The sequence below is a fragment of the Miscanthus floridulus genome, chromosome 3 (assembly GCF_019320115.1).
Source record: "Miscanthus floridulus cultivar M001 chromosome 3, ASM1932011v1, whole genome shotgun sequence".
NCBI classification, from domain to species: Eukaryota; Viridiplantae; Streptophyta; class Magnoliopsida; order Poales; family Poaceae; genus Miscanthus; species Miscanthus floridulus.
The window spans coordinates 107,875,937-108,020,115 of NC_089582.1; the positions used below are offsets into that span (position 1 = coordinate 107,875,937).

At 46.4% G+C, this 144,179-nt stretch overlaps 4 protein-coding genes, 1 long non-coding RNA gene and 1 pseudogene across 7 annotated transcripts; 5 read left to right on the top strand and 1 right to left on the bottom strand.

The window, feature by feature from the left end:
- The first annotated feature begins 6,467 nt into the window (after positions 1–6,467).
- On the top strand, positions 6,468–8,767 carry LOC136546400 (transcription factor bHLH94-like). The gene is made up of 3 exons (XM_066538382.1): positions 6,468–7,166; positions 7,283–7,711; positions 8,546–8,767. The coding sequence occupies exons 1-3, from the start codon at positions 6,705–6,707 to the stop codon at positions 8,645–8,647; spliced, it is 993 nt and encodes a 330-aa protein (XP_066394479.1). The 5' UTR covers positions 6,468–6,704; the 3' UTR covers positions 8,648–8,767.
- Positions 8,768–11,351: 2,584 nt separating this feature from the next.
- Positions 11,352–97,199, top strand: LOC136544192 (uncharacterized). The gene is made up of 6 exons (XM_066536433.1): positions 11,352–11,568; positions 12,139–12,531; positions 12,619–12,823; positions 12,907–13,070; positions 13,156–13,329; positions 96,880–97,199. Exons 1-6 carry the CDS (start codon positions 11,352–11,354, stop codon positions 97,197–97,199), a joined length of 1,473 nt encoding a protein of 490 aa, XP_066392530.1.
- A 3,940-nt stretch (positions 97,200–101,139) lies between these two features.
- On the bottom strand, positions 101,140–101,780 carry LOC136546401 (uncharacterized; annotated as a pseudogene).
- Positions 101,781–104,020: 2,240 nt separating this feature from the next.
- On the top strand, positions 104,021–107,700 carry LOC136546402 (uncharacterized). The gene is made up of 5 exons (XR_010781350.1): positions 104,021–104,303; positions 104,394–104,466; positions 104,555–104,641; positions 106,834–106,865; positions 107,178–107,700. It is a non-coding gene; the product is annotated as an uncharacterized lncRNA (long non-coding RNA).
- Positions 107,701–108,704: 1,004 nt separating this feature from the next.
- Positions 108,705–110,804, top strand: LOC136546403 (uncharacterized). 2 transcript variants are annotated; one of them, XM_066538383.1, is made up of 6 exons: positions 108,706–108,873; positions 109,025–109,069; positions 109,166–109,270; positions 109,374–109,444; positions 109,624–109,817; positions 110,460–110,804. In XM_066538383.1, exons 1-6 carry the CDS (start codon positions 108,803–108,805, stop codon positions 110,571–110,573), a joined length of 600 nt encoding a protein of 199 aa, XP_066394480.1. In that variant the 5' UTR covers positions 108,706–108,802; the 3' UTR covers positions 110,574–110,804. The 2 variants fall into 2 exon arrangements, with proteins under 2 accessions (XP_066394481.1, XP_066394480.1); XM_066538384.1 differs by lacking the exon at positions 109,025–109,069 and having other exon boundaries at positions 108,705–108,873.
- A 118-nt stretch (positions 110,805–110,922) lies between these two features.
- On the top strand, positions 110,923–113,230 carry LOC136546404 (blue copper protein-like). 2 transcript variants are annotated; one of them, XM_066538385.1, is made up of 2 exons: positions 110,923–111,700; positions 111,776–113,230. In XM_066538385.1, exons 1-2 carry the CDS (start codon positions 111,532–111,534, stop codon positions 112,126–112,128), a joined length of 522 nt encoding a protein of 173 aa, XP_066394482.1. In that variant the 5' UTR covers positions 110,923–111,531; the 3' UTR covers positions 112,129–113,230. The 2 variants fall into 2 exon arrangements, with proteins under 2 accessions (XP_066394482.1, XP_066394483.1); XM_066538386.1 differs by having other exon boundaries at positions 111,818–113,230.
- Positions 113,231–144,179: the final 30,949 nt, after the last annotated feature.

Genomic DNA, 144,179 nt, shown 5'->3' on the forward strand with positions numbered 1-144,179 from the left:
AACCTAACGCTAGGACTCGAGGGTCAGGCTCGCCTGCGTTAGCCCCTACCCTTGAAGGCGAACTGTTGGGGAGCAAATAAAGACTTAGACCCGACAGTTCTCCAACCAGCTTTAACGTAGCTCCTTAAGTTTTAATTTTGTGAGCACAAGATCGGCGGAGGGCCCAACAAAGGAAGAAGGCACACGTAGGGGTGGACCCTCGGTGAAGGCTGAGGAGGCCATCAACAGCGAAGGCCTGTTGGCGCATTCGAGGATCATTGGCGAGCGGGGGCCTTCGCTAACAACAACGAAGGTCATCAGTCCGCCGCCTCCGGCAAGTGCATGAAGCCTTCGGTGGACCGTGACAGCTGGATCAAAGTATCGCCTTCGTGACTGGAGACTCCCAACCAATCTCGAAGGGTCCAACGGACCTCCAACACAACTCGACAAAGGGCCCATGCAATAAGGCGGTGTAGTATGAGAAAGTTTCAGATGCCCTTAGGGTTGGTCACTGTAAACGGGGAATATTCTAAAATATGCTATGGCTGGCAAAGGGCAAAAATGTATAAGTGAATCTGCACAATTGTACCCTATAAAAGAGGACTTGAACCCCGATAAAAAGAGAGGTCACTTTCGAGGTCAAAACCCTAGGGACACTAGCCTCAGTAATCGTGTCATCGTTAGGCGAAGGTAATCTTTGGACTAAAGGCCTTCGTCGTCGAAGGCCAAACCGCTCGTGTTCGGCCTTCCCGTTGTCGGGATCGACTTTCACAACATTATTAACGTTAGAGATTTATCGCATGTTGCCGCACGCACCAATTATATTTCGAGTTCCTGTTTAAAAGCCGAAGTCTACTGCTCGCACTTTCCGCTCTTTTTCGAGACGAGACGACACCAACTCCACGTTCTTTTGATTTGGATTGTTCTGAGGCCGAGCGACACGACGGTGATTATGGACCCACACCCCATGTCAGAAACCAGTGTTTCAGCATGATCATTGCGCTATGAATATCATGGTACGGTCTCCTTAACACATTCCTTTAGCAGTACTAGGGCCAGTTTGGATGTCAAATTTTTTGGCAAAACGCTACGGTAGCGTTTTCGTTGTTATTTGATAATTAATGTACAATCATAGTCTAATTAGGCTTAAAAGATTCGTCTCGTGAATTTCGTCTAAACTGTGTAATTAATTTTATTTTTTATTTATATTTAATGCTTTATGCATGCGTCCAAAAATTCGATGTGACGAGGAATCTTGAAAAGTTTAGCATTTTGAGGTGCAACTAAATAGGCCCAGTATCGTGGCTGAATGGATGCGTCGTACGTTGTCTTTGTATTTGGTCATATATTCATATCCTTGTACGGAGTATATCATAATATCCCGTTGCTCTTGCCCATTTGAGGTTCCATTTGAAACACGAGAGAACCCTCTTTGTTTTCCGCGGAAATCAACTATTTCCCGTTGAAATTTCCGTGAGAATCGCCTGGATTTTATTTTTTATAAACAGCACACCTGAATCCCACGACCGGCTTGCGAGCGGATAGCTAGACGAGAGAGCAGGAGGAAAGCTAGTGCTGAACCGTGATTCTCTTCGGGATTCCACGCTCTTTTCGCTATGTCTAAACGTTCACCCCCAAGGCCCCAACAACGGCTCCGACACAACGCTCCGTCGCTGAGCAAATGAGAAGCCAAAATAATGTACTGTACAAAAAGAGCTGCAAATACAAGTACTACTCCGACACTACAGTACAAGCAAATGCTGGAGTACCCTACATATAAAACATTTGCGAGGCGGCTCCTCTCGCTCATCAGTGGTCTCTATCCTGCACGCCCTGCGAGCTCTGCTGCCTGCTGCAGCGCTGCTCATGACCAGTAGGTTTCCGGCCGGGTCACAGCGACGCAGCTGCGGCCTGCACAGCACGCATGCATGGACATCGAGACCTGGGTCTGGGTGTAGTAGGAGCGCAGCACCTTTTTTTGTAGAGAAGGCCCGAGTGAGATACGATGCGTCATGCGTATAGAGGAGTGGGCAGTGGGCAGTGGGCAGTGGGCAGAGCTAGCGCTATGTGTGATAGGGCAAACAGTGATACAGGCTCAGTCTCCATGGCAGGGCAGGGGAGCGGACGACAAAGGATGGTCTCCCGTCCCCGTCCCCGTCCCCGTCCCTGCGGCTAGACCGCTAGAGAAGAGAGACACTTCGCTTCACGACGCCCCGTGCGCTCAGAGTCCGCCACGAGTGCGCCCTCGTGGCAGTGATCTGTGCGAGATGCCAGGTCTGTAGCGCTCACTTTTTCGCCAAAATTTGCCTGCTTACTGACGGGTCAATACGTCGAGCATTCGTCCCATCAGCTGGAGCTGCTCACGCACTGCATCCCAAACCAGTCCCTGGTACGGTCCACCGCCCGTCACGGCGCCGGTGCTCTTGGACAGCGCTCGCTCGTTAGCTAGGAGCATGTCCAACAGCTGATTTCCGATGTTTCGATCTATTTTTTTAAAAAAAAATTAGGTGTTGCTTGGATCAGTACTGAAAATTGTAACACTAAAATATATTGTAGTGTAAGACAAAACGATATATGTTTGGTTCGTTTTTTTTTAACGCTTAAGAGTCGGCAGCGTAATCGTTTAATGCTCGGAGTTGAGAGTTCAGTGGTATCAGTCTTGTACAACTTGTATTGATCCCGTTGCTATAGGTTTATGTATTTAGTCCAACCAAACGCAAAGGTACGTGATCTATTAGCCATGTGAATTAATAACGGGGCAAATATGATGAACCAAACAACGTCTTAGTTCCATGGCTTTCCAATTTTGCACACTCACACAAAAAATGCACACAAACACACCTTTATCTCTATGAGCATCTTAGAGATTGAGCCAAGTCATCATGGACATCTTGCTGTCGATGGGCATGTCAACAACCACTAAAAAGAATAATGTCATTAAATTCTAGAGTAAGAGTGTGTTTGGCAACTAGGAGCATTTCAAATTCTTAATAGAGTCACCAGAATCGGTACCAAACACCATAAAAAGAGGGAAACATTTAAGAGAGAATCACTTTTTATCCGATTCGTTTTGTACTGGTACGAAGAAACACTCAAAACCTAGTTTATCCTGATTCTAGTTCTAGTGCCAAGAATCTAGAGAGCTAGCCAAACGGTCTCACGAAATGACTCAATTCATCAGAGAAACATTTAAATGAGAATCTGAAACCTGCCAATCGCGCCCTAAATCTGAATATAGGGAGCCCCTGTATCAAATCAATGACTGTAACCCATGTAGGTAGGTTCCATTACAAGTGTGGCACAACTGTCTAATCTAATGCCTTTCAGGAGTACTTGTCTTCCATTAGACACTAAGAACTCAAGAGAGGACACTAAACTACACAGTTTCGTTGAGCACACCCCAAGGGAGAACTCAAAAATCCATATTTTTTCATCAAGATCATAAATGAGAGAATAAAGCTTACACCATTCTTAAGTCATTTCTTACATCACTGTATTACAGTAACAGAATATTACCTCAATGGATTATAACAGCAGAATATAACAATGTTATCAGAGTTATAGAGGAAGCAAAAATTAATTTAATGATATGGTGGAGCATTAACATTGTGGACATTTTTATTTAAGAAATGCTAGCATATTTTTTATCTTTTGTTATGAAAACCTTGAGTGAGGGTTATAAATAAATACTACGGTCGTAGCAGGAAAGGAATTCTCTCTCAGTCCACCAGGAGGTTTACACACATAAGAGTCAGCTCTAAGTATCCTCCGATCACCTGCAACAGGGGAAATAAAACACTGAGTACTTGATTGTACTCAACAAGACTTACCCGACAGAAGGAAAATAAAAGATTCCAAGGGTATGCAAGGCTTATTTGGCTTGTGGTTTATTGCATCTATAGGATGCATTACTAAACGTGTGTCCTTGTATTTAATTTTATTAGCAGTCATCATCAGTTCATTAACTAACAATTCTATGTAAGCACATATGCTACTTTCAAGCAAGTGGAGAGCTATCAGAACCATTTTACCATCTTTCATATTCCAGTTCTTACTACGATGCTAGACCATAGCCAAGTCGGCACCATCTTCACAGAAACAGCGATTCGTGAACCAATATATCCCAGCTGGGTACCCTGAAATACATGCCCCGTTTATACCCTAGGCACAAACAAGACCAACCCACTCCACTCCTGTCAAGGGGTCCAGGTCCCCGTCCAAACTTGGACTCCAAGCCCCCACACTTGAGACTCGATCTCAGTATGGTGCTTAGACCACCAGCTTTCCACGCCTCCAATCAGTCGGTCCGAAAAGAGCCAGAACCCACGACAAGAGTGTAGCGAGCCTTCCTGCTCCCATAAGCAAGTATGTGCTCGGGATAATAAGTCTGTGACCTGACTACCATCCATAGCATCAGACGGTCCTCAATCGACATAGGCGGAACAAATACAATCGGAGCCTCGCATCGAATGCCTAACCAAGTCCAAATCCAAAGTACCATTCTGCCTGGTCTTCAATTATCATCCATATATATTCTAGGTGATAGTAATATAATAACAACAATAATATATTTTCTATCTCTCGTGAGTGACAGATAATTACTCGACTTCTACCGAATCATATAGCATAGTAATCTACACGATCCTGACATACTAGTAGGACTCATAGGATATATATATATATGCAAATGGTTTCATTCAAATTCTTAAAACTTAATGCACAAGCATAAAATAAAGTGTAGAATAATAGGGGTTATGCACCGGGGCTTGTCTGGGTAAGATATAACCAAAAGTTAGCATTCCATCGTGGTGACACAATCATCAGGCACCATCTTTTCCGCTACTTCAATCATCTCCATGATCCATCGTTGTTCCTATTATGATATACGTGGATGCAACACAGAGACACAATTAATCAACGGTAATTGCAACTATAAAATACGATTACGCTCCGCAAGCTAATGAGCTAGCTTTAATGACTAACGTACTAGTCTACGTATTCACAACGTCAAGTAAGGCTTCGCCTCCAAAAAAATATTTAGTTCTAAGATCCCAAGGTGTTTCGGTATTTTATTGATTAAATATATATTTTTGATCTATGGCTCATTTAGCTACCTTAGCAAACTAATTTTTATGGACCTACAAAAATTATAGTGAGCACTTAATAATGTTAGGAATTTACTGTGAAAGTTTCAGATCCAACACTATCACCAATTTATCACAAAAATTCATACCAATTTATATCTTACAATATTAAGCATCTTAAATTAATTAGATAACTCCTGAAAATATTATAAAACTATGTGAACAAAATATACTAGCATATAGACCATGATTTTAGGAACTTAATATAATTGGTTTCACAATTTTTGGTTAACTACAAAATTTTATATTAAATTTACAAATTTACCTTAGAATCTAAATTAGAAAATACGTTAGAAAAAGGAAAGGCCCGGCAGCGACCCTTTTAGGTCCGGCAGCCTAGCGTGGCGCGGCGGCCCAGTATGGCCCAAGGCCAGGGGCGCCCGCGTGCGTTGGCCGTTTTTTGCAGAAAGGCCCTCAAGCTTTTAGAGATTAATACGATTACTATGCGTACTATTCCTACCGTCAGTAATTTTGCAAGCAAACCCTCGGATGTTTTTGCCTTTACCACGGGGAGATCCTTGGAATCCCTTAAGGGAGAAAAAAAGGAGAGGAGAGGGGGTTCGCTCGACGAGGGAGGCGTGCGGCGGCTGTGTCCCCAAAAGAGGAAAACATGAGGGGCGGGGCTTTGGTACGGGGACGATGGCGAGGATCGAGAGCCGATCGGATGGTGGGAAAAGGAGAAGCGAATAGTGCACGAGTACGGTGGATGCGGCATAATGCCGTGGTTACACGAGGACAGGGTGCTAGTGGACCCTGACACTGACGGCGTCCGCAGGGCACGTGGCAATAGTGACTGACGTGCGTAGCGTGGGCGAGCTGGACACAGGGCTTGGAACATGACGTTCACTCAGGCTTTTCTAACCACTGCCGACTACCCGGGACTAACTTTTTCTTGTTGCTCTTCTTTTCTTTGACCACAATATAGGCCAACCTTTTATATGAACTGAGATCGCGACGTACATGCTTTCTCCAAAACCATGTTCTCTTGTTTACTTGGATGAAACACTATTTCAACAATCCGTTGTGGATTTTCTGTTCGAGCACCCGAATATTTTTGAGAAGAATATTTTATATCAAAATGGTATGACGGTGTACTCGGTAAAGATACTTGTCAACAAATCGCTGTTTTCCGAGCTGAAGCTGAATAGTCCCATGTCTCCATCAATCTGTTCCCCCTTTGCCCATGCCGGACGCCCCATTTTTGGCGCCGTTGCCAGGCGACCGAATTATAGCCTAATCACACCAAAAACCGCTCCCTTCCAAACCCTACCATCAGCCAATCTTATATACCCGACCGAGCCCGACCCCCTCTCTTTCGTACTCTCTCGTTGCCATTCCCGATTCCCGAACGCGCAGCGGCGCAGGCAGCTGTGTTCACGTGTCCCTCCAGTCCAGCCCCGTAGTGCCACAACCTGTTGCTACAAGAAGCCGCCACAACCACCGCTCCGAACGGCTCACCGGCCGAGCGGGCGGCGGCGATCCCATGGGAGGAGTGACGGCCTAACTTTTCTCGGATTCTAGCTCGAGTGAGTCTGCACACGCTGCTGCTGCTGATTTCTTGAGAGGCGAGACCCTGAAGGGATGGCACTGGAGGCCGTGGTGCTTTCCCAGCAGCAGTCCCAGCAAGGCAGTCGCTTTGGGTGCGGTGCCATGGCAGCAGGAGGGCCTTGGAGTGGCCTGTTGTTTAGTGGAATGGAGGGGGTGGTGGAGATGGGTGGCACTGGCGGCGGCTGGGACGTGGCCGCGTGCTCACCGCCGCAGCTCCTGCGTGAGCTGGGTGACAACCGGGCTGCCCGCGCGGTGCCTGTGGCGTCCGGGAGGTGTGCGAGTGGCGGCACCGGTCAGGATGCCCCGGCACTGGCTGTGACTGCTACAGCGGCGTCCGGGAGAAGGAAGCGGCGAAGGACGAGGCCGGTGAAGAACGAGGAGGAAGTGGAGAGCCAGCGGATGATCCACATTGCCGTGGAGCGCAACCGCCGCAAGCAGATGAACGAGTACCTCGCCTCGCTCCGCTGCCTCATGCCGCCCGCCTACACGCAACGGGTAACCGACGAGCTTCGATTTCGATCCCATGCACGCCTTCCTAGTCCTAGCAATAAATCAATCTAGCACGACGATGCGCCAAACTGAGCGCGCGTTTCGGTGTCCCGTGTGTGCAGGGCGATCAGGCGTCCATCGTCGGCGGCGCGATCAACTTCGTCAAGGAGCTGGAGCAGCTGCTCCAGTCGCTGGAGGCGCAGAGGCGTTCCCGGCGGCGCCCTGCCGACGGTCCCGACGACGCAGGGCCGTTCGCGGACTTCTTCACCTTTCCGCAGTACTCGATGTGCGCTGTCGTCGCGGCCCCAGAGAACACCGACCACCGTGAGGGCGCCGGCTTAGAGGAGGGGTCGTCCGGGTCGAAGCCGTCGGCCGTGGCCGACGTGGAGGCGACCATGGTGGAGAGCCACGCGAACCTTCGGGTGCTGTCCCGGCGCCGGCCGATGCAGCTGCTGCGCCTGGTGCTGGGACTCCAGGGCCACCGCCTCTCCGTGCTCCACCTCAACATGAGCAGCGCCGGCCACATGGTGCTCTACTCGTTTAGCCTCAAGGTACGCCATCCACAACCTTCTTGCTACATTTCCTCGTAAACAACTACAGGCGGGCAGGTACCCGATAGTAGATATACTACATGGCTCTCAGTCCAACGAGTATAGTGCTCGTACCTGGTTCGCAATACCACGCTTGGGCCGCGTTTAGATGCCCGCTGAATTGGCACCGCCCGATTCCATGCAGTACTACAGCGCACTGTAGCATTTCGTTTGTATTTGGTAATAATTGTCCAATTATTGACTAATTAGGCTCAAAATGTTCGTCTCGCAAATTATGGGGGTGTTTAGATCCCTTCCAATTTGGAAAATGGACACTGTAGCACTTTCGTTTGTATTTGACAAAAATTGTTCAATTATGGACTATTTAGGCTTAAAAGATTCGTCTCGTCAATTACGGGCAAACTGTGCAATTAGTTGTTCTTTTTACCTATATTTATTGCTCCATGCATGTGCCGCAAGATTCGATGTGACGGGGAATCTTGGAAAATTTTGGATTTTGGGTGGGATCTAAACACCCCCTATAACAAAATTGTGCAATTAATTTTTAATTTCGTCAACATTTAGTACTCCCCGCAAATTTAATGTGACGGAGAATCTTTTTTTTTGCATAGTGCTAAAGTTTGGATTTGAGTGTAACTAAACATGCCTTGGATGGAGTCGGGAGGCAAAGTTGGTGCCTAGGTTTCCGTGCCATTTTTTTTGGATCTTGCATTGTCTCCAACAGCTGCTCCAAATTCCCCCGTCTGTTTATCATTATGGTTTATATCATGGAGCAGATCAAGGTTGCAATTCTTTGACTTTCTGCTGATGGATATCATCATATGGTGAATACAGGTGGAGGGTGATTGCCAGCTTACCTCTGTGGATGAGATTGCAGCTGCGGCTCATCAGATCGTCGAGAAGATCAATGAAGAACAAGGCTGCAGCTTAGAATAGGATCAAGCCCGTGCTTTCTTGCATGCAACTTTTCTTTAGCTCTTGTAGCAAGTGAAGTGATTCCCTTTGTGCAAACGAATAATGTATTAATCAGCTTAGCTGGTCTTTGGAACAGTAGTATGCATAACCCCTGTCTTTGTCCATAGAGATTTTGCCGGTTCTGTAGCAATACTTCAGCAGTAATTTTCAGTAAACGAAAAGTGTTTTCCTCTCACAGCAAATCAGCATAAATCAAATTTCAGCAAAATGAACAGGGGCCATGGCCGCTAGGCATGCAAGGGCCCTCCGTCTCTGAACGAGAGCTCTGGCTACAGAACAGCTCCAATTCCATGGCGCTACGGAGACGTGGAATGGAATGGAGACAGCTCCAATTCCCTTGTGTCCTTGTGGGTGCTACCTGATAGACATAGTGGATCACCTAGCCATAGATCTAGCGGGTACAACCTTACATACGGGATAAAAACTTTCTAGAACATGATCTAGAGAGAGAGGAGGGGAGGTGAGATGTCACCGACCATCCGCTGGCTTGGAGGAAGAGCTCGACGTAGCCATGGCGAAGGTGATGCGGTCTGGGTCGGCGGTGTCGCGGTGACAGTTGAAAGCATCTAGGCCTCTTGTTGGGTTTCGGTGATTAATGACAATACACGATTACTATGACTAACGTGTGTTTTGCAGAGGCAATTAAGTTAGGTCATGGTAATGGAGATCAGTTGGGCAATCAAGGTGGTCATGCCCCTACGATGAAAATCGTTTCGGTTTTCAAAGGATGGACGACAAAGTTAAGGATGACTAGTTCTAAGTGTCGATTGGAGTTGGAGTGACACTTAGAGTAGTTTAGGACTTTGTTTTTCCTTTGGCCGTACTATTAAGGGGGGTATGGACGGGTAGCTTGACCCCAAGTTTTTCAAACCAGACCGGACCGGCAGTTGAACCGCTAAAAGACCGAACCAGGGCCTACACCGGTCTGGTTCACTTAAAAGATCGTCCATGCAATCGAACCGCTAAAAACCGGTTAAATCGGCCGGTTTTTTGTCGAACCGGTGAACCGGGCGGTTCTGTGTGAACCGGGGCGGTTTTTTATTTAGTCAAAAATACCCTCTGGTAGCTCAGGAGAAGGCTATCTGTTCAGGGGTAATAATGGAATAATGTGTCACTGTTTCTTTTAGGTTACTGGGCGCGTGTGAGGGAGGGAAAAATTCTCCATTTTCATTCCAGCCGGCCACCATTTTCGTCACCTAGACCTAGCTTCTGGCGGCGGCGGCGGCGCATCGAGCGGGTGTCCGGGCGAGCGTGAGGCCGGGCGTGCGTGAGCGCGAGGCCGGGGTGCCGGGCGTTGCGCGGGGCGAGCGGGCGCCGTCACGGTCGCGGGCCTGCGCGGGGCGAGCGGGCGCCATCGCGGCCGTGCGCGAGCGAGCTGCAGGCCTGCGCGGGGCGAGCGGGCGCCGTCGCGGCCGTGGGCGAGCGGGCGCCGTCGCGGCCGTGCGCAAGCGGTCGCCGTGCGAGCGTGCGCGAGGCCGCGTTGCTGCGAGCCGGGCATGCGTGAGCGAGCTGTGGGCTTGCGCGGGGCGAGCGGGTGCTGTGCGGGCGTGCGCGAGGCCGCGTCGCCATGAGCCGACGAGCGGGCGGCCGTGCTACGGCCGGCAGGGCAGCTGCTTCTAGCCTGCTACGACTACGATAGTACTTCTTGTCTCTGCTCTGCTCCACGCCTCCAAGTCCAACATGGCTACTGGTGAGTTCAAGTTTTAGATTTTAGGTTTGAATTTGATGCCGTATATAGTAGCATCGATGATGGAACATGGAACATGGAAGTAATCTTGGATGGTTCGATCTAGAACTTAATTTGTGCATGCTGAAGCTCTCTGTTAGTATGTTAGCCTGCTGTTATATATATATTAGCCTGCTGTTATTTGATTTGATCTAGTGAGTTCATTGGTGAAGCCCTCTGTTAGTATGTTTAGTGCTAGAGTAATAGAGTATACCAGATCTGGTTAATTTGTTACTGACTAAGTTCAACATTTTCATTCATGTGAAAATTGATAACTTTCTTACTGTTTTTTTTTGTTTTCACACATAGTTGATTCTTCTAACACTCCTACTCCAGTTGGGACTGAAAATTCTAACCAGAATTCAACCCCATCCTAAGAGGCTGCCACAGAAGGAAGGACAAGAAGGAAAACTGATCCAGCATGGGGATATTGCACACAAATTATGGAAGGAGGGAGAAAGAAGATCAAATGCATGTACTGTGACACGACTTTCTTAGGAGGAGGAATCCATCGTTTCAAGGAACATTTGGCCAAATGGCCTGGTAATGTAGCTGCATGTAAGAAGGTTGATCCTGAGGTTGAGCATACAATGTATAAAAATATTGAAGATTGGAATGAGAAGAAAAAGAAGATGCAACAGGAATATGTGGAAGGGCACCCATATGGACCAGAACCTGGAGAGGAAGATGTTGTTGAAGTCTCCAATACTAATCCTGTTGTAGCTGCATCAAACAAAGGGAAAAAAAAGACCGGCTGGTACTACTACTCCTAGTGTTGGAAAGTACTTCAAGCCTAGAACTGGACCAGGGGATCAACCAACACTTAAGAGTGTTCTTCAAGGAGAAGCGGTCAAAGAGAAGACAGATATGTGTGTGACAAGATGGTTTCTCAATGCATCTATTCCATTTAATGCAACCAATTCTGTTTTTTATCAGCCGATGTTTGATGCTATGTGTGCATTTGGTTCTAGATACAAGGCGCCACTTTGTAATAAAATGCGTGGTCCATATCTTGCAAAATGTGTTGAAGAGACTAGGAAGTTTGTTGATGGATTCCGCACACATTGGAGAGAAACTGGTTGCACTATTATGGCTGATGGATGGACTGATAGAAAGAGAAGGACCCTCATCAACTTCTTGGTCTACTGTCCCAAAGGTACTGTCTTTCTTAAGTCAGTTGATGCCACTGATAGCTCCAAAACTTCAGATTTTTTGTTCAGATTGTTCAAAGATGTAGTTAATCATGTTGGGCCTGAAAATGTGGTTCATTTTGTTACTGATAATGCATCAAACATGGTCGCTGCTGGTAGAAGGTTACAAGATGAGTTCCCATCCATTTATTGGTCCCCTTGTGCTGCCCATTGTGTGAATTTGATATTGTTAGACTTTGGTAAGGAGCATTTGGTGAAGAATACTGTAGCTCATGCATCAATCATTACAAAATATGTGTACAACCATTGCTTCCCATTATATCTAATAAGAAAGTTCACAAAAGGTCATGAGATTCTTCACCCAGCCCAAACTCATTTTGCTACTAATTTTATTGCATTGCAAAGCATATATAAGCACAAGACTAAACTGCAAGCAATGGTTGTCTCCAATGAGTGGACAAACTGTGCATATTATAAGGAATCACAAGCCAAAAAGTTCACTAAAGCTGTGCTAGATCAAAATTTTTGGAAAGATTGTGCTACTGTTTGTCAGTTATCAGAACCAATTGTTTGAGTGCTAAGAATTGTGGATAGCGATGAGCGACCTGCAATGGGCTACCTATTTGGAGCATTCCATGCTGCAAGAGAAAAAATTGTGAAGAGATTTCAGAGAAAGAAGGCCTTAGTAAAGCCTTTCTTAGAATACATGGATGCACGTTGGGATAAGCATTTTGATAAGAATCTTCATGCTGCTGGCTTTTGGTTTAATCCTAATAACCAATACAATGTTGAACTTAGAGACAAGTACAACTTCACCACTTCTAGAGTTCTTGATGTCATAGAGAAATATGCTGGCAAAGATGTTGCCCTTAGAAGTGCTTTGACAAAAGAAATGAAAATGTTTAGAAATGGAGAAGGTGATTTTGGGCGTCCAACTGCTAAAAATGATCGTCATGTCATGCTTGCTGGTAAGTCAGCTGTTGTAGTTCATTTCAGCACACTTAATTCTGTCATTTCACACATTTTAGCAGCACTAAATTCTATTTTTCACACAGATGAGTGGTGGCAAACTTATGGCTATAGTGCAACAAATTTACAGAAGCTTGCTCTGCGTGTGTTGAGCCAAACTTGTAGTGCATCTGGATGTGAGAGGAGCTGGAGCTACTTTGAGCATGTGCACTCCAAAAAAAGAAATAGATTAGAGCATCAAAGGCTAAATGATATTGTGTATGTGCATTGTAATCTGAGACTGCGACAAAGGTACCTCTTCTCTTGTTCCTTGCATTCATTGTCTTTTTTAGCTGTTTGCATAAGTAATACATATCTATGAATTCAAACATCAGGTCCAAGTTGTCTACTAGAAATTATGACCTAATAATGTTGGAAGAAATTGGAAATGGAAATGAAGCTTGGATTTTAGAAGACAATCCACCTTGCCTTAACTCTGAAGAGCTAGAAGCGTTTCGCACTAAACTGTCTGAGCTGAATATACAATGCAGCAGTGATGGTAATGTCCCTTGTGAAATCAGTTTAACATATATACAACTTTTTGCTTATATACCATCAAATCTAAATTGGTAAAAAAAAATCAGATTTGGAGCTAAACATGGACATGGTGGAGGCTGATGCCATGGATGACAGTGATGAGATTATAGAGGACCAGGAGTACCAGAACCTCAGGCAGGAAGACACATATGATTATGGTGGATTTGCAGTTGATGTTGGAGGAGCAGAACCTCAAGCTCAAGATGAATGGGATCCAATACGTTTTTATTGAGTACCATGCTTCATGTGTTTCTATCTTATCATCACGCACTTGATATTTGAATTTACGAACATATGATTGTGAGACTATGTTGCTATGAACCTTATGGTTGTGTCTTGTCAGTTGTCACTCTTGTGTGTGAAGATGAACCTATATATGTTATCACGCACTTTGTATTTTGAATTTAAGACCGTGTCAATCTGTCATCCTATATTTTCATGATGTGTGAACCTTGTCCTTATGGTTGTACAATATAATTATATTGTTCTGTCTGTCAATTATATAATTATATATCGGTTCGATTAATCGGTTCAATTAAATTGAACCGGCAGTTCAATCGGTTCTTAACGGTTGGACCAATGAACCATTGAACCGAGGACCTCGCCGGTTTGATCTCTGGTCTGGTTCGAAAAACTTGGGCTTGACCTAGATGAGTCTAGTGACTTAGGTGTGGTGCACACTTGTTAAAACTAGCACTAGGTAGCTCCACAACAGTCCTATGATCCTATGGAGCAAACTTTATTCACATATGTTCGAGAGTTAGAAGTGAATGGAGGGTCAAATACTGACCGGATGCTGGCTCCAGTGCGACCGGACGCTGGCCGCAGGGTCCGGTCAGTACATTTGATCAAGGAGATTGCGTTCGGTGTGACCGAACGCTGGAGTGGTCAAGTGATCGGATGCTGAGAGCCAGCGTCCGGTCGACTCTAGTAAGGTTCCAGAGAAGGAATTTTGCGACCGGACGTGACCGGTCAATACTGACCGGACCCTGAGGATCCAGCGTCTGGTCGAGTACAGTAATGTTCCAGTGAGGGTTTAATGCGACCGAACGTGTCCGGTCAGTGGTGATCGGACCCTGCCAGCGTCCGATCAACACTTAAACACTGGTGTGTGGGTTGAATTGACCAGAGCGTACGGTCAACATGATCGGAGCGTTCGGTCACCCCACAGATGCACATAACGGTTCATTTTTCAGGCTGCCTTATAAATAGAAGCTCCACTTGTGTGTGGAGTCACTTTTGCTCATTCCAATAGCTAAGAAACACGTTTGTGAGTGCCAAGAAGAGCAAGGTCCTAGTGAGGTGATTGAGATTTGAGAATCTAAGAGAGTAGCATCATTAGTGAATCAAGAGTAGCAAAGTGTACATCCACCGTTCTCATTAGGCTTTGAGTGGTCAAGTGAGAGTTCATGCTTATTACTCTTGGTGATCGCTATCACCTAGACGGCTTGGTGGTGATTGGGAGCTTGGTGATCACCCGGCGGAGCTTATGGGTGACCCAACTCAAGTTATGAGCGGTTTTGGGTGATTCACCACGATGGAGTGTCGAAGAATCAACCTGTAGAGAGCACTTGATCCTTGCACATATCAAGGGGGAGCTACACCCTTGCGCGGGTGCTCCAACGAGGACTAGTGGGGAGTGGCGACTCTCCGATACCTCGGCAAAACATCGCCGCGTTCCTCTATCTCTATTTACTTTGAGCATTTACTTTGAGCAATTCAATACTTTTCTTTACATTCATAGAATTACTATGCTAGAGTAAGTTTGGAATATAGGTTGCAAGTCCTTTGTGCGTTAGATCAATAGAAACACTTTTCTAGGCACAAGAGGTTAATTGGGCTAACCATAGGATTTAATTATTGCAAGAAAAATTTAGAATTAGCCCAATTCACCCCCCTCTTGGGCATCTTGATCCTTTCAATTGGTATCAGAGCCTCGTGCTCATGTTTTTAAGCTTAATCGCTTAGAGCAAGATGTCTCATGGGGATGGACCTCCTCCTATCTTTGAGGGAGATGACTTTCCATATTGGAAAATCCACATGGTGGCGTACTTAGAAGCTCTAGACATTGGTATACTTAGAGCCACCTCACAAGGCTTCCCAAAACCTCAGGATGCTACTAACTTACAAGGCGATGAGGTTAATTATGAAAAATGGAATGCAAAGGCTCGAAACACCATCTTTAGAGGCCTTTGTAAAGATGTGTTCAACCATGTAAGGAATCACAAAGACACCCATGCACTATAGTCAGACATTTGTGCGCTCCATGAGGGAACCAAGAGTGAGCATGAGGAACGCTATCATCTTGTGATTAAAAAGCTAAATTCATTTGAGATGCTTTCCAAAGAATGTGCTAATGAGATGTATTCACGTTTGAATGTTCTTGTAGAGAAAGTCAATGGGCTTAGACTTACTCAAATGCCACCATCCGATGTTGTGAGAAAGATCTTGAGTGTCCTCCCCATTGACAAATATGGGCATATTGTGACCGTGCTACACCAAGGTGATCTTTTCACCGCTAAACCGACATAAATCTTGGGAAAGATCAATGCTCATGAGATGTATATGCACATCATGCCACAAGATGGCTCATCCTCTACCAAGAAGAAAGAGAAGGACTTAGCATTCAAAGCTAGCCAAGACAAAGGCAAAGCAAGACTTGAGTATGAGAGCTCAAGTGATGAAGAAGATGAAGATGAAAATCTTGCTCTCATGGTGAAGAAAGCCGCCAAGATGCTAAAGAAGCTAAACAAGAGTGGCATCAAGTTCAACGGCAAGAAGAAGAAGTTCTTCACAAGCTCTAGAAGAAAGCCAATCTCCGAAATTGATTGCTTCAATTATGGTGAACTTGGTCATCTAGCACATCAATGCCCCAAGCCCAAGAAAGACAAGTTCAAGAACAAGAACAAGGGCAAGAAAGATGACTCAAGTAATGAATATGAAGATGAGAAGAAGAAGAACAAGCCATACAAGAAGAGAGATGGCAAAAAGAGAGACTTCCACAAGAAGAAGAAGAGTGGAAAGGCCTACATCATCGGTGATTGACTCACGGACATTGATTCATCTAATGGATTATCTAATGATGATAGTGACAATGAGAAGATGGCCGCCATTGCTATTGATCTTTCATCTTCACCGCCACCATCGCCATCATCCTCTACACACCTATGCCTTATGGCCAAGGGTGAACGCAAGGTAACTAATAATGATGATAGTAGTGATGATGATCAAGCTAGTGATGATGATAGCGATAGCGATGATGATGATTCACCTTCATATGATGATCTTGTCAAAATACTAAGACAATACACTAAGATCATTAGAAAGAGTAGAGCTAAAAATGAAAAGCTTGATGCTAAAAATGATTCACTCTTAGCAAAATGCGATACATTGGAAAAGGCTAATGTTGAGCTTAAAGAAACAAATGATGCTATATCATCCAAACTCAAGGAGCTCAAATCTTCTAACAAAGAGCTTAAAGATAAACATGATAAACTTGAGTGGGTGCACAATGAGCTCATCACTAGCCACAACAAGCTAAAAGATGAACATGCAACTTTAAAGATCAATTATGACACTCTTGTTATTGCTCAAGAATTTTTACCAAATGAGCCACATGATGCTACTAACCATGTTGTTAAGATTGATATAGCTACATCATGTGATGATTTGATTGATGAGAGTATTGAGCAAGGATCTAATGGCAAAGGCAAGAAAGTGGTTGAGTGCAATAAGTATGATGAATATGTCAAGCTCAAGAATACAAATGAAAAGCTCATGAAAGATCTTGAAGAGATGAAAAGCCACAACACCATTGTGCTAGAAACTCTTGATCATGACAAAGAGTTGATCATTGAGAATGAGAAGCTCAAAGAAGAAAACAAGAAGCTCAAGGAAGAGAAGAAAGATGATGCTCTAAAGGAAGAAAATAAAAAGCTCAAGTTGGAGAAAGAGCATCTCAAGATTGGGTTGAGCAAGTTTGCTAGAGGCAAGCACCTCCAAAGTGAGCTACTCATGAACACCGTCATGAAGATGGATAGAAGTGGCATTGGATATGTAGCAAGTGTAGAAGAGAAGAAGGCTCAAGTTCAACAACAACAATCGAAGCCAAAGCCAAAGCCAAAGAGATGTTTTGAGTGTGGACAAGAAGGCCACTTTGCTCATGAGTGCCAAACTCCACCGCCACAACCCTTGCCCAAGCATGCTAGACCCTTTGCCTTCAATGCTCACTACATGCTTAGAATGGATTCTAGTGGAAAGATGAAAGTCATGTTCTTAGGACCCCCTAACAAGAATAGGCCTAAGAAGATTTGAGTGGCTAAGTCACTTGTTAAGAAGGTGAAGGGCCCTCAACAAGTTTGAATTCCTAAAGCTTGAATATCTTATGTGTAGGTGAACTACAAGACCGGTGGAAGTCATTGGGTTATTCATAGTGATTGCACTCAACATATGACCGGTGATCCTCGTATGTTCACCTCACTAAATGAAGAGGTAGATGGACAAGAGAAAATAACATTTGGAGATAACTCAAAGGGCAAGGTTAAAGGATTGGGCAAAGTGGCAATATCAAATGATCATTCCATCTCCAATATACTTTATGTTGCTTCATTGAGCTTCAACTTGCTATCCATTGGACAATTGTGTGATCTTGGCTTCCAATGCTTGTTCACCAAGAAGGAGGTTGTTGTATCCAAGGTAGGTGATAATCAAGTGATATTCAATGGATTTAGATACAACAACTTATATCTAGTGGACTTCACCTCCGAAGATACAAATTTAAAGACTTGCCTATTCACCAAAACAACACTTGGGTGGCTATGGCATAGAAGACTTGCTCATGTTGGTATGAGTTCACTCAAGAAGCTAATGAAGAATGATTTGGTGAGAGGGTTGAAGGATGTGAAGTTTGAGAAGAACAAGCTTTGTAGTGCATGTCCAGCCGGCAAGCAAGTTGCAAATACCCATCCAACAAAAGCTTTCATGTCAACCACAAGAGTGCTAGAACTTCTACACATGGATTTATTTGGACCAACAACATACAAGAGTTTGGGAGGGAATCTCTATTGTCTTGTGATTATTGATGACTATTCAAGGTATACATGGGTATTCTTCCTTCATGACAAAGCCAAAGTTGCATCTTGCTTCAAGAAGTTTGCCAAGAGAGCTCAAAATGAATTTAAAGTGAAGCTCAAGAAGATAAGAAGTGACAATGGAAAAGAATTTGACAACACAAAGATTGAAGCTTATTGTGATGAAGTTGGGATCAAGCATGAAGTCTCCACAACCTATACTCCTCAACAAAATGGTGTAGTTGAGAGGAAGAACCGGACTTTGATCACTCTTGCAAGGGCAATGCTAGATGAGTATAACACCCCCGAAGCTCTATGGGTGGAAGCAATCAACACCACATGCTATGCATCAAACCGCCTATTCCTTCAAAAGTTCCTTGGCAAGACACCTTATGAGTTGCTCAATGGGAAGAAGCCAGACGTCTTCTTCTTTAGGGTGTTTAGTTGCAAATGCTACATCTACAAGAAGCGACAACACCTAGGGAAGTTCCAAAGATGTTGTGATATTGGTTTTCTTGTTGGTTATTCATCAAAGTCCAAAGCATATACAGTATTTAATCATGCCACCGGCTTGGTTGAAGAAACATATGATGTGGAATTTGATGAATCTAACGGCTCCCAAGGAGCACATGAGAATCTTAATGATGTAGGTGATGAACCATTGAGGGAGGCTATGAAGAATATTCCGATGGGAGACATCAAGCCAAAAGATGATGAAGATGATGTACAAGTCATTGATCAACCTTCTTCATCAAGTGTGCCATAAGATCGTGAAAAAGATGGAAGAGTAGAAAATAAAGATACTCATATCTCCCATGAGCAAATGGTGGTACAAGCACAAGATGTTGATGCTCCACGACCACCTCCTCAAGTGGTCAATAGAAGAAATACACCTCTCATACAAGATCATCCACAAGATCTCATCATAGGGAGTCCATCAAAGGGTGTAATGACTCGATCTCAAAAACTTGCTTCATTTATTGCTCATCACTCTTTTGTCTCTTGCTATGAGCCTACCAAGGTAGAAGAAGCTCTTAAAGATCTGGATTGGATCAATGCCATGCATGAAGAGTTGAACAACTTCACTCGCAATAAAGTTTGGACTCTTGAAGAGCGACCAAAAGGTGCAAGAGTCATTGGAACAAAGTGGGTGTTCCTCAACAAGCAAGATGATCAAGGAGTTGTTGTGAGGAACAAGGCAAGACTAGTTGCAAAGGGGTTCTCCCAAGTTGAAGGTTTGGATTTTGGAGAGACCTTTGCACCGGTTGCAAGATTAGAAGCCATCCATATCCTACTTGTATATGCATCACATCATGAAATGAAATTATATCAAATGGATGTGAAAAGTGCATTTTTAAATGGCTTTATTAATGAACTAGTCTATGTTGATCAACCTCCCGGGTTTGAAGACCCTAGATATCCTAATCATGTTTATAGGTTGTCCAAGGCGCTATATGGGCTTAAGCAAGCCCCAAGAGCTTGGTATGAGTGCCTTCGGGACTTCCTCATTGAGAAGGGCTTCACCATTGGGAAGGTCGACACCACACTATTCACCAAGAAGCTTGATGGGCATATCTTCATTTGTCAAGTATATGTTCATGATATCATCTTTGGATCATCAAATGAAGACTCATGCAAAGAATTTGGTGAATTGATGTCGAAGGAGTTCGAGATGTCAATGATTGGTGAGCTTATATTCTTTCTTAGTTTTCAAGTCAAGCAAATGAAAGAAGGCATCTTCATTTCTCAAGAGAAATACACAAAAGATCTTCTCAAGAGATTCAAGATGGATGAATGTAAGCCAATTAAGACACCAATGCCTACCAATGGACATCTCAACCTAGATGAGGGAGGTAACCCGGTTGATCAAACTCTCTACCGTTCCATGATTGGTAGCTTGTTGTATTTAACCGCATCTAGGCCCGACATCATGTTTAGTGTGTGTATGTGTGCTAGATTTCAAGCTAATCCTAAGGAAACACATTTAATTGCCATAAAAATAATCCTTAGGTATCTTAAGCACACACCAAGCATTGGCCTTTGGTATTCCAAAGGAGCTATATTTGAATTAGTTGGCTATTCTGATTCGGATTATGCCGGTTGTAAAGTTGATAGAAAGAGCACATCCGAAGGGTGCCATTTGCTTGGTAGATCACTTGTGTCTTGGTGCTCCAAGAAACAAAATAGTGTGGCTTTGTCCACCGCCGAAGCGGAATACATTGCCGTAGGTGCTTGTTGTGCACAAATTTTATACATGAAACAAACTTTGCTAGACTATGGTGTAGTTCTAGAAAAGGTACCTCTTTTGTGCGACAATGAAAGTGCGGTAAAACTTGCAAATAATCCGGTTCAACACTCTCGCACCAAGCACATAGATATCCGCCATCACTTTCTAAGAGATCATGTTGCTAAAAATGATATATCACTAGAAGGTGTAAGAACCGAAGATCAATCAGCGGATATCTTCACTAAACCGCTAGATGAGGATACATTTTGTAGATTGCGGAATGAGCTTAATGTACTTGATTTTAGTAACTTCACTAAAAATTGAGCTTGTGTTGTCCCTTGCATTCATTGTAATATACAACATGTTTAATTTTTGGTAATGCATATAGGGCTTGTCTAACATGGTTAAGATAACCGCCGAAAAGCATGTGAAGAAGCTTAACCTTGGATCAAACTTGACAAGCAACTAGATTTACTTACAAGTATTGCATATGCATGGATGTTGTTTTGTCGTTTTGTTCCATTTGCCCTCTTATTGCCTATTTTCTTAAAAAGAATTATAGCCTAAGGCAAAATATTTTGAAAAAATATGAGGGTTTGAGAGAGGTCACTCACATCAATCCCAATTGGTGTTTATTTGGATCTTATTCATGTTGGGACTTGATTGGGAATAGGCAGCGTGGAGAAACATTGAAGATTTGTTAGAAAAGAGTGACCGGACGCTGCACCGGACTCTGCTGTCCAGCATCTGGTCAGTTCATAGGAGGTGAACAGAAGCTAAAGGAGTGATCAGACTCTGCATTTGAGCGTCCGGTCAGAAAGGGTTCCAGCGTCCGGTCGATCTACATGGCGTTAAAGGCATCTAATTGGACTCTGGCTGCGTCCGGTCATGGACCACCGGACGCGTCCGGTCGTGATTCCAGAGGAATTGGACCTCTTTGGAATCGACCGGATGCTGGGTGGTAGCGTCCGGTCGCTACCACCGGAGCGTCCGGTCATTAGATCTTGTGCGGCTTTCAATCTCTTTTCTCCTTTCCTTCTCGGTTGTGTCGGGGGACCTATTTAATCGCGCGAGCCGTACCTATGCTGACCTATTCTACCACCATCAAGTCCTGAGCCCTAGCCGCCGTTTAGCACCACCGCTGTAGCTTCTCCACGCCAGCAGTCGCCACACCGCTGCAGCCGCCGCTCTCGCACATCACCGCACCCTGCCTCTCGTGGAACTCCACGCGCCGCCCGCTTCACCTACACAGTCACTGTGCCACCGTGCCTCCTCTATAGCGTCATCCATCCAGCGATGGTAAGGCCCTACTACCGGTTCCTCGCATTGCCTAGCTTTAGCACAACAACCCTAACCGCATCTCTACTATCGATCCAGTGCTTTGCTTAACCCTAAATTCGCCGTACTGATTCATGGGTTCCCCGCGAGACGTCTCTTCTCGGATCGCCGGTTCATTAGGTAGCAAGCCAGTCATTTCTATTTTGCATCTACATTGCTTGCTTTCATAGGGTTTCGCGTCTATTAGATATATCATATTTACTTGTATATCCTTCTATTCCATCGTGCAGCGAGTCAGTGCCATTGAGGTGTCTGTGATAGTTGACAGTCAACTCAGAGCCAAGCTCGTGAGTACGGATCGAGGCCAAGCCTCAAATGTGTCAGTGGACAGTTGGTCTTTTCAGTGGCAGTGGTTCTAGTCAGATTAGATAGCTCGCACCAAGAATGTTGATGGTGGTCTAGGGGATGACGATCGGAGGCCCCCGCCTTGCTTGCCCGTAGGAACCAAAGGCAAGGCAACAAAGCAGGTTGTATCAAAGAAGCGCAAGTACCCTGACGCAGAGACAGTGAGAGCAGCAGCAGTCGCTGAGGCCATAGAGCGTGCCGAGAGAGGAGGTGCCTGCAGTTGAGTTGTCATTACAGATCATCTAGCACTAGACGCGCAGGGTAGACTTGAGCGCATTGAGCGTCTTCATGGTAGTCCACCTGGGACTGTCATGATGGTAGGATGAGTCACAACATAGCCCCATTGTGGATCCTCAGCCTCAAGGGGGAGTCATAGTAGGAGTCCCAGCAGCAGCCCCCACCAGCAGAGCCTCAGCCAGCTCAGGAGACACAGGAGGGACAACAGTCACAGCAGCCTCAGGAGGGTGAGGAGGGCCAGTAGGCCGAGGAGACTGAGTAGGCACCCCAGCCATAGCTACACCACTCTGGTCATACCCGGGTTCCAGTGTCACCAAGGCCACTGACACAGCGGAGGGGGTCACGTCCACCACCTTGTCCATAGGGTTCACCTCTAGTGATTCACCTTGACTTGAGGGCCACCACGGCCAAGCAGGTTTAGTAGCTTTGCTTTATGGAGTTTGATGTGTGGTTTCCTCCGAGGAGGGATGAGAGAGCAGCAGAGGGTTTCTATACACCGCTCTAGGAAGACTTCTACAATGCATATCTAAATAGTGGGGCAGTCTTCTGATCTCAGAGAGTCTATAGTATTAAGGCTATTGTGGCAGCAGCCGGAGAGCATATCAACCCCTACTTATCATATTTGCCAGGGCTGATAGATCTGATTGGCCGGACATGATTGTATGTACCATCTTGGGTTCGGTAGTTTTATGCTTCGCTCTACATTGACCCATAGCATAACTTCATACACTTTGCATTCAGAGGCAGAGACTACAAGATGATGAGTTTTAGGGCCAGGGAGATACTGAGGCTATAGGAGCAGCCTATAAGGTTACATGAGGTATGTTATGGACAACAACAGCCTCCCAGGTGCCCTCATGGTGGTTTGGTGCCCCCTACAGATCTTGTGCGCCATTGCTTCAAGGAGCCCTTTGGTGTGGGGTCGAGGAGGAACCCTAGTGACCTTACTCCTATAGCTCGAGTGCTAGAGGCTATCATCAGGAGTACACTACTTCCCAAGTTGGGATACAGAGAGGGCCTGACTTGCCTCCAGCTTTGGCTCCTCAACGCCCTGATGCAGCAGACCATGTTTGATATTTGGGACCTCCTTCTATCAGAGATGGAGGATACTATAGCTAAGGGCTTCAAGGGTTGCAGGCAGCTTCCATATGCACATTGGATCACATTCCTTATGCTCAAGGCTGTGCATGTTAGGACTCTTGAGATGGTTGCAGAGTACAAAGGTGCCACCACAGAGTTTCTAGCTTATAACATGGCATAGAGGATTAGGCATAGCACACCATAGGCACCCACTCAGTCTTGCCATCATCTAGATGTACTAGAGTCAGCAGCTCAGTAGGATGAGATTATCAGAGGCATAGCTACTACTGAGGAGGAGCAGCTTGAGGCTCAGGAGGAGAGGAGCGAGTCTAGTGATAGTTCGGATGATGACTACCTACCTATCCCTCAGATGCCTCCACATAGACACAATGCAGAGGCCGGTAGTTCTAGCTTAGCTCCACCTACACCACAGACGGACCCCACTTTGATTGCCATTCTTGAGCGGATGCAGTAGGATCAGGCATGACAGGCTCAGGAGACCACTGCCAACTTTGCACGGTTTCAGGCTCGTCAGGACGAGTTCTAGCGACAGCAGCAGGTCCTCTAGCAGCAGCAGCAGCAGCAGATGCATCAGCAACAGTTACTCATGTAGTAGCAGCTTATGGGATTTATGCAGCATGTAGTAACAGCACTTGGGGCTCCACAGTCACTGCCTTCACCCCAACTTGCTCAGCCTACCACCACTATGATTACTCCAGCAGTACAACCCAAGTGGGCTTCAGAGTCAGGGACAGCCTCCAGCTCCATTTGCCTCTCCCATAGTATAGGTGTCCTAGTGGTTATCCTCGCTAGTGGTAGCCCCGCAGTTCACACCATATCATATGGGCTTCACACCAGACCAGTCACCCTCGCTATTTGTGCCTAACACGTCAGTCTCTAGGAGTCTTGGAGCATCTTTCAGCGAGTTGATAGGGATGCCTACACCGCCGCATATGTATGCCCTAGGTCCTTCTACAGCAGCTCCTATCGCCGTGACTACTCAGAGGCTCCCTTCTTCTGTCGCATCTTCTGATTCTACGATAGATATACCAGCAGCATCACAGGCAGCACCTGCCCTAGCTCAGACCCAAACCGCTTTAGAGACACTTCCAGCCACAGAGGGTTAGTCAGTACAGAGCTCAGGGTTAGATGATGATGGCGCCTAGTTCCAGCTTGCCCCTCGTACCTCAGCACCTGGCTCGTCCGCTGCAGCCCCGCTGACCGACCCTTAGGTTTTGGTGTTTGACGCCAAAGGGGGAGAGGGTTTGAGTATGTAGACTTAGGGGGAGTAAGTTTTAGGAGGAGTCTAGTTTGCTTTTAGTATATTTTATACATTTGGAGTTTTATTTGTGTGATACACTATTACTATTATGCATTCGTGTGTTTACTTTCATGCATACTTTTATATCTATGTGACAGTGATATCTACGTGATTGTGATATATGACATGTGTGCTCTCTACTTTGAATTCCTTTATATGTCATATCACTTGTGCTATGCTCATTTGCTTTTGCTTCCGTGTTTATACTTCGATGCAAATGAGCTTTATTACATGTACTCATCCTTATTTCATATCCTTTGAGTACATTATGTTGGCTTGGGTCATATAAGCTTGCTTAACTATTTTGGTTCCTATTGACAAAAGCTTATATGAACCAAGCATAACAAAAACCTCACTCTTTCACATACTCGAGGTGGTATTGTCATCAATCACCAAAAAGGGGGAGATTGAAAGCATCTAGGCCTCTTGTTGGGTTTCGGTGATTAATGACAATACAAGATTACTATGATGAACGTGTGTTTTGCAGAGGCAATTAAGTTAGGTCATGGTAATGGAGATCAATTGAGCAATCAAGGTGGTCATGCCCCTATGATGGAAATCGTTTCGGTTTTCAAAGGATGGACGACAAGGTTAAGGATGACTAGTTCTAAGTGTCGATTGGAGTTGGAGTGACACTTAGAGTAGTTTAGGACTTTGTTTTCCTTTGGCCGTACTATTAAGGGGGGTATGGATGGGTAGCTTGACCTAGATGAGTCTAGTGAGTTAGGTGTGGTGCACACTTGTTAAAACTAGCACTAGGTAGCTCCACAACAGCCCTATGATCCTATGGAGCAAACTTCATTCACATATGTTTGAGAGTTAGAAGTGAATGGAGGGTCAAATGCTGACCGGACGTTGGCTCCGGTGCGACCGAACGCTGGCCACAGGGTCTAGTCAGTACATTTGATCAAGGAGATTGCATTCGGTGTGATCGGACGCTGGAGTGGTCAAGTGACCGGACGCTGAGAGCCAGCGTCCGGTCAACTCTAGTAAGGTTCTAAAGAAGGAATTCTGCATCTGGACGCGACTGGTCAATACTGACTGGACCCTGAGGATCCAACGTTCGGTCGAGTACAGTAAGGTTCCAGTGAGGGTTTAATGCGACCGAACGCATCTGGTCAGTGGTGATCAGACCCTGCCAGCGTCCGGTCAACACTAATACGCTAGTGTGTGGGTTGAACTGATCGGAGCGTCCGGTCAACATGACCGGAGCGTCTAGTCACCCCGCAGAGGCACATAACGGTTTGTTTTCTAGGCTACCTTATAAATAGAAGCTCCACTCGTGTGTGGAGTCACTTTTGCTCATTCCAACAGCTGAGAAACACGTTTGTGAGTGCTAAGAAGAGCAAGGTCCTAGTGAGGTGATTGAGATTTGAGAATCCAAGAGAGTAGCCTCATTAGTGAATCAAGAGTAGCAAAGTGTGTATCCACCATTCTCATTAGGCTTCAAGTGGTCAAGTGAGAGTTCGTGCTTGTTACTCTTGGTGATCGCCATCACCTAGATGGTTTGGTGGTGATTGGGAGCTTGGTGATCACTCGGCGGAGCTTGTGGGTGACCCAACTCAAGTTGTGAGTGGTTTTGGGTGATTCACCACGATGGAGTGTTGAAGAATCAACCCATAGAGTGCACTTGATCCTTGTGCAGATCAAGGGGGAGCTACACCCTTGCACGGGTGCTCCAACGAGGACTAGTGGGGAGTGGTGACTCTCCGATACCTCGGCAAAACATCACCGCATTCCTCTCTCTCTATTTACTTTGAGCATTTACTTTGAGCAATTCAATACTTTTCTTTACATTCATAGAATTGCCATGCTAGAGTAAGTTTGGAACATAGGTTATAAGTCCTTTGTGCGTTAGATCAATAGAAACACTTTTCTAGGCACAAGGGGTTAATTGGGCTAACCGTATGATTTAATTATTGCAAGAAAATTTAGAATTAGCCCAATTCACGCCCCCTCTTGGGCATCTTGATCCTTTCAACAGTGTTGAGGTTAGTCATAGTGAAGTGGTGGCATAGAGGCAGCGGTGAATACGGCAGTGGAGCTTCCAGTCACTGGTTGCGCCCCTTACTAGATCAGATTGGGTTTGTTGGTGGGTATGGCGGCTCACGGTGAACCTCGTACTGAGAGCCGCCGGCCCCCCACCTCTCTTTATAGCATAGTGCGATGGGGCCCACCAACCATGTAGGTTTGGGCACCCCCGATCAGGGCGTGAGGTCAAGGCCCAACTCGACTGTTGAGACGAGCTAGAAAGATCAACACTAAAAATCTCTCCCTTGATCTCATCTTATTACTTAAACTTAACTTACTTTATCTTTTCCCCATTCTATCATAGATCAGTGCATAGAGCGTCCCTCATCATCACAGTCAGTGCCATTAGATTAACAGCTATAATGCCCCTCTCTATTTTGAAATAGATTCTCAACTAGGCTCTTATTGTCTAGGAATTATAGGCTTTCCCTTAAACCTAGGCCGGCTAAGTGTTCTCTGAACATGTTGGGTGGTAAGCCTTTTGTAAGCGGATACGCGAGCATTTTTTTTGTAATTATGTGCTCAAGACTAATTATATGATCCCAGACTTTGTCTTTCATAACATAATATTTTATGTCAATGTGTTTGGCAGCACCACTTGACTTATTATCGCGAGCATAACATATTATTGGATTATTATTGTGGTATAACTTGAGTGGCTTATGTATGTCATCTACCACTTTCAACACAGGCATAAATTTCTTCAGCTAATTTACCTACCCAGTGGCCTCATAACACGCTACAAACTCGGCATACATCATAGACAATGTAGTGATGGTCTACTTAGAACTTTTCCACGATATAGCTCCTCTTGTGAGAGTAAATATGTAGCCTGATGTGGACTTTCTATCATCTCCCGTATAATCTGAATCTGTATACCCCTATATGTGTAGGGAATCAGATCTTCTGTATGTTAGTGTTATTGTTTCGAGTTGCCACCGACTAGTAAATTTCTAATATTGTGCGTCTGGCTCAGATGGTGTGCTAAGCGGATACGAGGTTTATACTGGTTCGGGTAGAATGTCCCTACGTCCAGTTCATTGCTGCTGCTTATGTTACTAGCATTAAAAGTTTGTAGTATGGGTTATAAATGGTTGAGAGAGGGATAGGTCCTAAGACTCTGGTGAGAGGAGCGAACGGGTGCCGAGAGCTCGGTCGCTTCCTAGCTATGTGCTTGTGTGTTTTGGTCGATTCGGGGTTCAATGGATTTGAGTCCCAATTGATGCGATGTGTTGTGATGCCCTTTATGGGACGCTCTGCTTTCCCTTTTGTAGGCCAAGGGAAAGCATGGGTTACAGTGGAGGGAAAAGAGAAGGATGATAAGGAGAAGAAGTCCTCCAGGATCACTGGGTCCTTCTTTTCCTTCATGTGGGTCCCACCGACCCTGTAGACATCAATAGGGATAGCTCCACGTCACTACCCTGTCCATCATTGGTGCCATGCGCAGGCGTCGTCTCCCGGTCATGGCACTCCACTCTGTCCTGGCGGATGTCATGGTGAACTGACGCGCCTGTCAGTGCTTGTACGAGGGTTAGGCAGAACAGCACCGGTACACCCGATGCCATTCCTAATGTGAATCCCTAGGTATGGCTCGTCATGGCTAGGGGTTATATTGGGGCATGCAGATCACCTCCCTAGTGTCAGAGCTTTGACCTAGGCCCATTGCCTTGGATCTAGAGTGGTTGGCGGTGGCATGGGTCTTCGTCGAGCAAGATGGATCCCCCAGCCTCTGGGTCGGTCGAGGTGGAGTCCCCCCTCTAGAGGCTAGGTGTAACACCTTTGGTGTTTTGACCTAGCACTAAAACTTGACATGTCATCATATGCATTGCAAAGCATTCATAAAGTAGAAAATTTTGAATGCATTCACTAAATAAGCTTTGTTTCATAAGTTGTTATTTTATGTGATGTGATTCAAAACTCTAAGTAAAGATCATGACCACAAGGGTCAAATTTCATGTGATCATGTGAGAGCACGTGTCAATTGACTCAAATAACCCTAATGGGCCATGTAACTGGTCAAAAATCATATTTAAGTAAAAAGGTAAACAAATCAAATTTGAATTCAAATTCAAACCATGAAAGTCCTTTTTGCCCCTTTTGTTTAATTCAAAATCCATTTGATATTTGGGGGTGTAACAAAAAGCAAAGTTGAAGCTTATTTTATAAGGATCAACTTTGGTATTCAAAGTTTTTGAAGTTTACATATAAAATTTGGAGTAATTTTGAAATAATTCAAATGCTCAAATGCACCCCAAATTCAAATTTCAAAATGGGGGCAGAATTTGAAAATGTTCATTTAAGCAAAGTTGTAGAACTTTTGATTTTGAACAACTTTTATTTTTGGAGATTTTCAACTTCTTTAGAAAATTTGGGAGTAATTTGTAAAATGAACTCAGTGGCAATTCTGTAATTTTGGGTGAACAGTAGATGGTCACCGCCCCACCGCCGGCGTCCTTTCTCCGGCCTTCCAGGCGCGCCTGTGGCCGCCCTCGGCTTCGCGCTGGCATGAGCGGCTCACTGTGTGTCACCCCCTCACTCATCTGGCCACGCTATAAAGCCCCAATGACATTATCTATTTTTCTTCCTCTCCTCTGTTTCCCGATGCCACCGTCTCAACTCCGGCGAGCTCCCCTCGCCTCTTCAGCGCAAGCCAGTCCCGGAAAAATAGTGACCTAGTTCTGCTTGCTCCTTGCACATCCGACCGACCTGTTGCTACCGCTTGATTTCGCCAAGAACTTGCTGTCTACGTTCTTCTTCCTCGCGGCCGGCGACCTCGACTGAAACTCCGTTTCACCACGGCCAGCATCATCCGGTGAGCTATTGCCCTTGCTTGTTGTCTCTACAGCTTCATCTCGATGCTGTAGTGCTTAATCCACTCTTGCTTGGTCGTTTTGCCCACTGCCATCGCTGGAACGCCGTCGTCGACGAGGTTCGCTCCGCCGTGAGCACTGTCACCATCGAAACACGTCACCATAGCTTCTCCAGTCTCGCTCGTTGCTTCAACACATTCGGGGTGAGCCATTGATGCTTCCTGGACTCTTTGTTTCACTGTTACTGGCCTTGTTTCACTGGTCTAACACTGCCGTGCCACCGCATCCGCCATGGCCGGTGATAGCCTTGTTCCGTGTCGTAATCAACCTCACAAATGCCACTGATCGATGCGCCTAGTCCTTGTGAATGTTTTGGTGCCTTTGCCTTCGCCGTTGGGCTCACCGTCGACAAGTTAGCGTCGGTCAGCGCCGTCATCGTCACGGTCAAGGGCAGAGGTTAGGGATGACAAGTGGGTCCCGTATGTCAGCGACTGTGTAGTTCAAATGGAATTTTTCTATTTTTTCAGAAATAGATGAATAGTGTCTATTTTTGTTATTTTTGTGTAGATTTATTTAGAGCTCCGAAAATTATGAAAATTTTTGTGTGACCTCTCTGTGATGAATATTATTTAGAAAAAATATGAAACATTGATTTACAATACTTTTTTAATGTGATGAAAATTGCTCAATTAATTGATAAATGTAATTTCCATGATTTTTGTAGGCCACTGTATAACTCCAAAAATTATGAAATTTGTTTTCGTACACTAATTTGTCATGAGGAAGCTTACATAAAATTTGAGGTCATTTGGAACAAGTTCATTTTTGGGCTTATTTCCGAATTAATTCAAAAATGAATAAAAGCAAACCCTAAGTGTTAGATTAGTGTTTGATCTTGTTTTGGTCTTGTTTTATGACCAGTAGGGTTTCAAGGTCAGTTTGGTCAAGTCACTTGTGTGGTCCTTGATGGTAGAATTACAAGCTAGTTTTGTTGGATTGCAACTGTACCGTGAAGGACAGTTGTATTCGAGGTGTTGTTATATTTCATGTACCATGAAAGCATCATGTTTACATTATCATCATGTTGAAGCATATGTTATTATTTCATGTAGAATCTGAGAGTGAACCGATCCTAGTTGAGCAAGTTGTGGAAGGATCCCCGGTTGCCTCGGGATTCGATATTTGTGGTACTGAGCCAGAACCCAAGATCATCAACGAAGGCAAGCCCTGGTTTACGCATTAAACCATTACCTTGTTTACTTTGAAAGGCTTATCACCTATGTTACCTATTGCATTAAGTTGATTTATTCAAATGTTACCTACTTGATGCATTGCCTACCTTGTTAATTGTTTACCATCCTTGAAGATGATTTCATTTACAAAGGCATAGAATTACTTAGTATGCTTTATGATAGGCTTTCAAAGTAAAAGTTTCGATACAATCAAAGATGGCATGCTGGCCAAAGAAAGAAAGAAGCTAGAATGAACTAGAGACTAGTCGGGTGACTTATCTTGAATGTTGGGTAATGTTGCCGACTATGTCGCTTAAAGGCCACTCATTGTGGATCTTCTGAATGAGACACTTTGTAGTACTGGTCACATACCCCGGTAAGCCTATTTCGGCTAATCCGATACTAAGACGAATGCCCATGCACTGGGAGTGGAGAGATGGCGGGAGTAGCGTGTACCCTCATGGCTGGAATGTGGCCGGATTTGAGGTGTGTTGTGCTCTCGGGTGGCGTGGAGATGGCTTAGTATGGGAGGATCTGGTAGTGAGGTTGATATATGCAAGATTAAGTTCTACATATGTCGTGTGATAAGGAATCCCCAGCTGGGACTTGAATCAATTCAAATTACCAGTGCTCCATGGATATGGAGACTCGTTTCATTACAGAAGCAATGCAGGACTGGTGAATTACTAAAACATGAGAAAAAGAATGGAATGAGAAGGATTGGAATATGGGAAATGTACATTTAGTTTGAGATAATGAACTAAAAGGACTTAGGGGTAAAACCTGAAAATAGGATCAAGAATAGTAAGCTTTTGGCAAAGAACTTTTGAATCTTGCTACATCCTTACCTTGCCCCAACACCTGCATCTCTAAAGTATTTCACCCCTTTTACGTCGGGTCAGTCTTGTTGAGTACTTTTGTACTCAGGGTTTGTTAACCCTTGTTGCAGGTGAGTCATATGCATAGGCTTGTTTTGGTCCTTGCTGCATGTCTGTATTTGAAGTCAATGATGATGAGGAATGATGAATGGCCTTTGGACAAGGCACTAGTTTGTATGATAAATAAAGTTAATGTAATATTATCCCGCTACTATGGTTGTATGACACCTATGGTTTTGTAAGTTTGAAACAACTAGTTTGTAAACTATGTTATCTTAAGACTTCCACTATATTTCACTCTGATATATAAATTTGAATAAACTGTTGTAATCTGCAATGTCTATGATTGGGATCCTGTTCAAAATAGATTCGTGGATGATTCAGGTTTTCCGAGGACACCCAACAGATCTGTTAAGTTGTTGGGATCTCGTGTACGCTATCAGAGGTCTGTTAAGACAACGATAGGTGCACGTGGGCCCAATTTCTTAGGAGGTTCTACCACAGCTGGTATTAGAGCAGGTCCTATCTAAGATCATTGTAGGTTACTTTGGAAAACCTTCAAATTAATTTGGATCAAAGAAAGTAAACTTGATATTTTAAAGTTCAAATTTCTTTCTTCTTACCTCTGATCTAGCCTCAATCCTATCTTATTTGGAAGTTCATGGTGGATAATATGATTTGGTTTATCCTATGTATTAAAAATCTAGTACTTTTGATTATATGAATCTTTTGTACCTAGATTTGTAAGATCGATTCATGCATCATGCTTGAACACCTTGCATAATAATTCTCCTTAAAAGTGGTTGGGTAAGTAATGTCAATCCCATTCTTGCTAACCTCCATTATCCTCAAGCTATTCTTATAGTCCTACCCTAAATTCTACAGGCTATGGCAAAGACCAAGATAACCACACGTAAGTCCACCGGACCTCATGGAGTCCCTTGTCACCAGTTGGCACCGTGAAGCCATGAGCTTGGTGAAGGAAGTTCCAAGACCCTAGGAGATGAAAGATCTTCATGCAATCCCACCAACATCGAGAACCTTACCATGGAGCTCAACACTCTTCGTCGAGCTCATGCCAAAGATCAAGAGAAGCTGGCAGAAATGCAAAGGGGCATCACCATGACCATGGAGCTACATAATGAAGCCTGGACATGAGAGGATGCAGCCAATGAACGCGTCCATGAGTTGGAGTTCTATGTAGAAGACCTAGAGATAGACAATGCCATTCTTCATGAAAATGTTCACATGTTGCACGCTCAACTTCATCCTCCTCATGGGGATGGTGAAGTTACAGATAAAGAAATGATTGTAGATCCAGAAGAAATCCACGATGAAGAAGAGGAGGAGGATCCTAAGGAATTAGTGTACTTCTCAGATGAAGATGAGGTTTCGTTTGGTATGGACATAGACGCCGATGACTGAGGGCTGGGAGTAGTAATAGTTCCTTTACTACTTTTCTAGTAAACTAGGGTTGTCTTGTGGGATACAAGACATGTAATATAAATAAGTAACCCTTTGTAGCATGAAACCTTTTAACTGCTTTCAATAAATAATAATGTAAATAAACATGTCTCTCTAATAGATGCGTCATCCTATTACCTGAGCTGGTGCAAGTGGCTCGCATGACAATGATGATATCCCAAATTCTCCACCAATGCCTTCGACTATGGCAGATGCCATAGCCGCACTCGTCAATGCAACGGCAGAGAATGCTAGGTTGTTAAGGGAATTGGCTCAGAACCAACAGGCACCACACCCTAATTGTGGCCACCGTAATAATAGAAATGATGAGTCAACCTATGTTGATTTTACTGACACCCGTCCGCCTATGTTCTCTAAGGCAGAAGAGCCTTTAGAAGTTGACGATTGGCTTAGGACAATAGAGCAAAAGTTTGAGCTGATTCACTGTACCGAGGTTCAAAAACCAAGGTTTGTGGCATAGCAACTCCGAGGAGCTACTGGTGCCTGGTGGGCAAATTTGGTAGTAGTACAGCCCGTTGGCCACCAAATCACCTAGATGGAGTTTAAGGATGCCTTCAGGGCACACTATATTCTAGATGGTGTGATGACCATAAAGTTAGAAGAGTTCTTGGCTCTTAAGCAAGGGGAGCACCTGGTGATGCACTATGTTGGGCGCTTCAATCATCTGTCACAATATGCTATAGAGTATGTGAATACTGACAGGAAGAAGAAGAATCATTTCCTTAGAGGCCTGAACACCAAACTTCAGACCATGATGGCAACTTGTGGCAACGCAACTTATCATGAGACGGTCAACATTGCTATCGCTTCCGAGGAGAATTACCGCCGACACAAGGAGGCAAAGAAAAAGAGAATATCTGCTTTCGGATCGTTGAGTGGAAAGCATCAAAAGATAGTCTACCATCCTCAGAATCATGGTCGTACGCCATTCTGTTCCCAACAAAGCCAAAGTAGGCAGCAAATCTTTATTCGCCCTGCAACTAATACGCCCTATCCTCATCAAGCACCGCAGCAGCAAAATAATACAAATAATGCAAATCGCACTGCTACTCCCTAGAATCATAATTATCCATGTTATAATTGTGGTAAATCCAGACACTTTTCCCAAGAATGTCCGTATCCCAGGAAGAACAATCCTGATGCACCTAAAGCCCCTGTTAGTCAAGCTCAGAATCAGTACAAGGGCAATGCTCAGAATAGTCAGAAGGGTCAGGCTGAGAAGAAAACTGGAAGGGTCTTCTATACTCAGGTGGAATCTATCCTAGAAGGAGAACCAATAATGATGGGTATGTTTCCCATTGCTAAGCATCCTGCAATTACCTTATTTGATTCTGGTGCATCCCATACATTCATCAATCGTACATTTGTTGTGAAGCATGGGATAACTATTGGGGAGACAAAAGAACCATATCATATACAGTCGCCCAAGGGACGAATCTATACAAGGGAGGTAGTTCAGCATGTACCTATTGATTTGGGAGGATATGAGTTCCCTTCCAATATGCTGATATTAAAGGATCAAGATATAGATGTGATCCTTGGTATGAACTGGTTAACCCAACACGGGGCTACCATAGATGTCCTGTGTAGAACCATAAGGGTAAATGCACCTAACAGCAAAACCTAACTTCTCTTTCCTAAGAGTATAGTGGAAACAGTCTGTGCAACTACTGTTGAAGAAGCCAAGAAAATTCCAGTGGTATGTGAATTTACGGATGTCTTTCCCAATGATCTGCATGGTCTGCCACCAGACCGAGATGTAGAGTTTTGAATTGATCTGAAACCAGGAACGACACCTGTGTCCAGAAGAGCATATAGGATGCCACCCAAAGAACTAGCAGAATTAAAGATCCAACTACAAGAGTTGTTAGATAAGGGTTTCATTCAACCCAGTTCATCACCTTGGGGATGCCCTACTATCTTCGTGAAGAAAAAGGACCAAACCTTAAGGTTATGTATTGACTATCGGCCGTTAAATGAAGTCACCATAAAGAACAAATACCCCTTACCCCAAATTGATTTGCTTTTTGACCAACTTGTGGGAGCTAAGGTGTTCTCAAAGATAGATTGGAGATTAGGCTATCACCATATTAAGATCAGATGAGAAGATGTGCCGAAGACAGCGTTTACTACCCGATATGGTCTATATGAGTATCTAGTCATGTCTTTTGGGCTGACCAATGCCCCAGCTCATTTCATGTACCTCATGAACTCAGTTTTCATGCCTGAGTTGAATAAGTTTGTAGTGGTATTCATTGATGACATTCTTATCTATTCTAAGAGCAAAGAGGAACATGCGGAACATCTCCGCATTGTTCTACAAAGATTAAGAGACCACAAATTATATGCCAAATTTAGTAAATGTGCATTCTGGTTAGAGGAAGTACAATTTTTGGGTCATGTGTTATCTGCTGAAGGTATAGCTGTTGATCCGAGCAAGGTAGAAGAAGTCCTTAACTGGAAAGCACCTACCACTGTTCATCAAGTTCGTAGTTTTCTAGGGTTGGCAGGTTATTACCATCGGTTCATCCCTGACTTCTCCAGAATTGCAAAGCCAATTACTAGACTGCTGAAAAATCAAACTAAGTTTGTATGGTCGACAGAATATGAGGAGGCCTTTCAAGCATTAAAGAAGTTGCTGACAACTGCACCAGTATTAGCACAACCTGATATCAAGAGGCCTTTTGATATCTATTATGATGCATCTGGAATTGGTATTGGCTGTGTTCTTATGCAAGAAGGCAGAGTCATAGCATATGCTTCTAGACAACTCAAGAAGCATGAAGAACATTATCCCACCCATGATCTTGAATTAGCCGCTATTGTTCATGCACTCAAGGTTTAGCGATATTATTTATTGGGCAATATCTGTCATATCTATACGGATCACAAAAGTTTGAAATATATCTTCACTTAGTCAGAGTTGAATATGAGGCAAAGAAGATGGTTAGAACTTATCAAAGATTATGACTTAGAAGTGCATTGTCATTTGGGCAAGGCTAATGTGGTTGCCGATGCCCTAAGTCGCAAGAGTCATTGCCATTGTCTGACTGTGAAACCTATGCAACGAACATTGTGTCAAGAGATGGAGCATCTAAATTTACAAATCATAGAACAAGGTTCCCTGTCCAATATTGCAGTTGAGTCCACTATCAAAGATCAGATCATTGCTGCTCAATGGAAAAGTAAGGGTATAGCCCATATCAAAGATAAAGTCAGATCTAGAAAACCAACATGTTTCAATATTGATGAATCCGATGTCGTATGGTTCAAAGATAGATTGGTAGTACCCAAAAATCTAGAGCTACGAAAGCATATTCTTGATGAAGCTCATTCTACAAGATACTCCATTCATCCAGGTAGCAACAAAATGTATCATGATCTGAGAAAGAGATATTGGTGGACCAAAATGAAAATAGAAATAGCTCAATATGTGGCCAAATGTGATATTTGTTAGAGAGTCAGAGCGATTCACATGAAGACTGCAGGTCCATTACATTCATTACCAGTTCCATCTTGGAAGTGGGAAGATATCTATATGGATTTCATCGTGAGATTGCCTAGGACATCTGCAGGCTACAATTCAATATGGGTTATTGTTGATCGCCTAACCAAGATAGCTCATTTCTTGCCAGTTAGAGATAAATATCGAGTGGAACAGTATGCAAAGCTTTATCTTGATAGAATCTTCTGTCTGCATGGGACACCCAAGACCATTGTCTCTGATAGAGGGTCATTGTTCATATCCAAGTTTTGGAAAAGTCTATATGAGTCTTTGAGAACTAAACTTATCCATAGTTCTGCTTATCATCCGCAAACAGATGGACAGACTGAAAGGGTAAATCAAATTCTTGAAGATATGTTGAGAGCATGTGTCCTTTCCTATGGTGCTAAATGGGATGAATGCCTTCCCTTAGCTAAATTGTCATATAATAATAGCCATCAAGAGAGCATTAAAATGGCACTATTCGAAGCATTGTATGGCTGTAGATGCCTGACACCTTTAAATTGGTCAGAAGCTAGAGAATGTTGGTTCTTTGAACCAGATGTGGTCAAGGAAGCTGAAGAGAAAGTTAAACTCATACAAGCCAATATGAAGGTATCTCAATCCTGATAGAAAAGCTATGCTGATAAGAGGAGATGACCGCTAGAATTCAAAGTGGGAGATCATGTCTACCTCAAGGTGTCACCGATGAAAGGAGTTCATCGTTTTGGAATTTAGGGAAAGTTGGCACCCCATTATGTCGGTCCTTTTCAAATCCAACAATGCTGTGGACTGGTCGCCTATCGCGTCAAGCTACCAGATCACATGTCAGCTGTGCATGATATCTTCCATGTATCTCAGTTAAAGAAGTGTCTTCAAGTACCTAACCAAGTGATCGACTTAGGTGATGTAGAACTAGAACCTGATTTGACTTATGCCGAGTACCCCATTAGAGTCTTAGATTAGAAAGATCGAGTCACTCGAAGACGTACAATCAAGTTCTACAAAGTACAATGGAATCAACACACTGAAGATGAAGCTACTTGGGAGTCTGAGGATTGCTTAGAAGAAAGCTTTCCTGACTTCTTTGCTTCTATCTAGTTGCAATACCTTGTCTATGTTGCAACTTGTCTCCTTTGTTAAAATAATGGAAAACCCCTCACTAGCTTTTTGAATAAAGTTGTGATGTGTTAGTTTGACACATTTCCTTTTCCATTACTTAGCCTTAGGTTTTAAATCTCGGGACAAGATTTCCTTAAGGGGGAAGGGTTGTAACACCTTTGGTCTTTTGACCTAGCACTAAAACTTGACATGTCATCATATGCATTGCAAAGCATTCATAAAGTAGAAAATTTTGAATGCATTCACTAAATAAGCTTTGTTTCATAAGTTGTTATTTTATGTGATGTGATTCAAAACTCTAAGTAAAGATCATGACCACAAGGGTCAAATTTCATGTGATCATGTGAGAGCATGTGTCAATTGACTCAAATAACCCTAATGGGCCATGTAACTGGTCAAAAATCATATTTAAGTAAAAAGGTAAACAAATCAAATTTGAATTCAAATTCAAACCATGAAAGTCCTTTTTGCCCCTTTTGTTTAATTTAAAATCTATTTGGAATTTGGGGGTGTGGCAAAAAGCAAAGTTGAAGCTTATTTTATAAGGATCAACTTTGGTATTCAAAGTTTTTGAAGTTTACATATAAAATTTGGAGTAATTTTGAAATGATTCAAATGCTCAAATGCACCCCAAATTTAAAAATGTTCATTTAAGCAAAGTTGTAGAACTTTTGATTTTGAACAACTTTTATTTTTGGAGATTTTCAACTTCTTTAGAAAATTTGGGAGTAATTTGTAAAATGAACTCAGTGGCAATTCTATAATTTTGGGTGAACAGTAGACGGTCACCGCCCCACCGCCGGCGTCCTTTCTCCGGCCTTCTAGGTGCGCCCGTGGCCGCCCTTGGCTTCACGCTGGCATGAGCAGCTCACTGCGTGTCACCCCCTCACTCATCTGGCCACGCTATAAAGCCCCAACGACGTTATCTGTTTTTCTTCCTCTCCTCTGTTTCCCGACGCCGTCGTCTCAACTCTGGCGAGCTCCCCTCGCCTCTTCAGCGCAAGCCAGTCCTGGCAAAATAGTGACCCAGTTCCGCCTACTCCTTGCACATCCGACTGACCTGTTGCCACCACTTGATTTCGCCGAGAACTCGCTGTCTACGTTCTTCTTCCTCGCAGCCGGCGACCTCGACCGAAACTCCGTTTCACCGCAGCCAGCATTATCCGGTGAGTTGTTGCCCTTGCTTGTTGTCTCTAGAACTTCATCTCGATGCTGTAGTGCTTAATCCACTCTTGCTTGGTCGTTTTGCCCACTGCCATCACTAGAACGCCGTCGTCGACGAGGTTCGCTCCGCCGTGATCACTGTCACCGTCGAAACATGTCACCATAGCTTCTCCGGTCTCGCTCGTTGCTTCAACACATTCGGGGTGAGCCATTGATGCTTTCTAGACTCTTTGTTTCACCGTTACCGGACTTGTTTCGCCGGCATAATGCTACCATGCCACCACGTCCGCCATGGCCAGCGACAGCCTTGTTCCGTGTCGTAATCAACCTCAGTAATGCCACTGATCGATGCGCCTAGTCCTTGTGAATGTTTTGGTGCCTTTGCCTTCGCCGTTGGGCTCACCATGGACGAGTTAGCGTCGGTCAGCGCCGTCGTTGTCATGGTCAAGGGCAGAGGTTAGGGATGACAAGTGGGTCCCATATGTCAGCGACTGTGTAGTTCAAATGGAATTTTTCTATTTTCAGAAATGGATGAATAGTGTCTATTTTTGTTATTTTTGTGTAGATTTATTTAGAGCTCCAAAAATTATGAAAATGTTTGTGTGACCTCTCTGTGATGAATATTATTTAGGAAAAATATGAAACATTAATTTACAGTACTTTTTGAATGCGATGAAAATTGCTCAATTAATTGATAAATATAATTTCCATGATTTTTGTAGGCTACTGTATAACTCCAAAAATTATGAAATTTGTTTTTGTGAACTAATTTGTCATGAGGAAGCTTACATAAAATTTTGAGGTCATTTGGAACAAGTTCATTTTTGGGCTTATTTCCGAATTAATTCAAAAATGAATAAAAGCAAACCCTAAGTGTTAAATTAGTGTTTGATCTTGTTTTGGTCATATTTTGTGACCAGTAGGGTTTCAAGGTCAGTTTGGTCAAGTCACTTGTGTAGTCCTTGATGGTAGAATTACAAGTTGGTTTTGTTGGCTTGCAACTGTACCGTGAAGGATAGTTGTATTCGAGGTGTTGTTATATTTCATGTACCATGAAAGCATCATGTTTACATTATCATCATGTTGAAGCATATGTTATTATTTCATGTAGAATCCGAGAGTGAACCGATCCTAGTTGAGCAAGTTGTGGAAGGATCCCCGGTTGCCTCGGGATTCGATATTTGTGGTACTGAGCCAGAACCTGAGATCGTCAACGAAGGCAAGCCCCGGTTTACGCATTAAACCATTACCTTGTTTACTTTGAAAGGCTTATCACCTATGTTACCTATTGCATTAAGTTGATTTATTCAAATGTTACCTACTTGATGCATTGCCTACCTTGTTAATTGTTTACCATCCTTGAAGATGATTTCATTTACAAAGGCGTAGAATTGCTTAGTATGCTTTATGGTAGGCTTTCAAAGTAAAAGTTTCGATACAATCAAAGATGGCATGCTGGCCAAAGAAAGAAAGAAGCTAGAATGAACTAGAGACTAGTCGGGTGACTTATCTTGAATGTTGGGTAATGTTGCCGACTATGTCGCTTAAAGGCCACTCATTGTGGATCTTCTGAATGAGACACTTTGTAGTACTGGTCACATACCCCGGTAAGCCTACTTCGGCTAATCCGATACTAAGACGAATGCCCACGCACTGGGAGTGGAGAGATGGTGGGAGTAGCGTGTACCCTCATGGCTAGAATATGGTTGGATTTGAGGTGTGCTGTGCTCTCGGGTGGCATGGAGACGGCTTAGTATAGGTGGATCTGGTAGTGAGGTTGATATATGCAAGATTAAGTTCTACATATGTCATGTGATAAGGAATCCCTAGCTAGGACTTGAATCAATTCAAATTGCCGGTGCTCCACGGATATGGAGACTCATTTCATTACAGAAGCAATGCAGGACTGGTGAATTACTAAAACATGAGAAAAAGAATAGAATGAGAAGGATTGGAATATGGGAAATGTACATTTAGTTTGAGATAATGAACTAAAAGGACTTAGGGGTAAAACCTAAAAATAGGATCAAGAATAGTAAGCTTTTGGCAAAGAACTTTTGTATCTTGCTACATCCTTACCTTGCCCCAACACCTGCTTCTCTAAAGTATTTCACCCCTTTTATGTTGGGTCAGTCTTGTTGAGTACTTTTGTACTCAGGGTTTGTTAACCCTTGTTGCAGGCGAGTCGCATGCACAGGCTTGTTTTGGTCCCTGCTGCATGTCTATGTTTGAAGTCAATGACGATGAGGAATGATGAATGGCCTTTGGACAAGGCACTAGTTTGTATGATAAATAAAGTTAATGTAATATTATCCCGCTACTATGGTTATATGACACCTATGGTTTTGTAAGTTTGAAACAACTGGTTTGTAAACTATGTTATCTTAAGACTTCCGCTATATTTCACTCTGATGTATATATTTGAATAAACTGTTGTAATCTGTAATGTCTGTGATTGGGATCCTGTTCGAAATAGATTCGTGGATGATTCGGGTTTCCTGAGAACACATGATAGATCTGTTAAGTTGTTGGGATCTCATGTACGCTATCAGAGGTCTGTTAAGACAACGATAGGTGTATGTGGGCCTAATTTCTTAGGAGGTTCTGCCACACTGGGCGAGGTGGAGCTAGCCCTTAGAGGTCGGGCGAGGCGGAGCCTGCGGCCTCGGTGTTGGGTGAGGTGGAGCCTACCCTCAGAGGTTGGGTGAGGAGGAACCCATGGCCTTGGTGTCGAGCGAGACGGAACCCGCTCTTAGAGGTCGGGTGAGGTAGGGCCAGCCCTTAGAGGTCGGGTGAGGTGGAGCACGCGACCTCGGTGTCGGGCGAGGCAGAGTGCAAACCCAAGGGTCGGGTGAGGTAGAGTGTAAACCCAAGGGTCAGGCGAGGTAGATCCCACTCCCAGAGGCTAAGGAAGGTGGAGCCAACCCTCAGAGGTTGAGTGAGGTAGAGCCCACGACCTCGGTGTCGAGCAACATGGAGCCCACCGCCAGAGGTTGGGCGAGGCAGAGCCCATGAACTCGGTGTCGGGTGAGGCGGAGCCTGCCCTTAGAGGTCGAGCGACGTAGAGCACATGGCCTTGGTGTCGGGCGAATTGAAGCCTACCCTCAGAGGTTGAGTGAACTGGAGCATGTGGCCTTGGTGTTGGGCAAGGCAGAGCCCACCCTTAGATGTCGGGCAATGCGGAGCCCACGGTCTCAGTGTTGAGCGAGCTGGAGCGAGGCGGAGCTTGCGCACTTAGGGGTCGGTTGGAGCTATAGTCACGCTCTTGACTATTTGAATGAATCAATGTTGATGGTTATTAGCTCCTCCTCTTCAGGTATCCTAGTATTGGTCCCCGACAGTAGCCCCCGAGCATGCGGATGAGTATAATATTCCTTCAGAGGCTTTTTTGAATGGGAGGACTCTGAAGGTCTCGGCCATCTTTTGTTGCCCACAGCATGACCTAGGGGCGGTGATTCCCTTTCCTTGAGCCCCCTCCCATAGTAGGGGCCCGATCGAGGATCGGTTCGTCTTTGCGATTGTTGTCCCTCAAGCATTTTTCTGATAAAAACGGAGGGGGCGAGCCGTGCCACGATTTTCCTTTAAGGACAAATTATGGAAACCGATGAGCTATTAATGGGCTAGTCTGAGTGGGGCCCCTGGCATCCTATTCATGGGTATTCGGCTTGGGTCAGCTTGGTGACTGACCTCAGATTCTTAGTAGTCAATCTATATAGTTCTCGGATTTGTTCGACTGGTCCTGAGGGCTTAGTACCTTTCTTAAAAAAACCATGGATCGTAACTGGCCGAGACTCAAACATAGGCCAAGATGCCCACGGCGCTCATGCGCCTAGGTACTAGTCGCTAGCGAGCCCATTCCTTTCCACCTCTCACCCTAAAAGGTGCCTGGAGTGGTTGTCGAACCCGTCGATGGGCCAACCTACGAACTCCTGGGCCCTGTCAGGCCATAGAGGCGCTTTTAGATCTATATTCCTCTAACTCGTGATGAGTCGTGGCCCATCCAGAGAGGCAAAACATCTGGTGAATTTTCCAAGGGAACAGAGAGAGATTGCGTGCACACGTCCCATGGCAGGACGTTGTGGCAGATCATGGCAAGCGTGGAGAGCTAGTCAGGCAGTTGGTTTCATCGCATCTATCACCCCTATAAAACCAAAGGGTTTGCCCCCTGAATTCCATACCTTCCATCCTTGCCTCCGCATCTACGACTGCTGCCACCAATTGCTCAGGTTTCCTGTCTCCGCATCCCCATGGCCATCGAGCTCGCATCCACCCACCCCCATCTCTTATGGATCCATGGTGCCACTGTGACATCACCTTCAAACACATGGAGGGCCATGTTCATCATGGTCTTCTCTGTGCATGGACCGTGGCCGAGGAGTGGCTACTACCCGGCGAGGAGGATGTGCCATCACCGCCCATTGGCTATGTTGTGTCATTTGCCTACTTCCACGAGCATGGGTTTGTGACCCCTACCCATAGATTTCTTTGGGGGCTACTGCACTATTACAAGATCGAAGTGCAGCATCTCAATCCCAACAGGATCCAGCACATGGCGGCGTTCATCGCCCTATGCGAGGGGTTTCTAGGGATCAGCCCCCACTTTGATTTGTGAAGGTACTTCTTCACCATCACCCTCCAGAAGAAGATGGAGAAGAGCGGTAGGTAGGAGCTGAACATGCCGATGGGTCATGCTGACATTAGCTCTAGAACAATCGGGTCGGTGAGTACCCATCAATGCAGCTATCAATGTCCAATAGGGGGTGGCACTCGCAGTGGTTCTACCTCAAGAATGATGCCACCACCCCTCTGTCGGAGTTCACCGAGCACCTAATCGAAGAGGCCTTGGAGTCATGGAGGAAGTGGGGTATCCTAGAGAAGGACAAGAAGAAGATCTAAGACCATATCACCGCCTTCCGCATCCTCAAGGAGAATGGCTTGAAGGGGTCAGGCGTCATCAGGGCCTACCATGCAAGGAGGGTGGCACCATTGATGACGCGTGTGCTCCCGCTGTATGTGTTGGCGCCCGAGGCATCGTTCAATGGAACGGTGCTCGCCGAGGGGGCGCTCCCTAACTCTAGGATCGTGCAACGCATCAAGGAGGCAATGGAGCTCTCGCGGGATGAGGCAGGTGCCCCCCTTGATTTTGTCTACCCGGTGCTAGGACATCCTCCAATGCTGCCGGAACCAGGGCATGTCGTCTTCATAAGTTTACCTTTCTCATGCCTTCTCTTCATTAGATTTCTCGACCTCTTGATACTAACTTTGAGATGGGTGGGATCTACTAAGGGACCTCATCTTCATGGATCACCCAGCACCATTGCTGAGGGATTTGTCTATGAGGGTGACAAATTGCATCGAGGGTGAGCAGCTGAGGAAGGTGAAGGAGGACAAGAAGAGGAAGGGGTAGCGGAAGCTGTAGGCGTGGGAACATGGGGAGGACACCAATAGTGATAATGATGATGACGATGGTGATGACGATGAGGTAGCCGATGATGTCGAGTGGGACATCTTGGAGAATGAGGATGCACTGATAGTTATTGGTTCGTCCTTGCAGGAGTTAGGACCCTTCCTGTTCCATGGAGGGGAGGGTATGTCTAGGGAGTCGACAAAGGCGGGATGTACCATCGGCCTCCCTCAAGAGTCAACGAGGGCAGGCAGCTCTGTTACTATGCCTAAGATGTTAGTGGAGGTAGGTAGCTCTGCTGTCGTGCCCCAAGAGTCAAGGAAAGCGAGCCCCTTTGCCTAGGAGCAGGGGGTAGGCTTGAAATGGCCTCGCCCTGATGAGGCAGAGCAGAGGTCGGGGGTTCACCCCCCAAATGTATCTGCCACCCGATGGCATGGAGGTGAGTTATCTGCTCCTATGTTTTTCCCTGTTTTGGTTGAATTTCATTGTGACTTATGTTTTTGGTCTCTTGTTGCGTCGGTAGGTAGCGGAATCCTTTGGTGCTAGTGCCAAAGAAAAACATCACCCTTCAAGCGAGGCGGCAGCCATCGGCTAGCATCGTACCCATTTTGGGTAGGAGTGGTGCCAGTGCGACTATGTCTCTAGCTGAACAAGTGCTGCTCATGGTGGCGCCCATGCCCTAGGCAGGATGAGCAGATGTGGGGGCTCAAGGGGTGCCTTTGGAGGTCACAGAGCCATCGGCAATTACGATGATACTGCTGCTGATGATGGGGTGGATGGGGCTACCAACTATGCTCGTGGCACCGACCATGGTGGGTGTGACATAGCCGGTCAGGGCCCCACTGATGCAGGTGGAGGTGACAGCGGCTATGATAGGTGGGCCACACCCGGACACAATCGTGGTGGTGCCTAAGGCACTGGCGCAACCCACGCCATCGGCGGCCCAAGTGACAGTGCCTGGCATGGGCCGAACAGAGGGGGACGCAGCCGAGGGGTCCCTGGATGTCATGGTTCTAGGAGAGGGGTCGGTGTCTATACCATTGACCCCATCTGTCGCCAGAGGGAGCGTCCCAGTGGGGATGTCACGGCGAGAAGGGTTGGCGGTGCTTGGGGCCGGTGGGGAGTCGTCCCTGGCGTTGACGTTGGTAGGTAGTGACTCACCCGCATGGGGTGAGCCCCTGTTCCGATGGATGAATCCACGGGATCTGGCATCGACACTCTTCACCCTCGATGATGCCACCAAGAGCATGGAGTGGTAGAGCCTCGACATGGGGATCGCGTCCATGTTGGAAGCCCTAAACCATGCTAGGGGTGCGTTGCATGATGTTGTCATTCCCTCCAGCTAGGTATTTGCTTGATCCTGCCTCTCACCCTTTTCTTTCTCCATATATTTTTTGTATCCTGACCATTGTCTCCCTTCAGTCCCGCATTGCTCGCAACCAAGGGAAGTCTTGATTCCTTCATGAACAGAAGGAAACCTAGGACCGCCTCATTGAGGAGGCACGACTACATGAGGAGGTGACCGCTCAGCTTGTTGCCACCCGGTAGAGGGTGGCCAAGCTGACTCCCCTCACCGAGGAAGCAGATAGTCTTCGGTCGTGGGTGGCCAAGGCCCGTCGGGACACTAATGAGGCCAAGAAGGTGTTTGAGGCCCTATCGGCGAGGTCACGGAGGGACGAGGAGGAGGACGCCTAGGTCAAGAAGGAGCCAAATGAACTGCTCTAGAAGGACACCAAGACCTACCAGCAGATCCTCAATCTTTTGGCCAAGGTTGAGAAGGAAAGGGAGCTGAAGCTGGGGGCCGAGGAGAAGCTCATGGCCCTAGAGAAGAGGGTGAGTCTAGATGCCATGACAGTCGCTCGGCTGCACAAGGAGCAGGGTGAGCTACTCCAAACTATGGAGAGGCTCCGCTTAGAATACAGCGCAGCACATGAGGAGCGTGACTAGGCCTTCTAAAAGTGTGACCAGGCCTACCTGGAGCACGACGACACACAGCAGAAGGTCAGTTCCCTCTAGGCCAAGCTTGGTAATGCGATGGCCTAGAAGTTGGAGGTCGAAAGCATTTCTGCTAGGCTAGCCATGGACCTCATTGAGGCGAGGAGGAATCTTCAGGCGGAGGGCGATGAACTTGGTATCTTGAGGTGGTGCGGTCGGAGGGGACTAGTTTACTCGTGGCCCATACCATCGAGATCATGACATGGGTGCGCCAGCTCGAGAGGAACGCCCTTTCACGCTGGGGTCAATCAATCCTTCATGATTGCTAATTCTCACTATGGGAACAGCATTGATCTAGAGACGATGAGCCACGGCTTCGTGCCTAGCTATGAAGTCCACGAGCTAGAGGAGATAAAAGTGGCAATGGCTCCCCTTTCATAGGACCTGGCAGATAGGATCAAAGGCATAGTTCTCCCCTAGAGGGGTTAGTTAGTTCAATAGGTCGGTCAATCATTCTTGTAATTAGTGGACAAGTGCCGACCCTTGTGTATCATTTAAACAAACTTGTTATTTTGTTTCGTTTGACCAAGTCTGTTCTTTTGTTTTGGTGTGAACGGATTTGTTTTTTCTCCCTTTTTATGCGTGAAAAGGGGTTCATGCATTCCGACCCTTCTGTTTGTTAAGACCATAGAGCTCGAGGTGTAGGAGGGAAACTCTAATCACACTGGTAAGCAAGAGTGTCGTAGCCGCTGGGGCGTAGGATTCTCATAGTCCGACTAGCCTTGCTCAGTCATCCATTTCCGCAGACCTTGCTACTTGATTTATCATGAGGAAGGGTGTCGGGTGCGGTGACTGTTTTAGAAAGGGTGTATGTATACCCTTATCAGCCCCCGAGTGAGACTCGACCCCTTGCCATTGCTGGGGTTGGGTGTCACTAAAGATCGAGAAGAGGATAGCAAAACTAGTAGGAGAAAGCATCTCTTGTTTTCGTGCGTACCCCCTCCCTAGTATCTGAGCCATCGTTCTATGACCGCGCATTTGGTCTAATTGTGAGTCCAACTTTCCTCGAGCCCTCGCGTGTAGCATGGGTCCGGTCGAGGGTCGACTCGTCTTTGTGATCATCGCCCCATCCATGGTTTCCACAACTAAAAGGGTTGAGCTAATGTCGCTTGCCTCGATGGCTCGAGTGACACGCTCGGTGAGCTCGCTATCAGGCATGTTCGAGTGGAATCTGGGTCTGTTGTTCATGATGGGGTCGGCATAGCCCTCATGTCGCATTCCACTGCTCCTTAACTCACATCCCAGTAGATGCCCATGTTGCTCTAGAGAGTGACTTAGGTGGCCCGCTAATCTCTCCTCGATGGAGATTCTATGGGCTCAGCTCGAGGTAAGGATCAAACGAGAAGGTCGAGATGACCATGTCTGCTTCTAAGCTAGTCAGGTCAAGGCCGCTGGGGCTCATCTGCATTTTCTCTCCTAGCTTTGTTTGACATGAGGCGGCCTTGAGCCCTTGGCGGTCTGGCCTTCGAACCTCGGTTAGTTGGATTCTTGAGTTCAGGTCGGGCGGCTCGAGCCCCTGAGCCCCATGTGGCTTAGTGGGGGTCAATCATGTTTCATGCATCACCCCATCCATAGTTTTCACAACTAGAGGGGCTGAGTTAACGACACTTGCCTCGATGGCTCGAGTGTTGCGCTCGACGAGCTCACTAACGGGCATGTCCGAGTGGAATCCAGGTCCATCATTCACTGACGGGGTCGGCATAGCCCTCATGTGGCATTCCACTGCTCCTTAACCCACCTCCCAACAGATGCCCATGTGAAAGCTCTAGTTTGGTTTTGGTAAACTGATGAAACATTAACTGCTAACCTAGTTTATCAAAGTGATTATGAGATAGGTGGCACATTCCAAGTGGTGAAGCAAATGAAGATCATGACATGATGATGATTATGATGGCATAGTGATGATCATATGCTTGGACTTGGAAAAGAGGAAAGAAAAACAAAAAGCTCAAGGCAATGGTGAAATTGATAGGAGCTTTTTGGTTTAGTGATCGAGACACTTAGAGAGTGTGATCACATTTAGGATCGATAGCCATACTATTAAGAGGGGTGAAACTTGTATTGAAATATGGTTATCAAAGTGCCACTAGATGCTCTAACTCATTGCATATGCATTTAGGATCTAGTGGAGTGCTAACACCCTTGAAAATGTTTGTGAAAATATGATAACACACATGTACAAAGGTGATACATATTGTGTTTAGCATTTGGGAGCAAGGGTAAGAAACTTCACCAGTGGAGTGTCTACCCATAGAGTGCGGACAGTTCGACGGTGCCACCAATGCCCTATATAGAAAAGATAGGGTTTCACAGAGTGCACCAAACACTGGTCTCAACTAAACCGGACCGTCTGGTTAGTGGAAGCAGTGAAGACACTAGCGTCGGTCTTCGATCGGATGCTGTCTAGCTGCGTTCGGTCCCGCTGACATGGCAGCGCATAGAGAAGACCGTGAGTGATCAGACACTGGGCGAGTTCGGTCAAGAATTTCCACCTCTGCAACCGTACTGGAAGTGACCAGACGCTGGGGTCCTATGTCCAGTCGTGAGTGGAACCTTACTAGAAACGATCGGACACTGGTGTTGGTGCATCCGATCATTTCGAGCAGCGCATCCGGTCACAACTTAAGTGCACTGATGACCATTGAGATCGAGCGATCAGCATTTGAAGTAGGGGCCATGTGGCGTGCATCGCACGATCAGATGCTGGGTCCTACGTCCGATCGATCTGACCTGTGTGTCCGGTCGCCCTGTTTTTTAGTGGACTGAGGAGCCAATGGCTCTATTTCATGGGGGCTTCTATTTAAGCCCCATGGCTGGCTCAAGCTCACTCTCTTGGCCATTTGCATTGACATAGCAACCTTGTGAGCTTAGCCAAAGCCCTCCCACTTATCTCCATCATTGATTCATCATCTTTGTGAGATTGGGAGTGAATCCAAGTGCATTGCTTGAGTGATTGCATCTAGAGGCACTTGGTGTTCATGTTTTGCTATGGGATTCACTTGTTGCTCTTGGTGGTTGCCACAACCTAGATGGCTTGGAGTAGCGGAGGAGGATTGGCATGAGTTAGTGATTGTTCGTGGCCATCTTCGATGATTGCAAGGGGACTTGTACCTTTCTTGGTGGAGCGTCGAAAGGTAACCCTAGTGGATTGCTCATGTCATTGAGTTACCTCACTTATGGGTTGGTTCTTGTGGTGTCCAATTGTGTGGACGAGGTTCCTGAAACACCTCTTAGCCGACGAACCACCAAGTGTTGGTCGACACAACGAGGACGTTGCGTGTTGGCAAGCACGTGAACCTCGAGAGAAAATTGGTTGCCTCTTGCCCTTTGGTATTCTCCTAGTGATTGATTTAGTATTCATCTTATGATTGGTTCACTCCTCTATATGGCGGTATAATCACCCTACTCACTCATTTATATTCTCACAAACTAGTTATAGCAAGCTCTTTAGTGTAGCTAGAATTGAGAGCTTGCTTTGTAGTTTAAGTTCATCTAGTGGAGCTCTTTAGTGTAGCAAGTGTGAGAGCTCTTAGTGGGTAGTGACTTAGTAAATTGTGTATCTAGTGATCATAGTAACTAGAATTGTTGGATAGGTGGCTTACAACCCTTGTAGAGCTAGAGCAAGTTTGCATTTTGCCATTTGTTATACTAATCAAATTGCTCTAGTTGATTTGTAGATTTTTAAATAGGCTATTCACCCTCCCTCTAGCCATATTAGGACCTTTCACCGTGTCACTCTAGAGAGCGACTCAGGTGGCCCGTAGGTCTCTCCTCGATGGAGATTCTGTGGGCTTAGCTCGAGGTTAGGATCAAACGAGAAAGGTCTAGATGTCCCTGTCCGCTTTTGAGCGAGGTTGGGCAAGGCCACTAGGGCTCATCTATGTTTTTCTTCCTTGGCTCTGTTTGACTCGAGGCGGCCTCGAGCCCTTCATGGGCCAGCCTTCGAACCTCGGTTGATCACCACTCATATCGAATGAGATGACTACCGCTTTGCGACGCGAAGCGTTGTGATGCAGCAATTACATATGCAATGCTTGGATGTATGGGATGAATGTATGGATGAATGAATGAATGTATGAATGCATGCATGAGAATGGATGAATGAATGATCATGCAATGGAAAAGAAAAGTGGGGGTCGGTAAAGTTACCTCGATGGCTCGAGTGATGGGTTCAAGGAGCTCTTATCGGATATGGACGTGTGGGGTCCGGGTCCGATGTTCATGATGGAGCCAGCGTAACCTGCATGGGGCATCCCACTTCTCCATACCTGTCTCTTGGCAGCAGCCTGAGCCATTCGATCGACCTAGGTGACCTGCCGGCCTCTCCTCGATGAAGATTCCACCAGTGGGTCCCTCTGAATCCTTCTAGGGAAGGCGGAGGCTAAAGCTCGAGGTGCGGGGACAAAAACTCTGATCACGCTAGTGAGCAGAAATGCCGTAGCCGCTGGGGCATAGGTTTCTAGTGGTTGGACTAATTTTACTTAGAGTTTGTTTCCGTACACCTTGCCTCTTGGTTTTAGCGTGAGAAAGGGGTCGGGCATCGAGAATGTCTACCGAATAGACACTCTTGCCAGCCCCCGAGCGAGACCTGACCCTTTGCCGTTGCTAGGGTTGGAGGCTCGATAGTGAAATTAATGTGCGTAAAGTAAGGGTGACCCATCTCTCGGCAGTGGCCCAAATTGTTCGATCGACTTGGGTGGCCCACTGGCATAGGACTTACCTTGATGGCACGAGTGATGGGTTTAGGGAGCTCTTTACCAGATATATTCAAGTGGAATCTAAGTCCATCATTCGTAACGGGGTCGACATAACCAATGTGGGGTGTCCTGCTACTCCCTACCCGTCCCTCAGCAGCGGCTAAGCCATCCGGTCACTTGTATTGCTCTGTTGGGACAGGACTTACCTATGGAGATAGAGGATGAGAACATCCTACGCAAGAATTTATTTAGGCAATAAGCTATGCGGCGAACTTGTAATAAATGGACAAGCTCTTAAATTTTGTTATAGCTAAATAGCTTTTAGCCCTTCTCCCCTTTTTATATAAAAAGGTTAGTGCATTCTGACCCTTTTTGTCATTAAGGTCGTAAAGCTCAGGGGGCGTGTGAGCAAATTCTGATCACGCTGGTGAGCAAAGGTGTCGTAGCCGCTGGGGCATAGGTTTCTTGTAGTCCGACCAGTTATACTCAGAGCTTGTTCCCACAACCCTAGCTCCTAGGTCTTAACAAGATAGGGGGTCGAGCATAGAGAAAGTAGGCCAGGTGGATAAACTCTTAGATGCGCACCAATACTTCTTGTGACTAAGGCCAAAAAAGCCCAGGGTGTGGAAAAAAACTCTGATCACACTGGTGAGCAAAGGTGTCATAGCCATCGACGCATAGGTCTCTCGTAGTCTGACCAGTTTTACTCAGCATTTGTTTTCGTAAACCTCGCTTCTAAGCCTTAACGTGAGAGAGGGTTGGGCGTAGAGAATGTCTACTGGATAGGTACACTCTTATTAGCCCCCGAGTGAGGCCTGACCCCCGAGCGTTGCTGGGGTCAGGTGTCACTAAAGGTCTAGGAGTTAGATAGTGAAACTGATAAGAGAAAGTGTGCATTTATTAAGGGTAAAATCAACATAGTTGCTCGATGTTCCAGGCATTGGCGAAGACTCCATCATCGATGGTCTTGAGCTTGTTGGCACCTGGTCGGAGCACCTTTGTGATGACGTATGGTCCCTCCCATGGTGGAGAGAGCTTGTGGTGGTCTTTGCTGCTTTGGATGAGGTGGAGGACCAGGTCTCCGACATTGAAGGCCCAACCCCGCACTCGGTGGCTATGGTACCCTTGCAACGCTTGTTGGTACATGACCGAGCAGAGGAGGGCAACGTCACGTGCTTTATCCAGCTGGTCCATGGCATCCTCGAGGGACATCTCAGGTTCCTGTTTGTCGTACACCCTGACTCTTGGCACTCCATAGTCGAGGTCAGTTGGGAGGATAGCCTTAGAACCATAGACCATGAAGAATGGTGTGTAGCCGGTGGCTCGGCTGGGGGTTGTCCTCATGCTCTAGAGCATTGCAGGAAGCTCTACGACCCATCATCCACCAAACTTGTTCAATCGGTTGAAGATCCTAGGCTTGAGGCCCTGTAGGACCATGACATTTGCACACTCAACCTACCCGTTCGTGCGGGGGTATGCTACAGTGGCCCAATCGATGCAGATGTGATATTCATCGTAGAATTGGAGGAACTTTTTCCTGATGAACTATGTGTCGTTGTCCATGTTAATGGAGTTCAGTACTCCAAAGTGATGGATGATATCAAGGAAGAACAGCATGGCTTGCTTAGACTTGATTGTGGAGATCGGTCGGGCCTCTATCCACTTTGTAAACTTGTCTACGGTGACAAGCAAGTGGGTATAGCCCCTAGGTGCTCTTTGGAGAGGTCCGACTAGATCGAGCCCCTAGACCACAAATGACCATGTGATGGGGATTGTCTAGAGTGCTTGGGCTGGTGGGTGGGTTTGCCGAGCATAGTACTGACACCCTTCATAGGTGCGCATAATCTGTTTGATGTTGGCTACTGCGGTCAGCTAGTAGAAGCCTTGACAGAATGCATTTCCGACTAGGGTTCTAGGCACGACATGGTGACTGTAGATCCCATCGTAGATATCGCTCAGCAACTGCTTCCCTTGTTTGATGGGGATGCAGCGCTGTAGGATCCTGGTGTGGCTTCGCTTATAGAGTTTGCCCTCAAGAAGGACAAAAGACTTGGCGCGACACGTGAGCCGTTGAGCCTCCATCTTGTCCATCGGCAGCGCCTCGCTAAGAAGGTAGTCAAGGTAAGGCATCCTCCAGTCAGCCAGAGGGTCAGGCTTTGTCGCTAGATCCTCATCAAGCTCTATGACCTTAGGGTCGGATGGAGCCAACGGCTAGTTAGCCCCCAATCCTAGGGCAGGCAGCCCATCATTGGCTTGTTCTGGCTCCTCGTAGTGGACCGAGGGTTTGTGTTGATTGCTAGCAAAGATGCCTATCAACACCAGCTCTTAGATGAACACCGCCTTCGCCAGCACATCTCTCGCCTCATTGAGATGTCTCTGGATGTGATTGAGCTCGAGGCCCTCAAACTTGTCCTCCAGCTGGTGGACTTCTCAGTAGTATGTGTCCATCTTGGCGTCGTGGCAGCTTGACTCCTTCATGACTTGGTCAATGACTAGCTAGGAGTTGCCCTAGAGGTCGAGACGTCAGATACCCAACTCGATGGTGATGCATAGGCCGTTGATGAGTGCCTCATATTTGGCCACATTATTGGAGGAGAAATGGATGCAAACCATGTACATCATGCGTACCCCAAGGGGAGAAATGAACACCAGCCCTATGCCAGCGCCTTTCTTCATCAGCGATCCATCAAAGTACATCATCCAGTACTCCTAGTCGATGACTGCTGGTGGCATTTGGACCTTGGTCCACTCTGCAACAAAATCAGCCAGCACTTGGGACTTGATGGCCGTCTAGGAGGCATACGAGATGCCTTGTCTTATCAGCTCGAGTGCCCACTTCGCGATTCTTCCCATAGCATCCTGGTTTTGGATGACCTCGCTGAGGGGGAAGGACATCATGACCATCACCGAATGTGACTCAAAGTAGTGGCGTAGCTTCCTCTTAGCGATGAGGATGGTGTATAGGAGGTTCTAGATTTTAGGGTAGCAGGTCCTGGAATTAGACAGGACCTCGCTAATGAAGTACATGGGGCGCTATACTTTGAGGGTGTGTCCCTCTTCTTCTCGCTCTACCCCCAGGGTGGTGCTGACCACTTGTGTGGTGGCCACAATATAGAGCAGAAGCAGTTCTCCATCTGAAAGGATCAAGATGCCCAAGAGGGGTGGTGAATTGGGCTAATTCCAAATTTCTTTACAATAATTAGGTCCTACGGTTAGCCCAATTAACCCCTTGTGCCTAGAAAGTGTTTCTATTGATTTACCACACAAAAGTTTAGCAACCTATGTTCCAATCCAACTCTAGCATGGCAATTCTATGAATGTAAATGACAAGAATTGAATTGCTCAAAGTAAATGCTCAAAATAAAGAGAGAAGGAGGAACGCGCGATGTTTTGCTAAGGTATCGAAGAGTCACCACTCCCCACTAGTCTTCATTAGAGCACCCACGCAAGGGTGTGGCTCCCCCTTGATCTGCACAAGGATCAAGTGCCCTCTAAAGGTTGATTCTTTGACACTCTATCGCGGTAAATCACCCACAACCGCTCACAACTTGAGTTGGGTCATCCACAAGCTCCGTCAGATGATCACCAAGCTCCCAATCACCACTAAGCCATCTAGGTGATGGCGATCACCAAGAGTAACAAGCACAAACTCTCACTTGACCATAACAAGCCTAATGAGAAGGGTGGATGCACACTTTGCTACTCTTGCTTTCACTAATGAGGGCTCTCTTTGGGATTCTCAAATCTCAATCATCTCACTAGGACCTTGCTCTTTTTGGCACTCTCAAAGGTGTTTCTCAGCTATTGAAATGAGCAAAAGTACCTCCACACACGAATGGAGGAAGTATTTATAACCATGGCTAAAAAACGAACCGTTATGTGCCTCTACGGGTTGATCAAACGCTTCGGTCAGTTCTCCCCGATCTCTAGTGTTTAAGTTGTGACCGGACGTGTTCGATCATGATTTTCCCTCTCTGGAACCTTACTAGAGTCGACCAAATGCTGGGACTCAGTGTCCGGTCACTTCACCTCTCAACGTCCGGTCGCACTAGACGATTTCACCTTGATCAAATGAACTGACCGGACTCTATGCCAGCGTCCGGACAACATTTGACCCTCCATTCACTTCCAACTCTTGATCATACATGAATGAAGTTTGCTCCAATGGATCTAAGGGCTTTTTAGAGCTACCTAGTGCTAGATTTAGCAAGTGTGCACTATACCTAACTCACTAGACTCACCTAGGTCAAGCTACCCATCCATACCCCCCTTAATAGTATGGCCAAAGGAAAAACAAAGTCCTAAACTACTCTAAGTGTCTCCTCAACACCAAATAATACTTAGAACTAGTCCATCCTTAACCTTGTCATCCATCCTTTGAAAACCAAAATGATTTCCATCGTAGGGGCATGACCACCATGATAGCCCAATCGATCTCCATTATCGTGACCCAACTTAATTTGCCTCTGCAAAACACACATTAGTCACAGTAATCATGTATTGTCATTAATCACCGAAACCCAACTAGGGGCCTAGATGCTTTCAATCTCTAGCGGAGTAGGCTGCCCTATCAACTCACTGAATGAAGCACCAAGGCTCCTAGAAACTGGGGTGAGCACTGACAAACTCTGAGGCGGAGTAAAGCCCATATGAAGAGGAGTGAACTGTGGGGCTAGCACTGGTGAAGCAAACCACTGGGACACCTACTCTATAGTTGAAGGAAACTATGGCATTGGTGGTCCCTGACTCTGAAGCCCACTAGGCTATAAAGCTGGAGTCATAGAAGTGGTGGCAGGTTGACCAAGCTAGGGTGAAGGCTGTGGCAGTGGAGCCCCAATAGTTGTCACAACATGCTGCATAAACCCAAGTTACTGCCGCTGCATTAGAAGCTACTGCTAATGCATGGCCTGCTGCTGTATAGCCTGCTGTTGCTGCTAGATCGCCTGCTGCTATCGCTGAAACTCATCCTGCCTAGTCTAGAACTATGCGAAAGTAGCAGCGGTCTCCTAAGCCTAGCGAGCCTGATCCTGCCTCATCTGCTCAAGTATGGCAAGTAGAGCAGGGACTGTCTATGGTGCAAGTGAAGCTAAACTGGAGCTACCGGCCTCATGGTCATATCGTCGTGGAGGCATCTGAGGGATATCGTGGTAGTCCTGATCTGAGATGTCACTGACTCACTGGGGTCGCTCTCGACCATTCCCTCCTACTAAGCATCTAACTGCTCCTCCTCAGTAGCTGCTATGCCCCTGATAGTCTCATCCTGCTAGGCTGCAGTCTCTGGCACCTCTGGATGATGGCGTGGCTAGCTAGGAGTCCTCACTGCACTATGGCAAATCATCTAAGTCATGTTGTATATAGGGAACTCTGTAGTAGCACCACTATACTCTGCCAGCATCTCAGGTGGCCTCACAGTAATTGCCTAGTGGATCAAGAATGTAATCCAGTGAGCATATGGCAGCTGCCTATGACCCCTGAACTCCTCTGCAATAGTATCCTCTATCTCTGATAGAAGGAGATCCCAAATGTCAAACACAGTCTGATGCATCAGAGAGTTTAGTAGCCAAAGCTATATGCGAGTCAAGCCCTCGTGATACCCCATCCTCGGAAGCAATGCCCTCCTCATAATAGCATCAAGCACTCTAGTAGTAGGAGTGAGATGACTAGGTGTCCTGCTCGACCCCTCACCAAAAGGCTCTGTGAAGCAATGGCGAACTAGATCTATAGGAGGCACAAGACCGCTGTAAGGGCGTCTGGGAGGTGCTGTCTATCCATAACAAACTCATGAAGCCGAATGGGATGCTCCTGAAGCCTGAGTATCTCTCTGACCCTAGAGCTCATCAGCCTATAATCTCTGCCTCTGAAAGCAAAGTGAATGAATCTGTGTTGCGGGTAAATCCAAAGTGTAGCATAGAACTGACAGGCCCAAGATGGAACATATAAGCCTATCCGTCCAAGTAAATCTGTCAGCCCTGGCAAGTAAGCTAAGTAAGGGTGAATATGCTCTCTAGCTACTGCTACAATGGACTCAATGTTGCACACCCTCCGAGATCTAAATACTGCCCCACTGTTAAGATATGCTTTATAAAAATCTTTCTATAGTGGTGTATAGAAGCCCTCTGAAGCTCGGTCATCCCTCCTCGGTGGGAACCACTGCTCAAAGTCCATAAATCTGAGCTACTGCACCTGCTTGGCCATGGCGGCCCTCAAATCTAGATGAGGCATAGGAGGCTGACCTTATGATCTAGGCGATGGATGAGAACCCCTCCATTGTGTCTCTTATCTCGGTGTGACTGGAGCACGGGTACGACCAGAGCGGTGAAGCTATGGCTGAGATGCCTGCTCTATCTCCTTGGCTTGCTCTCCCTCCTGAGTCTGCTTCGCTGGCTATGGCTACTGCTGTGACTCCCCCTGAGGCTAACTCTCATCAATAGCCACACGTCGTCCTCCAACCATGACAGTCCTAGCTAGACCACCATGATGGCGCTCAACCTACTCAAGTGCAGCCCTCATAGATGGAGAAAGCTAATCTGCAATAACAACACCACTCCGAGTACCTCCTCTCTCTGCATGCTCTACGACCTCTATAACTGTGGCTACTCTCGCTGTATCTGCATTAGGGTACTTGCACTTCCTTGTTGCTAGCTTCTTCGTTGCCTTGCCTTCTGTATCTGTAGGCTAGCGAGGCAGGGGCCTCGGATCCTCATTATCGGGACCTCCTTCGACATTCTTGACATGAGTCATCTGATGGATCTGAAAACAATTACTGTCGCTGACAAAGATCAACTGCCAACTATCACTTCCGAGGCTTGGCCTCGATCCATACTTGTGAGCTTGGCCCCGAGTTAACTAATAACTGCTAATGGGGCCATAATGGCACCGACTCGCTACATGATAGAATAGATAGGATATACAAATAAATACAATATATCTAGAGATATGAAACCCTAAGAAAGCAAGCAATGGATACAAAATTAGAAATGAGGGCTTGCTACCTAACAAACCAGCGATCCGAAAAGAAGAGGAACATCAATCGGGAAACCACTGGGAGGCAATGCAAGGCTAGGGTTAGGGTTGCGGAGAAGTTCGGTGGCCGAGCAATGCAATGAGGATGCTGCAATGGTGAAGCTGGCAATGGGGGCTCTGGATCAGGGGTGCGCGCTGCGGAGATGTGGACGCGGTAGAGCTAGGGCTTGGAAGCACGGGCTCTAGTGAGATGCGATGGCGCTAGGACGGCTATGTGGGAGGCGGCTATGGCATAGCACGGGCGAGCACGGCAACGGCGTGGAGGCGCGGTGGTTGCTGGTAGGGCACGGTGGCGCAGGACTATGCCACACGGCGGCGCTAGAGCATGGACGATGCGTGGGCGGTGGCGTAGGCAGGGCACGGTGGCGCAGATGGCGTAGGCATGGACAGCATGGGCACGGTAGCATGGGCAAGGCATGGCATGGGCGGTGTGGGTGCGGCGGCGCACGAGCGTGGGAAGACTCAGCGGTGCTGTGGCAGCTAGGGTAGGGGCTCGGCGATGTCGGTGTGTTAGCGGTGATTGGGGAATAGGTCACAATGTGTACGGTTATAAGGTGGCTCCTAGCGTGACAGAGAAGGAAATGGAGAAGAAGTCCAGAAACCGCACGTTTCCTATTGACCGAACGCTCCGGTGGCAGCGACCGGACGCTGCCACCCAGCATCCGGTCAATTCCAAAGAGGTCCAAAACCCCTAGAATCATGACCAGACACGTCTGGTGAACACCGATCGGACGCAGCTAGAGTCCGGTGCAACCTATCTCCTTCGTCTTCGATCGACTAGGTGTGGGAACGTCATCTGACCAGACGCGGAATAGCAGAGTTCGGTCACTCCATCGTAGTAGGTTCACCTCCTGTGAACTAACTGGACGTTAGACTTCAGAGTCCGGTGCAGTGTCCAGTCACTCTTTTTCTAGCAAATCTTCAAAGTCCTTCGTGCTGCCTGTTCCCAATCAAGTCCCAACTTCAATAAGATCCAAATAAACACCAATTGGGACTGATGTGAGTGACCTCTCTCAAACCCTCCAATTTTTCAAAATATTTTGCCTTAAAAGTGCAATTGAAGATAAACAACAAAGCAACATTTATGCATATGCAATGCAATACTTGAAGGTAAATCTAGTTGCTTGTCAAGTTTGATCCAAGGTTAAGCTTCTCCACTCGCTTTACGGGGGTTATCTTAACCTTGTTAGACAAGCCCTATATGCATTACCAAAGATTAAACATGTTGTATATTATAATGCAATGCAAGGAACAACACAAGCTCATTTTTAGTGAAGTTACTAAAATCAAGAACATTGAGCTCATTCCGCAATCGACAAAAAGTCGCCTCATCTAGCGGTTTAGTGAAGATATCCACCAATTGAACCTCGGTCCTTAGACCTTCTAATGAAATATCATTCTTTCCAACATGATCTCTAAGAAAGTGATGGTGGATATCTATGTTCTTGGTGCGAGTATTGAACCGGATTATTTGCAAGTTTTACTGCACTTTCATTATCGCACAAAAGAGGTACTTTTTCTAGAACTACACCATAGTCTAGCAAAGTTTGTTTCATATAAAGAATTTGTGCACAATAAGCACCCATGGCAATATATTCCGCTTCGGCTGTGGACAAAGCCACACTATTTTGTTTCTTAGAGGACCAAGACACAAGTGATCTACCAAGCAAATGGCATCCTCCGGATATGCTTTTTCTATCAATTTTGGAACTGGCATAGTCTGAATCGGAATAGCCAACTAATTCAAATATAGCTCATTTGGGATACCAAAGGCCAATGCTTGGTGTGTGCTTAAGATACCTAAGGATTCTTTTAACGGCAATCAAATGAGTTTACTTAGGATTAGCTTGAAATCTAGCACACATACACACACACTAAACATGATGTTGGGCCTAGATGCGGTTAAATATAACAAGCTACCAATCATAGAGTGGTAGAGAGTTTGATCAACCGTGTTACCTCCCTCATCTAGGTCAAGATGTCCATTAGTTGACATTGGTGTCTTGATTGGCTTACATTCATTTATCTTGAATCTCTTGAGAAGATCATTTGTATATTTCTCTTGAGAGATGAAAATCCCTTCTCTCATTTGCTTGACTTGAAAACCAAGAAAAAAAGTAAGCTCTCCAAACATTGACATCTCGAACTCCTTCGACATCAATTCACCAAATTCTTTGCAAGACTCTTCATTTGATGATCCAAAGATGATATCATCAACATACACTTGACAAATGAAGACATATCCATCAAGCTTCTTGGTGAATAGTATGGTGTTGACCTTCCCAATGGTAAAGCCCTTCTCAGTGAGGAAGTCCCGAAGGCGCTCATACCAAGCTCTTGGGGCTTGCTTAAGCCCATATAACGCCTTGGACAACCTATAAATATGATTCAGATATCTAGGGTCTTCAAACCCAGGAGGTTGATCAACATAGACTAGTTTATTAATAAAGCCATTTAAAAATGCACTTTTCACATCCATTTGATATAGTTTCATGTCATGATGTGATGCATATACAAAGAGGATACGAATGGCTTCTAGTCTTGCAACCGGTGCAAAGGTCTCTCCAAAATCCAAACCTTTAACTTGAGAGAACCCTTTTGCAACTAGTCTTGCCTTGTTTCTCACAACAACACCTTGATCATCTTGGTTATTGTGGAACACCCACTTTGTTCCAATGACTCTTGCACCTTTTGGTCGCTCTTCAAGAGTCCAAACTTCATTATAGGTGAAGTTGTTCAACTCTTCATGCATGGCATTTGTCCAATCCGAATCTTTAAGATCTTCTTCTACCTTAGTAGGCTCAAAGCAAGAGACAAAAGAGTGATGTGCAATAAATGAAGCAAGTTTTTGTGAGCGAGTCATTACACCCTTTGATGGACTCCCTATGATGAGATCTTATGGATGATCTTATAGTAGAGGTGTGTTTCATCTATTGACCACTTGAGGAGGAGGTTGTGAAGCATCAACATCTTGTACTTGTACCACCATTTGATCATGGGACACATGCGTGTCTTCATTTTCTACTCTCCCATCTTTATAACCATCTTGTGGCACATTTGATGAAGAAGGTAGATCAATTACTTATACATCATCTTTAGGCTTGATGTCTCTAGCTGGAATGTTCTTCATAGCCTCCCTCAATGGTTCATCACCTACATCATCAAGATTCTCATGTGCTCCTTGGGAGCCGTTAGATTCATCAAACTCCACATCATATGTTTCTTCAACCAAGCCGGTGGCATGATTAAATACTCTATATGCTTTGGACTTTGATAAGTAACCAACAAGAAAACCAATATCACAATGTCTTTGAAACTTCCCTAGGTGTTGCCGCTTCTTGTAGATGTACCATTTGCAACCAAACACCCTAAAGAAGGAGACATCTGGCTTCTTCTCATTGAGCAACTCATAAGGTGTCTTGCCAAAGAACTTTTGAAGGAATAGGCGGTGGGATGCATAGCAAGCGGTGTTGATAGCTTCCGCCCATAGAGCTTCGGGAGTGTTGTACTCATCAAGCATTGTTCTTGCAAGAGTGATCAATGTCTGGTTCTTTCTCTCAACTACACCATTTTGTTGAGGAGTATAAGTTGCAGAGACCTTATGCTTGATTCCAACTTCATCACAATAGGCTTCTATGTTTGTGTTGTCAAATTCTTTGCCATTGTCGCTTCTAATCTTCTTAAGCTTCACTTCAAATTCATTTTGTTCTCTCTTGGCAAACTTCTTGAAGCATGATGCAACTTTAGATTTGTCATGAAGGAAGAATACCTATGTGTATCTTGAATAGTCATCAACAATCACAAGACAATAAAGATTTCCTCCCAAACTCTTGTATGTTGTTGGTCCAAATAAGTCCATATGAAGAAGTTCTAGCACTCTTGTGGTTGACATGAAAGCTTTTGTTGGATGAGTATTTGCAACTTGCTTGCCGGCTTGATATGCACTACAAAGCTTGTCATTCTCAAACTTCACATCCTTCAACCCTCTCACCAAATCATTCTTCATTAGCTTCTTGAGTGAGCTCATCCCAACATGAGTAAGTCTTCTATGCCATAGCCACCTAAGTGTTGTTTTGGTGAATAGGCATGTCTTCAAGTTAGCATCTTCGGAAGTGAAGTCCACTAGATATAGGTTGTTGTATCTAAATCCTTTGAATATCACTTGATCATCATCCTTCTTAGATACAACAACTTCCTTCTCGGTAAACAAGCATTAGAAGCCAAGATCACACAATTGTCCAACGAATAGCAAGTTGAAGCTCAATGAAGCAATATATAGCATATTTGAGATAGAATGATCATTTGATATTGCCACTTTGCCCAATCCTTTCACCTTGCCCTTTGAGTTATCTCCAAATATGATTCTTTCTTGTCCATCTACTTCTTCATCTAGTGAGGTGAACATACAGAGATCACCGGTCATATGTTGTGTGCAACCACTATCAATAACCCAATGACTTCCACCGGTCTTGTAGTTCACTTACACACAAGAGATCAAGCTTTAGGAACCCAAACTTGTTGAGGGCCCTTCACCTTCTCAACAAGTGGCTTTGCTACCCAAATTTTCTTAGGCCTATTCTTGTTAGGAGGTTCTAAGAACATGACTTTCATCTTCCTACTAGAATCCTTTCTAAGCATGTAATGAGAATTGAAGGCAAAAGGTCTAGCATGCTTGGGTAAGGGTTGTGGTGGTGGAGTTTGGCACTCATGAGCAAAGTGGCATTCTTGTCCACACTCAAAACATCTCTTTGGCTTTGACTTTGACTTGTTTCATTGTTGAGCTTGAGCCTTCTTCTCTTGGTTTGCTAAGTACCCAATGCCACTTCTATCCATCTTCATGACGGTGTTCATTAGTAGCTCACTTTGAAGATGCTTGCCTCTTGTGAACTTGCTCAATCCAATCTTGAGATGCTCTTTCTTCAATTTGAGCTTCTTGTTCTCTTCCTTGGGTGCATCATTATTTTTCTCTTCCTTGAGCTTCTTGTTCTCTTCTTTTAACTTCTCATTCTCAAGAATCAAATCACCATCATGATCATGAGTTTCTAGCACAATAGTGTTGTGGCTTTTGATCTCTTCAAGATCTTTCTTGAGCTTTTCATTGTCATTCTTGAGCTTGACAAACTCATCATAATCTTCGGTCTCAACCACTTGCTTACCCTTGCTACTAGAACTTTGCTCAATGCTCTCAATGAACAAATCATCACATGACGTGGCTATATCAATCTTAACAACATTGTTAGTAGCATCATGTGGCTCATAGGATATATATTCTTGAGCAATGACAAGATTACCATGATTAATCTTAAAAGTAGTATATTCTTCTTTTAGCATGTTGTGGCTAGTGATGAGCTCATTGTGTATCCTCTCAAGTTTATCATGTTTTTCTTTAAGCTCTTTCTTTGAAGATTTGAGCTCCTTGAATTTGGATGATATAGCATCATTTGCCTCTCTAAGCTCAACACTAGCCTTTTTTGGCTACATGATATTTAGCTAAAAGAGAATCATTCTTAGCTTCTAATTTTTCATTCTTTGCTCTACTCTTTCTAATGATCTTAGTGTATTAATTTAGCAATTTAACAAGATCATCATAAGAAGATGATTCATATTCATCATCATCACTATCGCTATCATCATTGCTAGCATGTTCATCACCACTACTATGATCATTTGATACCTTGCGATCACCCTTGGCTATAAGGCATAGGTGTATAGAGGATGATGGCGGTGGTGGCGGTGAAGATGATGAAGAGTCAATAACAATGGCAGCCACCTTCTTGTTGTCACTATCATCATTAGATGAGCCACTAGATGAATCAATGCCTGTAAGCCAATCACTGACAATGTAAGCCTTTCCACTTTTCTTCTTCTTGTGTAAGTCCTTCTTGCCATCTCTCTTCTTGTATGGCTTGTTTTTCTTCTTCTCATCTTCTTCTTCATTGCTTGAGTCATCTTTCTTGCCCTTGTACTTGTTCTTGAACTTGTCTTTCTTGGGCTTGGTGCATTGGTGTGCTAGATGACTAAGTTCTCTACAATTGTAGCAATCCATCTCTTGTTGCCTTCTAGAGCTAGTGAAGAACTTTTTCTTGTCATCAAACTTGATGCCACTCTTGTTGAGCTTCTTTAGCATCTTGGCAGTTCTTCTCACCATGAGAGCAAGACTTGCATCATCAATTTCATCATCACTTGAGCTCTCATACTCAAGTCTTGCTTTGCCCTTCCCTTGGCTTGCCTTGAATGCCAAGTCTTTGTCTTTCTTCTTGCTAGAGGATGAACCATCTCGAGGTGTGATGTGCATGTACATCTCATGAGCATTGATCTTTCCCAAGATTTATGTCGATGTAGCAGTGAAAAGATCACCTTGATGAAGCACGGTCACAATATGCCCATATTTGTCAATGGGGAGGACACTCAAGATCTTTCTTACAACATCAGATGGTTGCATTTGAGTGAGTCCAAGCCTATTGACTTCCTCTACAAGATCGATCTCCATTACCGTGATAGCCCATTGATTTCCATCGTAGGGGCATGACCACCATGATAGCCCAATCGATCTCCATTACCATGACCTAACTTAATTTGCCTCTGCAAAAAACACACGTTAGTCATAGTAATCATGTATTGTCATTAATCACCAAAACCCAACTAGGGGCCTAGATGCTTTCACCATCGATCGGAGGAACCAAGATCGAAGCCTTTGTCAAGAGCTGTTTGACTGTGTCAAGCTCCTCTTAGGCCTCGGGCATCCATTAAAAATAGTCAGCCTTCTTCAAAAGCCAATAGAGGGGGAGCCCTCATTCGTCAAGGTGCAAGATGAAGCGGTTGAGCATGGTGAGACACCCTGTAACTCGCTGTACCCCCTTCATGTTCTGAATCAGGCCCATCCTTATGATGGCTAAAATCTTCTCTAGGTTGGCTTCGATGCCACGCTCGGAGATGATGAAACCAATTAGCATACCCCTCGAGACCCCAAAAACACACTTCTCGGGGTTGAGCTTAATGCCATTTGCTCAGAGTTTTGTGAAGGTCTGCTCAAGGTAGGCTATGACTAGGTTAGCCCATTTGGACTTGACCATGATGTCATCCACATAGGCCTCAATGGTTCACCCGATGATGTCTTCGAAACACTTGAGCATACAATGTTGGTACGTAGCCCCTACGTTCTTTAGATCAAATGACATTGTGACATAGCAGAACGATCTGAACGGGGTGATAAAAGATGTCATGAGCTGGTCAGACTCTTTCATCACAATTTGATGGTACCCAGAGTACGCATCAAGGAAGCAAAGTGTTTTGCACCCTGAGGTAGAGTCGACTACTTGGTCTATGTGTGGCAAAGGAAACGGATCCTTTGGACACGCTTTGTTGAGACCCGTGTAGTCAACACATATTCTCCATTTCCCTCTCTTCTTTCATACAAGGACAGGATTGGCTAACCACTCTAGGTGGTATTCTTCCCTAATGAACCCTGCCACCAATAGCTTCATGATCTCCTCGTTGATGGCCCTACATTTCTCCTCGTCGAAGCGACGCAAGCGCTGTTTCACTGGCTTGGAACCAGGCCTAATCTTTAAGGCATGGTCGGTGACTCCTCTCGGAATGCCTGATATGTCAGAGGGTTTCCATGCAAAGATGTCTCTATTGGCGTGGAGGAAGCCGATGAGCGCGCTTTCCTATTTAGAGAAAAGTATGGTGCCAATGCGCACCGCCTTGCCTTTGGAGCCGCTAGGGTCTATGAGGACCTCCTTGGCGCCCTCCAATGGCTCGAAAGACCTAGCAGACCGCTTGGGGTCGGGTGCTTCCTCGACGACCTCCTTCCCGATGGCCACAAGCTCTTTGGAGGCGACGATTGCCACGGCATGATCGCGGCACTCGACCTTGCATTTGTAGGCGCGTTGGAAGGAGGTGCCGATGGTGATGACCTCACACGGTCCTAGCATCTTTAGTTTTAGATAGATGTAGTTGGGGACGGCCATAAACTTCACATAGCATGGACATCCTAGGATGGCATGGTAGGTTGCATGGAACCCGACCACCTCGAAGGTGAGGTTCTCCATCCTATAATTGGATGGATGCCCAAAGGTGATGGGCAGATCGATCTACCTAGGTGGCACGACCTGCTTTTCTAGGCATGATGCCATGGAAAGGCGCTCTGGTCGGTCGGACGCATGATCTGTCGATGCCCATGGCGTCAAGCGTTTTAGCGTACATGATGTTGAGGCCGCTGCCTCCATCTATTAGTACCTTGGTGAGCTGCTTCGCGCTAATGATTGGGTCGACCATGAGTGGATATCTCCTTGTGGGATGCTCTCCAGGTGGTTGGTCCGATCAAAGGTTATGGCGGACTCCGACCACCAGAGGAAGATAGGCGTGATCGGTTTGGTCGTATAGACCTCACGACACGCGAGCTTCTGGCGGCGCTTGGAGTCTTAGGCCTTTGACCCTCCAAAGATCATGAGGCAGCCATCTCATGTTGGAAAGCCACCATCCCTCCCCTCGGTGTCATCCACAGTCGGCTCGGGGTCCTTCACATGCCCTCCCTTGTTGAAGCCTCTAGACAAGAACTGCTTCATGAGGCCATAGTCCTTGTATAGATGCTTGATGGGGAAGGAATGATTCAGGTATGGCCCTTCGAGCAGCTTCTCAAAGTGGTTTGGGGTACCCTCCATGGGCTTTCGGCCCACCTTGCGGTCAACGGTAGCCACGAGCGAGCCCTCGTGCCTCTACTTGTTCTTCTTCTTGATGGGACAGTTGGAGGCACCTTCACCGACGTCCTCATCCCACTTTGCCTTGCCTTTGAGGCGGTCGAAGATCGCTCCGACCGCCTCCTCGCCTGAGGCATGGCTGGTGGTGATGTTGAGGAGCTCCTTGGTGGTTCATAGGCCCTTACATACTAGCTTGTGAACCAGAGACTCACAGGTGGTCCCAGATAGGAAAGCTCCTATAACATCGCATCGGTGATGTTAGGTAGCTCATTGCACTGCCGAGAGAAGCGCTGGATGTACCAACGGAGGGTTTCTCTAGCCTTCTATCAGCAGTTTTTGAGATCCCTTGGGTTCCTAGGATGCTTGTACATGCCCTAGAAGTTCCCCACGAAGATCTCTTTTAGGTCCGCCCAACTTTAGATTCTGTTGGTCAGAATGAGTTCCAACCATGTTCGTGTCGAATCGGCCAGGAACAATGGAAGGTTGCGGATAATGAAGTCATCATTATTCGCTCCACTGGCTTGGCAAGCAAGCTAATAATCCTTGAGCCATAGTCTGGGGTTCGTTTCCCTAGAGTATTTTGGATGTTGGTTGATGGTCGGTATCATGGTGGGAAGGCAGCATTGAGGATGTGTCAGCAAAAGGACTAAGGTCCCGGTAGGCTAGCGCTCAGGCTTCAGTCCTCACCACTATCATAGCATCTGCCATGATGAGGGTGGTAGCTATGGCTAGCCCCCTCCCCCTCATTACCATGGGTACGCCTACGAGCGTCGAGGGTGTCACGTGCGTCACGGTTATGGCCGAGACGCTCATGCATCGGGACCGCGATGCACAACATGTCGCCTTGTGGTGCCTGGTGGACTGTTGCATCCTTATTAGATTGTTCCAAGGGCATGCGCTGGCTGGCGTCGAGCTCACGTTGTCAGGACAATGAGCTTTCAGCTTGCTATGCCACCGTACGCTCGAGTAGCATGCGAATCTCATGATGGGCCCGATGATCCTAGAGCGTTGTGGGCCCTAGAAGACCATGGAGCAAGGCCGCCATAGTAGCGATGTTCTAGCTTGCCTGGGTGAAGTGTGGGAGGGCTTCATCATCCTCGATGATCCTCCGGTTCACATCGTGGGCCATGGCGTGCGCGCCCACCATGTCCGTGGCCCTCGATCTCTTGATCGACCTCCGCGTGTTCCTGCTCGAGCTAGAGCCATGCTTCCTCAAGCTCTTGGTGCCGGGCTTTCAGCTGCTCCATCCGCAAGCAGGGTAGAGCCCCTGTATCCCCCTCAACCTCATCGTTGAAGTTGTTTGTTGGGGTAGCCTCCTTCTTGTGGATGCTTTTGACGTGACCCTTAGGGTACCTACCATAAAACATTCATGAGTGGGGTGATGGCTCCCTCTGCTAGAGTTGGAGGTGGAGGGCGACTCCATTTCTTCCACAAGGAGGTCATGGAAAGACTTCATGACATATTCGATCATCCCTATGAACTCATCGTTCATGGGGAAAGGAGGCACGCGTTGCGCCACAAGGTGGCCAACAATCTATATGGCGTTGCGGAGACCGAACGAGAGTGTTGTCGAGGCACTCTAGATGGGGTATTCTAGAGAGAGTGGCTCTCCTCCAACAAGCTACGCCATGACATTGGTGAACGAGAAGGTGAGGTGGCGTAGGTCCTCCTAGGACAGTCAAGGTCCTAGGAAGGCAAAGAGCTAGCGCTCTAACCTCCCGTAGTCAAAGTCGAGGAGTTGGTCGCTTCTAGGGGCGCGGGCCTCCAGTGCATGCAGCTATAGCTCCTCAAGTGCCTCAGCGATCATGTTGAGGCTGGTGGAGTGGAGAGGTCGGATGGCGGCGGGAGCCATTGCCAACTCTCCCTCTGTCATGATGATGAAGTCCAGGTCCCCAAAGCGCACATGCGCGTCTAGGACCTAGCTGAGGTTGTGACTAGCCATCCAAGGGCTGGTGTGGATGTCGAGATGCGCAAAAGGCCCTTACCTGACGCGCCAACTATCAGTGTTTCGAGTTGCCACCGACTAGTAAATTTCTAATATTGTGCATCTGGATCAGATGGTGTGCTAAGCGGACATGAGGTTTATACTAGTTTGGGCAGAATGTCCCTACGTCTAGTTTGTTGCTGCTGCTCATGTTACTAGCACTGAAAGTTCATAGTAGGGGTTACAAACGGTTGAGAGAGGGATAGGTCCCAAGTCTGTGGTGAGAGGAGCGAACGGGTGCCAAGAGCTCAGTCGCTTCCCGACTGTGTGCTTGTGTGTTTTGGTTGGTTTGAGGTTTGATGGATTCGAGTCCCAATTGATGCAATGTGTTGCAATGCCCTTTATGGGACACCCTGCTTTCCCTTTTATAGGCCAAGAGAAAGCACGAGTTATAGTGGAGAGAAAAGAGGAGGATGAGAAGGAGAAAAAGTCCTCTAGGATTGTTGGGTCCTTCTTTTCCTTCATGTGGGTCCCACTAATCCTGTAGACGTAAATAGGGATAGCTCCATGTTGTGGCCCTATCCATCATTGGTGCCATACACAGGCGTCATCTCCTGATCATGGCGCTCCACTCCATCCTGGTGGGTGTCGTGGTGAACTAACGCGCCTATCAATGCTCGTATGAGGGTTAGGCAGAACAACAACGGTACGCCCGACGCTGTTCATGATATGAATCCCCAGGTATAGCCTATCATGGCCATGGGTTATATCGGGGTGTGCCGGTCACCTCCTTGGTGTCAGAGCTTTGACCTAGACCCATTCGCTTGGACCAAGAGTGGTTGGCAGTGGTTTGGGTCTTCGTCGGGCAGTGGTATGGGTCTTTGTCAGGCAAGACGGATCCCCCGACCTCAGAGTTGGTCAAGGCGGAGTGCCCCCCAGAGGCCGAGCGAGGTGGATTCTATGGCCTCGGTGTCGAGCAAGGTGGAGCCCGCCCTTAGAGGTCGGGCTAGGTGGAGCCTATGGCCTTGTTGTCAGGCGAGGTAGAGCCCGCCCTCAGAGGTCGGGCGAGGTGGAGCCAGCCCTCAGAGGTCAGGCAAGAAGAAGCCCGTGGTCTCGGTGTCGGCGAGGCAGATCTCGCCCTCAGAGGTCAGGCAAGGTGGAGCACAAACACAAGGGTCGGGCGAGGTGGAGCCTTATAGTGGACCGTGATGCCTAAGAGGGAGGGGGTGAATTAGGCAACTTAAAATTCAACTTCTAAACTATGGCCTCTTTTTCTAATCCTAGTAAAACCTATGCAAAAGATAAACTATCTAAATGTGCAACTACGATTTTGCTAGTGTATTGCTATCTCTACCGCAAAAGGAGTAATACAATCAATGTAAATGTGGAAGCTAAAGAGCAAGGTAGAGATATGCAAACTCCCATCGATGACTCTGGCACTTTTACTGAGGTATCGAGAAGAGCATAAGCTTCCCCCTAGTCCTCGTTGGAGCCCCTCGAAAGGAATCCCTCACAAGGGCCAAGATCCTGATCGGGTAACTCCGTGGATAGCCTCGGGTCTTCCCCACGCACAAATAGGTCTCCGACGTGCCTTCCAACAAGCCACTCCCGGATGCTCCCCGCCGTCTTCACTATCAAGCTTTCGGCTGAAATGTCGCGGGCCTTGTTCCCTCTAGTACATGGTGGCGCCCACACCACAAATGCGGTTGGTGTGATCTCGTAAGACTACAAGCCCCTCCGATGTACAACAATGGTGCGCACAAACATTGAGTGGTAAGAGGTATGGAAACCTCACTAAACACTAGGCCAAAACCTAGAGCAAGCGCATAAATGGTGGTCTAATCAACCTAAGCACTCCACAAAAGCACCTACGCTAATCACCTAATGAAACACTAAGTACTATGCTTGGGGAGATCACTAAAGTGGTGTATCAACACCCTTGGTATGTTTCCTCAGCTCCACACCCCTCATTTGGCCGGTTGAGGGTTGTATTTATAAGCCCCACTAAGAAAGTAGCTGTTGGGGATGAAATCCTGCTTTTCTGCTACTGACCGGACGCTGAAGTCATCTTGATCCGACACGTCCGGTCGTCCTGACCGTTGGAGCTACGAACAACTGATCGGACGCTGCCAGCGTCCAATCACTTGCCACCGGACATGTCTGGTCACAAGTTCGTTGCTCTGGAAGCTCTCTGTACTCGATCGGACGCTGCTGTCCTATGTTCGGTTAGTTTGCTGCCAGTGTCCGGTCACTTGCTGAGTGTGTTGCCGGACTGATGAACAGTGCAATCAGTGCATTCGGTTGTTTTGCTTGTTCAGCGTCCGATCGCTGCTGCTGATGCCTGCTGTTGCTGAGCCACTGATCGGGGCATCCGGTCACTTTCTTCTAGCGTCTGGTCACTTCTGTGAGCTCGTTTCTTCGTGATCTTGCATGCGGTTTGGTTCATATCTTCATGCTTGGACTTTGCTTGATATCTTGTGCCTTCTCTTGTGCTCCTAAGGTCTTGCTTAAGGTGTTGATCATCAGGTCATCACATCACCTTCGTCCAAGTCACGTCTTGCATCCTATTGAACTACAAAACAATCACTTGCAAATTCATTAGTCCAATTTGGTTGCGTTGGTTTTCAAACACCAAAATCCAAAGTAAATGGGCCTAGGATCCATTTTCCTTACAATCTCCCCCTTTTTGGTGATTGATGACAACTCAACCAAAGCAAGCAAATAATAGAATTTTGAAATTTAAAAACTAACTACTTGCTAGGATGCAATGCAAGGGGCAAGATTATATGATGCTAAAAGATACTACTTGAAAGACTAAAAGATACTACATAAAAATGTATCTTGCCCTTGCAAACGTCCCCATGTGGCATTATGGATTTAAGCCTTGCTTCCTACAAATTCTCCACATTACATGGGCTAATCCATAATCCACTATTCTCCCTTTCTTAGACCATTACCACATATAGACACCACTTGTAGACCATTACCACTTGTAAATGATCTAGCTTTTGAACCTATAACATAATGCTTGCTTTTGGTCCTCTAAGTTCTTCCCTTTTGGAATCAAACACCAAAAAGGAAGACATTAGTAGCACAAGGGAGGGTCAAACTTTGTGATCCTTTGTGTGTAGAGTAGAATAAGTCACAAAATTTGACTCTCACATTATATAGATTAAGCTCCCCCTAAATGTATGCATACATATAGTAGAATACAAAGCATATGCATAATTAACAAATTATTGCCCAAGGGAATTTAATCTATATAATACATGAAGAAAGCATATAAACATCAAAATGAAATCAACATGATGATATCAGTTTAGAAATACCACATGTGGAAGCCAATTTGATTTTTACCACTTGCAATAGGTGGTGGATATTTGAAGTACGATGCTTAACTCCGGGGACTCCATTTTCCTTGCAATGAGACTACTACACACATGATAAGCTTGAAAAAGTGTTAGTCTCAAAGCATCCAACTTGTAGAGTAAACCCCTTGATTTTGGCATACTTGTAGGAATACTTGTAGGAAACATGCACATTGATTTTGGAATAAAAAATACCACTTGAAAGATGACATCACATGAATGTGAGTCATTTTTAAGGCGATATTCGGGAGATATTATCTACAATTTGGACTTTGGCACATATTAGATGAATCAATAGAAAGACAAGCTATGTGTCGTGCTCCTAAACAATTTTAAACCATGTAGGATTGATCTAAGGAATAAAAATGAAACCGAGCAAGCCTACCATAAGATATACCTAGTGTATGCATGACAAAAGATATAAGCATGCAAATGCAAACATAGGCATGAAAAGTAACTAGATGCTTAAAGATACCAATTTGTAAGAAATACCACTTATAGAAAATGCAAATTGATACTACTTGAAGAAAATTGAATCTAGTTACCTAACATGGGAAGGGGAATTTGGGTCCATAATATTCACTAACCCACTTGGCAATGATTTTGACCATCATGATGCACCCCATAAAATGCACCCATACTTTGCCAAGTCTCCAAATTCCCCATAGTCCATTGGACATCTCACTTCCCTTTCAGAATCCAAACCTTCTTAGTGCCTTTCATATTTGAAATGATCTCCTTTGGCACCCAAAAGCGTTTGACCCTATTGTTGGCTTGCTTGTTCACCTTGATGGCCACCACCTTGTCATTTTTCTTCTTCTTCAAGAGATAAGGTGTGGAGGCCTTCTTGTCCACCTTGTTGGTGTAGGTGTTGGAGAGCTTGCTTGTTTGCTTCTTCTCTTTCTTCTTTGCTCCTTCCCCATTCTTCACCTTGTACTCATAGGACTTGTGACCTTCCTTGTGGCACACATAGCAAACCATAGTTTGTCCTTCATTAAGCTTCTTCACTCCCTTGATGGTGTTATCTTAATGAAGCTGGGCTTGCTTCGCCTTGCCTTTCACTTAAGTCAAGTCCTTGGTGAGGTGAGCTACTTCTTGCTTGAGTTGCTCATTCTCCTTTGCAACCTCTTGTGTGCATGTATCTACAACAACATTCTCAACACAAACTTGGTTGCACAAGGGTGAGTCTAAACATAAATCGTTACAAAAAGTAGAGGCATCCTTTTTAGACATGGTAAAGATAGAACTTTTCTTTCTAGATGCCTTGGTGGGGGTTGAACTAATGGCTTCAAGATTAGCAACTTTATTTGTTAGCTCATCACAATGTTTGCACATGGTTTTCATTTTAGCAAGCAAACTTTTATAAGCATCTTGTGAGCTAGCTAACTTTTCTTTTAATTTTGTATTTTTCTTTACAAGTTGCTCATCATTGATTGTGCATGCATTTGTTGTTGCACTAGCCTCAAGTCGCTCAATTTTAGTAGATAGTTCAACATTGAGATTAGCAAAGTTCTCATATTGTTCAAGCAAAGTTTTGTATGCTTCTTTTGAACTATCTAGCTTTTTTTTTATTTTTCCGAGCTTCTTTTGTTGACTAGTGCAAACTTTAGCATAATTAAGATTTTGTTGCACAATTTCATCATAAGAAGGCATTTCATCATCACTATCACTCTCACTAGAGGATGAGCTTTCGTTACCTCATGCCATAAGGCACACATGAGAGGAGCTTGATGATGAGTGCTTGCGCCCTCGCCTCTTGTGATGGTGTTCTTCTTCACTTGAATAATCACCCCATGACTTTATTGATATGAGGGTTTATTTCTTGCATGCCTTCTTCTTTGTCTTGGGTGTGGGATTGTTTGGACAAACTTCCACAAAGTGTCCCAACTCACCGTATCCATAGCATCCTCTCTTTCTTTGCTCATTTCTTTGATTGGTGAAAATGAGATCTTGGATTTGGATGGGCACACCCTTGACATTGAGCTTTTGGATCATCTTCTCCACCTTGTTGATTAGTTTGATTAATTCTTCATCTAGGTCCGAGGTGGAGGAGGAAGATTGATCATCATCACTTGAATCTTCATCTTCATCATCATCGTCCTCTTCTTATTCTTCTTCTTCACTTGAGGAGCTTGAGCTTGAGCTTGTCTTAACTTGCTTGCCCTTCTTCTTCATTTTCTCGCTATATGCGAGAGCTTTGCCTTTGCTTGATGAAGAGGCTTCTTCTTGACCCATCTTTTGTGACATTTCAAATGCCACTATCTTGCCAATGAGTATGGCTGGGGTCATGGTGCTCAAGTCCTCCATGTTGTGAAGGATGGTGATGATGCTTGCATATTTCTTTTGTGGTAGCACAGAGATGATTTTCCTCATGGTGTTCGCATCATCTAGCTTTGTTAATCCTATAGAATGGAGCTCATTAATAATTAGATTCAAACTAGAATACATATCATGAAACAAGCTCATCATCATTCATTTTGAAGGAATCATAATTTTGTTTAGCTAAACAATATTTTTGCTCATGGACATTACTTGTGCCATCATGGAGCTCTTGAAGTTTTAACCAAATTTCATGTATCGTATTTAAAGTGAACACTTGGTTAAAAACATCCATGCTAAATGATTCAAACAAGCAATTCTTAACTCTAGCATTGAAATATATTTCCTTTTCTTCACTCTTTGTGGGTTTATCGGGATTCTTAATAGGTTTCAGCTCATTACGAGTGACTCTCCAAACTCTCAAATCAACCACCTCAAGGTAGCAAGCCATTCTAGCTCTATAGTAGGGGAAGTTAGTGCCGTCAAAGTGTGGAGACCTAGAGGTATCCATCCCAACCACTCTAAATAGCGTCGGCTCAACGGCAGTTAAGCCAAAGGTCCAAATTAAGCCAACCCGCTCTGATACCAATTGTAGTGGACCGTGACGCCTAAGAGGGAGGGTGAATTAGGCAACTTAAAATTCAACTTCTAAACTATGGCCTCTTTTTCTAATCCTAGCAAAATCTATGCAAAAGATAAACTATCTAAATGTGCAACAATGATTTTGCTAGTGTATTGCTATCTCTACCGCAAAAGGAGTAATACAATCAATATAAATGTGGAAGCTAAAGAGCAAGGTAGAGATATGCAAACTCCCATCGATGACTCCGGTATTTTTATCGAGGTATCGAGAAACGTGCAAGCTTCCCCCTAGTCCTCGTTGGAGCCCCTCGCAAGGAATCCCTCACAAGGGCCAAGCTCCCGGTCGGGTAACTTCGTGGATAGCCTCGGGCCTTCTCCACACGCAAGTGGGTCTCCGATGTGCCTTCCGGCAAGCCTCTCCTGGATGCTCCCTGCCGTCTTCACTATCAAGCTTTCGGCCAAAATGCCACGGGCCTTGTTCCCTCTGGTACACGGTGGCGGCCACACCACAAATACGGTTGGTGTGATCTCGTAAGACTACAAGCCCCTCCGATGTACAACAATGGTGCGCACAAGCACCGAGTGGGAAGAGGTATGCAAACCTCACTAAACACTAGGCCTAAACCTAGAGCAAGCGCATAAGCGGTGGTCTAATCAACCTAAGCACTTCGCAAAGCACCTACACTAATCATCTAATGAAACACTAAGCACTATGCTTGTGGAGATCACTAAAGTGGTGTATCAACACCCTTGGTATGTTTTCTCAGCTCCACAACCCTCATTTGGCCGGTTGGGAGTTGTATTTATAAGTCCCACTGAGAAAGTAGCCGTTGGGGATGAAATCCCACTTTTCTACTACTGACTGGACAATGGAGTCATCCTAATCGGACGTGTCCAGTCGTCCCGACTGTTGGAGCCGCGAACAACTGATTGGACGCTGCCAGCGTCCGATCACTTGCCACAGGACGTGTCCAGTCGTAAGTTCGCCGCTCTGGAACCTCTCTATACTCGATCAGACGCTGTTGTCCTACGTCCGGTCGGTTTGCTGCTAGCGTCCGGTCACTTGCTGAGTGTGTTGCCAGACTGATGAATAGTGTCATCGGTGTGTCCGATCGTTTTGCTTGTTCAACGTCCGGTCGCTGCTGTTGACGCCTGCTGTTGCCGAGCCACTGATCGGAGCGTCCGGTCACTTTCTTCCAGCGTCCGGTCTAGCGTCCGGTCACTTATGTGAGCTTGTTTCTTCACGTTCTTGCGTGTGGCTTGGTTCCTATCTTCGTGCTTAGACTTTGCTTGATATCTTGGGTCTTCTCTTGTGCTCCTAAGGTCTTGCTTAAGGTGTTGATCCTCGGATCATTACGTCGCCTTTGTCTAAGTCACGTCTTGCATCCTATTGAACTACAAAACAATCACTTGCAAATTCATTAGTCCAATTTAGTTGCGTTGGTTTTCAAACACCAAAATCCAAAGTAAATGGGACTAGGGTCAATTTTCCATACAAGCCCGCCTCTAGAGGCTGGGGGAGGCGGAGCCCGCCCCCAGAGGCCGGGTGAGGCGGAGCCCGCCCTTAGAGGTCGGACGAGGCGAAGCCCACGGACTCGGCGTCGGGCAAGGCAGAGCCTGCCCTTAGAGATCGGGCGAGGCGAAGCCCACGGCCTCGGTGTCGGGCGAGGCGGAGCCCGCCCCCACCCCCGGAGGCCATGCGAGGCGGAGCTTGCGCACCTGGGGGTCTGTTGAAGCTGTAGTCGCACTCTTGACTGCTCGGATGAATCAATATTGATGGTTATTAGCTCCACCTCTTCGGGTACCCTAGTATTGGTCCCCGATAGTTAGCATGAGGCCTTTTGTGCCTTGCAAGTAACGTAAAACTTTCTTTACCAGTCTCCAATGTTCTATTCCTAGATTACTCTGATATCTGCCAAGTAACACGGTAACAAACGCTAAGTCAGGGCGTGTACACACTTGAGCATACTGTAAACTTTCAATAGCTGAAGCATATGAAACCGCTTTCATTTGATCGATCTCATATTCGTTCCTGGAACATTGGAATTCCTCAAATCTATCGCCCTTGACTATGGGAGCAGGTGAAGGCTTACAATTTTGCATAGTGTATTTTTTAGAACCTTTTCTAAATATGCCTTTTGTGATAATCTTAAAACCCCTTTCTTCTGTCTCGGAATCTCTATTCCTATAACGAACGAAGCTTCACCGAGATCCTTCATATCAAAATTCGAGGACAAGAACTTCTTCGTTTCTAGTAGTAGATTAACATCACTACTAGCGAGTAAGATGTCATCCACATACAAGATTAGAAAAATATATTTCTCATTCTTGAACTTTGCATAAACGCAATTATCCTCTACATTTTCTTGAAACCTAAACTTCCTTATTATACTATCAAACTTTAAATACCACTAACTTTATGCTTGTTTTAATCCGTAAATGGATTTTTTCAATCGGCATCCCATTCGTTTTTTTTTCTTTCACAGCAAAATCTTTTGGTTGTGCCCTGTAAACCTTTTCTAAGCAGGTGCTGTTTCAGACATGGAAGAACTCTGTATTTCTGTTCCCCTTGTGAAGCACTACCGCCCCATGCCAAAACGCTAAAAGATTCTCAACTCATGTCACCCTGTGCACATGGTTTGAAAATTCCTTTCTTGAATTTCCGTTCTGCCCCATCCTTAAATTTCAGTACGAGGGGCCAAGTTAAGCTGATGCAAAGCATATTCACGCTGCGGTCATAGAATAAAAGAGCCGTGAAAACAACAAATGATAAATTGATAATACACATAGATCCTTCATTGGGCTCAAATTAAAGAGCCCATATCTGAATATCATATCAGGGTTTTCTGCCGCGTACCAACTACCATAGATTAAAGATTCTAAAAAAAACTACAATAGATTTAAAAAAATCGGCAAATAACATATTGCTTTTCAGAGAACAGGATGGAGTACCGGCGTGCAGTATGGACATCAAAGCGTGACTTACAGAAAAACTACGTCCCTCTCAACCCTCGTTCGGCCTATTCGTGCTCTGGGCTGATAAATTTAATAGGTGCTGGACTGTTGTTAAAAAAAATATTATTAACTAACTAATAAATTAAAATTAAAATCAACGAGCTAATAGACTGACCCAGAAAAGGTTCCAGAACAGGGCACCTTTGCCCGATCGCCCTTTTACCATTTCTGTCTAAGCATGGTGCATCAAACAGTAAAAGAACTGCACGAACATTTCACCCATGTGATGCTTGCATCTGATTGATTCTACCAACAGGACAAAGTACATGTGCATCTCGCTCGCATGCCGAATGTCGTTTTCGCTCTTCAAATGTTCTACTAGTCTGAAGGAATGTAATTTGGTAAAAAAAAAAGGAAGCCACCACACCAGCGTAAAAATAAACAGCAGAAGTTAGCGGAGTCCCATACATGATGCATCGACCAATTCACTCAAAACTTTGGTTGCCACATAAAGATGAATGAACAGTTATACTTCAAATATTTGGCGTGGATACTACATGGATGTGCAGGCATGTGAGTATACATGGAATTCACAGATCTATGTAGCAAGAATGATAAGTGTACTGACAAGATCACAGAAATAGATCATGGTATGGATACATAATATGCCTAAGGGCGTATTGTATACTGATTCAGCAGAATGCAGGATAAAGGGGGAAAAAAGTTGATCAGCATGGTTTAAAGTAAACAAACATATGTGGGAAGCCAAGACGACTAACCACAGCTTAGCATATAAACACCAACTAGTAAATTTGTATTTATTGTACGTTGAGCTTAGATGATGTGCTAAAAGACACAAGATTTATACTGATTCGGAGGAAATGTCCCTACGTCCAGTTTGCGGCTGCTGCTCGTGCTATTAGCACTGAAAGATTCGTAGTAGGGGGTACAAACGGTCGAGAGAGGGACATGTCCCAAGTCTGATGAAAAGATCGAACGTATGCTAAGAGCTTGGGTGCTGCTTAGCTATGTGGTGTGATGTGTGAGGAATCGATCCGTCCCCTTAGTGGGTGCCATGCCTTCCCTTTTATAGACTAAGGAGGAGCTGGGATTACAGATGGAAGAAGAAGAAAAACCAGAGGCAAAGAAGGTCCTTCGAAGGTGTCGGGTCTTCTTTTTCCTCTGAGCGAACCCCGCTGACACGGCAGATGGTGCCAGAGATAGCATGTTTGCTGATCCTGATAGAGCCGTGCTCTGGCTTCGTTTAGCAAGTGGTCACGTCCCATCCTGTCCTAGCGGACGGCGTGACACACCAGGGTGTCGAACTACGACCCTACGGGGAGCAGACGGCGTAGAGGCCCCATGTTCGTTACTATAGATGACATGCGTTTTCTCCTGGACCGTAGCGGTTGTCGTATGTTTCCATCAGGATTTGTGTCCGAGGGCAAATGCCGGCGCCCATAACACTATAAGACAAATGTCGGCGCCCACAACACTATTTGGGTTCTGACATGTCTGGAAGGGCTTAAAGCCCCCATTTGGTCATATCCTGACGGTACTTTCCTGTAGGCGTGTAGGGTATGGTCCTCGGTACTACGGTTGACTTGAGTGCCCCGCCTTATCTGTACGCATAGTTATGAAGGAGTAGCCCACAGACGTCGGGTGAGGCGGAGTCTGCCCTCGGCCGTCGGGCGAGGCGGAGCCAGCCCACGGACGTCGGGCGAAGCGGAGTCTGTCCCCGGCCATCGAGCAAGGCAGAGCCAGCCCCCGGGCGTCGGGCGAGGTGGAGTCTGGCCCCGGATGTCGAGCGAGGCAGAGCCAGCCCAGACGTCGGGCGAGGCAGAGTCTGCCCCTAGACGTCAGGCGAGGCAGAGTCTGCCCCCCAGACGTCAAGCGAGGTGGAGCTTGCCCCCAAACGTCGGGCGAGGCAGAGTCTGCCCCTGAACGTCGGGCAAGGCGGAGTCTGCCCTCGGACGTCGGGTGAGGCAGAGCCAGCCCTCGGACATCGGATGAGGCAGAGCCTGCCCTAGATGTCGAGCGAGGTGGAGCCAGGTCCTAGACATCTAGCGAGGCAGAGCCTGTCCCTAGATGTCGGGCGAGGTGGAGTCTACCCCCCGAGGTCAAGTCTGCCCTCAAACGTCGGGCGAGGCGGAGCCAACCTGTTCAGAAGCATCAACGTTTGATGGTTATTAGCTCTTCCTCTTTGGGTACCCCAGTATTCGGTCCCCGACAGTAGCCCCCGAGCCCCTGGGTGTAGCCCCCGAGCCCCCGGGTGATTCGGATAGAATTGCCCGAGGGGTGATTCGTCTTGCCAGAGGGTGCGCGCGAGCGCACCTGTCGGGTGTAGCCCTCGAGCCCCCGGGTGATTGGACAGAATCACCCATGGGGTGATTTGGACCCTTCACTGGTAGGGTTGTGAGATTCGATGGTTTGTTGACCGAATAGCTTAAATAGGACCCTGGTATCCCATTCGCGGAGACTCGTCCAGGGTCAGCCCGGCTGAGACTCGATCACGGGCCAAGACTCTCATGAAGCTTGTGCACCTGAGTTTTGCCCGATCGCGGGCCCATCTTTTGTCGTAAGGGTGCCTAGGGACGGTCGTCGAAACTATTGCTAGGCTAGCCCTCGAACTCCTAGGCCCAGTTGGGTCAAAGGAACGCCTTTTGACTTATATCTTTCTGTTGGTAAAGTCCTGGTCTGCCCAAGGAGGTGAAACGTCCGGCGCAACTTTGGAGGGAAAGGATAGGAATTGGAGGCACATATCCTATGTGGTGACGTGGTGCCGAATCATGGTAGGCATGGAGATCCAAGCGGACGGTTTCCTTCCTTGCATTCGTCGCCCCTATAAAACCAAAGTGTTCGCCCTTAGGGTTTTGTACATTGCCTCCTTGCCTTAGCATCTACAATCTCCACCGCCAATCGCCCAAGCCTCCCGCATCTGCATCTTAGCCGCCGTCAAGTTTGCATCCACCCACCCTAATCATTCAATGGAGCCGTGGTGAAAATCCGACATCACCCTTCAGCACCTAGAGGGCCTTGTTCGCCGCGGCCTTCTTTATGCCCGGACTGCCGCCGAGGAGTGGTGGCTGCTCGGCGATGAGGACACACCGTCGCTGCCCAACAGGTATGTCATATCCTTCGCTCACTTCCACGACCAAGGATTAGCCACTCCCACCCATAAGTTTCTTTGGGGCTTGCTGCACTACTACAAGGTGGAGCTACAGCATCTTAATCGCAATGAGATCCAACACATTGTGGCATTCGTCGCCCTATGTGAGGGGTTCCTGGGGATTAGTCCCCATTCCAACCTATGGCGGTACTTCTTCACCGTCAACCTCCTGAAGAAGTGGGAGAAGAAGCAAGAGTTGAACGTGCTAATGGGATGCGCTGGCATTCAGCTTCGCAACAACCGCGTCAACGAATATTCGCTGATGCGTCTATCGACCTCCAACAAGGGGTGGCATTTGCATTGGTTCTACGTCAACAACGATGCAGCCTCTCCCTTGCCAGAGTTCACCGGGTGCCTCATCGAAGAGGTCCCAGAATCATGGAGGAGGTGGGGAGTCCTAGAGAAAGACAAGAAGAAAATCTAGGACCATCTCGCCATCGTCCAAATTCTAAAGGAGAGAGGCGTGAAGGGGTCAGGGATCATTGGCGCCCACCATGCATGGAGGGTGGCACCGTTGATGAGGCGCACGCTTCCCCTACACATGATGGCGCCCGAGACGTCACTCGATTAGACGGCGCTCGCCGAGGGAGCCCTCTCCCCCTCTGAAGTGGTGTGGCGCATCAAGGAGGCGATGGAGCCTCCGCGGGACAACACCGGCGCCATCCTTGATTTCGTATATCCGGTGTTGAGGCATCCCCCAATGCAACCAAAACCGAGATACATTGTCTTTGTAAGTTTTCTTTCCTTGTGCCTCTTTTTTAATCGAACTCTCGACCTCTTGACACTGATTTGAGATAGGGGGACCAACCAAAGAAGCTTGTCCTTATGGATCTTCTAGCTCCGCTGCCGAAGGATCCGGCCATGACAGTGGCCAACCATGCCATGGTCGAGCGACAGCAGAAGGCGAAGGAGGACGAGAGGAGGAAGAAGCAGTAGAAGATGCACGCGGGAGCGCAGGGAGGAAACCGACAGTGATGATGATGACGATGAGGAAGAACAAGAAGTGGAAGTTACCGACACTAAGTGGGATGACCTAGAGAGCGAGGCAACACTGACAGGTATCCCCTCGTCCATGCAGGGACCCTTCCCATTTCATGCAAGAGGGAGTGAGTTCATGAGGACGGTGGAGGCGGGCCAAACCATCAGCCCATCCTCAGAACAAGTAGGGGTGGGCGGATCTACCGTCGTGCCTAAGGTACCAGTGAAGGGGAGAGGCCCTGCCACCATAGCTCAACAACCAGAGGGGGCAGGTGGATCCGCTGCCACTCCCTAGGAGCCAGTAGGGGTGGGTGGATCTGTCGCTGCACCCAAGGTGCTGAGGGAGGGAGATGGTTCCACCACCCCGCCCTCGAGTGCAAGGGAGGCGAGCCCCTTGGCCTGGGAGCAGGGGGCGGGCACAAAATGGCCTTGCCCTAATGAGGTGGAGCAAGGGCCTGGGGGTTAGTCCCCCAAACGTATCCTGCGTCCAGCGGCGCTGATGTAAGTCGTTGATTTCTCTGTTTTCTCTATTTTTCTCTATTTTTTGCATGACTCACGCCTTTCTATTTCTTGCAGCGCCCTAAGACGGGTTGGCTCTTTGGTGCTAGTGCCCAAGAAGAGTGTCGCCCTCTAGGCGAGATGTCGGCCGTCGCCCGATGTCGTTCTTGCTTTGAGCGGGAGGGGAGCCGGCATCATAGCCTCATCGGCTGGTCAAGCGCTGCCTGCGATGGTGCCCATGCCCTCAGTAGGACAAATGGTCGCCGGGGCTTAGGGAACGCCCTCGGGGGTCACCAAACAAATGGCGACAGACGTGATTCCACTATCGATGTCAGAGCGGACGGAGCTACCGCTCACACTCATGGCGCCGACCGCTATGGGCAAGACGCCATCGGTTGAGGCCCCTTTGATGTAGATGGAGGCAGCAGCGACTGTGACAAGCCAGGCATAGCCGAACGTAGCCATGGTGGCGCCTGAGGAAGAGGCGTGATCCATGCCGCCGATAGCCCAGGTGACGGCGCCTAACATGGGCCGAATGGAGGCAGACACGGCCGCAGGGTCCCTGAGCATTGTGGCAGTGGTGGAGAGGACCAGTGAGGGGTCACCCTTAGCCTTGATGTTAGGGGGCAGCCGCTTGCCCACATGGGGTGAGTCGCTGCTCCAGTGGATGGATCCTCAAGACCTATCGTCGATACTCTTCTCTCTCAATGATGCTACCAAGAGCATAGAGCGGGAGAGTCTCAACGAAGGGATCTCAGCCATGATGGAAGTCCTAAACCAGGCCAAGGGCATCCTACATGACGTCATTGTTCCTATTGGCCGGGTATCCACTTAATCTCTTCTCTATCTTTCTTCTTTCTTCATGTATTTTTGTGTTTTGACATTGATCTTCTTTTTAGTCCCTTATCACTCATAGTCGGGAGAAATCCTGGTTCCTCCAAGAGCAGAAGGTGGAATGGGACCGTCTCACCGAAGAGGCCCGGCTACATGGGGATGTGAGTGCCTAGCTTGCTATCGCCCAACAGCGGGTGGCTGAGCTGACACCATGGCCGAGGAGGTGGTCGAGCTCTAGCTGTGGGAGGCCGAGGCCTGTCGAGATGCGGAGGATGCTGAGAAGGTGTTCCATGATCTATCAGTGAGGGCACGATAGGACGAGGAGGAGTCCGCCAAAGTCTAGAAGGAGCGGGACGAGCTGCTCCAAAGGGACGCCGAGGCCCGCTAGTGGGTCTTCAACCTTCTGGCTGAGGTGGAGGAGTGGGAGCTCAAGTTGGGAGCCAAGGAGAGGTTCACGACCCTACAGTAGAGGGCAAGCCTGGATGTCGAGGTGATAGCCCGTCTACGCAAGGAGCGAGATGAGCTACACCAGACTACGGAGAGACTCCGCTCGGAGCATGGTGTGGTCCGCAAGGAGTGCGACTAGGCTGTCCGAGAGCGCAATGAGGCGTGGTAGGGGGTCAGCTTCTTCTAGGCCAATCTTGGAACCGTGGTGGCCCAAAGGCTAGAGGCCAAGAGCGTCTCTGCTGGGCTAGTCACAAAGCTTGCCAAGACATGGGGGATCCTTTAGGCGGAGAGCGATGAGCACGATCTCCTGCACGCTGCCATTGGGGTGGTCTTCGATGACCTAGAGGTGGCACGGCTAGAGGAAAGCAGCTCGCTTGCGACCTCTACTGCCGTGGATATCACGACGCGGGTGTACTAGCTCAAGAGGGAAGCTCTTCGCTCTAGGATTACCCAAGCCTTCGCCATCGTCCACTCCCACTACACCAAGAGTATTGACTTGGAGACGATGAGCCTTGCCTTCGTGCCTGGCTATGAAGCCTTCAAGCTGGACGAAATAGAGAAGGCAGTGGCTCCTGTCGCACGAAACCTGGCGGATAAGGTTGAAGAGATAGTTCTCCCCCAGAGGGGATAGTTAGTCGAATGGGTCTGATGGATATTATCTGTAATCTATGGACAAGTGTCGGCACTTTTGTATCTTAAAAATAGATTTATAATTTTGTTTCGTTTAAACAAATTTGTAATTTTGTTTCATTTGATCGAACTTGCTTTCTTTCCTTTTTGCATTCGAAAAAGGGGCTCATGCAATCTGACCCTTTCGTTTGTTAAGACCATAGGGCCCGAGGTGTGTAAGAGGGAAACTTTGATTATGCTGGTGAGTAAAGTTACCGTAGCCGTCGGGGCATGGGTTTTTTGTAGTATGACCAGACACGGTCGATTATTTGTTCCCACAAACCTTGCCGCTAACCTTAACGTGAGAAAAAGGTCCGACGCCGTGACTATTTCAAAAAAGGGTGTTTTATACCCTTATCGGCCCCCAAGTGAGATCCGACCCCTTGCGGTTGCTGGGGTCAGGCATTACTGAAGACCGAAGAGAGGATAGCAAAACTACTCTTGTATTCACACATACCCCTTCCTTAGGATTTTAGCTATCGTTCTGCGACCGTGCGTTTGGTCTCCTTGTAAGTCCAACTCTCCTCGAGCCCTCGTGCGTAGTAGAGGTTCCATCACCTATGATAGGATCGGCAAAGCCCTCGAGGGGCATTTCGTTGCTTCTTAACTCGTCTTCCAATAGATTTCCCCTCAATGGGGATTCTATAGGCTCGGCTAGAGGCTAGGATCAAGCGAGAAGGTCAAGGTGGCCTTGTCCGCTTTTAAGTAGGATGGGCACAAGCCGCTGAGGCTCATCTGCTTTTCCCCCCTAGCTCTTTGTTCAACACGAGACAACCTCGGGCCTTCTGTGGGCCAGCCTTCGAACCTCGGCCTTTCGATCTAGGATTGGGCGGCTTGAGCCCCCGAGCCCCGTGGGGTTCAGTAGGGGTCGGTCATGCTTCGTGCATCACCCCGTCCTTGGCTTTTGCAATCGGAGGGGATGAGATAATGACACTTGCCTCGACAGCTCAAGTGTCGCTCTCAAAGAGCTCGCTAACGGTCATGTTTGAGTGGAATCTGGGTCTATCATTTGCTGATGGGGTCGGTAGAGCCCTCATGTGACATTCCACTATTTCTTAACCCACCCCCGACAGATGCCCGAGCCATTTGATAGGATCGAGTGGCCCGTTGGCCTCTCCTCTATGGAGATTCTGTGGGTTTGGCTCAAGGTTAGAATCGATGGAGATTCTCCTCCCACCGTGACAATGAAGTCCAGGTCACCGAAGCGCACGTGTGCACCCGCGACCCAACTGATTCCGTGGCTAGCCATCCATGGCCTGATGTTGACGTTGAAACGCGCAAAGGTCCTCTACCTGACACGCCAACTGTCGGTGTTTCGAGTAAACACCAACTAGTAAATTTGTATTTATTGCGCGTTGGGCCCGGATGGTGTGCTAAAAGACACAAGCTTTATACTGGTTCGGGCAGAATGTCCCTACGTCTAGTTTGCGACTGTTGCTTGTGTTATTAGCACTAAAGGTTTGTAGTAGGGGGTACAAATGGTCGAGAGAGGGACATGTCATAAGTCTCTGATGAAAAGGTCGAACGGGTGCTAAGAGCTTGGGTGCTGCTTAGCTATGTGGTGTGATGTGTGAGGAATCGATCCATCCCCTTAGTGGGGTGCCCTGTCTTCTCTTTTATAGACTAAGGGGGAGCAGGGATTACAGATGGGAGAAAGAAGAAAAACCAGAGGCAAAGAAGGTCCTTCGAAGGTGTCGGGTCTTCTTTTTCCTCTGAGCGAGCCCCGCTGACATGGCAGAGGGTGCCAGGGATAGCATGTCCGTTGATCTTGATAGGGCCGTGCTCTAACTTCGTTCAGCAAGTGGTCACGTCCCATCCCGTACCAGTGGGCGGCATGACGCACTAGGGTGCCGAACCGTGACACTACGGGGAGCAGACAGCGTAGTGGCCCCACATTTGTTACTGTAGATGACATGAGTTTCCTCCTGGGCCGTAGCGGTTGTTGTATGTTTCTGTCCTGATTCGTGTCCGAGGACAAATGCCTGCGCCCATAACACTGTAAGACAAATGTCGGCGTCCACAACACTGTTTGGTTTCTGACATACCTAGAAGGGCTTAAAGCCCCCGTCTGGTCATATCCTAACGGTACTTTCCTGCATGCGTGCAAGGTATGGCCCTCGGTACTATGGTTGACTTGAGTGCCCCGCCTTATCTATACGCGTAGTTATGAAGGAGTAACGCACAGATGTCGGGCGAGTCAGAGTCTGCCCCCTGCCATCGGGCGAGGCGGAGCCAGCCCCCGGACGTCGGGCGAGGCGGAGTCTGCCCCCGACCGTCAGGCGAGGCGGAGCCAGCCCCCGGACGTCGGGCGAGGCGGAGTCTGCCCCCGACCGTCGGGCGAGGCAGAGCCAGTCCCCGGACGTCGGGCGAGGCAAAGTCTGCCCCCGGCTGTCGGGCGAGGCGGAGTCTGCCCTTGGACGTCGGGCGAGGCGGAGCTAGCCCCAGACGTCGGGCGAGGCGGAGTCTGCCCCCGGACGTCGGGCGAGGCGGAGCCTGCCCCAGACATCGGGCGAGGCGGAGGCTGCCCCCAGACGTCAGGCGAGGCGGAGGCTGCCCCCGGACGTCGGGCGAGACGGAGCCTGCCCTCAGACGTCGGGCGAGGAGTCTGCCCCCCGAGGTGAAGTCTGCCCTCGGACGTCGGGCGAGGCAGAGCCAACCTGTACGGAAGCATCAACGTTTGTTGATTATTAGCTCTTCCTCTTTGGATACCACAGTATTCGGTCCCCAGCACTAGTCAATGTGAAAACCAATCTCAACAGTACACATGGCATATATCACATGCATACAAGAACTACAGTTGAAGGACCTACACATGTTGAGGGCCCATCAACGACTTAACAGCTTGTTTCAGGATTCCATAGAGAGAGCAATAGAAAACCTGCATGCCATAAGCTGAGTGCTCGAACTATGACGAAAGCGAAAGTGTGGTATCAGGAATATTATAGTTGAGTTGTAATTGGAAAAAATACTTACATGATGTATGATGGGAGACAAAAAGTCAGTAGACTAATGTAATTAGCCACAATGAACCAAGACTCACATGAGTGACAACGGCAGAAGGCATCAAACATGTCGTTCCAAAATGTACGGTATTACACTATACAAGTACAGTATTGTTGTCTTGGTTCTCACCAACCAAACTAGCCTGTGAACAACTGGAGATCAGCATCAGTTACCCTTAACCCCATCAAACAGCAAATAGACAACAAATGGACAGTTCAACAGATGCATAAATAACTCCACTTGGAGAAAAAGACTGGGAAAGGGAAAAAAGGAAGACAACAATGGAGGAAGAGATGAAATGGGGGAGAGAGTCAAGCATAAGTGGATTTTCAGTGGTTGTCAAAGGAAACAAAAGATACAGCAGCAGCATAGCAAAATACCAGTGAAAATAGAAAATAAGGTTGTCAGTGTTTGGTGTAATATCTAATCATGCAGTACAACTTCCTCTAAGCTTTAGCTCCAGAACAAAAATGGCGTACTTTGCACGTCTGTCAAGAAAGGAATTCAGAAGTTGATGGCGGGATCCAAGCTTTTTCAGTTTATTACTCAAACTTCTACATATCGAGACCTTGTCAAAAGGTTTATGCATAGGAACCTCGTACCATCACAAGTAAATGAAAAAGAAAATGTTAAAGCACCAAAATAATTGATGAAAAATTAATTTTATTTCATCATTCAGTAAATGTGGTAACAGCTAAATTCAACTACTCTTTAGATTTTGATAGAGTTCAACGTGTTTCCTTAACTAGCATTTACAAATGTTACAGTGTGAAAGTGATCTTTAAGTTGTCAATTGTCATTTTAGTACACTTTGTGTTCTTAAGTGAATTCCTTGACAGGTGAGCATGTTTCCTTGATATATTGATTAAAGAGAAAGGCATAGAACAGAATGTTGATGTAGTGACCCCATACTTTTTCATACTTGGAGAACTGAGAGACATGCTTTACCTACCGATTCCCACCCAAAAAAAAAAGATTTAGCTTACCAAACTCAATTACTTTAACAATGAATTTGTGAGTTGTTTTTCTCACCATGCAGCTCCTAAGTTTCCTAAAGATACATTCTTGTGATCATGTTCCTTGCCATTAACCTCCTAAGCACTACGATAGTTTACAGTTAGCATTTAAGAGGACACCAGAAAAGAGTAGAACCTGGAGCTGAAATCTGCACTCACGGTAGCAAAAAAACATTGTGATACAGAGAAAATGGAAATGAACTATTGTGTCATTTCTTATTTCAATTTGTTATTACAAAACTCAATTAAACATAAAAACAGGATAAGGCCTGTACCAAGTATCTCAAACTATTAGAGAGGGTTAAAATTAGAAATGATAGTTATCTATGTTAGTAAATTTAAGTACTAAGAGTTGTGAGAAAATCTGGCACCACTGGAGAATAAAAAAAAGTTTTCTCAGCAAAGATAAGCATCAAGTTCATAATAGCTGGAGTCGTGTCGGGGACCTAATACCGGGGTACCCAATGAGGTGGGACTAATTACCATCCAACGTTGACGCTTCCAGTCAGACAAGAACACTGCTACGCTTCTTGCCCGAACGACGGAAGATTGGTTCCGCCTCGCCCGACGGCTAAGGCCTGGCTCCGCCTCGCCCGACGTCCGAGGACGGGCTCCGCCTCGCCCGACCCCCGAGGGCTGGCCTTCGCCTCGCCCGATGGTTAAGGGCTGGCTCCGCCTCGCCCAACATCCAAGGGCGGGCTCCTCCTCGCCCGACCCCCGAGGGCTGGCTCCACCTCGCCCGACGTCCAAGGGCGGGCTCCGCCTCGCCTGACGATCTCACCCTGCTCCTTCATGATGACAAGCACAGGGTACGACAGGACATTCAAGTCAAACGCAGTGCCAAGGACCATGCCCTGCACGCCTGCAGGAAGGTACCGTCAGTTTACGATGGGACGGGCGCTTTAAGCCCTTTCTGACGTAACAGTGCCCGAATAGTGTTGTAGGCGCCGACTTTTGTCCCATAGTGTAGTAGACGCCGCCTTTAGTCCTCGGGCGCGGATACTAACACAGGCATACGACAGCCACTATGGTCCAAGACAGAAATCACATCATCTACAGTGATGGACGTATGGTCACTTCCCCTATTACACCCCAAGGGGCCACGGCTTGGCTCTTCGACACGCCGCACCATCCGCCGGTGTAGGATGGGACGCACCCACTTGCTAAATGAGGCCAGGGCATGGCCTACGAGGATCAGCGAACACGCCACCTCTGACACGGCCTGCCATGTTAAGCAGGGCAGGCACAGGGAAAAAGGAAGACCCGGCTCCCTCAAAGGACCTTCTATACCTTCGGCATTTTCCTCTTTCTCCCATCTATAACCCCTGCTCCCCCCTTGGTCTATAAAAGGGAGGGCAGGGCTCCCCACTAGAGGGACGGACGCTTAACGGATCAGTTGAGCACACACAACGCATCACGCATATAGCCAAGCAGCGACCGAGCTCTTGATGCCCTTTCGACCATTCCATCAGAGACCTGGGACCTCTCCCTCTCTCGACCGTTTATACCCTCTACCACGAACCTTTTTCGGTACAAATAACACGAGCAGTAGCAGACTGAACGTAGGGACATTCAGCCCAAACCAGTATAAACTTTGTGTCCTTTAGTGCACCATTCGAGCCTAACGTGCAACAATTACAAATTTACTAGCCGGTGTTTGTTCGAAACATCGACAGTTGGCGCGCCAGGTAGGCGTCTTTGCGTGTTCCAAATTAGGCCTCGGATGGCTAACCACGCAATCAGCGGGGTCCTGGGCACACATGTGCGTTTCGGTGACCTGGACTTCATCGTCACGCTAGAAGGAGAGTTGGCGCTGGCCCACGCCGCAGTCCAGTCTATCCCCTCCATCAACTTCAACTACGGGAGGCTTGAGCACCAGCCCAGCGTCTCCCTTGGACCACAGCCGTCCAGGGAGGACCCATGCCGCCTCACCCTCTCTTCGGAATACTCCGCACGGAGTGCCCCAATGGCGTTTTCATTCGGTCTCCGCAACGCCGCGGCGACCGTTAGTCACCTTGTGGCACAGCGCACGATCCTGTCCCCCTCGAACAACAAGTTCGTAGGGATGATCAAAAGCGTTACGGAATCCCTCCACGGCCTCCTCATGGAGGGTCCGGCTTTGGACTCTGGCTCTGACTCCGACAGGGGGAGCCATCATCCCTCCTGGGAACATTTCATGGCAGAAACCTCCGAGGGACACGTCAAAAGCATCTCCGCGGAGGAGACTACCCCGGCAGGCAACCTCGGCGGTGCAACCAAGGGGGACAGCGGCCCCACCTCATGTAGGGGTGGAGCAGCTGAGAGCCCGAAAGCGGGAAATAGACGAAGCTAGACAACAGCTTGTTTGGGAGTACGTGGAGGTCGATGAGGAGATCAGGCGGCACGGAGATGGTGGGAACGCACGCACCGTGGCCCATGATGTAAACCAAAGGATCATTGCCGATGATGAAACCCTTCCCCACTTCGCTCGGGCGAGCCAGAACATCGCCGCCACAACGGCCTTGCTCCATGGCCTTCTAGAGGCCACAGCGCCCGAGGATCGCTGGGTCCACCGCAAAATCCGCACGCTACTTAAGCATGTGGTAGCGCAGCAGGCAGAGAGCTCGTTGTCTCGGCGACGTGAGCCTGACACCAGCCAACGTACACCCTCAGTATGTCTCACCAGGGATGCATCGGTCCACCAAGTGCCGCAAGGCGGCGGGCAGCGTGTTGCAATCCCAGTACATCAACGTCTCGGCCACAACTGCGATGCACGTAGCACCCTCGACGCCCATAGATGTACCTACAACAACCCAAGGGAAGGAGCCCGCCATGGCTATCATCCTCGACACGGCGGACGCTACGACAGCTGCGAGGACCGGAGCTCGAGCCCTGGCCTCCTAGGGCCTTAGGCCTTCAGTCGGCACATCCTCAACACTACGTTCCCGCCAAGGTATCGACCACCTACTAATATCCCTAAGTACTCTGGGGAGACAAACCCCAAGCTTTGGCTTGAAGACTATCGGCTTGCCTATCAAGCCGATGGTGCGGATAATGACGACTTCATTATCCGCAACCTTCCACTATTCTTGGTCAATTCGGCTCGGGCATGGTTGGAACTGTTGTCATCCAACGCAATCCAGAGTTGGGCGGATCTGAAGAAGATCTTTGTGGAAAACTTCTAGGGCATGTACAAACACCCTGGGAACCCATGGGACCTCAAGAACTACCGCCAGAAGGCTGGTGAGACCCTCTGTGGGTACATCCGGTGCTTCTCCCGATAGTGCAATGAGCTCCCCAATATCGCCGACACCGACGTGATAGGAGCCTTCCTATCCAGGATGACCTACGAGTCCTTGGTTCATAAGCTAGGACGCAAGGGCCCACGGATCACCAAGGAGCCTATGGACATCGCCACCAGCCACGCCTCAGGAGAAGTGGCGGTCGAAGCGATCTTCAATCACCTCGAGGGCAAGGCAATGCGAGACGAGGGTGCTGGTGAAGGCACCTCCAATTGTTCCGCCAAAAGAAAAAATAAGAAGCAACGGCGCGAGGACCCACTCATGGCTACTGCTGACTGTAAGGGTGGTCAGAAGCCCACGTAGGGCACTCTGAACCACTTCAAGAAAATGCTCGAGGGGCCATGCCCGAACCACACCTTCCCCGTAAAGCATCAGCTCAAGGACTGTAGCCTCATGTGGAAGTTCCTATCCGGAGGCTCCAACAAAGGGGAGCTGGGGAAGGAACCTGCCCCTACTACAGACGATGCCGAGGAGAAGGACGACAGCTTTCCAATGCCAGACGGCTACCTCATGATCTTTGGGGGATCAACGGCCTACAACTCCAACCGTCGTCAGAAGGTCGCACATTGCCAAGTCTACATGGCCCAACCGGACACATCTCCCTTTCTCCGGTGGTCGAAGTCCGCCATAACCTTTGATCGGACCGACCATCCGGACATCGTCCCACACCCGAGAAGGTATCCACTTGTGGTTGACCCGATCGTCGGCCCAAAGCGCCTCACCAAAGTTCTGATGGATGGAGGCAGCGGCCTCAACATCATGTACGCAAAGACGCTCGACGAGATGGGCGTTGACCGAACGCACCTCCGCCTAATCCGAGCCCCTTTCCACGGCGTCGTGCCTGGGAAGCAAGCCATGCCACTCGGACAGATCGATCTACCCATTACCTTTGGGGGTTAGTTCAATTATAGGACTGAGACCCTCATCTTCAAGGTGGTTGGGTTCCCTGGAACCTTCCACGCCATCCTGGGACGTCCATGCTATGCGAAGTTCATGGCCATCCCCAACTACACGTACCTCAAGCTGAAGATGTCGGCCCCCATGGGGTCATCACCGTCGGCACCTCCTTCCAGCATGCCTACGAGTGCGAGGTCGAGTGTTGTGGCCACGCCACGGCAATCGTCGCCTCTGGGGAACTCGCCGCCCTCAAGGAGGAGGTTGCCGAAGAAGCGCCCGACGCAAAGAAGTCAACCGGGTCATTCAAATTGGCATAGGGCTCCAAGGAGGTCCTCATAGATCACAGCAGCTCTGAGGGTAAAATGGTACGCATTGGTACCATGCTCTCCTCTGAATAGGAAAGCACGCTCATTGACTTCCTTCGTGATAACAAAGACATCTTTGCGTGGAAACCCTCGGATATGCCAGGCATTCCAAGGGAGGTCGCCGAGCATACCTTGAAAATCCATCTAGGCTCCAAGCCGGTGAAGCAACGCCTGCGCCGCTTTGACGAGGAAAAACATAGGGCCATCGGTGAGGAGATAGCAAAATTGTCGGCCACCGGATTCATCAGGGAAGTACACCACCCAGAGTGGTTAGCCAATCCCGTCCTTGTACAAAAGAAGAGTGGGAAATGGAGGATGTGTGTTGACTATACAGGCCTCAACAAGGCGTGTCCAAAGGATCTATTTCCTTTGCCATGCATAGACCAAATAGTTGACTCTACCTCAGGGTGTGAAACCCTCTGCTTCCTTGATGCATACTCTGGCTACCATCAAATCACAATGAAAGAGTCTGACCAACTCGCGACGTCTTTCATCACCCCCTTTGGATCATTCTACTATGTTTCGATGCCGTTCGGTCTAAAGAACATTGGGGCAACATACCAGTGATGTATGCTCAGATGCTTCGGGGACCTCATTGGGTGGACCGTTGAGGCCTATGTTGACAACATCGTAGTTAAGTCCAAATGGGCTGACCACCTCATTGCCAATCTTGAGCAAACCTTTACAAAACTCCAGGCGAATGGCATCAAATTCAATCCCAAGAAATGTGTTTTTGGGGTCCCAAGGGGTATGCTGCTTGGCTTCATTGTTTCTAAGCATGGCATCGAAGCCAACCCAGAGAAAATCTCAACCATCACAAGGATGGGCCCGATTCAGAACATAAAGGGGGTTCAACAAATTACAGGGTGCCTCGCTGCCCTTGGCCGATTCATCTCGTGCCTCGGCGAACAAGGACTCTCCCTTTATCGGCTCCTGAAGAAAGCCGACCACTTTGAGTGGACATCCGAGGCCCAGAAGGCGCTTGACATGGTCAAACTACTTCTGGCAAGGCCCTCGATCCTAGTTCCTTTGAGCAATGGAGAATCCCTCCTGCTATACATAGCGGCCACCACACAAGTGGTCAGCGCCGCCCTGGTAGTAGAACGGGAGGAAGAAGGGCACGCCCTCAAAGTCCAGTGCCCTGTGTACTTCATCAGCGAGGTACTATCTGACTCTAAAACCTGCTACTCCCAAATCAAGAAGCTCCTTTACACCGTCCTCATCACCAAGAGGAAGTTGTGCCACTACTTCGAGTCACATCCTGTGACGGTTGTGACGTCGTTCCCCCTTGGCGAGGTCGTTCAGAGCCGGGACGCCATAGGAAAACACAAAGTGGGCACTCGAGCTGATGGATGAAGGCATCACATATGCCTCCCGAACGGCGATCAAATCCCAAGTATTAGCTGACTTCATCACCAAATGGACCGAGGTCCAAACACCACCGGTGGTCGTTGATCAAGAGTACTGGACGATGTACTTCGATGGATCACTGATGAAAAAGGGCACCGGCATGGGGCTGATCTTTGTATCACCCCTCGAGGTGCGCATGAGGTACATGGTTCGGCTCCATTTCCCCTCATCAAATAATGTGGCCGAATACGAAGCACTCATCAACGGCCTACGCATCGCCGTTGAGTTGGGCATCCGACGCCTCGACATTCGGGGTGACTCTCAGCTGGTCGTTAACCAAGTCACGAAGGAGTCAAGCTACCACAATGCCAAGATGGCTACATACTGCTAAGAAGTCCGATGGCTGGAGGACAAGTTCGATGGCCTCGAACTCAATCACATCCCAAGGCGCCTCAATGAGGCGGCCGACGCACTTGCAAAGGCAGCGTCCGGTCAAGAGTCAGTGCCGATGGGCATCTTCGCCAGTGACCAACACAAACCCTCAGTGTGGTATGATGGGTCAGAATAGGCCGACGATGGCCCATCGGTTCCAGCCCTAGGGGCTGACCAACCGACCGCTCCGCCCGGCCCCGGTGTCATGGTGCTTGAAGAGGATCCAGCGACAGAGCCTGACCCTCTGGACGACTGGAGAACACTCAACCTCGACTACCTCCTCCGCAACACGCTGCCAACAGACAAGATAGAGGCTCGATGGCTCGCACATCATGCTAAATCCTTCGTTCTTGTAGAGGGTGAACTCTACAAAAGGAGCCACACCAGGATCTTGCAGCTCTGTATTCTCGTCGAATAGGGGAAGCTTCTGCTAGGCGATATCCACGGTGGGGTCTGTGGTCACCATGCCGCACCTAGAACCTTGGTTGGGAACACATTCCAACAGGGCTTCTACTGGCCCACTACAGTAGCTGACGCCAAGCAAAACATACGCACCTGCGAAGGGTGCCAGTACTGCGCTCGACAAACTCACCTCCCGGCCCAGGCACTCCAGATGATCCCCATCACGTGGCCCTTCACGGTCTGGGGGCTCGATCTGGTTGGGCCTCTCAAAAAGGCACCTGGGGGATACACCTAGTTGCTTGTCACCATAGACAAGTTCACAAAATGGATTAAAGCTCGGCCGATCTCAGCGATCAAGTCCGAGCAAGCTATGTTGTTCTTCCTCAACATCATCCATCACTTCGGAGTACCTAACTCCATCATCACAGATAACGGCACGTAGTTCACCGGTAAGAAATTCATTCGATTATGCGATGAACAACACATCCGAGTCGATTGGGCTGCCATCGCGCACCCCAAAATGAATGGGCAGGTCGAGCGCGCAAACGGCATGCTCCTACAGGGCCTCAAGCCCAGGATCTTCAACCGGTTGAACAAGTTCAGCGCACGCTGGGTCGCCGAGCTCCCTACGGTGCTCTGGAGCCTAAGGACAACTCCCTGCCAGGCCACCGGCTACATGCCTTTCTTCATGGTCTATGGTTCCGAGGTTGTCCTCCTGATGGACCTCGACTATGGAGCGCTAAGAATCGGAGCATACGATGAACAGGGAGCCGAGGCATCCCACAAAGACACCATGGACCAACTAGACAAAGCCCGCGACATCGCCCTCCTCCGCTCGGCCAAATACCAGCAGGCGCTGTGTTGGTACCACAGCCAACGGGTGCGGGACCAAGCCTTCAATGTTGGGGACCTGGTTCTTTGCCTCGTGTAGAGCAACAAGGACCGCCACAAGCTCTTCCCACCCTGGGAGGGGCCATACGCCATCGCAGAAGTACTCCGGCCAGGCTCCTACAAGTTGAAAACCATCGATGGTGAGGTCTTCACCAACGCCTGGAACATTAAGCAGCTATGTCATTTTTTTCCTTAATAAACGCATACTTTCCCTTATCAGCTTTTGTCTTTAGAAATCCCCAATCTTTAGTGACATCCGACCCCTGCAAATTTCGAGGGGTCGGACCTCACTCGGGGGCTGATATAAGCGATATAAGTACATTTATCTTACAAACACTTCCTGTGTGTTACCTCTACAAACGTTCTCTAAGTTTTCCATTCTTCTCATAACAAGTCCTAAGGGCTAAGATTTTGGGAACAAATTCTAAGTACAACTAGTAGGACTACAGAAAACCCACGCCCCAGCAGCTATGACCTCCTTGCTCACTAGCGTGATCAGAATTGATTCACCCGCACTCCTAGTTTTTGCGACCTGAACCATGGGAAGGGTCGAAAGGCATCGAAACCTCTTCTACAGAAAAAAGAGGAATCTGAAAAACTGTTTGCCATAACAAAAGATGAACATTTGTTCATTTTTGCTCAAATTCACCGCTTACAAAGTGATCCCATCAAGAAAAGGACTAATGTATTCATAAATATAAAAGACTGTTCACTTGGGGGCTCCCCCACAAACTTATTCGATTACAGTTTCTGACCAGCCCTACTACGAGCACTGCTACGGTCGCTACGCCACGCTCTCCATCGGTGATGCCCTACCCCTCCATGGGATCCTCGAGGGCACCATCATCTGCAATGTTGAGCACCACGTCGGTTACTGTGGTGCCCTTCCCGAGGCATCCAGGGACTACGCCATCGTTATCAGCCGCAACCCTAACAACGGTACCTCCACCAGGGCGTCTAGGGACTATGCCATCGTCATCAGCCGCAACCCTAACAACGACACCTCCGTCGGGGCATCCCAGGACTACACCATCATCATGAGCCCAAACCCTGACAACGGCACCTAGGCGGGGGGCGTCTCCCACCGAGGAAAGGCCACAACGAACGACGAAAAGGCTAACGACGCTTGGCACCCTCCAGTGCCCCTCCTCCTTCGGCACCAGTGGCCCCTTCTTAGCAAAAGCGACCTACACCACCTCATCTATGTTGGATGACCTCTAGCTCGACATCGTGCTCCGGATTCATGAGCAGATCTATGAGTTTTTCTCTCCCTGGCATTACCTTCTCTCACTTAGGACCCGCCGCGACACAGGAATGCATTCGATGAGAACTTCCCTCCCCCTCCCTATTTAAGGAAGAGGCACAGCAACAGAGGAAAGGCGAAAGGTTGGGATGAAAAACTCTCTGCCTTCCTCTATTCCATGCAAGTGGCAAATCAATGCTGACGGCAATCCGAGGGGACGCGCCTAGACTAACGGGATGTGCTTTGGTTGACAAGACATCGCCTGGTCAAACAAGATGTTGCCTGGGAGTGGCCCGCCACTAATGCACGCCAAGCACGAGAACTAGGGCACACCCGCACACAGATGATTCTCCACTTCCTTAGGTAGGACCATGGAATCACACGACAGGGGGTCCCGTCGGGCCTCCTAGGTCGATCGGACGGCCCAGGCAAAATGACGAACGAACGGCCGCAAGCACCTCTGTTTTCTTACTTTGCGCGTTAATTTCATTACCAAGTTTCTGACCCCAGCAACGGCAGGGGCACAGACATTGCTCAGGGGCTGACGAGAGTGTCTACCTATTTAGACATCCTCCTCGCCCAACCCCTCCTTACATTTAAAACCAGAAGCACGGCGTGTGGGTATAAAACTTTGAATACAGCTAGACGAACCATCAGACCCTACGCCTCGACAGCTACGACATTTTTGTTCACCAGCATAATTGAATTCATAGTTCCCCGCACCATGAGCTTTAGCTCCCACCTTCCCGAGAAGGGTTTGGGGGGTCCTCCTATAGAATCTCCTTCGAGGAGAAGTTGTTAGGTCGCCTAAATCAATCAAATGGCTCAGATCACCGCCGAGAGACAGAAATGAAAAATGGCAATGCTTATGCAGATTACACTGACCTCATTGCAAATGTTGGACCCGAACCCCGCACTGACATATTTGGTAAGAGCTTCCGGTCGCTCACGCCACCAGGGTAACGTTACCGACCCCCCGCTTTCATTTCAATTAAATTATACATTGAATCCATACATCCAAACGTTGCATATGCAAATCGCTGCATCCCAACGCTTCATGTCGCGTCACGAAGCGGCAGCCACCTCATTCAATATGAGTGGTGACTGACCAAGGTTCAAAGGCTAGCCCACAAGGGGCTCGAGGCCGCCTCGCATCAAACAGAGCCAGGGGAGAAAAACCGAGATGAGCCCCAGCGGCCTTGCCCGACCATGCTCTGAAGCGGACAAGGACATCTCAACCTTTCTCATTCGATTCTAACCTCGAGCCAAACCCATAGAATCTCCGTTGAGGAGAGGCCAATGGGCCACCTAAGCCTATCGAACAGCTCGGGGATCTACCGGGAGGCGGGTTAAGAAGTAGTGAAATGCCACATGAGGGCTCTACCGACCTCGTCAGTGAATGATGGACCCAGATTTCACATGAACATACCCGTTAGCGAGCTCATTGAGCATGACACTCGAGCCGTCGAGGCAAGTGTCATCAACTCAGCCCCTCTGGTTGCGGAAACTGAGGATGGGGTAACGCACGAAACATGGCCAACCCCTAACAGACCCTAACAGGCTTAGGGGCTTGAGCCGCTCGATCCATGATCGAGAGACCAAGGTTCGAAGGTTGACCCATGAAGGGTCTAAGGCCGCCTCATGTCCAACAAGAGCTAGGGGAGAAAAACACAAATGAGCCTCAGCGGCCTTTGCCCAACCTGCATTAAGGCAGGAAGGGTCATCTCAACCTTCTAGTTCAATCCAGCCTCTAGCTGAGCCCATAGAATCCCCATTGAGGGGGAATCTGTTGGAAGGCGGGTCAAAGAGCAACGGAACGCCACCCGAGGGCTTTGTCGACCCTGTCGCAAAGCAAACGGGATCAGATTCCGTTCAAACATCCTTGTTAGCGAGCTCATAAAGCGCGTCACTCGAGCCATCAAGGCAAGTGACGTCGCCTTAACCCCTCTAGTTATGGTAACCGTGGACGGGGCGACAGTCACAAAACGAGCCGGCCCTTGACCGAATCCCCACCACGTGCGGGGGCTCGGGGAAGGTCGGGCCAGCGATAAGACCAAACGCACGGTCACGCAGCGATCGCCAGAATCCTAAGTAAGGGGTACGTACGAATGCAAGACTAAGTTCGCGACCCTCGCTATGGTCTCTAGTAACATCCGGCCCCAGCGACCACAAGGGGTCGGATGTCATTCGGGGGTTGACAAAGGTACGAGTACCTCCTTTCTTTTTTCGAAACAGTCATTACATTAGACTTTTTCCTCGCGGCGAGACTAGCGGCAAGGTTCGGGGGAACAGATAGGTAAGACCGCAAAAAGCCCACGCTCAGACGGCTATGGTAATTTCGCTCACCAGCACAATCAAAATTTCCCCTGAACACCTCGGGCCCTATAGTCTTAACGAGTGGAAGGGTCAGATCGCATAAATCTTTTTTCATCACAAAAAGGGAAAAAGGTAAGATCAAACAAACAAAACGAAATTGAGAAATAAAGTCACGAATCTGTTTTCGGACATAAAAGTATCGACGCTTGTCCACATATTACAGATAAATTTTTATCAAACTTATTCGACTAACTACTTCCTCGAAGTGAATAAGGGTGCGTTTGGTCGAGGAGCAGATTGGGATGGAACCGTTCCATCCTGCTTTCTTGGATGTTTGGTTGTGGAGTGAGGGAATAGAATGGCTCCTGAGCAAGAATATTCTGCCGAGATTCGGAACCAGCCCGCTCCCTCATTTTGCCCGAACGCGCTCGTCCCAATTAGACGGCGTCTTCTCCGTCTCTCTGCCTCACCGTGGAGGCCATCTGGGCGTGGCTGGGCAGCGTCGTGAGGAGGGCGGCGGAGCGAGGAGCATGGCAACAGCGCGACGAGCGGTGGCGTGAGCGTGCGGGATGCACGACTGGATGGCGGCGCGAGCGTGCAAGGGCCACGGCTGGGCGGCGGCGTGAGCGAGAGCCGGGCAGCGGCGCGGCTACGCGTGCTCCGATTTGGCGACCGAGACGGAGAAGAACGAAGACGGGAAGGAAGTGGTATGTCTGTACGGCATGTAGGCCTAATTGCTAACAGGGTTAACTGATCTTGATCTGTTATCAACCAAACGCAAAAATAGAACCATTTTATCCTTCCAACCAAACACAAGAATAGAGTCATTCTATCCCTACAACCAGGATAGAACGATTTTGTCATTCCTCGCTCTCCAACCAAACACACCCTAAGGATCTCACGTTGTTTCGTCAGATGCATGGCAAATAAGGAATCAAATTAGCTAAATTGATGGCAAAACAAAACCCATTTATGGCCCCGTTCAGCTTACCCCATATTCGGCTTGTTTGACTTATTTTTTCAGTCGGAACAGTGTTTTTCTCTCACAACAATTCAGCTAGAACAGTGTTTTTCAGCCAGTTTCAGTCAAGATTCAGACCAGCGAACGTGGCCTATGTAATGATGATGGCAAGGAAGGAATAAAAAACTACAAATTGATGGCAACCAAAGAATACTATATTTTTTATGGCAACCAAGAAAGTGTTATAAGTTTTGATGACAAAGAAGAAACTCTCTCCATAGGAGCTGGCTCATGGGATAGCTTGAGGCGCTCTACGGGTTGGATGGGGATTTTAAGAATTCTATTAGCTATTACACAGGTTCTTTTGGATTATGAGATTTTCAAAATTTGTGTCTTCAATTTTTAGAATCAGTTCTAGAATCCAAACTAGTTTAGATGGGATAGATCTTTTAATGGAATTTATAATTCCAAACGAGGCTAGTTAGGCCTAGCAGGCGATGACGATGATATAGATGCAGGAAGAGAAGAAGCGTGTAGCGTTGGCGATGTAGGCGCTAATGAGGCTGATGAGGTTGATGAAGGTGGTGAGCATGAGCGCCACCACCTTGGCCTCCATTCGGTAGAACCGCTCGCTCATCAACAACACCATGATCACCAGCGACGTCATGAACGTCGTGGCGTTGAAGTAGTAGAAGTTCATATACCGCGCCCAATGCCTGTCTTGGAGCACTAGGTTGCCGCGCGTGGTGGCCGTCCTGCTAGAACCTGTCGGGTGGGCTCAAGACGGCTTGGTAGTTCACCGACGCCACGACGGTGGCTAACACCATTAGCCACCCATGTATCTCTTTGAACCACTTCTTGCGCTATGCCACCAGATCTTTGTCGTCCCTCGCCTCGAGGAGGAGGACGCCCTAGAAACCTACCCCATCATCTCCTCTACAGTGGCATGGTGGCCTCGGCCATCACATTCTCTCTAGCAGTGGAGCGACGCCACGAGCATCGAGATGCCATGCTTCCCCATCGTGCTGATCTCGGTGACCACCGGGGGGTCACGTCGCCTAGAGTAGAGTTGGCCACACTGATGGCTTGACTTCCCTGTGCTTCCTCAACATTGATAGGACAAGACATTTTTAATTTAGGGGGGGCGTTTAGTGTGGTCGAGCACACATGCATGAAAGGCGGGGTTTTTTTTGCCCTTAGAGGCATGTGCTCGCACCTCATACACTATTGGATGTGCATGGCGATATGTGTATTACAAGAGAGAGACAATAGCCTGTAGTGCATAAATCCCCATGCACATCCAAAGGCACGGCTGGCCCTGAGTGTAGGCAAGCGGGCCCAATCTCACGGGGCCCCACCCCAAGTATACACTCAGTATGTAAGCTGTATTAATATATGGCTTTGTTGGCTTGTTAAGGCCCACGACAGCCTAGCAGATTGACATTCATGACTTGTTTGTCAACTCTGTGACTGTGACTTCTCGTCTTGGAACCAAATCGCAAATCTCGAACACAACGCAGCAACTGCGACACGATCACCTAACTCAACGGTGGCACCGCGGTGGGCGGCCAACTCAGAGTGAGACTCCAACGAGGCGTATGTAGCTTCGTATGAACTAGGTATGCACTAATATCCGAAGTCCACCAAACCACCCCCAATAGGCTATGCTAGCGCCTGGACGTCCGGACAGGACACCCGCGTAGCCTATCCTCGTGCGCTGATGCTGATTTTTAGTCCCGTCCCACACGCGCACCCACCCTGTTGCAGCACCCACGCGTCTATATGACTCGCCTCGCCCCCGCAGCATGGCCTCTCCGCTTGGATTCGAAGCCGTCCGCCTCATCCCGCCTGCCCACCCCGCCCCCATCGCGCCTCGACCGTCGACCTCCAGCTCGCCGTGGTCCATTCTCCGGCGCCCGTGTCGTGCCACCATCACTCCCTGCGCCCATTGACTCTCCAAATAATATAAAACACGTGCAACATGAAACATTTGAATGCAACATCCATATGAAAACGGATAAAACATTTGGAACATATTCTTGCAACATATGTGTGAAGTATGTGTAACATCCAGATCAGAACGCTTGCAACATGCGTCTGGAACAAATGAAACATTTTGAACAACACCTCTAAAACACTTGCAACATGCCTCTAAAACACTTGCAATATGTGCAACATCACTGATCTACTTTTGCAACATCCATATGTAACAATTGCAACATACCTCTGAAACACTTGCAATATGTGCAACATCCCTAATCTACTTTTGCAACATCTATATGAAACAATTGCAACATACCTTTGAAAAACTTAAAACATACGCTTGCAACATGCGCTTCCATCGCAACATCTCCTTGCTGAAGTCGTGCGTCACGGTGGCTACGACGTCGTTCATGTATTTTTTTTCTCGAATACCACAAAGAGTTCCATGGTTCATGCGTACATAAGGGCCCCGGAATTTTGTTTTGCCCTGGGACCCTAAAAATTGAGGACCGACCCTGTTCAAAGGTGCATGGGGTGGGAGCACATGCCCCCTTAAATCAACACCTCTGCTTCGTGCGGTTGGCCAGGGCAATGGAGGGGATCCTCTCCTTTACTTCGTGCGGTGGCGGGGAAGAGTGCGAGGTAACAACCAAGGTAAGCAGATCAGCCTAGACATCAAGAATCTAACAGAAATATGGACGCTAGGTGAGAGCAGGAAGCAAGAACGTACCAAGAAGATCCTTGTCGAGTGCCTTGTCAAGCGCCCCCAATGAGCGGCGATCCGGCGACAGTGGCCGCTCCTCCTCCTCCTCCTCCTGTCTACGCTTCTTGGTGAGCCAGCGACGGTGGCCGCGCCAACCCTACGAGGTCGCCAACCCGCGCTGCTGCAACAGATGGAGAGGGTTGGGCGAGGGTTAGTGTAGCGCATACTGTCTTGTTGGGCTGAAGCCACTAGTGAACAGAAGTTTTAGCCCGTTAGCAAACCAGACAGTTCAAACTAAAACCAAACAAAATCGATCCAGTTTAACAGTTAGCCCAAACCCAACCAGCCCACCATGCTTCCCAGATTATTTCCGCCCAAACCAAAATGGGCCCAAAAGGAAAACCAGACCATAAAAACTGGTCTTGACCCAAACCATTGTCAGGTTTAGATAGGGTCGATACATTTACTGCATATCATACCAGGCTACTGTGGACGCTACAAAGAATCGGAATTTCTAATTATCAGTCGACTGGTTATTTTTTCCGTCATCAGTCGATTCTTTTTTTTGTGTGGCTTTGTCGTTGTGGGCTGGCTTGTGACCGTGGGCTGGCTTCTCCTTCAGCCCGGTTAGTAAAATGTGGCTTTGTGCGTAATCGGGAGCCCTCTGCCGTCGTGACTCGTTGTGAACTTCAAATTTGTCTCTCTTCCTCTCTCGAAATATCCAGCCTGCTCCTTCCCCTGTTCATCTTCCAGAAGTGGTGGAGGTGCTGCTTGCCGCCGTAGCCGCGGGAGACCTATGCTGTAGCGCCTCTCCCCTGCTCCGGCTCTGTGCCGCTCGCTCGCCCTGAACCCCTCGCCCGCTGTCCGGCCGGACCCAAACCCCTGTACTGTGCTCGCTGTTGATTCATCACCTTCCCCAGACCGTCCGATGGAAGAGCGTTCGTGTTGCTGTTGTCGCAGCGAAGGTACTCTTCCCTTACCCTGATTCGATGTTTTCATTTTCTGTGTTTGTGTATTAGTCGGTGTTGATTCATCGCCTCCCTCAAATCGTCCAGTGGTAGAGCTTGTTCTCCTCCCCCAACCCGACCGGTGGGAGAGCTCGTTCGTGCTGCCGTTGTCGTGGCGCAGGTACTCTTCCCATTACCCGAATCCTATGTGCAGGTCGTTTGCCTCCATTCGATTTTTTGTTTTCTGAATGGTTTTTCCCCATATGCAGGCACCGTTTTCTTCAAAATTTTCAGTTATCTATCAATCGGTCACTTGATTCTGCATATATTTGGTGTTGATTCACCAGATTCTAAAGGTATTTCAACACTATCTCATGCCTTCTCTCTCTCCCCTGAATAATGCAAAAATATCTGATGCCCGGATCCCTAATTTGTGTGTGTGTGCCGTATGTTAATTTGGATATGTAGTGTTGTTAGTATCAAGGGTTGTTTGGATTTGGTGATCTGTTGTCTTCAGTATTTTGCTTTTTCAAAGGTCCTTTTTCGGTATTATAGTTTCAGGTAAAGTAACTGAACCCATCGTGGTTCAAGTATTTAGGTAGTAAGTTTGAGTATATTTCTTCAGCAGCAGTTTTAGTCTTAAGCACATATGTGGAGTTTGACATTGTTAATTTTATATTCAGTTAATGTTTAATTAACTCCTTAAACTGACACATAGTTAGGAAACAGTTTGAGTCACCAAGGTTTTGGGGTTTTAGTTTTGCGTGTTGCACGCATTAAATAATTTTTAGAGCTCTTGAAAATTAAGATTTCTTCTGTAACTGGGATGTCTGGCGCTATGGCTGATATCTTTGGGTGAATCAGTTTGCATAGCTGAGGCCGCACTAAATCCCGGAGTCTTGCACTAAATTAGCTGTCTTGTGCATGCACGTGGCCACACTAAATTAGCTAGTTCCTGTGTGTCTGCGTGTGTGTGTGTCTGGCTGTCAGCAATCTCACACCTCAGCCCAGCCTGTTTGAGAGGGATCAGTCCAGATGCTTGTAGTAAGAGGCGCATCATCCGCACCTGTCTTGTCTTGTGCGATTTGATGGCTGCGCTCATGGGATTGTTTTGCTTGCCATATATGTATCCATCTACATATGTATTACGTGTAGCTGATGAAACCTAGTGACTACATCTGCATATGCGGGCTGTATTAGTGAACTATTAACCAAGCTACAATAATCTATGATTTGATTTTGTGGTGTGAGATTGAGTTATATACTTGACACAGGTTTCATTATGTGTATGGCTAGCGGCTGTTCCGGTTGTTTGGGAAGTATGGTTAATGTGTACCTTGGATGTACCTAGTAATACTCAGATGTGCAAGTTTAGGCTAGTTTCATCTAATGTGAGCCACGCAAGGCGTGCAGCGTGCTTTTTCTGTTGTAGTGGTGATGGTGCTGAAGTTTGCTGAGTCATGCTATTTGCTTCACTTGGTTCTAGTCCAGCGCAGTTCGTTACACCGGACTATGATCTGTTTTGTCGGGGTACAGTTCAGTTTACAAGCTGGCTTTAGGCTTTCGTTTGCAGCTATGGTTCATCTTCAGTGCGGGAATTTTTGTTCTAAAAATTGTTTCAGTTTTCACTTTTCAGGATTTTAGCAGATAGTTTAGTTTATATTCAGAGTTTCATTTTCTGAATTTTTTTTAGTTAGTTCAGCTTGTCAGTGCATCACTTGAACTACATTATAAATTTAGGTTAGTTCAGTTTAGTAGAATTTATTTTTATTTTTAGTTTTGTTCAAGTTCAGCTTAAGTTTAGTGTAGTCCATTTTCATTATAAATTCAGTTCAAGTCCAATGGAATTAATTATCAGTATTAAATCTAGGTTCAGTTAGGTAGAATCTATTTTCAGTTTTAGTTCAGTTCTATTTCAGGTTAAGTTTAGTAGAACCTATTTTCAGTTTAGTTTAGTTCAAGTCCAGTAGAATCTATTTTCAGTTAAAATTCAGGTTCAGTTTTCTAGAATCTAGGTTTAGTGCTGTCCATGAAAACAATGTTAAATCTACGTTCAGTTCAATCCATTAGAATCTATAAGTAGAACTTCAGTTTAATTTTAGTTCAAGTCTAGTAGAATAGAATCTGCTTTTAGTTTAAGTTAAGTTTCAGTTTTGTTTAGTAGAATCTGTTTTTAGTTTAAGTTTAGTTCAAGTTCAGGTTAAGTTTCGTAGAACCTATTTTCAGTTTAATTCAGCTCAGGTCCAGTAGAATATGCGGGTAAAATAATTCAGTTTAAATCTAGTAGAATCTATTTTCAGTATAAGTTCAGGTTCTGTTTAGTGGAATCTAGGTTCAATCTAGTCCAGTAACCTGCATTAGAGTTTCAGTGAACTGCAATAGAGTTTGACTATTAACTATTTCAGTCTTAGTGTGTTCAATTGGTTGACATTTTTTCCTCTAATGCTCAATTCAGCAACAACCTGAAAGTAGACACTGCCCAGCTGCATGTTCTTTTCATTTTCTGTAAGAAGGGGCTGCAGCTCATTTGGGTTTTCGTTCTATGCAGGTAAAGCAGGTTAGCAGCACACAAATCTTGTGGTATGCGTACGTCCTTTTCATGATCTAGAGAAGCAATTTCAGCTTATTTAATTTATGTTTATTCCTTCAAGTATCAGTTGATCAATTAGTGTAATCGTGCGCTTCACGTGTAGCATGGCTTATTTATTTCTTCCTTGCTCTGATGCTTACTGGTTATGAATCCAGTTGCAGCAATTCATCATTGGCTCAACTTTGTAGTAATCATTGCCTTGTTACTTGCGTGCTTAATTATTGAGCTTAATAATTTTTTATGTTTTTGTCATCTTAATTATATATTCAGTATAAGTTTTAATTTTTTTTCTTGGTGTCTAGTATTTGAAGAACAAGCCAAAGTGCATGGTGCCGCCTCCTGGCATGCACATGATCGGATCACCTGAAGACTAATTAACTGTGAGATGGACGGATCTTTCCTGGAGAATGAGATCAAACCTGGGAGCTAGCTTGTTGGTGTTTTTATGATCAGGGGTTGTTTAGGAGGCAAATCCAGAGAGGCAAATGGAGTCTGCATATGCAGATGCTTGTCACCCCAAAGGCAGCTAGTTGCAGAAGGATACCAATCACGGATGCCATTCTAGAGGAGCTAGAATGGCCAAAATACTGCTTGCAGATTGTTCGTTGTACATTTGATTTACTAGGAGTTTGTACTTGATCCCAAAATAACTGGTTTGTCTTGTACATGAGAAGCCCAAAATTTGGTGAATCTTGAATCTGGTTCTTTTTTTTTTTCAAGTTTGTAAGCATGATTCATTAGATGATATGCAATTTTCAAGTCCAAAGATTGGGATTAGCAGACAATGATGAAATAGGGTAATCCAAAGATTCTTTAGTTGGCTTCCTTTTTTTTTCAGAAATTGTCTTTCGCCGATCAAAAAAATCATTTGTATTTTTGGGTTTTTTTGTTTGTATTGATTGGTTCCATGTGCACGTGTCCTGTTTTGTGTGGTTGAAAAAAAAAATGACTGAAACACAAACATTAATCAGTCGAATTTTGAGTAGTCACTTTTTGGTTTCATGTGCAACGTGTCCTGTTCTGACTGGTTGGAAAAAAATCGGCTGTAACACAAACAGAAATCAGTCGATTGATACGTAGTCACTTCCACAAAGAATTGCGGACCGCTATATAGCAATCCGCTACCTTAAATAGCGGCCATTAAATTCCTGTCAGCTAAATCTAATTCGTTATTACGTCGTAACGGTAGCGCACGCTATAGTGGCAACTACTAGCACTATTTAGTACCATGGATGGCCACAGGAATTGGTTTGTTGGTCAGCTTGAGGTGCTCTATGGATTGGATGGAGATTTAAAGAATTTTATCCGCTATTATACAGTTTTTCTTTTGGATTATGAGATTTTCAAAATTTGTGTCTTCAACTTTTGGACTCGGTTCTAGAATCCAACTAGTTTTTAGATGGGATAGATTTTTTTTATGGGATTCTTAAAATCTGCAGAATTCTAAACGAGGCCTTAAGTTGATGAGGGCCAGTTAGGCCCATTTACGATCTGCCTAGCTACGGCCTTTAACCGCTAGAAGGTCTGCGAGGGCTTGGGCTGTGTAAATGTTATAATGGACCGAGCAGTAGTGTTAAATTCAAGTTGCTTAAAAAAAGTGCTAAATTCAAATCCTCTGGCTTGGGGCAAGCCACGTCATCATGCACTAATTAAAAATCAGCAGGATAAGAGCGACGTATAATCATCCTGATTGCTAGTCATAGGTTTGTTTATTTTTTAATCCCTCGTGCATAATTTTCTACTCTACTCTACGGCGTGTCAATTACGGCTACAACTCGAATTATTTTTCTGACACTATCACAAATTTAATGCTAGCGTAGCCTAGGCAATGAAGCACGGAACCTATAGCTGACCCGACGAGCTGATCGACTCCACCCACTACCCGCTTGTTCTTTTCTTCTCTTTGGGCTCACCTACCGGATCCTCCATGGCCACCCTCACCTTGCCGCCGACCCACAACGCTGCCGGCCGGGCCGCCACCCAGCAAAGCTTAGCAGAGTAAGGGGCTAAGGGCCCGCCACCTCTATTGCCTTTCTTCTTCTGTTTTTCATTTTTTTTGCGGTTTCTTCGCTAGACCCAATCTAAAAGAAATTGATGTCGAATCATGATTTCTTGGATTTTTTTTCTCCTTCTGATGCAACGGGATCAGAAAGCCTGCCAATGATGCCGCAGATCCAGGCGGGATGGAGTCCGAGTAGGTGTCCCCGGATTAGGAATCTGTGGTTCGTTTTCTGTTGTTTGGGACAACGACTCCTGGATTTTGTCTGATGCGGTTTATTTCGATGAGCAGGTGGGTTCTTCTCGGGAAATCGGACATCGTCCCAGCGGATGTGGCCGCCGCCGCCGCGGGGCACCACCGCCTCAACTTCTCGCCGCTGCCGATGATGCCTATCTGGTAGGAAGTGGTGGATGGGGACAGCAATTCCGCAATTGGCCGTGTATCTTTTTTCATTCAAGTTCGAAACCAAAGCGTAACAATCTTCATGTTCCTCGCTCAGGGTGCAGATGGTTCTTGGGGGCGTGGTTTACACGGCTGTGCCGTTCTACAAGAGGGCGAGGAAGGTCGAAGGTATGTTCACATCGCTACGACTGTTTATTGCAAGGAGCAGATGGTGACTGGGGCCTTCGGAGCTTAGTTCACAGGATCCTTATCTGATTAGTTATAGTCTATCCATAGATGAAAAAATGAGCTATACAAATTGCTGATACTGTTCACTGCTTATTGCAACGATTGAATTACTATGTCAGGTGAAACGTTAGCCAATGTAGAAACTGCAGTGGAGGTCGTGGAGAATGTTGCTGAGGTGACAGAGAAGTCGGCTGCAAATGCGGCCAATTCCCTGCCAGAGAACGGGTCCTTGCACAAGGTTGCCGTGGAGATCGAGTACATTGCTGAAGTGGTGGACAAGGATGCACATAAGGTTGAAGCAGTCATTGATAAGGTCTGCTATATGCCATATCCACGCTCTTACTTGAAACTGAATATTTCAACATGTTAAAAATATGCCAGTCGCAAATTAGACATTGAGAACCTCATGTGTGCATTAATTTAGTAGTTGGGGGTTGTCATTTGTCATCAGTAAAAGTTACTATCATTGAAGAACATATGCAAAAATACAAACTGACCGTTTTTAGCTTTTAAGATAGGAAAAATGCTGACCACTTTAAGTTCAGACTAGGAATTGCTAGCTGTTTCTTCTAAGAAACCAAGGGGAGACTCAATCTTTTCTGGCAGTCCCACATACTAAGATTTCAATAACTTGGGGCTTGGGATAAAGCATGTGGATATTTCTTGGTAAAAAAGGAATGTTTCTAGTTTCTTGTAGAACATGTTTTCTCTTCCCGACCAAGTGAGAAATTGTCCTGTGCCTGCTTTATTCCACAAACATTCTAGCTGAACATTTAGTATGCTTCGGCAGCTTCAACAACAAACCAAGTTTATAGAGGCATTTGCATTGCAGCTAGCGAAGTAGAGAAACAGTTTACTTCAATCATGCTAAAGACAGTATCATGTCTACAAATCCTAGTTCCATGGGTTATGAAAGAAAGTAAATCTCTTCTAATGCCCCTCCTCACTGATGCAGATTGAAGAGGTGAGTGAGAAGATCGACGCTGCAGTAGAACCCGTCATTGAAGAGCTTGAGAAGGACTTCAAACCGAACCCTAAATCCTCTACTGGGCCAGATGCCCAGAAATGACAGTTCATGTAAACTCGGAGGAAAATCTGAAGTGTCCCTGGCTGATATTGTACATTTTTCTCTCTTCATTTTATAGTGAATGCCCGTGTGCGTGTAAATATAAATATATAAAATGCCTTATGAACTACAACCACGCCATGGAATAATAAGACATGGTGATGGTGTGTGCACAGTGTGCTCGAATCTGGAGCGCCTGATGGTAAAAAATATTGGCAACAATTACAATTTGAATGTGGAATCTGGCATCTCCTTTTCATGGCAATGATGTCCCATTAACACATAATAATCATCAGCTATGAAAAGAAGGAAAAAAAGAGAATCAAATGCGCCACATATTAGTTCTCCGTGAGGCGATGCATGCAGATGGGATGGGATCTACAAATTGCCCAGAAACTTCTATGGTTCATTGTGGGTCTCAGACGTGCCCTTTGAACGCTCGGTCAGCGCAATGTCTTGATCCATGCATGCCTCTGCACTTTGGCATCGGTTCCCTGACCACGAAGCTGATCAAAAGCCCAATTGCCTTTGTTGCTCGCTCCATGCGCTTTGGCATCAGTTCCCTTAACCCAATGGCCACTTCATTGTTTAGCTCAAGATAACTCGAGCGGCGTGTACCATTTCTGCTTTGGATGTCCTCGCAGTCTCCGTTCATGAATTGTCTATGGAAAGCAGCTGCTAACGTGGCTGCAGTGATCGTACGAAAGGATTCGCTTTGCCAGCAAGCCGCACGCTCGCACAAAATTGAAGGAAGAATAAGAAGAAGAAACAAGCAATAGGTAGTAGTAGTACGAACCAATTGGCAATTCCCTATTCAAAACTAAAGTTTGGAAGCTACTACGTGGTGTATAAGTAGACAAGCCCCGACTCCAGTCAGGCATGCAATGTAACACAGCAAGAGAGTACTCCTTCGTGTTGCTGTCTCGTTGGGGTTCGAGTTCAACACGTCATATATAAGACCATGATGATCATGGCCAACAAATTGTATCTGGTGGCCGTGCTCGTAGCGAGCTACGCGGCGCTGTCGTCGGCCAGGACATTCACCGTCGGTGACGACCAGGGCTGGATGAGCGGCATCGACTACACCGACTGGACCAGCGGCAAGACGTTCGCGGTCGGAGACAAACTACGTGAGTAGGCTCTCCTCCACACAGCGGCTCACGTAACCTTTTTCTTGCCAGTAGGCGTCATGCATACTTGCATAGCGCAGGGAAGTTATTACCAAACTCCATGGGAACACCGTGCAGTTTTCAGCTACGGCAGCCAGTATCACACGGTGACGGAGGTGAGCAAGAGCGGCTACTACACCTGCTCCGGGAGCGACGCGCTGAGCGACGACAGCAGCGGCTGGACCGTCGTCACGCTCACGGCGCCCGGCACGCGCTACTTCATCTGCAACATCCCCGGCCTCTGCAGCAGCGGCATGAAGCTGTCCGTCACCGTTGCCGAGAGCGGCCCCGTGCCATCGGGCGCTACCAGGGGCACCCTGGTTCCGGCCATGGGCTCTGTGGTCGTCGCCGTGGCCACGGGGGCTCTGGTCAAGCTCGCACTGTTCTGATGTACCAAAATCACCGCCGTGACTTCATCGCCTCAGGCCACAGGCCTCAGCGCAGAGCGGCAGAGAGGATAGAGTGTTATATGCAGAGTGCAGACGTTTTAGTGGATCGTGTGTTAATCAACAATTGACCAAATTTGCACTAACTTTTGCGGTAATGCTTGGAGGCAGACGTCCGTCCGCACGGACGCCCCTGTTGGTGGGCTCTGACATCCACAAGGCTATCCTATCCGTTTCTACCCGCTCCCCTTCGGTCACCGTAGTTTATATTAAAAAAAACTCTTCATCGCCGCGACCGTGCTCCGCCATGCCTCCACACGCCTTCCTCTCCACCACGCCTCCCGCCGACCTTCCTCTCCACCGCCGCTGCGCCGGCACCGTAGGCGACATGTCCCCCACGACCGCACATCCGCTGTTGCCTCGCCGTGCGGGGCCCCACACACCCGACTGCGGTTGTCGCCTCCACCACGGGCACCGCTCATTGGGGGCACCACACACGCCCTATCGTCGGGAGCAGCGTAGCCGCTCAACGAGGGTCGCGCAGCCGCCTACCCGCTGCCATCCTCCTTCTCCATCACGACCGCACAGCCGGACCCCGCTTTGCAGTGCTCCGCTCGTCCACCTGCAAGATTTTGCCGAAGGCGAATGTTGCAAACGTATGCTTCAAGTGTTTCAGATGTTTCAGAGGTATGTTACAAGTATTTCAGATGGATGTTGCAAAAATAGATCAGGATGTTGCATATATTGCAATGGTTGTAGACGTATGTTGCAAAGGTCTATTACCAATGTTTCATCTGTGTTTTCAGACGTACATTGCAAGTGTGTTTATCTAGATGTTGCATATGTTTTACACATATGTTGCAAGTGTGTTATTTGGATGTTGCATATATTTGCAATGGTTTTCAAGTGTTTTCAGATGTTTTTTTCAACTATTTCAGAAGCATGTTTCAAGTGTTTTATCTATCTTCTTTTGTATGTTGCAAGTGTTGTATCTAAATGTTTTAAAAGTAGATCGAGCGAGTGCAGCGGATTTCCATCTGGTCGGTGTGGATCAAATTTCCGGCGGTGTTTCTCGACTCCACGGTGGTTAGTGGCAGCGGGCAGACCACGCCCATGCAGCAGTGGTTAGTAGAGGCTTCAGACAGCTCTCGGACGGGTGCCTCTGGGCGGCACGGGCCTTGCGTGGGCGAGTGAAATGGCACAGGAAGCGGACTACAGGGCGTGTGTCCGGACGCCCCGTCCATTCGGACGTCTAGGCGCTAGCAGCGCTGTAATTTTTGCCACCATCGTTCTCGTTGAAGCATATGTGAAATATAAGAGGATTGGGTTGGGCAAGGAGCTATAGTGGACTATTTAGAAGTTACAACAATATTATTACTAATTATAATTAGTACAATTATCTATTTAAAGCATCTCCAGTAGTTCATAAAAAACCAATTGGTAAATCTATGAGTTTTCCAAGTGGCTAAAAAAGGTGGGAGCATATTTATTGGATTTCTCCAATAATTTTTTCAAAATCTCACTCCTAAAATATAAAAGGCAATTTTGTATCAGGAATCCCATACTATTTCAAAATCACCCCAACTTCTACTTTCTTTCTCTATTGTACATTTGCATTGGAAACCCTATTCTACTCTTTATTCTTCGCCACATCCTCCACCTGCAGATGGACCCATGGATATACGCGCTTATATTTGTACGCAATATAATTGGATCGGTTTTCCCAAGTGTGGATAGATCGAGAGTTATTGAAGAGTAGTTTTTTGAAATCTTGCTAAAAAATCAAGATTTGAAGTGGGTTTTGTAAACTATAGGAGATGCTCTTAGGTATTTGTTGATAGCTAAAAAAAATTCTTCAGGGAGTCGTAGATGGATTGGAAAATCAAATGCATTTGAAAAGGTTAAATTTGGCTAAATTTGCATGGAAACATAAAAAAATGGTCCAGACTAGTTGTGGGCTGTCCCAGCAGAGCAACGGTAAGAACCGGCCTAGGTCGGGTTTTCTAAGGAGGCCCGCAGGGCACTATAGACTGGTTTTGGAACTAGCCTGAGCCGGTTTTGGTTGTCCGGGATGGTTTTTGATATTTTATTTTGGAAACTATCATGATCATGTAGAAAATTTGTAAATTGTGTGTGGAAAAGGTTTTCAACTGAGATAATATCACCCCTCTATTTATATGAGAGGATCACTGCCAGTTCAGAGATCCATCTATCAAAAAAAACTAATATATTACAGTTCTTACCTTTTCTTCTACCTCAAGCTATTCCAACTCTATAATGTCCAGCACTTCTCTCGACGAGATTTTCCAGTGCTGTAGGTGACCTTGTCGATCCTAGGTCATTCCCACTGTGCTCATCCTAAACAGGTCTTCTCGGGAGGCGTTCATGGGTTTTTCGGATGAAGAATGAGCGTCAAATCGGTCTCGTCGATATGCTAGTCAGCCTCGCCATTTGGACCTCACTTTGCTGCGTATCTTGCCATGTGCGGCTTAGGTGATCAAGCCCTTGTTGGTATCTGATCAGAATTCATATCAGTATATGTTTTGGCGACTCCACTAGGGAAGAAAGCAAACAGACCTATTACGATGGCCGAGCAAACATATCTGAATAACCCCAAGCACATCACGAAGCCTTCTGCCAATCAACTTCCTGAGATGATTCACAAGATGCTGGAGGAGGGGGAGAAGGCTCGAGCTGCTACTGATCTAGAGTATGCTCTAGCATGCTTTATGCTGAATTGAAGAGGAGCCATTAGGAAAATCAAAGACATCAGGTTGGATCTTCTTTCTGCTACATCTTCATCCGCGGCAAAACTGGTGAAACTCCTCCAAAGTTCAGTATTACACAAGATGAATGCGCTAATATGATTTACGATCAAGTCATTTTTTTTAGATCAGTATGCATGACAATCTTAGCAAGTTTATGGGTAGTTTTGGTAAAAGGGAGAAAAAGAAGCCCAAAATTCTTGCTTTTCCTCATAATGTGTCCACTAGTGGAGCAGCTCCGGTTGCTAGCCAACCTTAATATGGGATGTTATTTAACTTTTTTGAAGGACATGCACTACTACATAAACCTTTTGTAAGGATGGCTCCAGGTGATTTGTAGGGGTGATTTGGCCAGCCGCCTTTTCCAAAGCGTGGCTACAAATCATGTATTTATAGGGGCGGTTCCCAGACTGCCCTTACAAATCTATTTGTAGGGGCGACTGGTGTTATCAATCGCCCCTACAAATTGATTTGTAGAGGCGGCTGGGAACAAAATCGATTTGTAGGGACGGCTGTAGTACCGGCCGCCCCTATAATACCCGTTTGTAGGGGCGGTTCAGTCTAGAACCGCCCCTACAATATATTTTTCGTAAAAAAAATAAATTTACAATTCAAATTCGAACCGAACATATATATATATTATATATATATATATATATATATATATAAAATTCAAATCTTATCGGAACATATATAATTCAAATCTGACCACAACACAAGAATATTATATAAACTACAATTATAAGTCCAATTCATAAGAATATATATAATCCATCATTAAATAGACATAATTCACAAGTCTAATTCGTTCCACAAATCCAAACCGTCCCACAAGGTAAGACCAATGTCAAATTCCATACACATTGTTATCAACGGCCTAGAGCTAGCCTTTTAGTCTCACGAAGGTGTTGGTATTGAGGATTTCTACCTAAGTCAGAATCTCGATTATGGTTGGTGCCTTTGACGTGTACAATCTGGTCTAATATGAAATTGCAAAGGTCGCCGACGAGCTCTAAGAGTTGATCATCCTTGTATGGGTCTCTTTTTATTTCTTTCTCTTCTTTCCACTACAAGAGAACAAGTTTCGGTTTAGTATTTCATATCATGTGCGAAGTTTTTATACTACGGGTGAAGAGGTTCAAACTTACCCTTATGGGGTGTCTCCTGTAGGCACCGGTGTTACTCATCATAGAACATACATAGTATCTATAATGTACACTCTCAGGCTTCTGTTTGGGGCACTGTGTGTTTTCCATATGAAAATATTAAGTAATGCTTTTGACAACCATGTAATGGAGTACTAAAGTAAGTTACACTTACCGCACATAGTGTTTTTATAGCCAACATTTCTTTCCTTACTGGATCATGCCTTCCGTGATGTTGATTGACATAGAACCTAAATGCCTTGTTAGAATTATTTTAGCAAATACAACTTGTTAGTATATGTCGGGTTCATAAACCCGGGGTCCCTCGAGGGACCGACTTTCACGGCTGGGCTCGGCCCAGGAAAACAACCTATATTTCATGGGCCAGCCCAAAAAACTAAAACACAGCAGGCCAGAAGGGTAGTTCGGTCATCGACCGGAAGGTCTACCCTTAAGAACAAGCGCCCGCTCATCAACTTCTTCAGCCCACCTCTTCGACCGGAGCGCTCGCTTTAGTCACCAGCCGTCTCTAAGCGGTTTCTCTAATCAGAAGGCCTAAAACGCTGCTTCCTATTCTGACCCCGCAACCGGGGCTCATGGGAACCCTGCTCACCGCTCTTCTTCTACCGGCGCACTGAGAGCCGACTGGAGCCATCCGACCGGGGGCTCCCCATTCGGAAGGAACCAGAAGACGTGCGGAGAAAGGCAAGGCATGGCACATAAGTCAAAACCACTGTACCAGGGACCATACCCTGCACAAAATAGTGCTCTGCAGCCACCCTGACACAAAGTATTGTAGGAGCCGCTAAAAACTCCCATACGGTAAGCCCCCCGCGTGTCTCTAGACATCGATCGTAGTATGGGCTCTAGGATTTGCCATACTGGGTGAACGTAGCGCGGCTCCTCACATGCCGCTAGGCATAAAGAAGTATTTATAGGTACCGGCGTCATCCTTCCTGAAGAAGATAGCTCGACCTCCCGTGCACATCTAACATCCTACAGCGACATCGACAATATTGGGAGGCGTCAGCCATTATCCAGTTTTCATCACCGTAGGCAGCAAGGCTTAGAAATATCCATACTCTCTCCCTCTCACCTATAAAGCCATCCCCTTCATCTATAAAAGGGGATGTGCTCCCTCCAACGAAAAAAGGATCAACTTCTTCAAGCTCAGACTCACTAGATCAACATCAACACCTTACAACCGCAGGACCACCAAGTTCCGACCGCAACCCTTCTGGTCGGAGCCAACCGAACCTCTTGTACACCCCCTTCTTTCTCCTTCTCGTTTGTACCCCCACTACAGACTTCGAGCACCTGGGCTCAGGAATAAAGTCACCGATCGACCTCGACTGGACGTAGGGCACATTGCCTAAACCAGTATAAATCCTGTGTTATTGAGTGCTAGGCCACCTCCGATCACAACGTACAGCAAAACTACAAATATTTACTAGTTGGTCACTTTCTGCACTGACAGTATCCAAAAGTGAACGTTACAAGTATGTATACAAACATATAAGCTAATGAGGATTATCGATATGTATATGTCTTGAGAATCGATATGAAGTCTTTGTATGTCACTGGGTCCCTATCTATTGAATCAAAGATCCATGCCATGCTTCTCCCGACATCGATGCATATACAAATCCAATGGTTGCTGCATGAATTTAATCATAGAACTAGACAAGCTCTTTTGCATCGAATAAAATATATCGAACAAAGCTTTAAGTTTAGAGTTGAACTTACTCAAAGTTGTATGGTAGCCATTTAGTACAGTGCTGTTGGAGATTTTTAAAAGCTAGGGCAATGTATGCCGAAACCTTAAGGGACTCTTGCCTTAGTTTCTTCTCATGGATGCCCTCTTTCTCTCGAAGGGTCTTTTCAGCAGCTAGCTCTTTGGCATCCAGTTTCTACTGTCTAGGGTAATTAAAATTTGTTTGTGCTATAGATTGAGGGTCCATGAAGGGTTCATAAACTCGAGGTCCCTCATGGACCAGCTTCCTAGCAAAAGCTTGGCCTAGCAGACAACGTAGCGAACGAAGCACAACTCCTAGGTCGGCCCAAATACCTAAACAATAGGCTAGAAGGGCGATCCAATCTCCGACCAGAAGGCCTGGCCAAGGAGGAACAATGCTCGCTTCCAACTCTGGCCTGACTCTCTAACCGGAAGGCCTGGCCAAACACCGCTCCAACTCGGACCCACGTCTCCGACCGAGGGATGCACTGAACCCCTGCATACAGCTCTTCTCTGACTAACGCAGTCAGAGCCGACTGGAACCAACCGACCGGGGACGCCTGCTCGGTGAGGACCAGGAAATGGATGGAGCAAGTAAGGCAGGGCACTCAAGTCAACCGTGATACCGAGGACCATACCCTGCACACCTATAGGACAGTAACTGATAGGACATGTCAGAAGGGTTCCCTATAACCTTCCAGGCATGACAAAACCCAAGCAGTGTTGTGGGCGCCAACATTTGCCCTACAGTGTTGTGGGCGCTATCAACTCCCATACTAGACAAACGCGGTAAGGCTCCCCCACATGCCTCTGGACATCAATAGTGTTGTGGGCGCCATCATCTACCATACATGGTGAATACGGTAAAACCTCCCACATGCGTCTAACAACAACAGTGTTATGGGCGCCTACCATCATCTTGTACCCGACGGCGTGAGCAACGAGACTTAACATACGTACACACTCTCTCTCTTATAAGGCCATCCCCTTCATCTATAAAAGGGGGTGTGCTCTCTCCCAAAGGGGAGAATCAGTCCACGACAACTCAAACAACACACACGGTCTGAATGACCAAGGATCCCAATGAACAACAAGCGTTCGAACACTTAGCACACAGCAGAGCTCCCATCACTCTTGGCCCTTCAGACCAAAGTCTGACCGAACCTCTTGTACCCCTCATCTTTCTCCCTTCTGTTTGTAACCCCACAACAAACTTTAAGCACTTGGGCTCAGGAATAAAGTCACCGACCGACTCAAACTGGACGTAGGACACGTTGCCTAAACCAGTATAAACCCTGTGTTATTGAGTGCTAGGCCACATCTAATCACAACGTATGGCAAAACTACAAGTATTTATGTGTTGGTCATTTTCTGCACTGACAATTGGTGCCGTCCATGGGGAAGACGTTGTACGTTCACACTTTTGGTCATCAGATGGCCCACTTTTCTGCCATCTTCACCATGGCGGGCTCAAGCAATACGACTCGCTAGAGTTTCCCACACTCCCACCTATTGAGATGTGGGTTCCACCTGTCTTCAAGCTGTCCTAGGCCTTCCTCTTTGGTAGCCTAGACTTCATCGCCAATCGGTTCGGCATACTACACCTCCACGAGGAGGCACTTGTTTCGGTGCTCGTCGGAGGGGCGCCCTCCATCGGCTTTGGGACACCCGATGACTTCAATGACAAGGTGCCTATGCTTCATTCTGAGCAAACGCTCTGCTCAAACCCTGTTGTGAGTAATATACATGTTGTTATTTACTCGCTATTTACTATCTTCCACCGATTATCTAGAGGGACCGTGTTGTCTGTACCACAACCACCATATGACCGGTTCCCCTATGGCCTTGCATCCCCCATGGACGCATATGCCTAGGGCTCTAAAGGATGCTGGCGCTGCCCCCTCTCACATCTGAATTCATGGGGATGGCGAGCTTTGCTCCCACCTGTTTCTATGAACTCATAGATGATGAGGTTGAGAGCGATGGCTCTAGCATCGGCAACGTGGCACCTAGCCACCATTCATCCTGGGAGTGCGCTATGGCAGACGCTCTAGGATAGCCATCGGTGGTAGCGGAGTCCTTGTAGACTCACACCCCTCTGGACCCTTGTGCGGGGGCCCTCACGCTCGCACAAGAGCACGACGAGGAGCTATGACAACAGTGGTAGAACTAGCTACCACCTATGCCAGCACGCTTGGTGTAGCACGTTGCGCCCTATGTGCATGACCCGGTGAGCGGCGCCCAAGGTCGTGCTCGCTAGGTCTAGCACGACATCATGGATGAGTGGAACGATCCCCCGTAGTTCACTCGAGCTAGCCAGAACATCGCCACTGCCGCAATGCTTCTGCACGGCATTCTCGAGCCCGTTGACCCTCAGGAGTGGGCGGTCCACCGGAACCTCTGGGCGCTGGTGGAAGCCACCGCCATTCAATAGGTAGAAAGCTCCACATCGTGACTCTAACTTGTAGACTCTCTCCCTACCAGGGGAGTGGGGACGCACCAAATGGATCACTCCATCCGCTCATCGCTACAGCCACCAAGCATGACATAGGAGACCATAGCTGCGCCATGGTCCGACCTAGCACCTGCTCCACACCGACTGCCGGTACACGAATGGCTCGGTTCGAACCAAGACGCTCGTAGCGTCATCAGCAACCAGCATTAGGCCCGGCATGATGATGACATCCATTGGGCAGTGGTGAGGGCAAGCGACACCGGCCCTAGCCAGACCATCGAGGGGAGTGGTGAAACACGCCCCAGGCATAGTCACCACCTAGACGACCGGAGTCCTAGCCCGGATGGCCTAGGAGCATGGGCCTTTGGTCGACGCATCCAGAGAGCGTTGTTCCCATAGCGCTTCCGACCGCCTACCAACATCGCTAAGTACACCGAGGAGATGAACCCTAGTATATGGCTCGAAGATTTCTGGCTCGCCTACCAAGCCAGAGGGGTGGATGATGACCTTTTCATTGTTCAATATCTCCCCATCTACGTGGGGGAACATGTTTGGGCAAGGCTTGAATTCCTCCTGCACGACAGCATCCTCGACTAGGCAGACCTCAAGAGGATCTTTGTCAGAAATTTCTAGGGGACGTATGTCCATCCTGGTAACTCCTGGGACCTCAAGAGCTACCAGCAGGAGCCCAACGAGTCCCTACAGGATTACATCTACAGGTTCTCCTAACGATGCAACTCCCTCCCTGATGTCGTTGATGCAGACGTCATCAGCGCATTCCTCTCTAGGACAACCTATGAGTCCTTCATCCACAAGCTTGGCTGCCTAAAGCCCCATACCACCCGTGACCTGCTCGACGTCTCCATGAACCTCGCCTCCGACGAGGAGGCGATTAGAGCGATCTTCAACGAAGGCCGAGACAAAGGCAAGGCCAAGCACGAGGACCAAGATGAGGGCCCCTCCACGCAGAGGGGCAAGAAGAACAATGTAACACCCTAGGTGTTAGGCTTGCATAATTTGACTTGCATAGCATGAGCATGAGCATCAGGCATTCACATATAAGCTTTTATATTGAAACATAGGATTGAAACATATGAAACATGCTTTGTTGTTTCATGTTTTCTTTGTGTATAGTTATGATCATGTATGAATGAGTGCAAGTGGGTCATGTTAGTCACTAAAACACCTTAGCTAGGCTTAGGATGGCTAATGGAACATTGTTCATGTAGATCACTTTGCATAATTAAGCTCCTAAGTGATGATATGCATGTTGAACTAGAAAGTAAAATATGTACCCAATGTATAAAGTGCTTGTGTGACCTTAGGGATACATTAAACATGTTTAGAGTGTCATTATGAACAACTTTGGTGTAACAGAACCAACCAATTTATAAGAGCACAAGTACAAAAGCAATCACCGGAGTGATCAAACCATCATACTTGAACCCATATAAACCCGGTAGTCAACTGAAACCACGAAGGATTTCAAACCAACTTGCATATAACCAAGATCACAGTAATTCAACATAACAAGCCACAAGTTACATTCATTTCATAAGTAGTTCATAAGTACCACATACCTCAGAGTACACATAGTTATTACAAAACGAGTTCACAAATAGTGGAAGCAAAGTAGTTTAACACCATCACACACACTTAGTTCAAATACAAGCCAGTTCCATAGTCACATCCAGCAAAAGTAGTAAGATAAGATAACATAGATGATCATGCCCATGATCTAGTCTTCATCTCCCATAGGGTGGAGACAATACTTGCAGTAGCCGTTATAGAGCATGTCATCTGCAACAAGGGGGAATAAACCCTGAGTACGAGAAGGTACTCAGCTAGACTTACCCGTCGTAAACCAGAAATAAATGACACCAAGGATTATGCAAGGCTTTATCAGGGATCTAGCTTGACAACCATTTTGCATAAAAGCTTTAGTGATACTAGAGCATAATTTGATTTATGAGTTAGCAGTAAGTTAACAATATTAACCTATCAACTAGATTAGCACCTGTACTAGAGCAAACAATTGATTAACTCCAAACATTAATAACCATATCCGGTATAATGTTGTATCATCATCATCATCGATTTAACCATCAAGTTCAATTAAGTGCATCTACGTTGCCGCTGCTCAGTCAAGTTCTCACTATCCGGGAGAGACGGCGATTCAAATCGATTCCTATCCAGCTAGAGGGGTATTCCTAACACAAACTCGGGCATACCTCGTGAAGGCAGCCTTAGGTCACCTTTGGTACATCTCAGGAATTGCGGCTCCGAGCAGCGCCGCACCCTCAGGGAGTCCACTCTGCCAGGTGGTCAATCTCACCTCGGACTTACGCCAATAGCTCCCCGCACATCCTTACTACTGCCAAGGTGCGCACTCTCACTTCTCGGTCTTCCGGCCTGAGTTGAGCTACTCGGCTTCGTGGTCGGAACGAGTTATCCGGCCAACTAAGTGATAGGCATGTGTTCAACATGACATGAGGACGTACAACGAATCAGTCCTTAACCGACACAGATGGGGATAGATCTACAACCAAGACCTCCTTGCCTTGTTGCTTCTCTATCAACCTCCCGCCCGGTCACAATTCATTATTAACACATGGTTATTCTCCACGATAGCAATTATAGCCAACCGTGACCAGACATTTTTCTAATATGCAGATGACAGGAAATCACCTGACTTTTACCGGTCTAAGCATGGCTAAGCTTTGATTCGCTCCTGGACCTAAATAGGATTCAGGGTACGTATACTGGCCAAGGAATAGATATATATGCAAGAAGTGTTCGCATCCAATTCCTATCACTTAATGCATCAATAAATAAAGATACTCAAAGTAACCATTTTTAAAACATAGGAGTCTTAGAATGCTCCAGGGCTTGCCTTTTAGAAAAGATGAAGGTTGGTGATCAGGACACTCAAGAACTTCTTCGTTGACTCCTTCGGGGGCCTGCACCTCCTGCTCCTGAGCTTGCTGCTGCTCCTCCGAAAGTACTGGCTCGAACTCCAGAAGTGTAACTCCCTCCAGAACACCTATTGCATGCCGATGCACAAGATAAATATCATGGATGCATAAGGAATGACATGATGCTCATGATGAATGAATCACAGTAAGTGTTTAACGAACATCACTGGACACTCGTTTACCAATTAAGAATAGCTCTATTCAAATCACTTTAAAATATGTATCTAATCTTAACTTAAAGAACAAGATCAACTTACCTAACTTGCATAACCTAAGGTAAAGATGCTCATCTTCAGTTAGAGGCCTAACACCTAAGAACATTACCATAAACTTAGAAATAGTAAAGGTATACATAATTTAACATTTAAAGCTTCGTATGCATACAAGTAGTCCCTTAATTCAATCACAACCAGAGTTCTACAATTTCAAATGACTTGTATGAGGACATTCTGGAAAGCTTATGAAATTCTCTACAAAACAATCGTAAACATCATAGCATGATACTTACGTTAACCAAATCGAATTCCAGTAAACCTAGAATTTGTCTAGAATGGCAGGGTTACTAACTTATTTATTTAACGATGATGCAAAAGCCTAATTTGACCAAACCAAGTGTAGCAACTTGTTGCACATACCAGAGGAACACTAGAAAGTATGGTGCTAACTTCTAAATAAATTATTTAATATCCTTTTCTAATTTATTTAGTTAATTAGGTGATTAAAGCAATATATAGTAAAACTGTTCATAAAAATCTACAAAAATTATAGTAGCTATCTCATGCTTCACATAGACTACCATAAAAATTTCAAATCCATTGAACAAGCAGAACTTGCTGCACCTAAAATAACAAGTGGTATGCCCATTTTTAGCATAATTAGGAAACCCTAATGAAAAGTGTCAAGCAACAGATTTCTCATTTTTCCTAGCATCATTCTAGCATAAGAACCTTACTCACCAAATTTTACCTATACTGGATCTATAGAAAAATTATGAAAATTCACACAAGATCCATCTATTGATAAAAAGAAATTCTATAACTCAAAAATTATACATGCACTAGCTCTAAAATTTTAACCAGAGCTTCTACTAAGCAAGCATAGATTACCCACAAAATTTCATAATTTTTGGACCACAGAAACTCAAGATAAAATTCAAACAATTTTGCATGTATCCAAAAACACATTTCAAAGTCCTATTTAATTTATCCAGAATTTCTAAAACATGTGCTCATATAATATTTTTATTAAATACTAGACATTACTAGGAACTCAACAAAATTGGAACCATAGCAATTGGATCTACCAACTAGGAGATACACATTTTTGAATCTATATACCAATCTGTGAAATAATAAAAACAAAACAAATAAGAAAACAATCTACTGCTGTTGGGCCAGCCCGAAGGACACGGCGGCCCGTGAAGCGCGCGCTGGTGCGGCCCAGATGTGATGTGGCCCAGCCAGGCTCCCGCTGCACGCGTCAGAGAGAGAAGCAGGGGAAGGAGGAAGACGACGGTGGGACTCGCCGTTGGTGGCTTCTCCAGCGAGACCAACGGTGCCTACGCGTTCGCCTCACCCTAGCGGACCTAGAGGAACCAACCATTGCAGCAATGACACAGCTAAAGGGGGGTGGTGACTAGCACGGCAGCGCGCAGCCACGGCAGGACCGGCTCCGGCGAGCTGACGGCGTCATGGCCCTAGTGGCTTACTCAGCGAGCTTTGGCAGTGTTCCTATGACCTAGCGCGAGCCAGAGGAGGGAATGGGAGGACGCGAGGAGAGCTGGCCACGAGGAGTGCTAACTCCGGCGAGGTCCGACAAGGCGGTGGTGGGGAAAAAATCGGCGATTGGCCCTTACCGATGCACAATTGACTCGCTAGCACGGTGGAAAAGGGAGAGGGGATCACGGCGGGGCTCTAGGTAAGCTAGGCAACGTGTTTTTGCCAAGACACGGAAGCTAGGCGAGGGCGAAGGTCCGGCGGCAACGGCGGGTGGCTTGGCGCTGTGCTGCGGGAGGTAGAGAAATGCGAACAGGGGCGGGCGACTCGGTCAGGCAGGCGTGGGGTGGCTTCAAGACATGGCTGGCCGTGCCAGGGCATCCACGGCGCATGGCCTACGTGCTTAGGTGAGCGGTGACGAGTGGCGCCACGCGGCCAGCGAATTCTAAACCTGTCGGCCATGACGGTCACTGACCATTTTCTAAAAACAGCGATTCAGGGTTCAACGACGATGACTGACAAAGCAGGTTTAACGGTGATTATCTCCTAATCCATGACGATCTAGACTATGCCATAGTTAACAAAGTTGATCATCTATATGTGAACTACAACTCTTGTTATTGGAGCTTGAGCTGGTTTGGCTCTGTTAGGGAGATACAAGGTGAAACAGTTGGGTACTCGAAACTGCAAAACACTAAAAGACTTAGGAAAATTTCTAAGTATGAAATCAGCATGAAATTCTGACTTGTGGGCCATGTTTGACCATGTTCCACACATTTTCATGAGTTGGACATAAAACAACTTTTGTTCCTTGATAAATTAGCTACAACTTTGGTAAAGAGTGTAAAGCCATGCAAGATTCCTAAGCTGGTCTTTTGAATTAGTCAAACAGTGACACTCCAAGGGTCAATTCTAGTCAAACCTTCACTTGAGGGCATTTTGGTCATTTTGATCTACATGAACAATGTTCCAACAAGTAACCTAAGTGTAGTTAAGGTGTAATAGACCATGATCAACCACTTTACAAAATTGTTATACCACTTCTAACGATCACATGTGATAAAGCAACTAAAACAAGCAATTCACTCATATGTTGCAATGCAATGTTTCATATGTTGCATGACTTTTGTTGCAAGCTTAACTTGCCACATTCCTACCATGGTGCCATGTTTCCAGGTATGAGAAATTAATGCTGCATTCACATGTTGCACTACTACCATTCATAAGCAAGAAAGTATGAACAAACAGAATATACGAATGTTGCATATGCATGTTTCAGTGACAAATGGCATGATGACATAGATGATGCATATGTTTATAAAATGACATGCAATTATGTGGAAGACAAACACCTAGGGTGTTACATTTGGTATACATGGCTAGGGCTAATTTGGTCGCTAAGTCATAGTTTAAGTATAAGTCATCATTTAAATGTAGTATGTTTGACCTAGTTTGAACTATGTCATAGAGACTTTGCATGGATGTGTTCACTAAAGAAAAGTTGTAGTATTTGATGAGAGGAACAACTTTTATTTTTGGGTCATAGGCTAGTTCAGCTCCTAACATGCTTCAATTTAGCTCACAAAGATCAACTTTTCACTATTTTCAGCACTTAGCAAATTCTTCCAAGTGTTTAGCATTGACAGTGTGACGAGCTCAACTTTAGGCTGTTATATCTTTCTATACATTGAGAATTGGTTTTTGATTTCTAAAACAACTTTGTAGCTGGTAGGTAGATATCCAACTTTGATTAAGGAATTAAACGCTGAATCTCCACAGTTTAGTAGATTGAACGACTTGAAATCGTGTCGTCAGGTCGGTTTTCAGTCGCTGATGAACGCCGCGCGCGCTGGGTCGTGGCCGACCGTGGCAGAAACATGCCGCTGCGTGGCCACTGCATGGCTGCAGCTGGCCGATGCCAGGCCCTCAACGCCGCGCGCTGGCATGCGTTAACAGAGATGCCGCGCTGCCTAGTTCAGTCGCTCGCACTCACACACCCCCTCTCCAGCTCTCGCTCTCGCGTCCGCCGTAGAACCGCCATGGCCAAGCTGGCTGCTGCCACATCCCCACTGCCTTTGGGCTCCCTCGTGTCCATCCGTGTGCGCCACCAGCTCCGCCGCCCTCTTCTTAGCCTCGCGCGCCCCTCCCCAGCCTTCCTTCACCGTCGTAGCGCGCGGCCACCGGTGCCGTGGTCACCGCGAATGCCTGTGCGTGTGGCCAGACCAACCTGGCCCACCTTCAGCCTAGATGAGCAGCCCCATGCATCTGCGCCGACCCTTGGATGCTCCCCCGCAGCTTCTCCGACGCCGACGACGACCACCGCCACTAGAACCATGAGCTCCGGCGAGGTGCCCTGCTTCCAGCCGGATGAAGAGAGGCCAAGGACCACGCGCATGAATTTGATTTTCTCCAGGGGGTTAAGTGATGAATCGGTGACTCATATGAATAGTGCAGTAAAGGATCTATTTGTCCGGGTTTAATTTATGGAAACTTCAGGGTCCCCGATGCAAGATTTAAATCTCTTTTTCTTTGATTTAGACAGATTTGAATGATGAACTTTGAAAATTCATAGTAATTCATACAAAAATTGTAAAATAGAATATTAGGACTTTTTGGAATCCTTGTGAAATTATATATGCACTAGATCTATAATATGACATGTTTTAGTTTAAATATTGTGCTGTAAAAATAGATCTATGCAGCTAGGTTCTTGATACTTGTCATGTTTTGTCTTTTTCATAACTATAGTTATTTTGCCCAAATAAATGTCAAATTATTATGGAGTGCTAATCAGGTGATTGTTGTTGTCTGGTAAAAATTTCAAGGGTTTAGGATTTATATTTTAAGAGCTATAAAAATAACAAATGCCCTATATTGCCTTGCTCCTACTCTCAATAGTTCTGCATGTTTGAATTAATTGGCTCAGTTAAGTTATGAATCATGACTTGATGACAATACATGAGTTTTAGTACTTTTCTTAAGATTTTCAAAAAGATAAATATCATAAATTTTGGTTAAGTAGATCTTGAGTTATAATTGCTTGAATCTCAGTGGTTGTTTCTGCCCAAACCCAGAGAGGGGTTTTCTTGTTCTTACTGTGAGGCCTTCTTACTAGTAGAATTAGCTTTATGTGTTTACAACAAAGTTGTTTAGAATTTTCTGAGCTTTTTAAAAAGTCTAGAACCACATTTATTGGATATGTATAACTCCATTTATAGCTATCTAAAGTGGCATGTCAATTTCTGTCTATGTTTTGGACAGAGGTGCAATTATTGGATTAATTGACCCTTCTAACTGTAGAATCATCTTAATATGAGAATAAGAAAGTTGTAGGTAACTTCGTAAGATTTTCAAAAAGTTATGGTTCATGTCTATTGGAGGTCTAGAACTCCAGTTATGCTTCTCTGAAGTTCCTATCAGTTTTCTGTACCACTACTGTTGGGCTGCATTTGCAGTTTTGCTTGTGCAATTATTTTCGTGATGTAAATGATGTTTGCTATGGTTGTAGTGAATACAAAAGTTGTAGAAAATTTCATAATCTTGCTTGTGTTCTAATTGTAAGACCATAGGCCTGATAGTTTAGGAGTTACATGACTTTTAAGTCTTCTGTCAAGTTTTGATTTTATTCTGAGCAGATTTAAAAGATGCTAGTGTTTGATCTAGTTAGGATTTGAATGTGTTTTTGGTGATAATAATAAAGTTGTAGATAATTCATGTATCTAGATTCTGTTAAAATTTGGTGGTATTTGGCCAAGTAGTTTGTGAGTTATGCCTGTTTAAAGTTGGGTTACAGAATTGATTACTCTCTGTCTTGTTTAGACCAGTTTCTGTAAATGGGTATATTTGAGTTAGTTAACTTGAAGAATCATGCTAAGATGATTAAATATGAATTGTAGATAATTTCATAAGATTTCCAGAATGTCTTCTTGCAAGTCATTTGGATTTGTGTAACTCCAGTTATAGCTAAATCTTGTAGCTGCTGTTTGCATGTCCAGAAATTAATAGATTCCAATTATAATTGTTTGCTTGTATATTGCTAAGTGTGGCTCATACCTTTGATGATGGTTGAGTTAGAGTACCTGAGATCTTGGGAAACTTGTGTCATACTTGGTGTTGTCATCTTCTTTGCTATCGTGGCATGATAAATTGTGCGATATTTATAGTAAGCAATGAGAAGTGCTTGTGCATGATAACGTAACCTTGTGCTTGTCTTACTTACTACATGCAATGCATTGCCTATTGCACTTCCATGTATTCATACACCTGCATCTTGCATCTCATTTAGGTACGCTAGATAAACCACGTGAAGGATGTGATGTGGAGCCAAACTCAAAGATTGGGTTTAGTGGATCTATCCCGAAGATGGAAGGACTAAGCAAGTGCTAGGACCGAAGATGTCACCAAGTCGGTGCAAGCTAACTGAACTGACTTGTGTCGGATCCCAGGCAAGCCCCAGAGCATTCTAAGTCTCCCAGTATTTTATAAATGATTACTTAAGTTCTTATGATTGATGCATTAGGTTATAAGAGTTGAATGGAACCAATTGATGCATATAAATTCCTTGTCCAGATATATACACTGTTAACCCTATGTAGGTCCAGGATCGAACATATGCTTAGCCATGCTTAGACCGATAGAAGTCGGGTGATTTTCTGTCACCTGCGAGAGATAGGTGGAAACCGGAGCACGGTTGGCTATATTTGCTATCGTGGAAAAGAACCATGTGGTAAAAGTAAATCGAGGCCGGGCAGAGTCTATGTGTAGGTTGACTCATGTGATTCTGTCTGTGTCGATTAAGGACCGTACCGTTGTTGGCGCTTCTGACAAGATTGAACGCATGCCTATCACTTAGCTGGCCGAATAACTCGTTTCGATCGCGAAGCCGAGTAGCTCAACTCAGGCCGGGACCCGTTTTGTTGTGCGCTCCTTGCGTGGGGTGATCAGACTAAGCCCAAGGGTAGGCTAGGCCTAAACGTCATGGCATCTGGTGTCCCAGATTGTGCGGCACAGTACAGACCCACAAAATGTGGACCTGAGTTGTACCAAAGGTGACCTAAGGTGACCGTTGATCTGGTCTGTTTGGGTTTGTGTTAGGAATAAATTCCCAGCTGGTTGAAATCGATTTGAATCACCATCTCTCCCGGATAGTGAGAAACTTGGCTAGTCCCAACATCGTAGTAATTGGATTATGGAATGTGATGGTTCAGATAAACATGGAATTACTATACCTGCTATGGTTACTATTGTATGCTCTAAAAAGATATACCACATGTTTGGCACAGGATAGTTGCTAATCTAGAGATGGATAGTTCTAATTAACTTGATGACAGAATTATACTTGTATAATGGAGTTAATCGCTTTTTATGCAAAATGTTGTCAAGCTACCTCCACTTATAAAGCCTTGCATACTCCTTGGAGTCAATTTTATTTCTGGTTATGACGGGTAAGTCTAGCTAAGTACATTCGAGTACTCAGGGTTTATCCCACCATGTTGCAGGTGAGATTTTGGCCTACTGAAGATGGTGGCTAACCACCGGTGGGCTCGGTGACTCTATATTTACTTCTCATCTACCTGCTTTTGCCTGAGGATGTCACTTATGCTAGCAATGTATTTGGAACTTATGTCAATGTAATCCTTTGAAAGCAAATGTTGTTTTCACTAATTGGTTTTTAAACCCAAACTTATACTATTATTTGTGAAACCATTTGTAATATTATTTCTGCTGCAACTCTGCGTATGTGATGTGTATTTGCTTAATCACGCGATCTTGGTTGTGATGTTGATTTACCGAGGTCCTGCGTGACACTCGGCGGACTACCGGGTTTATATAAGTGAGAGTATGCGCGTGTCAACGTATTAAGCGGGGACAGCCATACTTGATCTTGTATAAATTAGGCGGTTATGTCACAGCTGGTATCAAAGCGAGATTAGGCATAATACTGTCATGTACGTCGTTTTAAAAACAAAGTTTTGGTTTTAAAAAGCCTATTTTGACTAGAACTTTAGCGATAGGCAAATTTGTCAAAACTTAATTGCAGAACTATGCTAGCGACATCCTCCTTTATGCCCAATTAAGGACTACTAGGTGGCAATAAGTAAACTAACATTAACTATGGGGGTTTACTTCTTGCAATTTTTACTTTCATCGTCCATACGGCGTGCTATTGTATGGATGCCGTTCACTTGAATGGTAATGTATGGATCAATTGCCTCTATGCCTAGGTAAGTGTGAGTTGTGAGAGCATGACCGTCCAACTATCGGTCTAGGGGAGAGTTAGATATGGTTACTGGAATATTTACATGATACACACATGTATATATGAAGATACTTAATTGTGGGTATATCTATCGGGTAGCTATGGATACCAAAGTATATATATCTGGGGATGTATATATGGAAAGTATCTTAGTTTACTGCTTTCATTGTGTGCTTATTTATCTCTTGTGGGGATGGGCTGCAATGAATTTTCCTGCAGGTATGCTAACTACGAAGGTGTAGATTGAATGTAGCTGACGACTAGCTATATGTCGTGAGAGTATGTGTTATGCCACCAACATAGAACGTGATTGCCGCCTTAGGCTGGCAATTTTGTGAGGATGAATAGGACGAGCATGCATCATGATTGTGCTTGTGCATAAATATGCTTCCCTCACCTTGTTCTAATACTAAGTAACTTGTGATCAATGTGATGCTACTATTTTTCCTTGTGTGAAGCTAGACAAAGTGCCTTGTTCCATGCCGCTTGAATGGCTGTGCTTGAAGATAGTGTGTGATTAGCTTTACCTTGTATGTTGCTTCCAAAGGAATTAGATGACAAGTTAATAGTTAGCAAAAGGTTCACCCCTTTGAAAAACTAAATTGCTAAATGTAAGTAAAACTTGTTTTGTAGAGATATCCACCTACTCAGTAAAAAGGAAATAAAAGATAACAATACTTTACCACCATGTTTCGCATGTTTATGTGTAGCAATGTTGTCGTAGGTGACTACTTGTTAGGTGTGAGCTTTGTGCTTAGTAATAGTCACTTAAGCTAATTAGATTGAGTGTTTTGAAATGCTTGCTTAAGACCATGATGTAGGTGTGGATGCTCATAATCTAGGTAGTGCCGTAGCTGTCACTCCTTTTGTCCTCGGAAAGTATACGAGTGTTGAAGAGCGCTATCCTAGAACAATGTCCAAGTTTTGGTAATCTCATGGTTGTCGTTTTCAATTAAGTTCTCTCTTAGCAGCCTGAGCCTGTACATGTGGTTGCTAGCCATTGAATGTTGTGCTATGAAGACCTCTATCCATGCCTTTGCATGACCTTAGGCCCAAGCTTAGCTCCCTTCTTTGCTTGCATGTGTCATGGTTGTTCCACTCTTGTGTGGAAGGACCTTGCTCTGAAATCCTTGTCAGACTTCATTGCTCCTTCTCCTACTGATGATCTGGTACAACGCTAATCACTATCTACTCTAGCCTTGGAACCTTTTCCTCATAGATCCTATCATTGCTTTATCAACTGAATCCCTAGTCAGTGCAATGGCTCTGTCCCTTGAATCTCGTTTGTTTTGTCTCCAACCCTTCCAAGTCTCTGAATATGTATCAGTCTTGATCTCATGTTGCTACTCGACAAGACCAAATCTCATATTAATCTTTATCTGGTAATCACTTGGGTGGACACAAGACGTATATGGAAATTTGGCAAGAAGTCCCCTGCTCAATTGTCGTCGGCAATTAGGCTATGTTCTCTTGCGCTGTGTTTTGATCATCAGATCGCCTCCTTGTTGACTCCTAACCTTGTGACTACCATTATTTGCTATCCCTCCTTCTCGTGGTGCTTGCTCCTATGCAACCCAAATTGTGCCACGTGAGATTTCTTGTGGGTTGTATGTTCAGTAATGGTGCCACGATTAGCGATCTACGGTGCTATGACGAAACCGAGAGCCTCCTATGGGCGCGCACACAAGGTTGTGCTACTCGACACGCGCTGGTATCGAGGTTTCTAGTCATGATCCATTGCAAAACTGCACCGATGTGTTATTTTCACATGAGCTCTTCCTTGGTTATCTCTCCTTATCAGGTCAAGAGATCTATATGTCGAACTAGATGCAATAGGACTCCCTTTTGAAGTCGTCCAACGGTTAACCTATAAAGAACAGGTCACTAATAGGAACATAAATAGACTGCAAGAGGTGGTAGACAAGTGACTCTACTTGACGTGACTGTCCCTGTAATGACGTCGGTCATCTAGTGAGCAACTTATGTCATTCTCGTTGGATCAGAAAGATGCACCACACTCAAGGTTGAGCAAGTTATCAGTCGGAGGATAAATGGACCGGGATATTATGTGTTGTAATAGGTCACCTGGTACTTATGAGTTTCCTGTCCAAGTTTTCAATCTTTAGGTGCATAAGGATCATGTAGACAAACCAACTTTCTTTGGTGTGACCCCTTTCTGCTGACTTCGATGGCGACCATCTGTATGCTTTGACCACAATTTTTATTATCAAGAGTGAAGATTTGGAACCTTTTTAGTGTTGAGGGACAACTGATTAGTTACCAGTAGGAAAGTTAGTCTTTAGTTAGGTAACGACTATTTGGTAACTATAAAGACCAGATCTCACAGAACAATGTTGATCAAGGAAACAACAGACCTAGCCCTGCAATGCATGCGCTACTTCTTCTCCAAATGTGCTATCAAGTCAATTCCATCTTGGACAAGCACGTATATAGTGCAAGATGCTGTATCAGCTAAGTGAAGAACTAGAGAAAGCCTATCCCTAGTATCGATCAGCATCATTGTGCCCCTAGGTACCACAAACGGATTTGTTCAAGGCTCTATTGGACGAGGTGCCAGAGAATATTTAGAAATGGTTCCTTATCTATATAGGGATGCCCTCCATGTGGAGTAATGCTTTGTGCCCTGTGAAAATAGCCCACAAGTCCAATGTTTGTGCATCGTCGAGTTGGTATCTAAATCAACGGTTGAGGTTTTTTCCTAAGAGGCATGTAAGGAAAACCCTAGCCTCCATCCTCAGCGAGAAAGCTACCGTGGTTAAAAAGAGAGAACACGAAATCTGTCCAGATTTGTGGCACTAAACCGGTTATCTTCAAGCCGGCAATTAGTGACTCAAACGAAGTTGGATTGACCCCAAACTTGGTGATCTCATTCTTTTCTTAGGACCCTTCAATGTCCTAAGTTGGTTTGAGTATTGGTTGAGTAAAACATCAGATTTGAGAGATACCTTGTCGGCTCGGTTGCTGCCATTTCAGAACAGAGCAATTTTGGTAGATGAATTGTTTGGATAGTCAAACGATGTCTGGTTGAGTTGAATTTTGGTGAGTAGTTAGAAGACCCATAGATCTACATGCCCACCAAAATTTGTGCATATTAGAGCAGTAGTTTGTGAGATATGAATAGAAAACAAAAGGGTACAAAATCTGCAATTTCGCTGTGACTGCGATCATCATTTGCATTAGACGGTTGTGTTTGTAATTCATGCCAAGAAATTACAACTTGTAGGTGTATTGCTGTTAGACAACCCTCCATACCCTTGAGAAGACTAATTGCACCCCTATGTGCCTTGCTTTTGCCCTCTTAGATCAACAATGCGTGAGCAGTCAAGGTGTTCTAGAAGTCAAATTGTGCCCTTGTGATTCAAAAGTAATTGAAAATGTATCAAACCATAGATTTTTGGATTTTGGTTTTTGAGATATTGATTGGCCTAAGAATGGATGCCTCGACGTCAAATATAGTTTAAGAAGGCTGGTTTTGCTACGATGCAAGTCAACCCAACTTGCTGTGCAACTGCACCACGAAGGCAAATTGTACTCAACCTGCTTGGTAGTGAACTAGTCCCTAGTTTTGTGATTACTTGTAACTTGTGTTGTCCTCTAAGCCTCGCTAACATCCTTCTACGTCAATGGTTCTCCAATGCTGACATGCCTTTGGTACCTTATATGTGTTTTTACCCAAAAGGTTACATCAGATTCAACCCAGATCACTATTGCAACTTGAATCCAAAGGCTCCGTAAGGAATGATCATCGAGAACGTTAAGCCGACCGAGTCAGCTATTATGTTTACCACTCACTCAGCAGACTCAGACTATACAATATTGTTATCAAAGAAAGAGAACTGCACACATGGAACCATTGCAACGAGTATCCTTCAGAAGATTATGATCTAGTGCAAAGTCCATAAGGTCTGTGCTATATCCACTAGGGAAGTAGATGTTACAAGTAGTTAGTCTATGCTTGAATCACTCTTCATACATCAAGGACGAAGTACGCAGGACAGTGCTATCTTAGATTTCTTCCAATGTAACAATGCTTTATGGACGCCAACGAAGGAGATTCTTCAGACAACAGCTTACGACGAAGAGCAAGTATCAGAAAGTGTCGTGACCAAATTAGCCTCTCTGATACTCCGAAGTTAAGTAGCCTAATGCTATTACTGATGTTGGAAACTGGATGACATGTTTCTCTTCCCTTAAAAGTCTTTCGCACTAAATCTTGGGACGAGATTCCTATAAGGGGGAAGGCTGTAAGACCCTAGGTGTTAGGCTTGCATAATTTGACTTGCATAGCATGAGCATGAGCATCAGGCATTCACATATAAGCTTTTATACTGAAACATATGATTGAAACATATGAAACATGCTTTGTTGTTTCATGTTTTCTTTGTGTATAGTTATGGTCATGTATGAATGAGTGCAAGTGGGTCATGTTAGTCACTAAAACACCTTAGCTAGGCTTAGGATGGCTAATGGAACATTGTTCATGTAGATCACTTTGCATAATTAAGCTCCTAAGTGATGATATGCATGTTGAACTAGAAAGTAAAATATGTACCCAATGTATAAAGTGCTTGTGTGACCTTAGGGATACATTAAACATGTTTAGAGTGTCATTATGAACAACTTTGGTATACATGGCTAGGGCTAATTTGGTCGCTAAGTCATAGTTTAAGTATAAGTCATCATTTAAATGTAGTATGTTTGACCTAGTTTAAACTATGTCATAGAGACTTTGCATGGATGTGTTCACTAAAGAAAAGTTGTAGTATTTGATGAGAGGAACAACTTTTATTTTTGGGTCATAGGCTAGTTTAGCTCCTAACATGCTTCAATTTAGCTCACAAAGATCAACTTTTCACTGTTTTCAGCACTTAGCAAATTCTTCCAAGTGTTTAGCATTGACAGTGTGACGAGCTCAACTTTGGGCTGTTATATCTTTCTATACATTGAGAATTGGTTTTTGATTTCTAAAACAACTTTGTAGCTGGTAGGTAGATATCCAACTTTGATTAAGGAATTAAACGCTGAATCTCCACAGTTTAGGAGATTGAACGACTTGAAATCGCGTCGTCAGGTCGGTTTTCAGTCGCTAATGAATGCCGCACGCGCTGTGTCATGGCCGACCGTGGCAAAAACATGCCGCTGTGTGGCCACCACATGGCCAAAGCTAGCCGACGCCAGGCCCTCAACGCCGCGCGTTGGCATGCGTTAATAGAGACGCCGCGCTGCCCAGTTCAGTCGCTCGCACTCACACACCCCCTCTCCAGCTCTCGCTCTCGCGTCCGCCGTGGACCGCCATGGCCAAGCTGGCTGCCGCCGCGTCCCCGCTGCCTCTAGGCTCCCTCGTGTCCATCCGTGTGCGCCACCGGCTCCGCCGCCCTCTTCTTAGCCTCATGCGCCCCTCCCTAGCCTTCCTTCGCCGCCGTAGCGCGCGGCCACCGGTGCCGTGGTCGCCACGAATGCCTGTGCGCGTGGCCAGGCCAACCTGGCCTGCCTCCGGCCTAGATGAGGATCCCCACGCATCTGTGCTGACCCTTGGATGCTCCCCCGTAGCTTCTCCGACGCCGACGCCGACCACCGCCACCAGAACCATAAGCTCTGGCGAGGTGCCCTGCTTCCGGCCGGATGAAGAGAGGCCAAGGACCACGCGCATGAATTTGATTTTCTCCAGGGGGTTAAGTGATGAATCAGTGACTCATATGAATAGTGCAGTAAAGGATCTATTTATTCGGGTTTAATTTATGGAAACTTCAGGGTCCCCGATGCAAGATTTAAATCTCTTTTTCTTTGATTTAGGCAGATTTGAATGATGAACTTTGAAAATTCATAGTAATTCATACAAAAATCATAAAATAGAAAATTAGGACTTTTTGGAATCCTTGTGAAATTATCTATGCACTAGATCTATAATATGGCATGTTTTAGTTTAAATATTGTGCTGTAAAAATAGATCTATGCAGCTAGGTTCTTGATACTTGTCATGTTTTGTCTTTTTCATAACTGTAGTTATTTTGCCCAAATAAATGTCAAATTATTATGGAGTGCTCATCAGGTGATTGTTGTTGTCTGGTAAAAATTTCAAGGGTTTATGATTTATATTTTAAGAGCTATAAAAATAACAAATGCCCTATATTGCCTTGCTCCTACTCTCAACAGTTCTGCATGTTTGAATTAATTGGCTCAGTTAAGTTATGAATCATGACTTGATGACAATACATGAGTTTTAGTACTTTTCTTAAGCTTTTCAAAAAGATAAATGTCATAAATTTTGGTTAAGTAGATCTTGAGTTATAATTGCTTGAATCTCAGTGGCTGTTTCTGCCCAAACCCAGAGAGGGGTTTCCTTGTTCTTATTGTGAAGCCTTCTTACTAGTAGAATTAGCTTTAGGTGTTTACAACAAAGTTGTTTGGAATTTTCTAAGCTTTCTAAAAAGTATATAACCACATTTATTGGACTTGTATAACTCCATTTATAGCTGTCTAAAGTGGCATGTTAGTTTCTGTCTATGTTTTGGACAGAGGTGCAATTATTGGATTAATTGACCCTTCTGTAGAATCATCTTAATATGAGAATAAGAAAGTTGTAGGTAACTTCCTAAGATTTTCAAAAAGTTATGGTTCATGTCTGTTGGAGGTCTAGAACTCCAGTTATGCTTCTCTGAAGTTCCTATTAGTTTTCTGTACCACTGCTGTTGGGCTACATTTGCAGTTTTGCTTGTGCAATTATTTTCGTGATGTAAATGATGTTTGCTATGGTTGTAGTGAATACAAAAGTTGTAGAAAATTTCATAATCTTGCTTTTGTTCTAATTGTAAGACCATAGGCCTGATAGTTTAGGAGTTACATGACTTTTAAGTCTTCTGTCAAGTTTTGATTTTATTCTGAGTAGATCTGAAAGATGCTAGTGTTTGATCTAGTTAGGATTTGAATGAGTTTTTAGTGATAATAACAAAGTTGTAGATAATTCATGTATCTAGATTCTGTTAAAATTTGGTGGTATTTGGCCAAGTTGTTTGTGAGTTATGCCTGTTTAAAGTTGGGTTACAGAATTGATTATTCTCTGTCTTGTTTAGACCAGTTTCTATAAATGGGTATATTTGACTTAGTTAACTTGAAGAATCATGCTAAGATGATTAAATATGAATTGTAGATAATTTCATAAGCTTTCCATAATGTCTTCTTGCAAGTCATTTGGATTTGTGTAACTCCAGTTATAGCTAAATCTTGTAGCTGCTGTTTGCATGTCCAGAAATTGACAGATTCCAATTATAATTGTTTGCTTGTATATTGCTAAGTGTGGCTCATACCTTTGATGATGGTTGAGTTAGAGTACTTGAGATCTTGGGAAACCTGTGTCATGCTTGGTGTTGTCATCTTCTTTGCTATCGTGGCATGATAAATTGTGCGATATTTATAGTAAGCAATGCGAAGTGCTTGTGCATGATAATGTAACCTTGTGCTTGTCTTACTTACTGTATGCGATGCATTGCCTATTGCACTTCCATGTATTCATACACCTGCATCTTGCATCTCATTTAGGTACGCTAGATAAACCACATGAAGGATGTGATGTGGAGCTGAACTCGAAGATTGGGTTTAGTGGATCTATCCTGAAGATGGAAGGACTAAGCAAGTGCTAGGATCGGAGATGTCACCAAGTCGGTGCAAGCTAACTGAACTGACTTGTGTCGGATCCCAGGCAAGCCCCAGAGCATTCTAAGTCTCCCAGTATTTTATAAATGATTACTTAAGTTCTTATGATTGATGCATTAGGTTATAAGAGTTGAATGGAACCAATTGATGCATATAAATTCCTTGTCCAGATATATACACCGTTAACACTGTGTAGGTCCAGGATCGAACATATGCTTAGCCATGCTTAGACCGGTAGAAGTCGGGTGATTTCCTATCACCTGCGAGAGATAGGTGGAAACCGGAGCACGGTTGGCTATATTTGCTATCGTGGAAAAAGAACCATGGGGTAAAAGTAAATCGAGGCCGGGCAGAGTCTATGTGTAGGTTGACTCATGTGATTCCGTCTATGTCGATTAAGGACCGTACCGTTGTTGGCGCTTCTGACAAGATTGAACACATGCCTATCACTTAGTTGGCTGGATAACTCGTTCCGACCGTGAAGCCGAGTAGCTCAACTCAGGTCGGGACCCATTTTGTTGTGCGCTCCTTGCGTGGGGTGATCAGACTGAGCCCAAGGGTAGGCTAGGCCTAAACGTCCTGGCATCTGGTGTCCCAGATTGTGTGGCGCAGTACGGACCCGTGAAATGTGGACCTGAGTTGTACCAAAGGTGACCTAAGGTGACCATTGATCTGGTCTGCCTGGGTTTGTGTTAGGAATAAATTCCCAGCTGGTTGAAATCGATTCGAATCGCCGTCTCTCCCGGATAGTGAGAAACTTGGCTAGTCCCAACATCGTAGTAATTGGATTATGGAATATGATGGTTCAGATAAACATGGAATTACTATACCTGCTATGGTTACTATTGTATGCTCTAAAAAGATATACCACATGTTTGGCACAGGATAGTTGCTAATCTAGAGATGGATAGTTCTAATTAACTTGATGACAGAATTATACTTGTATAATGGAGTTAATTGCTTTTTATGCAAAATGTTGTCAAGCTACCTCCACTTATAAAGCCTTGCATACTCCTTGGAGTCAATTTTATTTTTGGTTATGACGGGTAAGTCTAGCTGAGTACATTCGAGTACTCAGGGTTTATCCCACCATGTTGCAGGTGAGATTTTGGCCTGCTGAAGATGGTGGCTAACCACCGGTGGGCTCGGTGACTCTATATTTACTTCTCATCTACCTGCTTTTGTCTGAGGATGTCACTTATGCTAGCAATGTATTTGGAACTTATATCAATGTAATCCTTTGAAAGCAAATGTTGTTTTCACTAATCGGTTTTTAAACCCAAACTTATACTATTATTTGTGAAACCATTTGTAATATTATTTCCGCTGCAACTCTATGTATGTGATGTGTATTTACTTAATCACGCGATCTTGGTTGTGATGTTGATTTACCGAGGTCATGCGTGACACTCAGCAAACTATCGGGTTTATATAAGTGAGAGTATGCGTGTGTCAACGTGTTATGCGGGGACAGCCGTACTTGATCTTGTATAAATTGGGTGGTTCTTTCACAAACAAAAAGGATTGGCGCCAACCGGCCAACACCGTGTTGGTCGCCGTAGCTGATCGTGTGGGCAAGCAACCCTAGCATGGCCTGCCTGACCACTTCAACAAGCTCATGGATAGCCTATGCACCAACCATGCCTACCCCATCAAATACCTCTACAAGGACTATGAGCTCCTCAAACATTTCCTGCAATAGGCCGATGGGCCAAAAGGAGGAGACGACAAAGAGGTGTCAACCAAGAAAAGAGGCACGACAGGCAAGGATGGGGACAGCTTCCTCGACCCTGAGGAATGCATCATGATCTTCGAGGGATCCAACACCATCTGCTCCAAGCGTTAGCACAAGGTATGCTACAGAGAGGCATGTGCCGTCGAGATGATCGTCCCCTCCTTCCTTAGCAGGTCGGAATCTCTGATCACCTTCAATCAGAGGGACCATCCCTCCCACATCACTAGACCGAGACGCTACCCGCTCATCGTCGACCCCATCATCCGCAAGAAGCGCCTCACCAAGGTGCTGATGGATGGAGGCAGCGGCCTCAACATCCTCTATGTCGACACCCTCGACGCCATGCACATCCCTAGTAGACTCTCCCTTCCATGGCATGATCCTAGGAGCACAGGCATACCCGCTCGGGTAGATCGACCTACCCATCATGTTTTGCAATTGAGCCAACTTCCACTCAGAGGTCCTCACCTTTGAAGTGGTGGACTTCCCAGGGTCCTACCATGCCATCTTGGGGTGGCCATGCTACGCTAAATTCATGGCGATCCCTAACTACACCTACCTCAAGCTGAAGATGCTAGGATTGAATGACGTCATCACCGTGGGCAGCGCCTTCTCGCACGCCTTCACGTGCGACCACAAGCATTTCATGCTCACCACCGCCGTCATCAACTCATCCGAGCTCCCATGACTCAGGGAGTCATCGACCCTAGTAGTCCTAGACTACAACAAACCAACCTCCTCGATGGCCTTCCGCCCACTCGAGGAAACCAAGGCGGTAGGGATCGACCCCACTGACCCAACCAAGACGGTGTGGATTGGGACCTAGCTCCTGGCCAAATAGGAATGCGAGCTCGTCAACTTCCTATGCGCCAATCACAATGTCTTGGCATGGAAACCTTCTAACATGCTGGGCATACCACGGGAGGTTGCCGAGCACGCGTTGTGCCTCATCCCAAGCTCCAAGCCCGCTAAGCAGCGCCCGCGTCACTTCAACAATGAGAGGCGCAGGGCCATAGGCAAAGAGATCGCTAAACTCCTGGCAGTCAAATTCATCAGAGAGGTATTCCACTCTAACTGGCTTGCCAATCCTATTCTTGTTAAAAAGAAGATTAGGAAATAGAGAATGTGTGTTGATTATACCGGCCTCAACAAAGCATGTCCAAAGGATCACTTTCCTTTGCCACACATAGACCAGATAGTCGACTCCACCTCAGGATGCGAGATCCTCTCCTTTTTGGATGCCTACTCAGGCTATCACCAGATTACGATGAAAGAGTCTAATCAACTCACAACCTCATTCATCACCCCATATGGTTCATGATATTACGTAACCATGCCTTTTCGTCTAAAGAACGCTGGCGCCACCAACCAAAGGTGCATGCAGCAATGCTTCGTAGACCAAATTGACCCGCTCGATCAACCTGTTCAAGTCAAGCGGCCAAAACCAACAATCATTGTCTATGTTGATGACATAGTGGTCAAAATGGCTCAAGCTTGTGACCTGATCGCAAACTTGGCCGTAACGTTCATGAACCTCCGAAGGTTCAACATCAAATTGAATCCTGAGAAATGTGTTTTTGGGGTTTCAAAAGGGAAGCTACTTGGATACATTGTGTCCGAGCGTGGCATCGAGGCCAACCCCAAAAAGATCATGGCCACTCCAACATGGGCCCTATGCACAATGTCAAGGGCATACAAAGGCTCACCGGCTGTCTGGCAGCCCTGAGCCAATTCATCTCCCAGCTCGGTGAATGGGGGATGCCACTCTATAAGCTCCTCAAAAAGACGGATGCCTTTGTCTAGACCGAGGAAGCTCAGTAGGCCCTAGAGAGCCTCAAAGGGTTACTAATGATGGCCCCAATCCTCGTCACTCCCAAATGGGGAGGACCCCTCCTCCTCTACATCGCAGTGAGCAACCATGTGGTGAGCGTTGCCCTGGTCATTGAAAGGGAGGAGCCAGGACACCACCTTAAGGTCTAGTTACTCGTATACTTTGTTGGGGAGGTACTCACCGACCCCCAAGGTCCAGTACCCCTAGGTGCAGAAACTCCTATATGCCATGCTGTGGTGACCCAGAAGCTCCTACACTACTTCACTGACCATGAAGTCGTGGTCGTCACTTCATACCCGCTCGGAGACATCATCCGCAACCATAATGCCACGAGATGGATCTCCAAGTGGACACTGAAACTCATGGGACACGACATCAGGTATATCCCCCATACTGCTATTAAGTCTTAGGTTCTCGCAGACTTTGTCGCCGAATGGATGGAGGTCCAGCTACCGATCCTGGACGTCACCCATGAGTACTGGACAATGTACTTCGACAGGTCCATAATGGTGCCTGGCTCGGGGGCTGGAGTGGTTCTAATCTCCCCAGATGGGTGTAGGCTCCACTACGCCATCCGCCTCCATTTCTTAGCCTCAAACAACATCGCGGAATATGAGGCCCTCATCAACAGGTTGTGCATCACCATCGAGCTCGGCGCTACGTGACTCTATGTCCATGGTGACTTGGAGTTGGTCGTTGACCAAGTCATGAAGGAGTCCTCCTACAAAAACCCCCTCATGGCAGCATACTACTAGGAGGTGCGCAAGCTCGAGGACAAATTCTAGGGGATTGAGCTACATCACATCCCCCGAAAGGACAATGATGCCGCCAATTTTCTGACAAAATTGGCCGCCAGGCGAGATCCGTCTCCAAGCGGGATCTTCATCAATGATCTCAGAAGGTCTGATCTAGACACACACCAACGCCAAGCCAGTGCTCGGGGGCTCCAACCCTGATGCCAAGCTGGTGCTTGGGAGCTCCGACCCTAGTGCCTCCATGATGACATCACCCACTGACGTCGCCATGTTGGCACTCGATCAAACCAATTAGCGAGTGCCACTACTCACCTACCTCCTCGAGGAGGCTCTCCCACCTGAAAGGACTGAAGCTCGATGCTCAATGTGCCAAGACCTTCATCATGCTCGGTGATGAACTCTACAAACAGAGTCCATCAGGGGTGCTCATGAAGTGCATCACTACCAACCAGGGGAAGCAGCTCCTTCTCAAGGTCCATGCCGAGATTTACGGACATCACACGGCCCTAAGGTCGCTGGTTAGAAAAGCCTTTTGCTAAGGTTTTTACTGGCCCATCGCACTACAAGATGTAGAGGAGGTCATCCGTAGGTGTGAGGGATGCCAATTCTACGCTCGACAAACTCATTTGTCAGCACAGGAGCTTCAAACCATCCCCATCACCTGGCCATTTGCAGTTTGGGGCCTCAACATGGTAGGTCCCCTCAAAAAGGGCCTGGGTGGCTTCACTCACTTGTTCGTAGCGGTCGACAAGTTCACCAAGTGGATAGAGCCCAAGCCCATCACCAGCATCCGCTCGGAAGAGGCGGTCAAATTCTTCCTCAACATCATCTACTGGTTTGGCGTTCCTAACTATATCATCACTGACCACAGGAGTGACTTCACCAGGAAGAAGTTCCTAGACTTCAGTGATGGATATGGCATTAGGATCGACTGGGCCTCGGTCGGACATCCATGTACTAATAGTCAGGTCAAGCGTGCCAATGGCATGGTCCTCTAAGGACTTAAGCCACGC

Coding starts and splice junctions, on each gene's coding strand:
- LOC136546400 (XM_066538382.1), top strand. CDS start 6,705: ATGGCACTGGAGGCCGTGGTGCTTTCCCAGCAGCAGTCCCAGCAAGGC. Junction 7,167..7,282: donor CGCCCGCCTACACGCAACGG/GTAACCGACGAG, acceptor CCGTGTGTGCAG/GGCGATCAGGCGTCCATCGT. Junction 7,712..8,545: donor TCTACTCGTTTAGCCTCAAG/GTACGCCATCCA, acceptor TGGTGAATACAG/GTGGAGGGTGATTGCCAGCT.
- LOC136544192 (XM_066536433.1), top strand. CDS start 11,352: ATGTTTGATGCTATGTGTGCATTTGGTTCTAGATACAAGGCGCCACTT. Junction 11,569..12,138: donor CTTGGTCTACTGTCCCAAAG/GTACTGTCTTTC, acceptor CAATTGTTTGAG/TGCTAAGAATTGTGGATAGC. Junction 12,824..12,906: donor AATCTGAGACTGCGACAAAG/GTACCTCTTCTC, acceptor TTCAAACATCAG/GTCCAAGTTGTCTACTAGAA.
- LOC136546403 (XM_066538383.1), top strand. CDS start 108,803: ATGGCCACCCTCACCTTGCCGCCGACCCACAACGCTGCCGGCCGGGCC. Junction 109,070..109,165: donor CCAGGCGGGATGGAGTCCGA/GTAGGTGTCCCC, acceptor TTCGATGAGCAG/GTGGGTTCTTCTCGGGAAAT. Junction 109,271..109,373: donor CTGCCGATGATGCCTATCTG/GTAGGAAGTGGT, acceptor TTCCTCGCTCAG/GGTGCAGATGGTTCTTGGGG.
- LOC136546404 (XM_066538385.1), top strand. CDS start 111,532: ATGATGATCATGGCCAACAAATTGTATCTGGTGGCCGTGCTCGTAGCG. Junction 111,701..111,775: donor CGCGGTCGGAGACAAACTAC/GTGAGTAGGCTC, acceptor ATACTTGCATAG/CGCAGGGAAGTTATTACCAA.